A 144,179-nucleotide genomic window follows, 5' to 3' on the forward strand; every position below is an offset into this window, starting at 1 on the left:
GGAATGCTTCAATACACCCCAAGTCCCTGTGGAATGACCCTGTTCTTGCACACAAGCTACAACTGACCCTGTGCACTTGCAGGTATCACTGTAGGCATCCATTTATTGTCTTATTTTCACATCTTTAAATGCCTACCAGCCGTCCGACCAAGCTGGTAAAGTTGGACGGACGAGATGATTTACGACACATATTTGTTGTTGTTGATGGATTTTAGGGTTTTTAGAGGTGCGCAACATCCCCTCTTTGGCTTGACCGAATCTAAGCATGGGCGCTAATTTTGGTGGGACCGACCAGGTATGCATGGAGACGGTCCGCCGGCGTGCATGCCTACACCTCTCGGTCCCACAAAGATTTGATCTAGGCCACTCAATTTGACCGGCAAAGATGAGTGGTCGTGATCGATTTGCGACAGAAATTTATTGCCGCAAAGGTTTAAAAGCCGTGTGGCATGCCACCTTTGGGCGTGCATTTCGAGGCGCCGAGCCCTAATCTGCATAGGCCGGCCAGTCACACGCAAAGGTGGGCCCACGCTGATCACGTTGACATCCTTGGGACCTCTTGAGTCTATATCTATACCATCCGTTTAGGCTGGTGAAGATTGATGGTCACGATCGAACTACGACAGATGTGCATTGCCGCAAACCCTAATTAGGGTTTTGAAACAGTCATGTACACGTGACTTTGGCCAAGCGGTTTGGCACGCCGTGATCCTCCTTTGGAGAGATCGATTACGTGGGGCCCATGTTGGGCTGACGGAACTTATGTGCACCTTCCTGATGGTTCTAAATGCGATCTAATCCATCCAAATAGGCTGGCTAAGTTGGATGGTTGTGATCGATTTAAGACACTAGTGCAATTCCGTGACCCTTAGAAGCATCACGCCTGCCATGGTTTGAGCAATCGTTTCATTGCTCCATGGCCTCGCCGTGAGAAAACCGATCGGGTGAAGGAGAATTGGTCCCGCCAACGTGTGCGTTAGCGTTTTCCTGATCATTCACGGGATGATCTAATCCGTCCAACCAGGCCGGCGAAGTTGGACGGTTGTGATGGCTTCAAGACTGCCCTGAACAGTCTTGCTCGTTCGAGTCTCTCCCAAAACAGCGCGGCCACCCTTCTTTGGGTTGGAGTTTGACGGCGCTAGGGAATATGGTGTGGTGTTCGACCGGCTAGGGCATAAGTGGGCCCGTCGGTGGTCATCACAACAATTTCCTATTTTTGCCAGAGTTTGGCTAGGCTTGTTAAATTGCGCGGCCAACTTGCGTGGCCACGATCGTTTCTGAGACTGATATGGACATTCCAGATTTTCCTTAAGGAAATTAAATACGTTCGATCGAGCTGTCTTTAATCAAAAGCGCGTCGATTCGAAATTCTCTTTGTCAGAGAGTTATGCAGCCTGTGTGGGTACTTCATGCATGTCTTAATATTGGCACGGAGATTCATGCTACTCTGCTGAGAGTGAACACTCAGTCATCATGTCATGTAAATAAAGAGATTTCGGCTGAGAACATAACACGGGAAATACTAGGCAAATCATGCATTAATTAATAATGCTAATAAAATTCACAAAATATTTGGGATTGTTGTTGCACGCACCATTCTGGGTGAATTTCATGTATATATTGAATTGCTTCAAATAAAGTGGAGAGGTTTTCTGCACTCATCACTTCTTAAACGGATTTTCCCTTTGCAGGGTGACAACGCATAAAATACTAGTTTTACAATTTTAGCCTTGAACTAAAATCCACCATCAACACCTGGGAAGATCAATATTGCTGAAAATGAGAGGGTACAGAGTACACCATAATTTTTTTTTTCGTTCGACAACCTGTACGGACAAAACCTAATACAATTGAAAGTCCTTGATATGTATATAGAGTTTATATGTCTATTTCTTCTTAATCAAAAAGTATAGATTTTGGAGTCCGTGAACCTAATTGTTCAGAAGCGTACTTGGACGATCTCAAAAATCAATATCCAAAATCAATTTGTTTGTATCCAAATAATTTAATCGGAATTTTGACAAGTAATAAACTTGTTATCCATCTTTCAAGATATGAATTCTACAAGAAACAAGTCTCGTAAACCGCAATAGCAGAAAAACCATGGGACTAGTCCAGATTTGAATACCAAACTGTATTAATTAAGCCACTACATACACTAGCCTACTATCAGATTTCTACTAGAATGTAGTTGAGACCGAATCCACCCTCCAAGCGATTTAGTTATAGTTGCGCTCCTTACGTCTATTGGACCTCGCAAGGCTCCACGCAATTGATTCCATTAGCTGACGTCATTTGCATCCTAAGAGTTGGTTCAACCTAAATGAAGACTTTGAATACTTTTGAGAGGTGATTTTAGGTTTGAGGTTCTACCCGTCTTAGCTAGCCAAGTGACCTCACTTTACCAAGAATAGTAAGAGGGAGAGTTGTCCTTCCATTGTACGTTGTCCTTATTTATATAGACTTCCCAAAAGACCCTTCCTTTTATGACATCATGCCATGTGTCCTAAACTTCTTTAATTACTACTAATATCATTCCTTCTCTAATAAAATCTCATTCTTTCCTATTAATTCCTCCCTTGTCCATTCCATCTAATAGACACTTTCTTGGTGGACTTGGTCTTTAGTCCCCAAGTTCCCATGTCTCATGTTGGGCTTGCCTCCCTTTTGGGGGGATACTAGCCCGGATAAGGGTTAGTATTTTTCATGTATCAACATTAGTCCCCTGACTATTGGGTCAATTTTTAAATGACCTGATAGTCAAATCATCTTGTATTCTCGATCACCACGCGTCGCAAGCAGCGGGATGGTTATTATGTCATTTATGATGACACTTCCTCTATATAAGGGTATCGTTCCTTCTATCCGATCATCCGCTTCAAGCACCTCGTTTTCCATTTTTGCCTCTTCCTGTCGGATATTTTATTTATATGGCTCATTCCCTTCATGGGTATGTTTTGACCTTAGCGCCCATTCCTGCACTGATCTCAATGTTTAAGGAGGCGGAACTGGAGCGCCTGTTGTTAGTGAAGGCCGAAGTTGAGGCGCTTCGCGAACACAGATTAGCAAATAGGGACTCCATGCGTACCCAGTTCGCGGAACGTCACGAAGTGCATCAAGCGGCTCAGAGGGCCGGAAACATGACATCTACCATTCAACACGCTTTAGATGACGTTGTCACATCTCGGTATGCTGCTAATTCACTTCTCATGGAGTACTCACTAATGACAACAACTATAGATCATGCCATCGCTAATTGTCGTTTGTGTCCCCCTAATCAAGTGACTCCGCGGCTTCCAGGGTACACTATGTCCCTAGCGGTTGTCTCAGCGCTTGTAAACTTGATCTATCCCAGAGATGAACCCGCGCGTTTACTAGCGTTAAGAGCAGAGGTGGAGCCCTTGTGGGCTCTCAGGAGGACTCGCTTAGACAAAGCACGTAGGGAGTGTGATGAACATGAAGGCACTCTTGCGCTCGCTCGTAATGCAAGAGGTAATGGTAAAGTCATGCGAGATATCCGTAAGTTGATAAGCGAGGCTAACTGGAAATTGTCTTAGGCCACCATTCAGTATGATGAGGGGCGTCTGATGGCGGAAGCCGTGGATATGGACATTGCCCGTTGTCGCGAGATGATAGTCGGTTAATGTTGCGTGTCATTTTGGGGCGGCTTATCTTGTTGGCTTTTCTCTTTTGTGCACTTGTTTTGGGACTTTGTCTCTTGTGGATCTCATTTTGATGTTAGTATTATTTATTTCTTGTTGCTATGCTTCTCTTCCCTGTTGCTACTTTTCCTACCCCTTTTTGTCTCATGGATATTGCCTTGCTGGTCTTTGATCTATGAGTCCCCAGGACTCGTTTCAAGTTTTCCTTCCTTCTAGGAGGTACCACAAAGCTGTCTGAGGAGCATCGTCTCCCGTACTTCATTGTTAATGTGAATCGACACGTATCTCCACGTATAACGAAAGAAGGGGGTGTGAACGGTAACTGCATCATGAATTACGCCCTTTACCTTTATATACAGTTCTTCTCCATAGTATGCTTACTAGTTTCTTTTTAATTTTGTTCTCCTTCTCTTGGTCAATCATATTGCCTGCATGTCCAACTCTCTTCACGGATATGTGTTATTCTTGGCGCCTGTTCCCATGTTGGTTTCGGCGAGATTCATATGATGTGAACTGAAGCGACTTCTGCTTGTGAAGTCCGAAATAGAGGAACTTCGAAAGAAGAGGAAGGTAAATATAGATGACAAGCGCGAGAACTTTAGGTTACAGCACGAGGCGTACCAGACTGCTCGGCAAGCTGAATCGTCAGGTCGTGTGTCATTAGAGGTCCAGCGAGTGCTGGACGAGGCTGCTACCGCTCGTGATGCGGCCAATCAATTATTCGCATATTTTGTGATGTTGACGGCTACTATAGATCGCGCCATTTCCGATTGCCATCTATGGATTTCCGATCAGATAGCCTCACCGCTTTTTGGGCATACTCTGACCTTGGCGGCCGCGTCTACGCTCGTATCTCACCCCTATCTTGAGGACGAATTGGCGCGTTTATTGGTTCTAAAAGAAGAAGCGGTTTTGTTGTGGACACTTTGGTTGATTAGTCAGGATAAAACTCGTAAAGAGTACGATGAACATGAGGATACTCTTTCGCTTGCTCGTGGAGCCGGAGCTGAGGGTGAAGTTATTCAAGACATCCACCATTTACCGCATGAAGCTGATCAGGATCTTCGTTTGGCCACTGCCCAGTGTGATGACAGACGCTTGATGGTGGAAGCTTTAGATGCAGATATTACTCGTTGCCGGGCGTTAATGGATGATTAGATTGCGTATCCCTCTGCTGGGTTGTCTTTTTGTTTTGACGCTTGGTTCCTCTGTTTCCTTTTGTGTTTGTTCTTAATCAGTATGAATAGTTTTTGCTTTTAAGTTGGAGTATTGTTTTCTTCCCCTTCTCTTTTTTTTTGAATGTGCTTACTCCCTCTCTCTCTCGTTTCTCTTTTTTTTTTGTGAGAAGGGTATGCGTACTCCCTCCCTCTTTTATGAGGGGTTACCACTGATAAAAGGGGGTTAACGCCCTAGTAAAACGCGCCTACTCTTCCCTCTTTTTATTTATTGAGAGGGTGTTGGGTGGGGCGGTCGTTAGTGAGAAGCGCCTGCTCCCCCTTATTTTTATTGAAAGGGTGTTGGGTTGGGTGGGCGTTAGTGAAACGCGCCTACTCCCCCCTCTTTTTATTGAGAGGATATCGGGTGGGGTGGGCGTTAGTGAAACACACCTACTTCTCCTTCTTTTTATTGAGAAGGTGTCGGGTGGGGTGGTGATAGACACATTTTTGTGTCTAATTTGTCCTCAATGTCCGTATTGTTGGAACTCTATTTTTGTACTAATATTGTGTTTTTATGTATTTTTAGGAAATAAACATTTTTGGAAAATTCGGCTCGAAAAGTTGATTTTGGCACCCGGAAGACAAGTGTTATTCGGACTCTCGCTTTTGGATAAGGGGTAACCTAATTACTAAGGGGCACCCCCAGGTCACCCCCAAGGCAGCTGCTATTCGCACCCCTACTCTGGATAGGGGGCTACCATTTTCTTCCCCATCTGAAACGATTTTGGCGGGAAATTTCTAAACAGTTCTGGCAGAATTTCGATCGTCAAAATGAAAGGGTTATGGGTCCATTCAATGGCTGAAATTTGGTATAGAGATGTGATATAGGTTAAGGAACATAGTATGGGTGACATGATCGATCAAATTTGGCTAGAATTTTCGGTATGATTCACGCACCCAAAACAGAGCACGTGGACTGTAACACGAGCAAAATTGAAGTTCTTGTGTGCATGGGGGAGTTCTGCTGGCGTTGGAAGAGTGTTGAGGCGTGAATAAGTCGAATTATTATTTGAACCTTAAGAAATGAATTTGGAAGAATCCTAGTCCCAGTACCTCTCTACCAATTTGTCAATATTTTTGTATATAATTTTTATAAATCTAAAAATCCTTCACCTTCACAAGTCTTAGAGTTCGAACCATCATTACCTTCATTACTACAACCCACAAAAAAATCTTTAATCATTTTGGCGCCGCCGACGCGGATTTGTGCTTAGGTAGAATTTTTAGGTTTATTTTTTTTTTTACTATTATTTGTTCCTTTTTACGTTTCTTTTTGTGTCTTTGATTTACAGGTTCGAAGTGGAATACTAAGGACTTGGGAACAAAAAGCTTAAAGCTAAAAGCTAAAGGAGAAGAAAAAAAAGACATAATTTTTTTTTTAGGATTTAATTTTTTTTTTTTTTTTTTTTTGTATATAGCTTTTATTTATTTTAGAATTTGTAAATAGGCTTTATTTTTCATAATTTTTGTAATTTTTGGACTTTTTATTTGGACTTTATTATGGACAATTGGACTTTTTTTTTAAACCCTACGGAAGGGTTATATATATAAAAAAAAATTATATATAAACTGTGTGCAGGGAAGGACACCGATTACTATATCGTCTCGGTCCCTCGGGTTCGTACATGACATATGAGTCGTGGCCCGAGTCGACTTCAACGGTTCATCCCCCGTCTGGTACGGGAGGTAAGTCCATCGTAACACTCGCGAATCTCCTGTAAGCGAGTTACTGTATTCCTTAAGGTGATTCATTGATTGAGGACGAATTTGGACTGTTTTTAAATTCCTAGTAAAGGGCAAGGCCTGGCCAATACAATATAAGGGTTCGGATTTCATCACCGCTCCCTTCTTGCCCGCCTTAGGAAAACGAAACCTAACGCGAACCCCATCTTAAAACTTGACTAGAACGAGACCGATAGGGTAACGCGCTTATTAGGAAAAAATTTCGAAGATTTCTTAAGCACACCTCGAAGTTCATGATGGTTTCTGTGAGTTGAATGCGTGACTCTGCCGCCTTGTGATAGCGGTGAGGCCTTGGGTATCAAAGCTCCACTGAGCTTCCCTCGCCTCAATTCAACTTACTTTGACTCGGATTGATTCCAGAGGGGTTTGCTCAAATTGCAACGAATTCCCTTTCGAAAGATAGAAGCTGGTCTAGAAACAATCTAAGTGGAGCCATCATGCTTTTTGTTTGCTAGATTTTATAGCTTTGATTTGGTCGAGTCAGCCTTGTTTGTGATTGTGTAGAATTCCCTTGCAATTAAGAATGTCGAACTGGTATGATAGAAGCCAATACAATGATTATCGACCTGATTTTGAATATGGACATCATCCTTTTTTATGACCATGTTGGGAATAGTGGTTGGGAACGCCATCCTTTGGAAGGATATGGGTCATACCCTGGTGAGCCCAATTACTATCCACACATGCATCAGTCTTACGAGCAAGAAGATTATAGTACTAGTTTTTCGTCTCTAGAGGATACAATCAAACTATTGAAAACTAGTCCTTTTTATGATCCCTCTGTTCCTATTCCTCCTTTAAAAGAGTCCCTCAGGAAGTTAGCTGAGTCGACGCGTAAGTTAACTGAGATGAATAGTATAATTATAGATGAAAGAACTACAATAATTAGTTAACCTTCTTTAGAAGACCACCTCAAGCGGATAGCTGAGACGAACAAAAGAATTGCTCGAAATTACTTGAATTGCCAATATAGTGTATCCAATAATACCCTTGAGAATAAAGATAGTTATTTACATAATCAAGATAACAAGGTTAGAATTGGTAGCACTACTTGTTTTGATGAGGTTCGATCTTTTTCATGTTATGATGATGAGGATAGTAGTAATGAAGAAACTTATAGGCATAGTAATGAGGAATCTGTTACTCCCAATGAGATTTATAATGATAATATTATTTCTAGTTCAAATCCAAATAATTTTAATAATTATTCACCTATTCAAAAATACGAGGATTTTACTAGAGATACAACCTTTTTAGACGAGGATTACGAAGCCGATAATGGTTTAGAGGAACGAGTTAGAGATTTTAAATATGAGTGAGGATGCATCACCTGAGTATATTTTACAAGAAGCAATTGACCATTTTCAGGATTCTGATGATCTAGAAATTAGGGAAATTGTAGCTAGTCTATCTAGAGACACCCAAAATTCTAAGTTTGGGGGTGGTTATCATCCATGTGCTTTCACTCTTAGAAAGGTCCCTCACTTGGGACTTGACATATGTGCCTCAACAATTTTACAAGATTACCTTCATACTCGTTTTCCCGAACCTAATGATGTCCAGGAAGAAGTTCAGTCGTTAGAAACCCATCCTCTGGTTGATGTGGTTTGCCTAGGCTATGATCCCCAGATTGACTTTGTTTTCCCACCAAATAGTTTTCTTCCAACTGTGGGAACGTTTATATTCCAAATGTGTCGAATATTAAGTTGTGAGACTAAACCTAAATGCTTCATGAAATTAGAATCGACACATTTTCTTAAGAATGACCACTACTCTCATTTTGGTCAATTATGTAAGTCAAATCTTATTGACTTAGAGGATCCTCAATTATTTAGGTTATTATTGTGCGTTTCTAAGATCATATTTGAGTTTTTTCAGACTCTAGGACCTAATGATTAGGATCCAACCTATGAAGAAACGCAACCAATGAAAATATTCTATTTAGACCTTTTCATAGAACCTGAACCTGAACCACAATTAGAAATAGTTATCAGGAAACTAGGTAAGGGCATGCTAGTGTTGTTCATTTCGTTGGTTCACTGCAGTTTCCTTTTGTCAGCTCTTTTTGGTTTTAAAGACCCACAGTTATTCCGGCTACTATTATACGGTTCGAGTTGACTAAACCTTTCCTACGTCTGGATGAAGACTTTAAACTTAGCACTTCTTGGGAGGTAACCCAATCTCATGCAACACGGTAATATCCTTCCTTAACTCTTTTTGCTTCAAATGGTAACAGTTTCTCCTTGTTCATGCTTTTAGTTTCATCTTTAGAACATTGAGGACAATGTTAGATTTAAGTTTGGGGGTATGGTAGAAACTTTTTAGTTGCAATAAATAAACTCCAGAGCCTAGAAATTTATGCGTATTTAGGATGGCACTAACCAATCTAAGTGGATGGAAGCATTTTGGTTGTAGGAGTTGAGGAACCAATCTGAATAGATGGAAACATCTAAAGAGTCTATTCATAAAAGCACAGAGCTCAGGTGTTAGAAATAACATGATAGTTGCACCATATCTCGTTGAGTCCTTTTCACTTCTATTTTTATTTTGTTTTTAAACTATGTACTCTAAGTGATTAGGTGGGGCCCACGATTCAAGTTGTTACCAATGCTAGGGTGAATTAGAGTGATTGAGATACCATGAAAAAAAAATGGTAGTTACCAAAAAGTTGAAAAAAAAAGAAGAAAATATTGAGACCAGACCATTTGACCAAAAGGAATAAATTCAATAAAGTCGACCACTGGTACCCTTGTATATGCCAGTTGTGTTGACCTAGAGTTAGGTTATCGACCACTGGTTCCCTTGTATATGCCAGTGTGTTGATATTAGTCAGACTAGTATCTCAATCCATTAGGATAGGTTCATTTTGGCAGAGGCCTTCAGACAGATATGGGAAACGCCGTTCACTTAGTAAACATCAAAACCATCTATGTTTTTCTATATCCATCTCTTAATCTTTCCATGTGATTAGTTTGACTCCGAATATGATGTCCATAGTGCAACTATCTGAGTAGAGCTCTGTCACTTTTATATGAATTTTAGTATGCTTGAGTGCAAACTCGTGTACATCAATTGGAATTTCGCACCAGGGTACTTCCTCTTGTAGTCAATAAGTATGCCAACCAATGAGATTCCTTAGTGCCTTCCAAGGTTCTGCGTAGATAGCTAGGGTCTGGAGTAAAGGTTTTGTGGGTACACCTCTGGTAAACCCTCCGGAGACAACACTCCGCCACTAGGGCCACCTAAGGGTTCAAAGGATTTTCTTTCTAGAATAAATTTGCTCGAGGACTAGCAAATAATAAGTTTGGGGGTATTTGATAGACACATTTTTGTGTCTAATTTGTCCTCAATGTCCGTATTGTTGGAACTCTATTTTTGTACTAATATTGTGTTTTTATGCATTTTTAGGAAATAAACATTTTTGGAAAATTCGGCTCGAAAAGTTGATTTTGGCACCCGGAGGACAAGTGTTATTCGGACTCTCGCTTTTGGATAAGGGGTAACCTAATTGCCAAGGGGCACCCCCAGGTCACCCACAAGGCAGCTGATATTCGCACCCATACTCTGGATAGGGGGCTACCAGTTTCTTCCCCATTTGAAACGATTTTGGCGGGAAATTTCTAAACAGTTCTGGCAGAATTTCGATCGTCAAAATGAAGGGGTTATGGGTCCATTCAATGGCTGAAATTTGGTATAGAGATGTGATATAGGTTAAGGAACATAGTATGGGTGACATGATCGATCAAATTTGGCTGGAATTTTCGGTATGATTCACACACCCAAAACAGAGCACGTGGACTGTAACACGAGCAAAATTGAAGTTCTTGTGTGCATGGGGGAGTTCTGCTGGCGTTGGAAGAGTGTTGAGGCGTGAATAAGTCGAATTGGAGCGTGCTGGACCAGAGAAAACGCGTGAAAAGCTAAAACATGAAAGAAAATATCCGAAAATATTTTCTTTCACTGCCGAGGATTTGTGGAGTTATGGAGGAGATTCGATGCATGCTTCGGGTTTAATAGAGTCTTTGGAGGTCAAAGAAAGGTTGTCGAGAGTTTGGGGGTCTAGAGGAGGTCCAGAGAAGCAGAAATCAAGAGTTGATGAAACTCTGTTGTTGCTGCTGCTGCTGATGAAGAACACCAAGAACACGAAGAACGGACCTGCAACAGCAATCGTTTTTCTACAGTAATAACGACTCACACTTGTGGGTCGTACATCAGGCAGTCTTATTTTCCACAACGTTTGCGACACATCGGAAGCAGTCTTATTTTGTCACTGAGGGTCGTAGGTCTCTGGTTTTATTGTATTTATCATATTCTCATCATTTGTAAACCATTTTTGAGCCATAATAAATTATTTTGAGAGCATTTTTACTATGATGAGTTAAACCCCAACACTGGGACGACGGAGGAGGCCGAGCTTCATACATAGGTAATTTGATTAATTCTTTTCATGACTTTTGCATTAATTTTAATTGAAATTATGATTTAAATTAATTAGTTGTGATTTGATTTGATGGGTCATGCTTAGCTTAGATGATTTGATGTCCCATGCTTAACATTTACACCTAATATTTTGAGAATCTATCTTGGCAATAAATTAGAGTCGATATAATTAATATATTTTTCGAGCTAATATTGATAAAAGAATTATTATTTGAACCTTTAGAAATGAATTTGGAAGAATCCTAGTCCCAGTACCTCTCTACCAATTTGTCAATATTTTTGTATATAATTTTTATAAAAAATCTAAAAATCCTTCACCTTCACAAGTCGTAGAGTTCAAACCATCATTACCTTCATTACTACAACCCACAAAAAAATCTTTAATCAGGTGGGCGTTAGTGAAACGCGCCTACTTCCCACTCTTTTTATTGAAAGGGTGTTGGGTGGGGTGGGAGTTAGTGAAACGCGCCTACTCCCCCTCTTTTTATTGAGGATATCGGGTGGGGTGGGAGTTAGTGAAACGCGCCTATTCCCCATTCTTTTTATTGAGAAGGTGTTGGGTGGGGTGGGCATTAGTGAAACGCGCCTACTCCCCCCTCTTCTAGATTACCCTTAGCATCCTCTTCTTGGAGTTGTCAGTCGATAGAGCGCCTCTCGCAGACCTGAGACATTTTATAGATTTTTCAGTCAATCAGGCGTCTTTGGAAGACCTGAGACTTTATGTGGATTTGTCGATCGATCAGGCGCCTTTGGATAACCTGAGAACTTTTGTAGATTTGTCAGTCAATCAGGCGCCTTTGGCTGACCTGAGACCTTTTGTAGATTTTTCAGTCGATCAGGCGCCTTTGGTTGTCCTGAGACTTTTTGTAAATTTGCCAGTCGATCAGGCGGCTTTAGCTGACCTGAGACCTTTTGTAGATTTTTCAGTCGATCAGGCGCCTTCAGCTGACCTGAGACCTTTTGTAGATTTGTCAGTCAATCAAGCGCCTTTGACTGACCTGAGACTTTTTGTAGATTTGTCAGTCAATCAGGCGCCTTTGGCTAACCTGAGACCTTTTGTAGATTTGTCAGTCGATCAGGCGCCTTTGGCTAACCTGAGACCTTTTGTAGATTTGTCAGTCGATCAGGCGCCTTTGGCTAACCTGAGACCTTTTGTAGATTCACACCTGAAAAGGCGAGGGTACCCAAATATACCTCTTGCTAAAACTTTTCCTGCCTATAAGTCCTTTCTCCGAAAGTGATTGTCTATGGACTGAGTCGAGACAATACAACTAATCGGTTCACACTTCGTGTGATTGTTTATGGATACGAGATCGAGACAATACAATAACGAAGTATGTTTACTTGGTATAAAGGTTCGTACTTAACCAAACACAATAGGATTGCTTATCAAGTAAATAAAACAATTATAATGCGGAAAACAAAAGTAAATGACACAGCAATATTTTGTTAACGAGGAAACCGCAAATGCAGAAAAACCCCGGGACCTAGTCCAGAATTGAATACTCTCAGGATTAAGCCGCTACACAAAATTACACCTAACTTTGTATAGTTGAGACCAAGTAACCAACCCTATAGTTCACTTAGTTCCGTCTGTATTCCCACGCCTCCGACCTATGAATAAGTCACGTACTTGGAACAATCCCTTTGGTTCGTATTCCAAACAGTAAAGGAACAAGAAATCTGTTTGGTATCAACTCTATTCAACCAAGTGATATGAGTCGGACAAATGCTCTTCCGTTTATCTTAACATAAACTCCTTCGTCGGGTCTAGATCTATCTTATGTTCAATCACCCTAAGGTAATCGTTTAAGATTAAGCCAACAACGCCTTTAATCCGAAGAACCGTGTTGATGCCGATCTACTCAATTAATCAATCCAATCTACCACAAGGATAAACCGATTATTAATTGGATCCTCTTTTACCGAAACAAGTTTTGTGCACACCAAAGATTATAAAACCCAAGTCAGATCTTCAATATCTTCTTTGTCTTCAAATCTTCTTAAATCTTCAACCTGCACACAATCACTTGAATCTCTTGTGATCAATCACGCACAAAACGGAGTCTGTTAACAATGGATTATCACAAGATCGTCTTTAGAACTAACAACAGTCTAAAGATCCATGTCGAAACTCTGAACTAGTTTGAGTGAATCTTATATCAGAAGAGAAGATTCTCAAGAATAAACAAACTAGGTGCAATCAGATTTCAACCACCGTTAGTCAATCAAATCAATCGAAAACAAAGATAAACCCGCAATTATCTAGTTTCCCACCAACGGGTCGCGATAGAGCTTCTCAATCCCAAAGAAGACTTTAAAACGAGCGGCCGTAAGAAATTTCACCTAATTAGATTACTCTCCTCTCTGATAGGTGGCTACACCAGTAACAAAGACAAAAGAGGAAGTCTGTTGTTACGAAGGATTAGTTTGCTAGAAAGGAAAACTTCGTGTATTTATAGACAAGGAAGTTTGGACACCAAGGAATTTCCAAAACCGAAAATATTCTCAACATATTCATAAATGCACAGATTCGGTTTTCATAATTCCTGGAAATGCTCTGTCCAAAAATAACAATCGAAATCTCTTGGAAAATATAATTAGTAAATGCACATTACTAATTCTGTAATTTCCGTACAAATGAAATTAATAACCTTAATTAAAAGATTCTTAACTTATTTGTGTTTCGATCCTGGGATTCCCTTCCCTTAGCCGTTAAGGAATAACTTTGAACAATTATAGAAATAAACATTATCAGCACGTGTTCAAAGTTTGTCGACATCTTAACTTTGTAAGTTCTCTTTCACACTTACAACCTTGAAATCGATTTGCCACACTTCCAAACAAGTTTAGAATTGGTTCATCTGAATTTCAAGAACTATGTGATTGATCAAACCAACATTCAATCACAATCATGGGTTTACGGTTCTACCAAAACAAGTTTCGGTTCTACCTCCATGTGAGTACTACGCATAGTCACACTAGCTTCCCAAAAGATTCGGTTGACCAGGTACTAGGATCGGTTCCCCCACATATATATGGTATCTAACTTATATGTGTTGCACATGTTCACAGGATCGGTTCCCCTTTCTGCTGTAAACCTTGTTGCACCCCATACAAGGATCGTTTCCCCTTGATGTACTGCACCCCTTACAAGGATCAGTTCCCTTTCCCTTACAAGGATCGGTTCCCGTTCCCCAAGACAAACATAATCCGATCATACCAAGGTGATTACTTAAGATTGGTTTTACTAATAAAAGTTATACCAATACAAAAGTCAGACCTTTGTGAATAGTTCTACCAAAAACACAACAAGTTGTGAACGTTTCTACTTTATCACACATATTGGTTGTTCATAAGATATGCAATGAATAACAAAACCAATAACACCTGGTTAGGGACGGAGCTATGTCCAATACAGGGGTGGATCCCGCCTCCCCTGAAATTTTGAAAACCTTAATTAGTGGTAGTTAGTTTCCTTATTTTGAGGGGAAAATGTAATATCAGCCCCCCGAATAAATTCTACGTGTAAAAAAAAGATGAGTAGAGATATTTTTGTTAATCTGTTACCAATTTAGTGACGTGGGAGCAGGGCTACTCGAGTCTTTTCATCACTTCTCTAAATATAAACACGTCTTGCGAGTTATAGTTAATAAAACATTCTTAATCTACACACGTTTTGGTGTTACGGTTATTAACAAGGGGTTAGTCAAATAAGATTTTGAATGACTTTTTGGGAGTTCGCAAATTTATTGTTAGTCCATAGGAATATTTGGAGAGTCTTTTAATATCTCTTGTTATTGGTTAGAGACTTTTTTTAAGTCATTTAAATTTTCTGAAACTCCATGTTATTAGATTAGTATTTCATAAGAGGTATTCCAACGCTCCTGTTATTCGAAGGAGAATTGAAAGTCATTGATTTGTTGTTTTCAGAATAATGTGATTTTTTTAAATTGGAGAATATATATTTTAAAATCATCTATGTGAGTCTTTGTGATATATATCGATATTAAAATATATATTTTAGAAGTTATGATTTTTTTCTCCACATACAAAATAAAATGTGGGACGACTGGAATAAAGTGAATGCAAATTTAGGCATAGGACAACAATGAGATTTATATTTTTGACAATGGACACATATTTCATTAGGCGGTCATGGTACTTTTATTATTATTGTAACGTGAATAATAAAAAGATCGGTAATGTAGGGAATTAATCAGGGGATATTATACAATTTTGTCTCTACAAATTACATAAACTTTCTACAAGTCTCATTTTTTTGTCCCTACAAATCTCATTTTTTGTCTCTACAAGTCACAAAGACTCTCTAAAATTCTCTTAGAGAATCACTAGAAATCTCTAGATTTTCAGAGAATCTTTAGAAGTCACTCAAATTAAAAATCTATGAAAGTCCATAGAAATCTTGTTTGACTACCCCCTTGTAAACCATTTTTCTTTTTAGTGTATCATCTATTTTAGGAATTTGGTAGTTTAATGTTCTAATTCTTTCAAGGGGAAATCCACCGATGACTATGAAGTTGCAGAATATATCTAGTTTGTGCAGATAGCCGGTAAAGAGTGGAAAATCAACTATGTATTTTCTTATACAACGAGTGATTGAATTTTTGCTTACTTTCTATCACAACAAGAGATGAGTATTCAATTTTTGATAATTTTCTTAACATGAAAAATACCACGATTAAAGTTTAATGGCTTTAGTTCGATTTTTTTGTAATGTTAAAAAAAAAAAAATTAGCTCGCCCCCCTTACAAAAAAATCCTGGCTCCGTCCCTGCACCTGGCAATTTCCTCTTCGGTTCACAAAACAAGTTTATGAACTTACTTCCTTAGAACACATGTAAACATTGTTCCCTAGGATGAAATCCTCACCTCATACCCATACATAATCACAATATCATTCAAATGATTATGGCGATGTCTTGTTTACAAAGTTTAATGGTTAAGCAATAAACCTCGTATTGTATTCCTTAATACTATGTCTATTTATAGTTCAAATATGCTTCGCAGTTATGTTTTCAATATGCACGAATTGAAAGATACGTTAGGGAATGAAACAATTCAAGTCAAATATCACTAACCTCAAGTGGAAGGATGATTTTTGTCGTTGTAGCTCCTTGCTTCTTCACGTCTTCAAGTCTTCGCAATACTTGTAATATCTCATATCTTAATACTTTCAAGCTAACCTATACGAAGTTTAACTCTAATACATAATCAAGCGACTCTTAACATGAGTTTTGATTCACTAAAATATGACAACCAAACTTGACATACCAACGCTTGGTGGGTTCAACTGAGCCATGCTCTAACAATCTCCCCCTTTGTCAATTTTAGTGACAAAACTCTTACATCATATGGATAAACAAATTACAATAATTCATTACAATCCGCTCGATTCCCAATTCAACAACACAGTGAAACTGCTTACATTCAATCCTCGAAAATGTCGTTGTTGACATTATAATAACAAAGAAAATACTCCCCCTAGGGAAGATAGGTAGATATTCAATCCGCACATATTTGTTATACCAATCTATATGACATGTTACTCCCCCTTAGTCTGTGCTTTCACTCTTTCGTTAGATAAAACATTCAAGTACCAATGTTCTTTTCCTTAGTGATACCAATTAATATAAAATCAATGCCAGTATCACTTGTTTACTCCATATATTTCTCCCCCTTTTTGTCACAAAAATGACAAAGAAACGAAAAAATAAAGGACAACACGAAAAGAATCTTACAAATCTCAGAATAGACTTGCAAACCTGTTGAGTTAGCCACGAGGGTTCCACACATCATGTTCTGATAACCAATATCAAAACGAAACTACAAGTAGTCTTATTTTGATATGTTACCAAGAAAACAATTGCCCGAAACAATTTTTCCCATTTAGTTTAGCAAACCAAAAACGACTAATCACATTAGTTCCTTTGCTAAACCGATTGTTCAAAAACAATCGCTTAATTCGATAAGACCAAAATAAAGAATAAACTCCATTTTTCTCATCAGGTTCTAATTATCCATAAACTCAGACCTATCAATTTTAAACAAACCAAATACTAGGTTAGTTAACTAGTATTTCTTTGTTTAGGCATTCGATTAGACTTGAATAACCGAAACCTCACTTTGATAAGACAAACTAAGATCAGAATTAACTTAGTTTCTTATCCGGAATCGAATTGGACTAAACAACTCATCCCGTACACATATTATTTAGTTAAGCCATAAATAATTCATACAAACCAAAATAAATCAACTTGCATAATTATTCACCTCAACCGGAAGTAATTGAAACAATAATAGACATTATAAGCACCGCAATTGCACCGTAATTTTGTAAGCCTAAACGATTGATACCATACAAAAGCAAGATAACAATAGTTTTTCTTAACCGGAACCAATTGAATCACACACACATCAATTGTACCGAAATTTTGTAAGCCTAAACGATTGATATCACACAATAAAGCAAGATAACAATAATTTTTCTTAACATGAACCAATTGAAACACACATCCACACACACATCATGGAATAAATATCAATTGAACCTAAATTTCGTTAAGCAAAAGCAACAATATATATAGTATAAACTCAGGCTTTTCTTAAACAGGAAAACAATTAACTAACAAGATTGTTACCTCAAATTTCGCATCCACTTCTCCAATATGATTGCATCTTCGTCTAGGGAGAATTGATATCGAAATATCACCATGTTGTCATCCTTATGCATGAACAAAAGAATAACAACATAACTCAACCTTTACCAGAGAAAGATTGAAAACCGTTTTTAACAATTGCAAGCAAAAGTTGAAAACCGTCGAAACACATATGCTTTTATGCTAAACCAAAACCGATTCAACATATTGTGACTTTTTCACATATTGTTTCTATTAGAAACCCTCATAATCCTTTGATAAATCCTACCTACTAGGGCTAGAACTTAATCCCGCTAAATCAAACCATGAGGGTTCACAATATATGAGATCGAATATTAAGGCATAAAACCGATACCAAACATCCCATAAACATACATAGCAATAAGGTAAAAGCAATTAAGCACTGGCTATGTAAACTGAAAACTATCACAAGAAAAATTACTAATCAAATAATTTTATTCATAATAGACCTACAATCAATGAAAAAAATCAAAAATTGATGTCTATTAAATTAGATTAAGTATTAAAGCAAATAACTTAATCTCTAGTGGTGCTCTTGTTGTTCACTGAGGTCTCTTCAGTGTTCAAACTCTTAAAGCATGTCTCAATAGACTTGTCCGCAACCACTTTATATTTTATAAGATCTTCCAACCGAAGCTTCAAGTTAGCAAGATCAGTTTTTGCCTCCTCTAAACTTTCTTTTAGTCCATCTCGTTCTTGCATTAGTGAGAAAAGACTTCTTATGAGTTCATCAAACCCATGAATAGCTTCATGCATACCATCAGTGGAGAACCACTTGGTAGATTTTGAATCATCGATCGCAAAGAGACTAATTTCTTCTTGAGATCTATCAGAGTTATTATCAGACACGCTTCTTGAGACAATCTTCCTGATTCTTCGATATGGGACAAACCCTTCACAGTTTCTTACTTTTCGTGCTTCCCTTCTATCACTCCTTGTAACACTGCGAGTTATAGGAGACATCTTTATCAAGAAAAGACAATAATCTTAAGAGGTGATTTATATGAATCAGTTTTGTTTTTTTCGAAAATATATACAAATATGTTTTCGAACTTCTATTCTTCTTAAAGAATAGAATCGAAAGATATTCCAAAAATATCTCCTTTTTACCAAAAAATAAAAACTTTCTTTATCATGTGCTCCTTGTTATATGTGCTTTTCTCATCCAATATCACGAGCACAGTATGGGATGACAGTGCACAATTCCGATACAACTAAGTTGCATCAGAGTAAGCCTTTTCCAGCTTACAGTGATTATCGGAAACATAGTTCATGTTTCCTCTAGGGAGTTTCTGCCCAAAATATTTTCTTCCAAGACGATGATCTTTTCTAGCTCTAAAGATATGATCATGTGGAGAAAATGTAATAATGTGAGAATTCTCGGAGATAGCTAGATCTCTCTTAAGTATTTCAATGAGATTTTCTCATTCTAAGGACTTCCTTATTATTCACATTAGTGTGATCATCTGAAACAACTATCGGAAAATCCTGATTGTTTCTTTTGGCAGAGATTCGCTCTTTCCCTTCCTTCTGAAGTCGTTCCTTATCAAAACCAGAACTGTTTCGATATGGGTGCGGAGGAACCTTTTTCCAGAAGCGATTATCAACTCTTTCCTCTGACTCTTTTGAGTTGATCTTATCGGGATATAGTATAATCTGTCTTTCTACTGAGGAATAATCTTTCAGTTTTTTAAGTTAAAAATCCTCCTCTCTCCTCCTTGCCTTAAGAATTGTGCAAACTACAACTAGATCATCTATTTTTGGATGGAGGGAGTTAAAAATAGACAACTTTAGAATCCTATTCTAACAAGGCGCCATAATGTAGTGCTATTTATAATGATTGTTAATGTAGTTGTAGAAAGTAAGACATCCCACGTCTAACATTCAAGATGAGGTAATTGCAAGATAAGTAAGTAAAGAGAAATACAAGAACATAAAGTTTACGTGGTTCTGCATGATTACTTATGTCCACAGATTAAAATGATGAATATTATTACTTCTCAAATATTATAAGGGTGGTGATCCTTAGTAGAACACTCAAGGATGAATGCACTTCGTCTCTCTCCTTGCTCATTCACTTACAAAAACTTGTCTCTCTTTTAATACATAGATGAGTATTTGTAGGCAAATGTGCACATACATCAAAGCTGCAGTGCTAGTCTATCCTATCAACATCGAATATCTTATCGGATGGCTAATGAAGGTCCCTCCCGATACCTGTCTCCCGATCTTACTACCATATGGGGGATATGTCTTCTGATACACCATTGTTCGACACAGATTAATAGCTCATCCGACCCGAACTTGTCAACCACCTATCTTCGGGCCACCATGACTTGACCTCTCTGCTCCTGCGCGTGCTCTGTCAGTGGCATTTAATGCATTTTTCTTCTGATTTGAACTGCACCGTCAGATATCGCCCATGCTTTACACGTGTCGGATTTCCACTTACATAGGGTAGATATCTCTTTTACTTCACCAGGACTTTAGATATGATTCCATGCTTATCCTTTACTTTCTTCGAGCACATCCTAGCTTAAGATGTGGCCACATGTATCTGTCAAATATTTATTATTAATTAATTTATATGTTAGTTGGGCCTTATTAAAAGGTTAAAATTTAGCATGGTTATTAATATGGCACACCGGCCCAAATTGGGACTGGCAAAAAAAATTTATTTTAATGAAATTATTAATTTGTTGCGGATTAGTTTGTGGAAGTTCTACTTACACCAAGATACATTTGATCTAGCCGGCATTTGTCGATCTCAGCTACAAGCTACTTGAGAAACAAACCACGATCAATTCATTTCTACCATCATTTCTGCAATTGGTATGTTGGCACTGACATGAGCAAGATGCTAATATGGGCAAAAGAAACATACAATTTTAGTATATTTTCCATAGTCATATTTCAGAATCACTAGAAGTCAATAACTATATACCAAAATGTGGCAGTGCTTTATTAATATAAACTAAAACTTTACTTTTGTTTTGATTAAGTGAATAAAACTCCGACTTTATTAGGGGATGGATAGGTTTAAAACTCAAAAGAATGCTCCTCCAAATAAAAGAGTCAAAGCTGCATTTTTCTGATCTCACTTGACTGGAACGGAATCTGTGTTTTTTTGTCTATAAAGAGAATCAGAAATGTATGGCAATGAATGAGTGATTTAACTCTATATTGCAGGAGTATCTTTTTTTTTTCCTTTCTATTTTTGGTTGTTGTTTTGTTTCTTTATAAAGAAAAGCACAAAGTATGACACTGCTCCATTATGACTAAATTAGGTCTCGATATCTTGAGTTTAGAAATTTGATATTGGTAATGGTATCCCTAGTTTCAAGCATTCTTCAAGTTTCAATGACTCAAAGTTTGTAAATAACTTTCAGTCTCTTCCTAGAAACTCATCACCATGGTACTTAATAAATTATGAGTATCGAGGGATCATAGATCAAACAGAAATGAAGTGAGACAGAGATTTTAACGTGGTTCGGTCAACTCGACCTACATACACAAGCAACCCCGTAGGGTGAATATTATTGATCTCCAGACTGATTATACTGGGATGACTTTACATTTACATTCACGCTCTTATTTATAGTGTGATATGACTAAACCTAAGAAGATAATACCTTAACTAAAATATCTTGACTAGGTAAATAGTTAGGAAAATATAAAGATTACATTTAATAATTTTGATCTTGTAATCTGTAATTATCTTCTAATATCTTCTCTTCATGGACATTGCACGGACACCTCGGTATCTTCTCTTCATGTACGGTTACCTTGATATCTTGTATATGAGAATATATTTCAACACCACCACCCCCTCAAGTTAAACACGGAAATGTTTTGAAGTGTTTAACTTGAACCATCTCAATAAAATGTGTTGTAGCTTGAACTTTGATTGTTGACCATGGTATTTGATCTTCGATGACAGACCACGATAGTTGAATAAAGGAAAGCCGCGATAGCAGAAGCACCAAAATGATAACTGCAGAGTATATATGTAGGTCTTTTACGGAGAATTAGCTTGATTGGCCAATGGACTTGATTGTTAATTACTAACCATACGAGAAATTCATGTTGAGTCCATGTTGAGAAACATTAATGGACTTCGAAGAGAATCCTATAAAGTGAACACAAAATGGTAAAACAACCCATTTGGAAAGATTCGGAAGCTAAGATGAACCGATCTTGATTGGAGACGCATAAAAAATCTTGTGACAGATTTTCTTAAACCAAAGATGCAGCAAGGTGAAGGACCACTAAGGAGTATGTTGAAGAAAGCGATATGAGTTTTGCTTTCACCTTAACAGACTTTAGGTAGTCGTACATTTGAGAAACTCAAGATGTTCTCAAATGATAGACTTTAGATAGGCGATTAATAATAAATCATCTTTGATGATCGGATGATTTATAGAGATGTAATGAATGGAAAGTCCATTTACGTGAGCAAACTCGACCTTTCAGATGGCATAGACGACCAATGTCAATGCAAACACATATATTTGATCACTTGGTAGGAGAATACCAATTATAGCAGTATTAATAGTGATAACTGCAGATGTCAAATAATAGCAGAGAGTTTAGTTTTGAGTTTTGACTTTTGAGAGATAAAAAGAAAATCTTGCGGTGAACAATGGCAAGAAATATTGATAGATATTTTGTTGAGGGAGATGGAGATGGATCTACACCACACCAACAAAATGGCATAAGATATCAAAACGAGTTTGATGATATGAATATTTTATATGAAAATTATTTTTGGAAATAAAAAGATCTTCATAGTTTGGTTTAAACTAGATTCAGAACCAGTACAATTACCAAAACGAAAATTGGCAACCATTTTCAAATTCCAGAAGGAAATAATATCATTAAAATTAGCAAATAAAATCTTGCTAAAGTTAAGGAACATTGATAGCAGAAAACGATCATGCAGTGAAGAACAAACATAACCTTTATCTTCGTGATTTTCGCAGAGTCCGTCAAGAATAAGCAAGATAACTCTGTTGATAAAAGAAATATTAGTTCAATAGAAGTCATTGAAGAAAAATGATTATATTGTGTTGACAGTAAAATGATCAACTAATTATTTAGCTCATAAAATTCGAGCAATATGTGAATAATAAGATCCTGGATAAAGACCTGAAAGAAGATATAGTTGATCATTAAAAAGAATTGTTCTTAGTGAAAACTGATAGCAAAAGATATCCATGAAACCATGATGAATGGGTTGTGATTTAATGAATAAACCCTTAAGATATTGGGTAAGAGCATAAAAGAAAACAACTTCTGACCCGTAACAAATACAGCTGTTGATAAAGATGGGAAACATAATCTTTTGCTGAGAAAGATAATATTTTGATATAAGCGGACTGTTGGCCGAGCAAGTGAATAAATATCACAAAGAAAGTAATCGAGAAGAGCTTTTTTGATGATAACTCTAAATGAAAACTTAAAATTAATAGTCATCCATTGAGAAAAAAAAAGAAAAGAAAAACAGACTATTTAAAAAATCTAGTCCAAAGAAATGGATGAAAACCCAATAAATAGAAAGCGGAAGCAATTGAGCGGATCTCATAATGAAATTGCTGATGCAGGGAAATCATAATGAACCAATAGCAATGAATATTAGATTGAGATAACAACAAAAGGGAGTTGTTGTTTAATTCAATATAAGAGGTATTTTCGAAATTAAAATGATACACCTTTGATAAACACAATAAAGATATAGGGAAATATTTGAGAGAAAAAGATTTTCGTTGGATTGATTTATGATTAAGGAACAAAAGATTGTTCAGATAGAGAAGAAAGAAAGCTCGATTTGACTTGAGCTGATAAGATGAAATTCTCAAAAAAAATAAAAAATAAAATATCTTTGATAGACTTAGCAAAAGGTTCACTGCAATGAGCGGAAAGTGTATCAATGCGATTACAAATGCATGACCTATTGTGATGACAACACAAAGCGAAAAAAAGTGAAGACCATTTGATTTGATCATGAATGTGCCGGATGAACATGGCATAAATATATTGATATTTCCAAAAATAATTGGAAAATATTTTGTGAAGTATTTGATCACCACAAAAAAAACTGACAGAAGATTCTCAGGGAAAATATGGAGATTTGATAACACGTACATCTTTCATTCAGATGCAAGGTTGATTTAGTTGGTAGTATAATGATCAACAACTATTTAAAGAATATTGGCTCATAAGATCAGAGCAAGATGCAGCAACAAGATCTTGGAGATCCTGGATAATGATCTAAATGTAGATATATTAGATCATTATAATGATTTTTCTCAAAATCAAAAAGATATTAATAAATTGAAATAATCTTTCCTTGAACGATGGCAACAAAATATTCATGGAATATCTTTACAACTATATCGACAAACCATGTATAAGAAGAATTTATTCAATTGGCCTAAATGAATAAAATCTGGTTATGATTTAGATTGGTGTAATTGAAGAGATCCACACAAGTTTAGCATCCAAAACTATGAAAGGAGAGAATATATTCTCATAAAAGTAGAAAATATGGAAAATATTTTCAAATAAATGGATTACCAGAATTTGACAAGATTTCCGAAAATGGAAATATTTTCGGAACAAAATGACTTGTATACGTATTTCAAGGAACTAAATAAACTTCCGTGATATCCGAAATGAATATATATACCAGTTTGAATCAAAATCAGTTTGACAACTGGACTACTGATATTGAGGAATCACTGGCTTTGACTAAGGAAATTCGATACACAATCGATTTCTGAAAATATGGAAAATATCCATTTTTGAAATTGACTGGAATCTGCTTGGGAAAAACGAACCAAGAAGCTATATCTATGTGTAGAGCACAGACTCGAAAGCCGCGAATAACACAACATCAAAAGGAACTAGACCCACGAATCCTATATGCGAAGTCGTGAATACTATCGATGCTTTAATGTTGATGGCTTAAGAAAAGAATAAGTATTAACTAATGAAATATACCCATAGTCATAATGAAAAAACGAAACTCATGATGATGAGAGAATCGCTGATTCAGAAGAGTTATTCAATGATAACTCTGTTGTACGCAATAAATATAATCATCCATAAAAATATAGACTAATATTGAAGATTAGTCCGAGTAAAACATATGAAAAAGATTGAAAAAAATATTAGAAAGCAGAAGCAATCTGAGCGGATCTCCCCGCTCTGATACCATAATAAATTATGAGTATCGAGGGATCATAGATCAAACAGAAATGAAGCGAGACAGAGATTTTAACGTGGTTCGGTCAACTCGACCTACATCCACAAGCAACCCCGTAGGGTGAATATTATTGATCTTCAGACTGATTATACTGGGATGACTTTACATTTACATTCACCCTCTTATTTATAGTGTGATATGACTAAACCTAAGAAAATAATACCTTAACTAAAATATCTTGACTAGGTAAATATTTAGAAAAATATAAAGATTACATTTAATAATTTTGATCTTGTAATCTGTAATTATCTTCTAATATCTTCTCTTCATGGACATTGCACGGACACCTCGGTATCTTCTCTTCACGTACGGTTACCTTGATATCTTGTATATGGGAATATATTTCAACAGTACTATACTCTACTATCATTACATGTTTCTTTTCTCGGCAAAATTCTTGATTTGGACTCATCCGGATTCCATTTTGAATCCACATTGTTGGTCATTTTTGCATTTCAGATAGTTTATTCATCTTAACCTGCATCTCGACCATTTAACCCCCAGACCATTGAGTCAATAATTCTCATGAGCAGGAGACTATCATCAAACATCTATTTGGCTCGACGGAAAATGGTATACATGTTCTTGTGTAGATAAAACAGAAAACAGTCGGCTGTGAAGGCCTTTGCAGGTGCTCAGACGCCGACTTCCCTTTATTGATACACACGATACTGACGACATATCCATCGATTTCACACGTTGGTGGGTATATATTTTATATACGGCTCTTCATTTTTATAAGTGAAAGTGAAGCCCAGTCTGAACTGAAGATCTTGATTCAATTTCACAATATTGGATTCTCTGCGGAAAACCTTAAAAATTACTAGTGATTAATCGAGTGCATGAAACATGCAAATACGGAGACACAAAAACTTCTTTTTCTTTTCCATAGTGATTTAGTATAGCTAAGTACCAACCGGCAACCACTTATATGGCTATAATTTATAATTAAGCATGGATTAAAGTTGACCTCGAAACAAGGAGGGAGTGCTGAGAGTGGGGGTTCACACAGCGATATTGTATGAGCCATGAGGTAGATTACATGCACCAAGTGGCAGTGTCTGTATGTGGGGAAATTTGTCTTAATCTCACCAATGAGCAGCAAGCAATCGATATTTTCAATGGCAGTATGGAACGAAGACTCCTGAAAATGCCATACTACCTGATAACCATGGTCAACGTGCAGTTTGTGTTCCCATGCATTTCGGACCCAATCGGATATGCAGAGCCATTTATTCGGGGTGCACGGCAAACAAGAGCTAAACCCGTAAAACCGATAGTATACAACAAAAAAACTACGCGAAGATATATAGAGCTGTATTCCTCGGTGGAAACCAGAAGCATGTTCTTGAACACTAGTAATTACAAGCATTGAAGACAGAGTTGTACTAACAATGGCAGGAATTGATCAATTCCTTCTTCAAGTTAAGTGGTCCTTAACAAATTTACCTCGGGAACATGGACTATTGAAGAGCTGCTGCTGGAATAATCATCAAAATACTTGCGCAAATTCATTTCATTTCTTGAACTAAGCAGAAACCTTCCCTCACTAGGAAAACTTGCAAAATCCAGCTCTAGTTAACTGTCCAAAAATTCAGGTATAGTACCCAAAATTAATGGCTTACATTCCCATAATAATTTCACATCAATTGCTAGTCATTTCCCTGTCTACATTATGCATTCCTGCGAATCCGTGATATGAATTTATGACGGGGTTCGGTTCTTTAGAATATTCCATCCAGCATCGGGTCATAGTTATACCTATCTATACCCGTTTTTTTGATACTACCAGATGACTGAAGTAGCCACATTGACAACCTAGATCGAGTATTTTGTCTCCTGAAACCGAGTCAACTTTGGTGTGGAAGGAATACTAAGAATCTACTCTTGTATATGAATAAACACAAATCACATGGGGGAGGCTTGAAATCCAAGAACAAACTACTACAACTAAAACTAAAATTGGTCATGGGAAGTAGGAAAAGAAAAAGACATCATTAGTATAGGGGGTTGAGAGTGGTTGAGCAAGGGTGTAGGAGGAATTGTTTTCGTCGATCAGGGGTATGTGTGGGTCCCGTAGTTGCTGTTTCTTTGTCTGTTAAGCGTGATATGACTTTAACCAAAAATCGGGACCACGTCAATAATAAATAATACTCCTCCCTGCTGCTATACTACGTCTACGGATTTTCGAGAGAGATATACACTGGGGTGGAAGATGACAGTAAAAAACTTCTAAAGATGAAAAGTTAAAGCAAAAGATAAAGCTAAAGTTGAAATTCTAGCAAAATGAATTACAGAAAAATGGAGTCCAACCCTGAAAATCTTTAACCAACACGTGTTGCTCTACAAACTAGGTGGAATTGGATATGGCTACCTAGTAGAACCACACGCAATCAAACGACAGAAGAAACAGAGCCAACAAGGTCAAAAAAATTTAGGTTATAAGCAAATTTAAGATCTTCATTTAATAAAAAAATTTCGCGGTCCATTTAGTCAGTAGTACTGAGAAATGAAATTAAACTCAAAGACAAGAAGAACGAGGGACCAGCCGATTTACAATTTTGCTGGGTGTGTTTGTTGATTATAGGAGGGGTTGAATGTTAGGTACAACTTAATTAGTCTTTTGATAATCCAACTAATAGATTAGACGCTACTGGTATCATGACCCTATTATTAATTTATTAATAGAACTTGTGTCACTTTTAGTATCTTATTAAGTATATATGGATGATCTCAGAGGACCTTTAATCTTTGCATCATTAATATATAAGCAAACACTCACGATATCTGTATCTATCTTGATCCTTTGTACTGTAAATTTGTTTCTTTGTCATTAGTTTTGAGAAATCTTATTCTTGACGATTTCTCTCTCAGGGAGATTATTATAATACATCGAATTACCTTTGATAATCTACTGGAAATGAGCATGTAATTAGAAAAAGTTTTGCACTTAACAAGTACAATAAAAGGGTGAAGGATGGGGTACTAGTACCATCATAATTCTAAAACAATGGTATCTACAGTTACTCTGTACAAGTAACAAATGTTGGAAGTAACCCAATCACTTGTTCATACAAAAAATTAAGGTCAGTGATAAGTGATAACCCATACCCTAATCATTGTTAACCTTGGCTGATTATGGGCTTATTATAGGAGAGGACTAAAAAGTACTGAAATGAAATGGGATGTAGATCGAATTAGATTTTTCCGAATAAACCCCATACTGTAACCCAATTTACTCGATCAATCACGTGATAATTAATCAGAGTTACTAAAAAGAACCAAGATTGAATTAAAAACCATCCACCATGCCATGGTAATAGCAGTAGATTACGTGAAAAAAACGGACCCGAATTAAATTATCCCCTTCGCCGAGAGAGAAATTGACAAAGTCTAGGAATACGTTTTTAAAAAAAAAAAAAAAAGGAAAGATTGTTGGTCTAAATCATTACGTGGCAAACACCCAAAGCGGGAGACTTTAATTAAAACAAAACCAAAGAATAACTAGCTTTTGATATGTATGGACTACTTTGGTGATAAGGGGGACGAACCCACCAGGAGGATTTGACAATTTTGATTTGGCCCACCAAAAGTACCCCTTATCGTTTAGGTGTATGTGGTTATCACAATAAAGAGTAAAAAAGGGGGTAAATTTTTTAAACGTTTCTCTTTATTATTGTATTACTGGGAAATATTTAGTTCTGAACAGCTGGTGGTGGTGGACCGATGGTGAAGGTTTTAAGATAGAAAGAAGGAGAGAAATACTGTTTTCTGTGAGAGACAGAAGAATAGCATAGAAAGATAAAGAAATGTGGCCATTGTTGGTGTTATTGGAGTGTTGTTAGGAGTGGTGGTGGGTCATAAATATCACACGAAAAAAATCTTCTATTCACTCCCACTTCCCGCTCTTTGGCTCTTCTTGAATAATCTTCTTCTCTCTCTCTTCACTGCCTGTTGTTAGTAGTGAAATGTAGGAAAAGACTTGCTACAAGTGAGAGATATGCTGGATAGCTCTCCAAGCAGCAGCTCTGCGCTGAGCTTATCGTTATCATCATCATTCTAATGGATACGCCTGAGAGAAACCGGATCTGCACTCCTAAGTCTAAATTTGAGGTCATCTTTTACCTCCCTCTCCCTCTCTCTTCCGAATTTCTTTTTGTCTAGTCCTAGGGTTAAGAGATGAAAGTATGGGTCTCAATCTGGGTTTTGGTTTTTATTGGAGATTTTTTTGGTTAGGGTTTTAGGTTGATTTGGTGTAAAGTTTGTTCATTTTTATTTTGGGATTAACAAGGGTTTTTAATCTGATTTGATTTTTTTTATTTGGGTTTTCCGATTAACATGTCTCTCAGATGTTGCATGTTGAAGAAGATTAAGTTGGGCTTTTTTTTTGTGAGATTTTGTTTAGATCTTTTGTGGGGAAAAAAATGCTTGTTTTGAGGTAAGTTAGTCTTTGAATCGTTTCTGGAAGGTTAAATTTTTGTTTTTGCTTCTGATGCTTTCTAGGGTTATGAGCTTGGAGAAATTGGTCCATCTCTCATAGAACTCTGTGCATGTTTGAGTCGGCTGTTGTATTCCCACTTCAATCTGGGGTTAATTTCTTCATCTATTTTGTTTTGAAATTTGAGAATTCTAGGAATTCAGTCTACTTGAGGTTCTATGGCTAGAATGCGTTTAGGATTTGGGCCCTCAAATTCTTCTTCTACATGTATGCTTGTTTTGGAAGGTGCATTTGACAGATTCGTGTAATTTCGTGATGAATCTGGGGCTTTTAGGTTCCAGTACCTTTCCTAGCAGTCCTTAAGTTAGTCTTTCGTGTTCTGGTTACTAATTTACTCAATTGGACTTCACATTGTTTAGATCTGTGATGTTTCATGAGATTTCATGTATTTTTGGTGATAACTTACGTAACTTGGAATTTTTGTATGAGCTCAGTTTCCGTTTGAATAGTATTCTTGATTCTAGAAGTTCCGTAGGTTTTGTAGTATAGGTTTTGAAAGGAGATTTGTTGTGTTGTGATTGATTTGGTGGTCCTTGTGATTGATTTGGTGACTTTTGCTGATTTCACATAATCCTTTTGTATGATTATGCTCATGTATCTTGGTGGTGATATGTGTTCCCTACGTCTGATATCTCCTCAGAAAATTGAGTATCATTTTTTGTGATGTCCTAGTTCCATATCACTGTGCTGACGGTATCTAGTATCTACATTCTGCATTCCGAAAAGTAAAAATTAGTAATTAAAAGAATTCTCATTTAGTGGTAATTAGGCTGTAATTGGTACTTCTTTTAGCATTGAGATTGTCACTAGCGTTGTCAGGAAATGTTGTTTGAATTTTGAAATTCTATCTTAAACGCCCTCATGACGTTCCCAAGATGGCTTTGCTATTGTATTTTTCTCTGCTCGATATAATTAGGGGATTATTTGTGACTTGGAAGCTTTTACTAAGATATTTTTAATTCATTTGCAGGACTCTCCGGTCTTCAACTATCTCAACAGTCTTTCTCCTATTAAATCAGTTAGATCTGCAAACATTTCTCAAACGTTTAACTCGCTTAGTTTTTCATCCCCTCCATCTGTATTTACTTCTCCACACGTCAGTTCCCAGAAAGAATCTAGATTTTTAAGAAGGTAAGCGCTGCTTCTTTCGTTATATACACAGTGAAACATGTGCTGTGAATTAAGGTTTTGTTGTTGCTTTTTGTACACAGGAATTTCTTCTCCGACTCAGCAAAATCAGGATTGGCTTCTGAAAATGGAAATGATGGCAATACACGTGTCACAGATGCAGAGACTGCTGAAATCTTCAATTGCTCTGCTGATCCACCACAAAATCCTGATTCAAGGTCTGGTACTAAAGAAGTTCACCTGCCTAATGAGAGTTTAGAGCTCGCGATTGAGCTTCCACGCAAATTGAAGTATGGTTGTGAAAGCCCTGAAAGTAATCCAGTTCCTCGGCATAGATATGGAACAGATTCAGTTAGGGAAATAACTGGCACGTCATCCTCTCTACGTCAATTTGTTCAACCATCCCTTGAAAGATGTTCTTGTCCAAAAAATGGAGTAGAAGTGCAGGAGATATCTCAGCTGGAGCAAAAGAATGATGAAGAAGAAGGATCTGATTGGGAGAATATGATTTCTGATGCCGCTGGACTGTTAGTACTGGATCCTTCCAATGATGCAGAGGCTACAAAGGAGCAACTAAATCCAAACATCAGTTTTCTTAATTCTCAAGCCCCGGACCTCCCACAAGAGGGTTTACCAAAACCTCAATCTGGTTGTCTTGAAAATGATAACTTGGGCACTGCAGAAGGTACGGTGCAAAAAAATACAAATTGTACACCCCAGAAACTACAAAGTACCTCTCGGAGTAAAAAACAGGTTAAGTTTCACAATGAAAAAGTAGACGATAAAGCCGAAAAGGACTGCAAGGTGATTAGCATCTGTATTTTGAACTCAATTTGTGTGATTTATTATGCCCTTTCCATGACTCCATATGTACTCGATTTGGGTGGTCAATATGTTGCATTTATGCAATTTCCACATAAGCATTAGGATAGTCCTTCAAATTCCGGTTGTAGTGCATTGCGTTGTTTGACATTTCTTATATGCACTGATCCCAGCAGCAGCGTGGTACACGAAGGCGCTGCTTACTGTTTGAGATGGGGGGAGGTCAGAAAAGGAGGTTGGTGGATGATTCTAAGAGTGGTTCTTCAAGCTCGCCTTCTGATGGAAAAGTTACTTCAGAAGATAGGCAATTGGTTCCTTTTAAGGCTGGAAATAATTCATCTCCATGCATGGTTCCAGGAATTGGTTTGCACTTGAATGCTCTTGCAGTTAGCGGGAAGGATAATAGGGTGGTTAAACAGGAGAATTTGCCCTCTGGGAAGTCACTGATAAGCATGTCAAGTCATATTACTTCTTTACACACTGTCGAATCTGAGCTACAACCTTTGAATAAAACCTTCTCTCTGAGCTCTTTGGAAAGAGATATCGTTCCAGCTGTTAGTGAAGATCAAGTTATGCAAGATGCTTATCAGGCATCAGTTTTTGGAGTCAGTGAAGAATTTGAGAGTGGCAGCCCTAGGAAGAGGAGGCAAGCTTTCTTTCTATTCAATATTTCACTTTCTTGTGTTGTTTGTGTCTTGGTGCATGTGTTTTAAAAAATCAGATTTTATAAAATGCAGACGCAGGTACGAAAATGGTGGAGATGAGTCTTGCAAGCGCTGTAACTGTAAAAAGTCCAAGTGCTTGAAGCTGTAAGCTGTTTGTTACTTTTGCTTAATTTACTTTGCTTGAGGGTTACATCCTGCTAATGATTAAGAGTCTATACCTACCTGGTTAACATTTTGGAGTAACTTCTGAGTTATAATATGTTCATGGAATTTGAAGGTTTCATTTTCTTCCTGGTATTTTAACGCAGTTACTGTGAATGCTTTGCTGCTGGCGTGTATTGTGTTGAGCCTTGTTCATGTTTGGACTGCTTTAACAAGCCCATTCATGAAGATACTGTTCTAGCAACTCGCAAGCAGATTGAGTCTCGGAACCCTCTTGCATTTGCTCCAAAAGTTATTTCTCATGTGGCAGAAATTGGGGTAAGCAATCAGTTCCACAAGTATTCTTAAGTTTTATTCATTTGGTTTCTGTTTAACTTTATGTGGTATGTTTTCTGTCCATGTAGGAAGAAACTTATAAAACTCCCGCTTCAGCTCGCCATAAAAAAGGATGCAACTGCAAGAAATCAAGTTGCCTAAAGAAATATTGTGAATGCTTTCAGGTTTTTTCCAACTCATTTGACAATACTCAAATATTAGTTTGATTTTTTCACTACTAATTTCTAAATTTTGTTTTATAACATATTCTAATTCATATGCTTTGTTGAAAAGGGTGGTGTTGGATGCTCCATTAACTGCAGATGTGAGGGTTGTAAGAATGCATTTGGCACAAAAGATGGTGAGTATGTTTTATCTCGTCTTTGTTGTGCCCTTTCAGGGAAAACGGAATTTTGTCAGAATTCCAATGTTTCTTACATACTCCTTATTTTTAGGATATGTTCCAAGTGGAGAAGAAATTGAGCCAGAAGGTGAAGAATCTGAAAGCTCTGAAAAGAATAACACGCGGAAAAGTTTGCAGATCAGTGAAGTACACAATGATATAGAAGAACAATATCCAGACCATGTTACACCCATCACACCCTTCCAGATTTGCAGGTAAATAGTTGTCCATTAGATTGGACATTCTTCTCTATCCCTCTCTTTATCAGTCAGACACGCAGACAAAATCTTTCTTCTTTTATTTGCCCATTATGGTACTAATAACCACCCTTAATTTGTAATCCAGGATGTCAGTTCAGCTGGAGTTTTCGTCGTCTTCTGGGAAACCTCCACGACCGTCTATATTCCCTGTTGGATCATCTCCTAGGCTGCTAAGCAACCACATACAACAAATATCGGGGGTTCTTCCCACCCCACTCAAGTTGGAAAAGCAATTCCAGATTGCTGCTCCAGAAGACGAAACTCCTGAATTCTTAAAAGGCAGAAATTCCTCACCTATCAGTGGTGTGAAAACTGCTTCACCAAACGGTAAGAGAGTCTCGCCTCCTCATGGTAAGAGTACTCGGAAATTGGTGCTACAATCTATCCCTTCCTTCCCTTCTCTCACGTTCCATGATCAAACTGATGATCACCAATGAAAGTTTTCCTCATCATGTTCATTGTGACTGTAGTTAGGGTCCCAAGGAATGTTGCTAGTTATAAGAGTAATTTGAGTTTGTATCCCCAGTACTTGTATAATAATAATGAATTTAGCACATTGTAATGTCATGTTATCCTTTTAGAATTCCAGAAACAAAAAATCATGTTTCCCTGGTAGTAGTTCGACTTGTTTTGTTTTTTTCCACGATGGATGGTGTCTCTGAATATCATCTCTAGAACTGATAAAACCTTGTTCCCGAGAAAGTCAGATTGCAGTAGATGCCATATGTTGGCAGATTCAAGTTAAGGTGAATGAAACGACTAGGGTGGGCTGCTATTATTAAATGGGAGTGTGAGGTTTGCTACTAATGAAGCACAAGACTCACTTTGTATAAATATACTTGAACAAACAGCAGCTTGGAAGGTGATGGTCGGATGATTTCACAACACACAAAGTTACAAATGGTGAAGATGGCAGCATCCCAGGGTTTCTTCTAGATGACCCTCTTGAGAAAGGAAGTAGTTCAGGAAACAAACCACTGTGACAACTGACAACATTGTTCAAGAATGACCGATTTATGAGTTCACAATTATATGATTTTGTATGAAAAATGGTCTATGAGGATCCTAATCCCTCATCTCTGTGGATCCATGGACAATGATAAGAGAATTTGCCAGAGGATCAGGATGGTTTGTCATAATCAGAGCAATTTGTGAACTAAATTAATCTTCATCACTACAACCTTATTAGAAAACACTTTCCACCTCCATTTATATTATTATACGAAATCTTCTTCCATTGAGAAAGATAATATAGTTATAAAGAACTCACAACAACCATCTTGCTTTTCCATGGTGGGTTGCTTTTACATGAAATGTACAGAAGACTTCTGAAGCTAAGCTGATAATATCAAGATGCCAAGCATAAAAACTGCTAAAGTACAATATGACGAGAGCAAAACCGCCACAATGTTAGACCAAACTTGCAGAAAACCTTAAGAAAGACTAATGGGTTTACCACACAGTCCTTCCACTTCACTCTCCAAAAGCTGCAACAATTTTGCTTTAGTCCTCCGATAAACCCAAGCTTCACTACTCTTGTCCCAATCAAACCTCGATGGGCCACTGAAAGGAAAGAAAATAACAAAAACACAATGAATTACACAGCGTAGGGCACAACTTCTAGTCCTATAATTTCCCGCCTCAGGCTAGTCCTGAGAACAGTAGATTTTCAAAATGGAATCTGGAAAGTTATAAGGAATGTGAAGGCTGTCATGAATGAGTTTCACGGTAAGATTAAAATGTGCTAAACAAGACCATGCAAAATCAAGACAACATAAGAAACCAAACACTGAACGAGATCATCACATTTGCTGCAACTTCTAGATAGAAACAATTCAACTAATGAATCAGCATGACTATCTTTCCAGATTATTCCAAAAGAGCATTTCAAGTCTAAAGATTGGACAAAAGAAGTACCTCACAGGAGAAGACATCCAAATCTGTCTATTTGGTGTTTGTTTGTTCATTACGTACGTGCCCAATCCGCCAAGCTTTAAGGTTAAAACTTGGTTCTGTCATGTAGATACCCAACGTCACATCAAAACAAGATATACTACAGTTCAAAGGTATCAATTAAATCTTTAAACTACTCAATTGTTCTTACCCCATAATCTACGTCAAAACCATCAAGTTCGACAGAATCGCCATATTCCTGTCATCAAGAAAACAGGCGACATTGCTGCATTAATTTTGTTAACAATAGAAGGTGGCATTTTTATTCCAGACTCTAAAATGAGTGACATTATTTGCCAACTTTGTGGCGTTTACAAGCTAGCCTATGTGGAAAAAAACCATTTCAATACTAAAAAAAGAAAAAGTTCCCGAAAAAGGGTTCTTATGCAGCAAATCAAGAGATGGCAATTGAGTTTTAATTTATGGTGCAATTACCTCAAATTTCTCCTGAAGGTCATGAATAGTAGAATCAGCTAAAGTATGGAATTCATCCTCTCCAAGAAGAGACCTGTTAAATTCAATCATAAATGAAATTAAAATCAAGGGTGTCCAAAATCTATGACCCATTGAATTAACAAGCACAAGAATCACTAAACTAGTACACCAAACTGAAAGATTTTGCAGACCCATAATCTATAGGAGCCGGTCCTTGAGCTTCGTCAAGATTCAATCGACGAGAACAGAAAACCCTAGAAGAGATTATTGAAGTCCAGCAAATGTTTTGTAGAGTTGCAGAAGGTTCATGGACATTTGCAGAGTAAGACGGATATAAGAGAGATGCGAGAGGATGAGCAAGGGCAGGTCTCACTGCTAGGATTTTCCTGGCTAAACACCTGGAAGAAGAAAAGTAAGCCATCTTTTTGCTTTACTCTGATATGCTGCGGGGGACTTATTGGATGACCGTTGCCACAGTATAGGGCCGACGAAGAAACAAACCTAACAATGAGCACCTTGACATCAATGAACATGTTCCACGAATAAATAGTCGATTGTATAACAAGCTAAGATACTATGAATGCAAGTTTCACATAAATAATATATATAACAATTCATATGCATTATAGTAGATTGATAAGAAGAACTTCGAAATAAATAGGAAGAACACATTTACCATGGAATTTAGTCTATTCGAAACTACAGGATGAACCCAATTTGAAGACATTCACAGCAATTTGGCAAAGTTGATCCTCAAATGCGAATATCATTTGACTCAATTATAGTCACACAGGAATGACAAATAGACAACTGACAAGCAGTGAGAAGAGGACTAGCAATAAATTAAAACTTCCGTAAACTTCTAAGGATTCGCACATAACAAGAAGTTCTTCAAGGCCTTTTATCAAACAGTGTTTGAGCATTGTGCATAAATGTCCAACTATTTTACATTCCTTCATATAAACTATCATCTATGAGTTCATTCATCAAAATAAAAATCTCATAATATCTATAAATAACTAAATATATACACATGATAATCTCCATATACGATAGTCATTCGTGGTTTTATTTTTGCAAGGATACATAACAAAGGGGAAACAGAGCAGATTTGGAAGAAAGTAAGAGTTTGAAATAAAGAATTTAGACCACCATACCTTCTTCCAGTTGATTCAATTTGAAATTCGTAAAGAAGGAGAATAAATATATCTAGGTTTCTATTACAGGAAATTCATATGTACACAGAGTTAAATCCTTGAGTCGGTTCCTGTAGGGTCGGGTTCAGAAACTGTACCCGATATCCGTCTCTCCCAAACCGCAACATATCCGGATGTGCTGAGGGCAAATTTGTGTTGCCTGGGGCGGCTATTGAGAAAATCAGAACAAGACTACAAGTCTACAAGTACTTTTTTTAGGTGGCATAAAATAGTTTGGAAAAAACGTATCCATTTATACACTAGCAAAAATTTAATTACAACACCTGTAATATGCAACATCAGGCATTTAACTCTAATTAAAATATCAGGTATTCTACCATGTTGTACTCTCTCCCAGCAATCAACAGAGAAGTTTAATTCTCTAAAATTGTAGATGTGGAAAATCCTACAACTACATCCGAAGATAAACATACACACTCCTAGTGAAGTAAACAAATAAGAGAAACACAACAACACAAGATATACGTGGTTGATTACCTACGTCCACGGGGTAAAGGGATGATCTTATTACTTGATTCAAGGTTACAAAGGATGTATCTTCTCACAAATTCACAAATCTCACTCTTAAGCTCTTGGTGTTCTCTCTTCCCTCACTGATTACTTGCCCTTTAACTCTTTACGTAGCCCTTTATTTATAGTCGTAACTGATGATACATCCATGTTACAGTGTAAGTTGTGGTACATCTTTCTTGATGTCCTTCTCGGGTTAGGAATAAAGTTTAGTCCGAGATTCCGGGCCGAGCCTAGCAATACCTTCTCATGATGTCCCCTTGTCCGATGTCGTCTGCTTAATGAATGCTGCTGATGTCACCCTAGATATATTTAGCCGAGTCTTACTTTGACCAGATTCTTCTTATCTTTTCAACTACTTCGTCAGTGCATTTATTGCTCTTGTACTCGATGGCCATCTCTTCAGTCACCTCCAACCTTTACACGTATTGTCTTCACGGGTTCCCTTGATATCTCTTTTCTCGCGCCAAGGCCAAATAAGGTGATTTGGTGCTTCGCAGTTCATCTATTATCGATGCTTCACTACCTAGGATTGTTCCACCTGGACTTGTGGATTATTTGCACCTACATTTATGCCCCTTCTTTCACTCGTGTGACCGACACGAGGGGAAGAAACTGCTTCGTCTTCCACGTCCTCTCCCATGTCGTATTTCACGTCATGTTGTTCCCCACTACAGTCGTCTTTATGACTTGTTTGACCTCCTATGTCGGTTACCACTGCTGAGGGTATAAATTCGTCCCTTAAACCCTTGGTCTTTTATTTCGCCTTTTTCAGAGAACAGCCTTCTCTCTCTTCCTTCAACTGCTGCTACATCGTTTCTTTGTCTTCTGATTTCCTTGAGAAACTGAATCACCCTTTGTTCATTTCGTGACTCCCTCCATCGCTGCCGATGTGTCTTCGTTGCTTGTCTTCATACCTTTCAGTTCGAGTTTTGTTGTTTCTGCTCTTCAATGGCTTCTTCAACCCCTTCCATGACAGAAAAAAGGTGTGTGAGTTATACCTTTTCTGATGACGATGGCGCTCCTCTTGATTCCTTGCTTATTATTGATAGTCCTTCTAATCATGATTCCCGTTCCCTTAATTTTATCCTCTCTGATGGTTCTCCTTCATTTTCATGTAGGAATGACAAGAAAGTTTCCACGGACTTGACTGATGAACAGTTCATCAAACAGTTGAAGAATGATTTTGATCTTCATGGTTATGACATCAGGCTCTTATCGGGCCAAATAGGCGTTCTGAAGAAAAATGACGTTATGAATTTCCCTCACTCGGCCGAGGCGACCGTCATCACCAAAGGTAAATTGGAGCTCGGGATACGCTTCCCTCTGTACAACCCTAGGCGTCTGTTTATGTATGAGGCTCTTTCGTAGATTCGTCCTCATCGTGCCTTAGCTCAGTGGAATGGCAATACTTTTCGTCTCATAAACGAGTGGGAGAGACGAGGTCGGGGCGAGTGTACTCCTACCGCCTGGTCAACCTATGATTCGTCTGAAGCAGGCGACTATACTCCCGCCAGTTTTGCTGCCAACTACCGGAGTGGGACTTCCACTAATGGTGATCTCGCCGTTTTTGCTGCTAGTCCTCACCGCAATAAGACTATACCTGAGGGTTTCAAGAAGCTTCTTTTGGACGAGGACCCTGAGGATAAGACGACTAACAAGCATGCCCGACATACCAGTGACGTAGCTTGGGAACGAGTTCCACTTGCTATTCACGGTCCTCTTCTCAAAGACAAGTTTCCTCCTCCAGCCGAGCCCTATCCATTTTGGGTGGTGAACATCGATCGGGTAAGTTGCTTCGTCTGTTTTAACTTTGTCGGCCCGGGTATCCAGATGGTCCATGTCTTGATTTATTGTTGTTTTGCAGTCTCAGTCTCAAAGTAGTCAATTTAAGGCTTCGGTTTCTAAGAAGAGGGATAGGGGTCCTAGCACAGGAGTCGAGGGAGAGGCAAGGAATATAACAAATATACTTCTCTACCTACAATACATGTACTTTCCCCTATTTGTTGCCTTGAACGGATCTAACGAAGACTCATGTGCAGAAATCGAAAGCTGGTAGGGGAGATGTGGAGAATGCTTCGGTGACTGAGGGTGAGGACCCCGACGAGCGGCTTCCCTTGACTCATTTTCTGAGAAAGTTGTCTCATAAATCTTCTGATATTTCTTCTACCGTTGTAGGTGGTAAGCCTAGTGGAAAAGAATCGAAGGGCGATGAATCTGCCCCAGGGGAAGTTAAGCCCCAACAATCTGCTGGTAGAAGTGTCACCCTCGCCGATGGTGTTGTGCTCCTTGTTTCTGATGGTGATGATGATGAAGATATTTTTGACGAGGAGGAAAGTACTGGTGGTGTGGGCGAAAAAGAGGATCCGACGCCGGCAGAAGAGTCTGGTGCTGGTGAAGAAAATGTTGTCCTTGAGGGCGTGTTGTTGGAAAATGTTCCTCCAGTTATTTCTGCCCCGATATCGGGTGGGACTACCTTCTTTACTATCTCGGGTCCGATGTGCAATTCTCTAGGGGCTCTCACTTCTCCCGACTTTGCCTCTCTGTCCAATGATCAGATGATCAATGTTGTGTCTTTGTACCCTGCCGGTCTGAAGGGCACTTTTGATCAGATGGTGAGTTGTTTTTCTTTAACCATACATTTATAACGTGGAGTGGTTGTTAACTATCATAATGTTTTCAGGCTGCCAATAAGGAGTTGTTGGATGCTTCTCTACGGCAAAGGGAGCTAGCAGAGAAGGAGAGTCTTCGTCTCCAATTAAAGCAAAAGCAGGAGGGAGCCCGAGAGTTAGAGAAACGACTGGCCGAGACCCAAGGTATTTGTTCGACACCTACCTCTTTATGATTGATTCGATTAGTGCCAATATCTTAAGCCTAGTACTATTTTCCTAGCCGAGATGTCTAGTATTGATGCCGACGCTGCTTAGGAGTATTGTTTGTTGAAGAGAAATTTAGATATTGAACGAAGCCATGTTGTAAATCTTCACCAAAGGATTTTTAATAAGGATGACAAAATTGATCGTCAAGAAGCCGAACTTGAGGAGATCCGAGACAAACTATACCGCTATGAGACCTTTGAATATGTGCCCGAGGAGCTAGGTAATATGCGGGTGAGTATTTACCGAGCCCAAGGTATTGCCGCCGATAGAGCTCTGTTGGTCGATAATTTGGAAGGCCAGCGTGAATGTTTAAGGCGTCAGAACATGGAATTGCATGCTGATCGTCAGCGCATTCTAGAGGAAAAAGATGTCACAGATAGGTCCAATCAAGAATTACAATGAAGGCTTCAAAACTTTAGCCAAGTATCCGAAGAGTTGGAATGGGTTCGGGCTCAGTTGTTGGGTCTGCAGATGGCACATGATCGACAGAAGGCCGATTGGAGTGATCATAAGAAATATTGCCCCAGAAATGAGTTTAATGAACAGCGTTATCATGAGTTAACTTCCAAGATTTCATCCCTTGAGTGTAGTCTACTTAAGTACGAGGAAACCGTTAAAGTAGTTTTTCCCTTGCTTGAAGGTGTTGTAGCCCGCATTGTGTTGTGTTTTCTCATGTTTTGATGTTATGATGTTGGTGCCCCTGTTACTAATCATCTTTTCTCATTTGCATTTGAACAAGGAAAAGTGAAGTCGCTGGAGGAGGAAGCTGCTCGGCTAAAGGCGAGGGAGACCCAGCTACTCAGGCAGGTAGCCATTGCCGAGGCGGAATCGCTTCAACTGGCTCAGGATATTGCGGCCGAGAAAGAAAAGTTCAACACCGAGCTTATCGTCAAGGTCAAAGATGGTGTGAAGGCGGTCATGTATAAGAAGCGAGCCGATGCTGCTGCTAAGAAGGCTGGTTCGGGATCAGTTCCACCAAAGGCCTGAGTAGATCTTTTGTAGTGTTGCGCCACTATTATGCTCCTTATGTTGGGCTGTAATTCGTTTGAACATCCTCATTTTTTCTAACATCTTCTTTTAAGGGGTGCTGCTTCGCCAACCGGTTTGTTTTAATCAGTTTCTGACATTTTTATGCTTGTTGCTACGATCACATTTCGTTGTTTTGTTATAATATGTCCATGTTTTCCTGCATGAAATTTAACTAGTTAGTGTAAAGTCCATTTCTGTCGAACACATCCAACAGGGAGGGTCATCGGGCCCAATGCCATGTCCCGATTGAGGTATCTCATCACCGTCATTTTGATCTGGTGGTAGGGTATTCGGTCATTCCTAAGTTTTATTGGCTCGATATCCCAAGAAGTTATCAATTAACTAGCTTGGGCAAGTGATTTCGGTCACTTGCGATGGGAGCAATGTTGTATGCTGGACTATCGGGTACTCGTGCCCCGACAATCGGCCACAGGTTTCCGACCACCAGGGCCCTTAGACTACCTCGGCACTTGTACATTGCCATTTCCCCGAGTTCGAATAGACCGCGAGTGTAAGACACCTCGGCACTTGCACACTGCCATCACCTCGAGTAAGAATGTCCATTCGAGTATAAGTCACCTCGGTACTTGCACACTGACGTCGCCCCGAGTACGAATGACCATTAGACGCAATTGTCACATTCCCTACCCCACGTGGAATTTTAAGGAAATAAATCACAGAATATCATACATGTTTATACACCTCTCATGGGTGATATAGCTTCAGATGTTGAGTGTTCCACGGTCTCGTCTCGGGTGTTCCGTCTGGTTTCAATATCTTATACACTCCTTCTCCGACATTTTCCACAATGGTATATGGTCCGCCCCATCATGCCGTTAATTTCCCGCCTTTGTTGTCACGCTCGTAGCTGGGTAGCTCCTTCAATAAAAATTGCCCGTGTTGAAATTCTCTCGGTCGGGCTCGTTTGTTGTATTCACGTTGTAACCTCCTTTGGTAGTTTTCCATTTTTTTAGAGTCATTTCTCTAGTTTCTTCTAAGTCATCGAGCTTAGCTAAAATAAGGTATGTTGAGATGTTTCTTTTCCACGCCTCGGTCCTTGTAGTAGGTATCATTGCCTCAGTTGGAAGGATGGCTTCAGTCCCATATGTTAGCATAAAAGGTAATAAGTCGTTCGCGTCCCTGCGGGTGGTCTTATATGCCCACAGAACATTGTAGAGCTCCTCACACAACTCGCCGTATTCTCCATCCAACTTCTTCTTTAGGTTGTCGGCTATGGTTTTGTTTGTGATCTCGGCTTGCCCATTAATTTGAGAATAAATAGGTGTAGCCTTGCTTTTGAAGATGTTATAGGTTTTAAACAATATGTCAATGTTCTTTCCTTGGAGTTGTTTTCCATTGTCCGAGACAATTGCCGCCGGCACGCCAAAACGACAGATAATGTGTTCCCAGATGAAGCGAAAAACGTCTTTATCCCGAATGTGCCTTAGCGGTGCCGCCTCCACCCATTTGGTGAAGTAGTCAGTAGCCACGATCAAGTATTTTCTCTGCCCCGACCCGACATGTAGGGGCCCTACGATATCGATTCTCCACTTGGCGAAGGGCCAGGGGCTAATCACTGAGTTCAGATTTACTGCGGGCGCATGTATCTTTTTTCCAAACTTTTGGCATTCATCGCAGATTAATGCCATGTGTTTTGCGTCGTCATTCATGTACGGCCAGAAATATCCCATGGTCTTAGCTCGGGCTGGCAGGCTTCGACCCGAGCTGTGATTACCCGCAGCCCCTTAATGCAACTCATTCAGGATTGAGTGTCCTTCCTCTTTGCTTAGGCATCACAATAGTGGTCCTAGGTAGGACTTCCTATACAAAACACCGTCTCGTAGTTCGTAGGCCGCTGCTTTGCTTTTGATTTTGTTGATCTCGGGTCGCCCTTTAGGCAATTCTCCTGTCTCCAGATATTGGTGAATGGGTTTTCGCCAATCGTCGTCTTCGTATTTATCAGCTGTAGTTACCGCTACATATTCTTTTATGTCTACTGGCTCAGGTACAGATGGCATCATGATTCTCATGACTCTAATACCTTCAATGCTCGAGTCTGTTAGCATGGAGACGATGTATGCCAGTGCATCTGAATGTCGATTGTCTTTTTTGCAGATGTGTCAGAACTTGATGTTGGGTATCTGGACGATATAAAATTGGGCGAGCTCCCAATACTTCTGCAATACTTGATCATGTATAGCATATTGTCCATTGATCTGCCTAATGACTAGCTGAGAGTCACTAGTCAGTCTTACATCGTGAATCCCCATTTCTACTATCATCCGTAAAGCATGCATCACGGCCTCGTACTCGGTGACATTGTTTGTTGCCTTAAATTCCAACCTAAAGGAGTGAACCATCTTCTTCCCCTTTGGTGTGTTGAAGACTAGCCCTAGGCCCGACCTGTCTTTATTGGATGACTCATCGACGAAGACTTCCCATCGCGTCGGACTACAAGTTTCAAGGAGGTCAGATGGATCTTCTCGGTCTTCTTCCATGCCCGGAATGTCTTCTATCTCATCCTCATCGTCTAAAGGGAAGTCCGCCAGAAACTCGGCCCTGCATGTGCCTTTATTGTTGTTCTCATTTCATAGAAGATTTTGATTTGCGCACTCCATTTGGAAATCCGTCCTGATCTCACTGCACTGTCGAGCACTGATTTTATGGAAGATTTTGTAAGCACTCGAATTCTGTGCGTTTGGAAGTACGTTCGGAGTTTTTGTGTTATGGATACTAAGGCTAGTATTAGTTGCTCAATTCTGGTGAAGTTCTTCTCTGCTGGGTTCATGGTTTTGCTTATGAAGTACACGGGCTTCTCTTCTGCCCCCACATTTTTGACTAAGACTGCACTTATGGCATAGCTCGTTCCCCCAAGATATAGGGTAAGCACTTCATCGGGGTCGGGTCTTTGCAAAACTGGTAGGCTCGCGAGATGTTGCTTAATATTTTGGAATGCATCCTCACATTCCTCGCTCAACTTGAATTTTTCTCCTTTTCTTAACGTTCCGAAGAAGTCTTTACATTTATTTGAGGACCGTGAAATGAATCGCCCTAATGCCGCCAAATTACCGTTTAACCGTTGTACGTCTTTTATTGTCACCGGGAACGGCATTTCCAACACGACCCTAATCTTTTCTGGGTCGGCTTCTATACCTTTAAAAGTGATTATTGTTCCCAGAAACTTACTCGAGGTAACCCAAAAGGTGCATTTGGCCCGGTTTACTCGCATCTTATATTTTCTCATGGTTCGAAATATTTCCTTAAGATCGTCAATATGGTTGGCTGCCACTTTGCTTTTAACTAACATCTCGTCCCCATAAACCTCGATGGTGTTGTGTATTTTGTCCTCGAACATGTCCTCCACCAACCTTTGATAAGTGGCGCCGGAGTTCCTCGACCCGAACGGAATTTTGGTGTAGCAATATAGCCCTCTGGGTGTGAAGAAAAACGTATGTTGATCCTCGGGAGCTAGGGGAATTTGATTATATCCCGAATATCCATCCATCAGTGTTATCGCCTTGTACCCAACTATGGACTCTACCAGTTGATCGATGTTGGGGAAGGGAAAGTTGTCCTTTGGTCAGGCCTTATTCAAGTCGCTGAAGTCGATGCAGATTCTGACCCCTCCATTCCTTTTAGGGACTATCACCATATTAGATATCCACTGGGGATATTGAGCCTTCCGAATGATCCCCGCTATCTGTAGCTTTTTTAACTCGGCCTCTACCGCTGCTTGCAACTCGGGTGCAATTCTCCGCATTTTTTGTCGGATCGGTTTGAATATATGATCTATCCTTAGCTTGTGTGAGCATACCTCTGGGTCGATTCCCTCCATATCATGCATTTTCCAGGCGAACACATCCATGTGTTCCTTTAACAAGGTTATTAACTGATCTGTTTGTTCGTCTGATAGGAGGGTTCCAATATTTACTAACTTAGGTTCCTCCTCGGTCCCCAAGTTGACTTGTCGGGTATTCTCTAAGGCCGAGAAGTTGGGCTTCAATTCTTCGACCGATGTCGCCTCTTTTAATTGATATAAGATCTCTGGCTCGCCCGTTTCATAGGCTGCAATGGCTTGTGAGAGCACCTTCTCCAACTCTTCCGCTGCCTTAGCCTCCTTAACTTGTTCTTTTCTCGGCGCTGTCCTGACGGCCTTTCCTCATTTTGTTGAATATCCAACTGCATACATTTTCTTGCAGCCTGTGGTTCGCCTAGTACTTCTACAACCCCTCGGTGAGATGGGAACCTTAATTTCTGATGGTATGCCGATGCCACCCCTTTGATACCCGCGATCCAAGGTCTGCCGAGAATAGCCTCATAGGGCGATACGACATCCACTACACAGAAGGTGGTAAGTGTGTCCAAGTAACCATGTCCGTCCGAGACTCTGAGAGTGACCTCCCCCTTTGGCACGGTCACTGTACCATTGAATCCGTAGATCCGATAAGTTGTAGGGATCAAAATGTCATCTGATAACTCCATCCTCTTGAATGTGTCATAAAATAGGACCTCGATTGAGCTTCCACTGTCCATCAGTATCCTTTTCACCACCCACCCTCCCACTCCTCGATAAGTAAGGTAACTACTAAGGGATCTCCATGTGCTTGGCCATTTAATGGGACGTCTTTGGCTGAAAAGGTGATCGGTTGCATCATCCATGGTTCCATAGGCAAGGTTTTAGCTACGCTAAGGATTTCTTTTCCAGCCCGATCTCTCTTGCAGATTCTAGAAGTGATGATTCCCCCTAATTCGGATCCTTGGGTTGCAGAGTGTGAAATGGTGTTGCAGGTGAACTGAGTTCCTCGGTCGATCCTCACTTGATGCACAGGAGCATCGGGCTGCTGGGTCGATGTCGGAGTTGTCTTAACAAAATATCGTAAGTAGCCGTCTCGGATCAAATGCTGGAAAATATCTTTTACCTCTCGGCAGTTGTTAGTTGAGTGGCCTCGGTACTGGTGGTAATGACAAAACTCGGGATGGTTTCTTGTCTCATCAAACTGGATTCCTCTAGTCTTTGGGTATCTGATGTCATTTCTCTTTTCTAATTCCTTGAATATTTCCTCTAATGATGCATTCAGAGGCGTGTACGTTCTTGGTTCATGACAAGATTTCTTTCCTTTCTCAACCCATTCCTTCTTGCCCGAGCCTTGTTGTGGTGCCATCGGCCTTTTTTCTGATCGTTTTGGGTCCTCGCAAGGAACATGTTCCACCGACGCGCTGGCTTCTTGTACTCCTCTATCCTGCGCCCCTTCTTGTATCTCCTCTAATGCGATGTAATGCTCTTGCATCTTCCTCATCTCCCTTAATGTTTGCGGTTTCTCAGTATACATTGCTATCCAAATAGGGTCAGATTTTCCAATGAATTTTCGAACCCGAAAATATGTTGGCCGATAGGTACTTTCCCTATATCGGTGCACATCTTCCTCCATCTGTCCGTTAGAGATCTTAAGGGTTCCCTGAACCTGCGTGCCAGTGTGAAAAGTTTTTTCACCCTTGGGAGAGAAATGTTGTTATGCATGTATGTTTCAAGAAATGTTTCCACTAGGACGCCATAATTTCCAATGGACTCATCAGGCAAATTATAGAACCAATTCTTCGCCTCGCCTTCTAGACTAGCTGGGAAAAACTTGCACATAACCACGTCATAGTTCTTCCATTGTAATAGGGAAATGCTATACATCTTGATGTGCTCTCCTGCATCTCTTGTGTCGTCAAACTTGGATGGGAAGGTTGGAAGTGTACGCTTTGGAGGGAACGGTGCTCGTTCAAGTTCCTTGGTGAAAGGAGTTTTTTGTGCTTCGCTAATCACCTCTGCCAACTTACTGTCCTCGCCGTCTCCAGCCAACTTCTTAACCATCTCCTCAAGTTCCTTGAGTTTAGCCTCAGTCGCCGCCCCAGGTCTCCCATTATGCACTTCTTCATCGGTCGAAGAATTCTCGAGAGGACCATACCCGCTTCTTGTTCGGTTAGGGTCGGGTATACGTCCTCGGACTAGGGGAGGATTTCGAGTTCATCCTGATCGGGTGTGACTGCTGGAATATCCTCGGCTTGATGACCCTCGTGACCCAGACCTCTGATTTCGAAGTTGATAGTTTTCATGCTCTAGTGCCAGGTTCCTTCTCTGTAATTCCCTCATCATGTCTTCATGTCTCCTATGATTGGCCAGAATTGCTAGCAGTGTCGGGTCGGTGCTCTCGTGACTGGAATGACCATTTCCTTGGTTCCCTACCATATTGGGTGGTGGGACTAGTGGTGGGACAGGAGGAGCTACGGGGGCAGCGGTTGCGATTGGAGGGATGTCTCGGGTGGTGTTACCTAATTCTAGGTGCACTCGCCTAAGCCTCTCGCCTTCTTGTTTCAAAGCCATCCAATATTCCGCACGTTGCCTAGCTCGTCTACGATCCTCTCACATCATTCGTGCTTCCTCGTCTTCCTCTGTGTCCGATGCAGCCATTCTGTCTATAATCTCCCCTCGTCTCATTTGTCTCGGGTCGATCCTTAGTTCTCTCGGGGTGAGATCATCGTCTTGGCCTAAGTCGACTTCCTCATTAACAGTTACCATGCCTCCACCCGGTGCCCGTGACTCTTCTTGTTGATGCTGTCGACTGTTCTGTTGTCGAGAGTCTGTTACTCATTCCTGCGCGCTAGTTCCTGTTACAGTTCGATTCCACAGGATCCTACCCGTCCCGGAAGTACTTGACATCGGCTCGGGTATGATTGATACTCTTCGGCTCTCCCTTCCCTACCTACGTTAGAAAAATAGACAGCGCCTCACTTTGGACTGTTTTCGAAAAAGTTAAGGACGAAGTACAGCAGTTCTGAATTTCAGAAAAAGAAAAAGTTCACCCAAGTACGAATCCTTTTTACTTCAACTTGCTGAACTCGGCAAAAAAGGTTGTTTTGACTAATAAGATAATCTTTTGAAATATTGTTTTGTTACGCCTCTTTCGGTACTTTTGGTATGCATTAATCATTATTTGTCCTAAAATTCTTTGTGCCAGAAATCATTAATCATTCGTACGTTTAGTCGGGAAATTTCTTTCTTGGCTAAGGTTTGTGGTGATGACCTCTGTCAATCGATCTGTAGGTGTCTCAACATCACAAGTTATCCAAACAAGTTTTCTCTTCCTTTTGGCTTTGTGATGATGTTGTAGGGCTCTTGTGATAGGATTAAGATGAGACTATCGTCAAAGTGCTCATCGTACCCTTTTCTAGCCATAGCTTTGGAAAACCCTAACGCAATGATTTCGAGTTGATTTTGCCGCTGCTACTGTTGTGATTAAGTAACCCACAACGTAACATGACTAGCGAGACGGAGTTTTTTCTAGCTTCTACCAAGCATCAAAGATGATTCTTTTGGGAGCTTCGAATCTTTCTAGCCACTCGTTTTAGTCATAAAAGAAAACACAGTCGACCATAACTCAAATCTGAAATTTTAATTAAAACTGTTTCAAGGGTTTTGACATAAAGAAAATGTTTTTAAAAACATAAATCACAAGCTTCTTTGACTCGAAATCATAAGATAAGAAAATTTTTGATTAACATGCGACGAGAACCTTGTTTCACAAGAGCAAAACAGCTCTGACTGTTGACAGGATTTTTCGACTCTAAATCAGGACTTTACAAGCTCGACGAAAATTAGATGAAAACAAAGTAGCAGATCCAAGTTTTGAAGAAGGAAAAAAAAAGCTTTTAAAGACTCATCTATCAACTCATATTCCTCAACCATAAGAGTCTTTCACTTAGCGTCAACTAACATCAAAAGATGTTTTAGGAGCTTTTGACTCTCTCTTTAATGGCTTTGATGCAAGGTACCAAAAGATGTTACACGTTCCCCTTAGTCGGCGCCAGAATGTAGATGTGGAAAATCCTACAACTACATCCGAAGATAAATATACACACTCCTAATGAAGTAAACAAATAAGAGGAACACGAGAACACAAGATATACGTGGTTCAGTATGATTACCTACGTCCACAGGGGTAAAGGGATGATCTTATTACTTGATTCAAGGTTACAAAGGATGTATCTTCTTACAAATTCACAAATCTCACTCTTAAGCTCTTGGTGTTCTCTCTTCCTTCACTGATTACTTGCCCTTTAACTCTCTACATAGCCCTCTATTTATAGCCGTAAGTGATGATACATCCAAGTTACAGTGTAAGTTGTGGTACATCTTTCTTGATGTCCTTCTCGGGTTAGGAATAAAGTTTAGTCCGAGATTCTGGGCCGAGCCTAGCAATACCTTCTCATGATGTCCCCTTGTCCGATGTCGTTTTCTTAATGAATGATGCCGATGTCGCCCTAGATATATTTAACCGAGTCTTACTTTGACCAGATTCTTCTTATCTTTTCAACTACTTCGTCAGTGCATTTATTGCTCTTGTACTCGATGGTCATCTCTTCAGTCACCTCCAACCTTTACACGTATTGTCTTCACGGGTTTCCTTGGTATCTCTTTTCTCGCGCCAAGGCCAAATAAGGTGATTTGGTGCTTCGCAGTTCATCTGTTATTGATGCTTCACTAACTAGGATTGTTCCACATGGACTTGTGGATTATTTGCACCTACAAAAACAATGAGTATACTGAATGTCAGATAACAAGCTGCGGGCATATCCTGAATGTCAGATAACAAGCTTACTCCTTTAAAATATACCCACTCCAGACTTTGAGTCTGAACTGATTATGATTTGACTGCAACGTCACAACCCACTTAATTACACAGACCACAGTCATCATTTCAGCAATATAATTCGTAGCAACATCAGTGCCGCCAGAAATTGTGCCTTAACACCCGACAATTTTGACCTCTTGTAATACCAAAGCCTGCACAACCAGGATTTTCAAACGGTGCACGTCACAACAAAAAAGCACATAACCCTGACTAGGAGCACACCAATGAATTTTGAACTCTTGCAATAATATACCAAAGCCTGCACAACCAGGATTTTCAAGTGGTGCACCATTACAACAGAAATGCACATAACCTTGACTAGGAGTAGGAGCAAACCGATGACATTCTTTAAAAGAAGTAAACTTCATGTTTTTGATGCCAAGCTTGAAGAAATTTAAGACTTGTAAATCATAGTTCTGATTCTACCTTGTCCCTTTCATTCTATAACCCCCTTCATACACCAGCTGAAGAACTCTTTTCTTCAAACCAACCTCACGAGGCTTACCATTATTAAAAAGGACTCTATTCCTTTGAGACCAGAGTTCTCTCATTGTAACACAAGCTGCAACCTCCTTCACAGCTGGACTTCTCTGACAGGCAAACTTTAGAACATCATCAAAGGACTGTGGATTAAAAAACCCAAAACTATAACCCAGCCAATTCCAGATTAAATAGATGATTGAAATTGCAAAACCAAAGCGTGGCATATTGCCCTGATCCTGTTTGCAAATGCAGCATCTTCACACTGCGTGATTGGCTCTGCAATATCTTTGAAGTGTCGAGGGTAGGTGAGTTTGGTGATTCCGGGAGAAACTAGAAATAAAAGACTGAGGAGCTTTGGTTTGCTTGCTGGTGCAATAGTTGGGGTTTGGCTGATGTAAGATTCTATCATTTTTTAAGATGCTATTGTCTTTACAGAATTAGAGACCAGATTATGCAAAATGTATGTCCATGAATATAAATGGGGAATGTCTTGCATTTGTACATACCAGATGTTTTTGCATACACCTATATGACAATATGTTTGATTTCATATCGAGTACTAGAAGTCAGTACACTTCAGTAATGTGGTACATTTTGTCTATAGGTTGAATTCCCATTTGCTACCCTAAGAAAGTACAGACACAAAGATCATCAACCAGCCATCATCAATAGTACAGCTACATATGCTTCATATTCTAGGTGTTAAAACTAGAGTCAAGCGCGCTGCAACTGTTCAGTCCAACGTTAAAACTAGTGGAGTGGCAACAACAATCCAAAACAATTTCAAAGTTCATTCTTAGCATACTGAGCAACTCAATAGTAGGTTATCAAACATGTAATGGTTCAAGTTCTGTTTTTCAATTTCAACTCAAAATATTTAGTCTATATAAATATTAAACCAAATAGCTGCCCCAAACTACATTATCCCATTAAGTTTCTCAAAGTGAAGGACAAACACTTACATAAGCACTTAAACTTAAGCAAACAAAAAATCTAAGCAGAAAAAGGTGAAGAAGATAAAACTAAACAGAGCGGAACCCTAAGATCCAGCAGGCCTTGTCAACCTTAACACCCACATTCTGCGTAATCGCCACGCCAGAAACAGAGTTCTAAGCTCCAACAACTTCAGTCTCGACTTCTGCTGGTGTTTCCTCAGCGGGCCTGTCAACCTTCACACCCACATCTTCTGCATAATCGCCATGAACCTTCAAAAGCAAAGACCAAAAAGTTGTTACAAACACAACTATTAGCAAAACACATGTAAACTAAAACTACATTATAAACAAGACCAGTATAATAACATATAAAATGTAGATTGAGAAATACATACCTCCATCAGCTTTCCAAGATCAAACTTGGGAGCCTTCAAGATCTTCACTTTCCGAATGAAAACATTTTGCAGGGGGTAGATGCCCGAAGTTGCCTTCTCAATCTCTTTTCCAATCAACTCAGGGATGAGTTTGGCAACCAACTCTTTCAAATCACAAGACGATGCTTGGTTAACCATGATCTCTACCATCTTACGTCGAATCTGGTGGATACAAAAAAATAGTCAATAAGAGTCCAGAGGGTAATACAAACTGCATGCACAAGGACTGGGACTTGAACATCATGCAAGTCCAAATAAAAGTGCTAAATATTTACTTCTAAAAGACTTGATAGAATAGAACTCTGTTAACATGAAAACAATTTTGTAGTTTGTAGTTCTACCTTAACTTAAAAGGACGCATATCATGTTTTTGTTCAACTTCAAAAACATAAAGCGGTACAGAAGTGATATTACAAAATGAGGAACTGAAGTATGCCCATAAAGACGGTGCAGAGAAAACATTTTATGTTAATTAAATTATGCACACAAATATGTATAGATTAACACTTTCAGTACATGTGATATTTACTCAGAAATATTATGGATGCACCAAAAGAAGAACAAGCAAGGGCTGATCAGTTCAGGGAAGAGAGTGAAATGAAGCCGAAACCCTTACCTGGCGGATTTGGCTTGATTGTGCATATGTGGTCCTCTTGACTTGATTTTTACGCCTCTGAGTGAAGCCAATACAGAACATCCTCAAAGTGAAATTGTCTGTTGTCTTCACATCAACATGAGCCTCAATCAATGTCTGCCACTTACGGACAAGAGACCTTAATTTGTCTGTGGTGAAATCCATTCCCTGAAAACAAGCAAGAATTGAAATTCTTCACATTACTTTCTTTCCTTCTTCTAATTTAACTTTCTTATGTAATATAATTTACTCTACTGTTGTTCTTCTAATTTGAATTTTTCTATGTAATATAAGTTTATCATGGTTACCCAAAAGTTAGTCAAAACATTCTTTCCTTGGACATCCTCCACTCTCAAACGCATCTTTCTGTAGGACTGATCCTCATCGTTCTGTAGATCAGCAAGACACACCTCAAACACTCTGTGCTTAAGCCCTTCGGAAGCAATCTGCAAAAATAAAATGCATAAGCAAAGATATACATAATAAGATGTTATACTTACACAAACATGCTAAAATTAATTAGGGCCTTGATTTTAGTCATCCTAAATATTGCCTTGGATAAGGAGAACCCATGTGACAAATCGCTCAGTTAAACAAAGAAGGATTATCAAGACTTATTAGAGAATTGAGGAAAAAAAAACTCTTAACCAATGAATATCTAAAGAAACCAAATGTTGACTTGTAATGAAGGAAGAAGAAGATACATTCTCCGCAGTAAAATAGGCGCTTCTAAAAATTAACATAACCATAGCGATAATTGAAGTCAGTATAGTGTTAACGAATCAAGTTACAGATTCTCCAACATAAATTACTGAAAAACCAATCATTTACATAATCACATTGCATTTCTACAAAAAGCTCAGATCAAGAAAACAAAGAAAAACTACATTTTTAACCCTCCCTATCATCAAAACTGAGTCCCTAAATAGGGTTGGAAGCAAAACCAATACTTGAAAAAAATAGAAACACCAAGTGGTAGCTGGAGAAACACTCTCCTAAGATATATCAATGTTGATTCCAAAATATAATAGTACTCAGCCAAATACATTAAGTAAACTGTTTACTATTGACAACAATTAAATTTCTCCTACAAAACTAATCCAGGAAAACAATCGCTTCTCAACCCTAAAATCAAAAAAATGAAACCAAATGGTAAAAAACACCACGCAGAATATTGAAACCTCAAATATTAGCTTTATAAACAATCTTAGATTCATGCCTAAAGAAGATCAGTGATCTACCAAATGCATTAAGTAAACTGTCTACAACCCTTGGTATTAATCTAACAGCTGCAATGATAACAAATCAAACCCAAAAAGAAAGAAACAACAAACCTTGGTTCCTTGAGTCTTAGAAACCAGAGTCTTTCCAGCATTTCTCACAGTGAACATAGATGGAGCCTTGATATCATACCAATCCTTCTTGGCAAAAGGATCAACACTGCATTCAGAAAACAACATCAATACAAAGTTAATAGCGAAAACCAAACACAGATTCGCAAAGTTTCTTAGGTTTTCTCATGAAATACTTACGTCTTCTTCTTTCCTCCCTTCTTCCCTTTGGAGATTCTCTTGTTCTTACTGTTAAACACATGGACAAAGAAGAATGGATTAGTAGCAGTAGAGAAACTCTGATGAAGAGATCCAGAGAGAAACTGCACTTACCCGACCGCCATGGTTGTTGCTGCTTGAAGATGAGGTGGTGCTGGTGAGAATAAAGGTTTCAAAGAGTGATATCAGAGTTCACGCCTCTTTCTTAAGAATAAGAAAAACCCTAGCAAACCCTAAAATATAAGGATCGGTGAAGTTACCTTATTGTCTCAAAGTACTTGATTTAGGGCATTCAGTTTATTAGAAATACAAAAATGCCATTGTTTGTTGCAACTCGCACAATTGACGTGTTCACCTTGCTGCCGAAGTGGGTGAGTCTGCACCACCAGACTCATTACTAAGGGCTTTCCGTTTTTTCTCATTAGAGGAAAAAAGATTAGGCCGGAACCTCGATTACATCATGGGTAGTGTCATCTGATACGGGGATGGAAGGATCTTTTTTTTTTTTTTCCAGATATTAGACTTATCTAGGGGTGTAAATTCAGGCAGGCCAGGCCGCCCGGCACAAAAACTAAGACAGGCCGAGCAGATCAGGCTTAATATTTATGAGCCCGTAAACAAATTCAGGTCGGGCAGGCCGGATAAAAGTAGATAATTTGCTACCCAAAGACCGCTCAAAGCCCGTTTTTTATACGGGCAGGCCAGATCGGGCCGGACATGCCACTATTTTGAAAAAAAAAATTTAAGTTTAAATTTTCAAATGAATGGTATTAAATATATTTACTTTTAATACAATATCCTTTCCTTTCTAACATTGCATACCGTAAGTGATAGTATTATTTTATGTTTAAATTATAATGACAAACTTTTAAGTTTAGCCTATAATAAATAATTAATTAGAGTACAATAAACTTTCTATAAGAAAATTTATTATCATTAATGTTTTGAAAAGACTAATTATAAGTAAAAACAACTGTATATTTTATTTTTCTTGATACAAAATTGACAATTATAAAATGGTAACTTTTAAGTCTTTTAAGAGGATATTAAATGATTAATGGCACATAAAAGGCTTTCAAGTCAGGCACCAGGCCGGGTATCAGGCCGAGCATCATAATTAATTGCAAAGCCCGAGACCGCCCAATTAATTAATCCAGGCCAGGCCAGGTGGCCCATGACGGGCCATAACAGGCTTTGGGCTACTTCGGGTACAGGAAGGCCGAGTATTTTCGGATATTATTTACACCCATAGACTTATCTATTAATAGTTTTTGAAGTTATTATGGCAAAATCCCATGACAACGAGTAAAGTCACAATTCTGCCAAATCGGGTGGAGGAATAAGTGAGTTTTTCCACTATGATAAAAATAAACTCAGAGATGCAACGTAGACCCGCAACATCTATCGGAGGAATAAACCAGTTTTTCCACTATGATAAAAATAAACTCAGAGATGCAACGTAGACCTACAACATCTATCGTCAGCGAGATTAATCATGTCGATAGATGTTGGGTCGGGCGACTAAACTTCTGTTGCCAACAACTAAACACCAACATTTGATTTTTTTTAGAATTTTAACTCATTCAACATTTGACCTCACGCCTCTCCACTTTCGACTGAATGAATTTTTCTTCCAAGCTCTTTTTGATTTTCTTTTTAGCTTACAAAATGACAAGATCTTTTTGTTTAAGGAAGTATAAAGAATAATAGAACCCGAACGGGTGAATAATAATTATCGCATGTTCCATCACAAAATTTTGAACAAGATCGTCCATATAAGTTTAATAATCCTATAGTTCTGGTTTACACACATACTTCTGAATCATATTGAGAGGTGGTTAGCAAAAATGTACCTAGTCATTGATACAACAAGTATAGGGAAGACAGGCTTCATTTGTTTATGGGCGTTATAGAGGTAGCTATCTCAATTATCCCAATTGAGTATTTATATTAAAAAAATATCATATACTAATTTAAGAACATTTATTTTCAGTATTTATGGTGTACCAACTTCCGGATTCGTCAACCAAGACTTATTCAGAACCAAATAAGAGTTTTACTTATACAAGTACTTCAGGGATAACCGGAAAAAAGAACAACACGACGATTGGGTTACGTCTGTTTTTACTATTAGAATGTGTAATTATTTTCGTTAGATTTCTTGTATTTTACCTTGCATTATTTTTGTTTCTTTTATTTATTTTGTTAGGCAAGTCATCCTATTATGAGCAAAAAAGGCTAGAAAAAAGCTAAGAAGTGAAAAACAACGAAAACTAAGTGAAAAAAGTCGAGGACCTAAGGCTAAGTGGAGTTCATCACAAGATATATCAATTTTCTTGTGAAACTAGAAAACAAAGAAAGAGACACAAAGTATAGGGAAAGACGAAGACAGAATTCTCATTAGTTGTGTATGGAACACAAAGTTCAAGTCTCTATTTATATAGATAAAGGACATGGTGCCCAAGGTATGTAAACTCTAATCTTAGACACGATGGGCTTCTTAGTAATTAAACTTTAGGTTTATAATACTCCCCTTATGACCATTGTGGCTAAGTCATTACAAACATACCAGGAAAACTCAAAAGAGAAAAAAACTGAAATTGCATAAGCACGTAAAGACTTGAAACAGTGTTGGACACACAAATGTTGCCTCAATAAAACCTTGAAAAGGAATACTCAGCGGGACAAAACGTTGACAGAGAAAAAAGAGTACAACGCGATAAGTCCAGTAAATGCACCTTTGATGCATGATGGCGCTCCCCCTGATGAGTACTTTAGTTAAATCTTGGCTTGCAAAATCTTTGAGTCGCAACTTCCCAATTTGATGGACGTATTTCTTGAATGCAGAAGATTCTTGTATCTTTTGTGAAGAAAATTGTTACTTGATTAAGTATTCTTTTGTGTAAGTCTTGAAAAGACGAGGGTACCCAAATACACCATAATCTTTAAATTATCCACCTATAAGTCCTCTTACCGAAAATGATTTTCTATGGACAAAGTCGAGACAGTACTACAAATCGGTTTTCACACTTTGTGTGATTGTCTATGGATACGATATCGAGACAATACGACTACCAAAGTGTGATTACTTGATAATAGGTTCGGACTTAACCAAACTCCATAGGATCACTATCAAGTAAAGCGGAGTTAACGTTTGTGTATTTGACTTCTAATTATAATAAACAATTATAACTGCGGAAATAGAAAAGTAAAAGACATAATAAGATTTTGTTAACGAAAAAACCGCAAATGCAGAAAATCCCCGGGACCTAGTCCAAAATTGAATACTCTCAGAATTAATCCGCTATAAAAAAAAATCTAAACCAACTTCGTATTGAGACCAAGCAACTAACCCTAGTTCACTTAATTTACTCAGTATCCCTGCGCTTCCGACTTCGATGAGTGCACGCACTAGAACAATTCATTTGGATCGTATTCCAAACAGTAAAGGAACAACAAATCTGTTTAGTAACAACTCTATTGATTCTTTAAGATAAAGACATCTCAAGTCACATGCAAAGTCTCTTCCGTTTAAACTAATAAACTCCTTTGCCTGGTTAGATCAATCTATCCAACAACTACCGAAGTAGCAGAGTTTAGATTCGCTCTCAATCCAAATAAATCTCAAAGCGATATATTGTGAAGGCCGATCTCACACAACAAACCAATCGAATAAATTCGATTCTAGTTGGATCCCAGATTGTCAAGGTTTATGCAACACAAAGATATGAGAAATCAATAAGAAATCTTCTTCGTCCTCGAATCTTCTTTGATCTTCAAATAAACCTGCACAACACCATTTGAATCTCTTGTGATCAATCACGCACAGAACGGAGTCTGTTAACAATGGATTATCACAAGATGTTTTTAGATCTACAAACAGTTCTAAAGATTTCTTCGATACTTCGATCTAATTTTAGTGAATCTTATATAAGAAGAAAAGATTCTCGAGAATAAACAAACTAGGTGCAATCAAAGTTTCAACCACCGTTAGTCAATCAAATCAATCGAAAACTAATAACACTACAAGTATCTAGTTTCCCACCAATGGTACTCGTTGAGCTTCTTGATCCCACAGAAGTCTTTAAACGAGCGGTCGTAAGAGATTTCGCCTAATTAGGGTACTTTCCTCTCTGATTATACGGCTCCACCAGAAACAACAAAAAGATGAAGTTTGCCTGGCTCTTAGGATAGTTTGCCAGAAATGCAAACTTAGGTATTTATAGACCAAGGATGTCTGGACACCAAGGAATTTCCAAAACTGAAAATATTCTCAAGATATGCAATAAATGCCCATTCGGTTTTCATAATTCCAGTAAATGCTTTGTCCAATATTTCCCGAAATCTCTCAATAGAAAATCTCCAATTAGTAAATGCACATTACTAATTTTTATTCTCTAGAGATATGCATTTAATTGCTGGTAATTAAAGCATATAAAACTAACAGCCTTAATTAAAAGATTCTTAATTTATTTCGAAACAGGATCTCCTTGAGTACTAAGGAATATCTTTGAACAATAAAAGATAAGAGTTATTGTACGTGTTCAAACAATGTTGACATATCTTCTTTGTAAATCCTCTTTCATATTTACAATCTTGGAATCGATTATACCACACTTTCAGACAAGTTTAGAATTGGTTCATCTGTATTCCAAGACAACTATGTGATTGATCAAATATCAAATCACATCCATGGGTTCAATCGGCTATACCCTAATATGGAAACACTTGTGATCGGTCACACAAGTTACCGGGACCGGTTACATCAGTTACCAGGATCGGTTACATCAATTACCAGGACCGGTTACCATATACACATGGTATTGCTTGTGATCGGACACACCATTTACTATGATCGGTTACACCAATTACTAAGATCGGTTACACCAATTACTAGGACCGGCTACACCAATTACAAGGATCGATTACACGACTTCTCTGTGATCGGTCACACCATTTACTAGGATCGGTGACACCAATTACAAATATCGATCATACCATCTCAGGTGATTACTTAGGATCAATTACACTAATTAATCAAAACTAGTCATACCAAATCATAAGTCATGCATTGTGATTAGTTGTACCAAGATACATAACAAAGTTATGATCGGTTCTACCACCTCACACATATGGTAATCCAAATATTTAAAATGAATAGTCGTACCAATAAGCCTAGCGATTTCCCTTTCGATTCATAAAACAAGTTCATGAATGTACTTCCTTTAAACAAATGTAAAACATTGTTTCCTATGATGAAATCATCACCTTTACCCATTCACATAATCATAAAATCATTCATAAGATTATGTCGATGTCATGTCTACGAAGTTCAAAAGATAAGCGTTATACTTCGTAATCTAATTCCCTAATACTATGATCATGTGATCATGTCTAACTACTAGATTAATATATCCATACACAGCTTTGCAGTTATGTTTTCAGTATAGCAGGACTTGAAAGATATGTTACAAATGAAACAGTTCAAGTCAATATTACTAACCTCAAGAGGAAGGATGATGTCGTCGTTGTAGCTCGTTTCTTCTTCACGTTCGTCAGGTCTTCGAGTAATACTTGTATGTCTCAACATTCCTAGAATTTCTAGTCTAACCTAAACGAAGTTGTCTCTAGTACATAATCAAGCGACTCTTAGATGAGCTTTTACTCACTAAAATATGACAACCAAACTAGACATACCAATGCTTGGTGGGTTCAACCGAGATATGCTCTAACAAGTCTTTTAACAGTAATTTTCTCGAGTTTCCATGCTTCTTTAAATACATTGACGACTTGTGTCTTGGGTTGCTAGATTCTCAGAGATGATTTGCAGAAATATTTGATGTAATTTCTTCATCGAAACGCCAAGATATAGATGCATTAGTGTAAATGAACAAAATTATATTTATTAACACATTGTATGGGGTTCATAAGGACATCCAAATTTCTAGAAGATGGTTATGTTGATTTGGTCTAACAAAATGTCCTAGTGAATAGTGAGAATCCATCAAATAACAAAAATTGATACAACTCCCCCTTGGATGACCACCATGTTGAAATAAATTGCCTCACTAAAACCTTGCCAGTAAAACCCAATGGGAAAATATATGGACGAAGGAAAAAGAGCACAAATATCAACATTAAAAGAAATTTAAACGTCAGAGATGTTGCCTCGCTAAAACCTTGTCAGGAAAACCATATGGTACAAAACCTGAAACGGGGTGAAAAGAGTACAACTTATGACGTATTTATCGATGCTAACCCAACTATATGAGTTTTTCAAAAAAGAAGCATCAAAATAATAAGTCTAGTCTATCTTAAAGACGAGTTTATGCTAGCGTAATTCTAATTGCAGATTTAAGAAAGGAAATAAAACAGAATTTATGTTGCTAAAACGTGGATTTTTGTGTTTTTAAGGACTTCTCAAGAGACCTAGCTGATATCATCAAACAGTTAATCAGAATTCTTGGTTTTGTACAAAATTTCTAAAAACACATAAAGGATTGCTAAACCTGACATAATCGAGTCAGGGCTGCCTGAATATAGTCTGAATCCTCAAAGGATTACAAATTGAATATGATTTGCGATCACATTTCTTGCGTGAATGCAATATGCGTCTTTCAAAGACTACCACGCCAAGTGCATTATATGAGGAGAGAAATTATTGTACCAATTCAAGGGTCTAAGAAAAATAAAACCCTCAAATTGTTTTTATAATGAATATATTTCTCGTATAACGACGCACTATGACTACACCAACCTATAAGGTCTTAAGTTTGGATCCAAATTGCATCAATAGAGATATTAATCCAACCGAACTTGGATTGTATGCCAACCAATCACATATGTCGGTATTTCTCTGCAGAGGGGTTAATAACCACCATCTTTTATTATTTCAGTAGCTACTATAAATGAATATTTGACAATGTTAACTAACTATGATCTCACACAATTCTCAAGTGTATGCATGTCTTGAAAAATTCACAAAATTACTGGTACCAGTGCGCGTATGCATTATAATCTCCCCATCTTCCAGTGAGAAGATATGATTTATGAGAATGTGGATCTTTTTAATATACTATATTAGAGCACTCTATAGCCACTTATATAAATGCTACGTTTATTATGGATGTGACTGGATTTTCCTTCCAAGAGGCATAAGCTTATTAAAAGCATAATAAAATATTTCCACGCCTTATTTGAGATGTCAACCTTTTTCGATTTGATCATGATGGGAGAGAAATATAACTTTTAAAGTTAATGAACACCAACATCTAGTAATGTGTAGTCTCCCCTTGATTATGGTGGAAATACTTTCATCTCCTTTACGAAAACAAGTTTCGTCGAGTATTATCTGATTAATTCAAGACATATACTCATTATGAAATATGTCTTTCCACATAAAAAAATATAGTCTTAATAGACATACATATATACTATCAATCCTGGATTACTTTTAGAACACAAACAAAAATAAAATAAAATAAAATAAAGATGATATGTCAAAACCAAAAGCATTGAAAATATGCAAACAAATCTCAAATAATTTCGTAACCTCAAGGGACAATGAGATAATGGTTTGGATTGAAGTTACAAACACTTTGTTTTATCAAAAGAAAATTAAACTAAGATCAATATAGTCACTACAAGGAGTCCAAATTTGTGCACCCCCTTAAAACTGGGGTGCACATTCCGGCCATCCTGGTTGGATGATTTTTTGGGCAAAAACCGCCCAGAAACTTAATTATTCATGATAGTTATAAACAAAACTAATTTCCATTTTCTAAACAGATGTGTAACAAATATTAGTGGAAGAAGTCAGAGATGAAGATTTGAACACGAAATTGAAACTTTGCTACCGCATCAATGTTTCATGTGCAAACTGATTCCTGAATCAAGATTTTTGATTTGATAAACAAGTTTCTAAAATTCTAGAGAGCGAGTCTGTAATTCATTCATTGTTCGGTTGGCTGATAAATTGATAGCCATCTAGGAATATTAGACTGGGCATCCAAACCATCAGTAGTTATCAAACATTACTGATTGTCTTCAATTGATTATGATTAGTCATCTTATTTTCTTTAAAGGAAAATATAAACAAACTAACCATATCTAGATTCTAGACATAAGCAAACGATTGTCAGTTGTTATTAAATTAATAGCAGACTTTAAAATTTTGACTAGAAGAGTAAACCAAAATAGAAAAATGAACAATGAGATATTGTTCGCAACATAGTTTTATTCAAGTTGATATGTTTCTGGTTTGCTTGATCCATGAAAATCACTTATACGCTCTTGTGGAGACCAGACACTAATACACATAACCATGTTAGTATATTCCATAGGGTGTAGTACCGAAACCCTATAACAAAAATAACAGAAACTTTATTAAGATCTTTTAATAAAATAATGGAAAAAACAAAATCAAACTAAGAGAGAAAGGTTAGATATAGATGTGGAGAATTCTCTCCGTCAATTAGTAGAGCAACGTGCATGATAACGTCTTGTGAAAGTAGAAAACAAAGAAGGAGACACAAAGTAGAGGGAGAGAAGAAGAGAGAATTCTCATTTGTGTATGGAATACAAAGTTCAAGTCCCTATTTATATAGATAGAGGACTTAGTGCCCAAGGTATGTAAACCCGAATCTTAGACGCAATGGGCATATTAGTAATTAAACTTTAGGTTTATAACAAATTTTGGTTATTCTAGTATTCAGTTGTAGAATTCTAAGGGATTAAACTTTTCATTTTCTTTAAACATGGTTTTATTCGATTTCATTTAAAGGTTGAAAGCTTGTGAATCACTATATTATTCGACTCAAGCAATGTCCTCGTGAAAGGATTGGATTTGGATTTCCACATAGATTGGAACCTGTTAAGTTTTATTAAGCACGGGTATCAAGAAAAAATAAGCCAGCGGGTAAATTTTGATCATATGCAATTCTAGGTTGATAGGTGCATCATTTGTCATATTTTGGTATTAAATCATATGTTTGATTGTTAGTTTTCTTTTAAATTGCATGTATTATGTTGGCTTTTATTTCACACGCCTTACAATCAGTAGGTTACATGCCGCAAAGATGATAGAAATGGCTCTCATAATGTTAAGGAAGTGAATTACTTCAAGTAAATAATGATCAAATTCTAGCTAGTTGTTTTTCCACGCGGGAGAAAGAGATCTTTTTATTAGTTGAATTGTATTACAACAAATAAGTGAGTGAGGACATACATACATACATCCCATAAAGAAAATAGCAATATTAAGAGTATAATTCCGTGGGAGCAATGACCGTTGCCGAAGACTCTAAATTTCGTCAAACAGTTAAAGGACTTAATGTAAGTACCATAAGATGAAGAAGGATAAGAGCACTGGTCCAGGAGAAGGCGAGGCGAGGTGGCTACTCAAAAAGGTCCGGTCCAAGGGAAGGTGGAGCCATAATTTGTAATGTACTAACCAATGACCGGGGGTCATGAAGAGGACATAGGCCTAAATATCAATAACTACCATAGGGTATACGTGTATGGTCGATATTGAAAAAGCGGGGGTATAACAACCACACCCAATAATTCGTTCGGCAATATGTATAGACTAACTCCAATATTATTCCGATAGCACCAAATTATAAAGCAATCTCAACCAAGAAAGATAACAAAGAGTTATATCTATTTTTCTCAAATCAATCATCAAATCAAACATATAGAAATCTATGAGCCTGATTGATGTGAGAAATACTCGGACATCCCAAAGACCAATGTCCAAGTGTCAATCAATTTATATTCATCAAACAAAGGTCGGATTTACCAATTGATTGAACAACATACAACCTGTGATATTTCAGTTATATAAACAAATACAACGCGGAAAAGAAATAACATAAACACCATAAATTTTGTTTACGAGGAAACCGCAAATGTAGAAAAACCCTAGGACCTAGTCCAACTTTGAACACACACTATATTAAGCCGCTACAAACACTAGCCTACTACAAGTTAACTTCAGACTGGAATGTAGTTGAGCCCTAACCAAGTCTCTCACTGATTAAGGTACAGTCGCGTTCCTTACGCCTCTAGAACCACGCCGGATTTTGCACACTTGATTCCCTTAGCTGATCTCACCCACAACTAAGATTTGCTACGACCCAAAGTCGAAGACTTATAAACAAATCTGTCTCCCACATATAAGTCTATTCTGATAGATAAATCTGTCTCCCAAAGAAGTACATATGAAGTTTTGTTCCGTCTTATGATAAATCAAGGTGAACATGAACCAATTGATAATCTGGTCTTATACTCCCGAAGAGCATCCTGGAAATATCAATCACCTCACAATAACTTAACTATATGGCAGTAGAAGAAGTTATTGTGGAACCACAAAATCTGAGACAAAAAACTTTGTGATTACTTTTTATATCTTACCCATCGAAGATAAATCTCGAGCAAATTTCAGAGAATATAGTACTCAATACGATAAAACAAGTAAGATCAGAATACACAACTACAGAGAAAATAGTTGGATCTGGCATCATGAATCCCAATGAAGTCTTCAAGTCGTTAACCTAATATGGTTTTGGAAAAACCTAGGTTAAAGGAGAATCGACTCTAGTCGCAACTAGGACACAAGAAAGTGCTGATAGGTTTTTCAGTTGCTAGAGTTCTCCCGAATATAATCTTTCAAATCAGGGTTTTGTTTCAATCAAATCTAAGATATCTCAGTAAGCATTCAATATTCACTGTTAGATGAAATCCTGATTTAAGATTCAAGCTAAGTCTGCTTAGAAATAAAAAAATTAATCTCCACTGTTAGATGGTCTTATCTTGTTACACACAAATGAAATATAACTTCATTTATATATAGGTAACCGTACTCAAACATGTATTTGAGTTGGTTCAATAACAGCTAACCGAAGTTAGCCATATGAACACTTTTGTCTTAACCACATTCATCTAACACTTCTAGATCAAATATGATGATCAATCAATCATGAAAGATAATCAAATGAATCTAATTGTGTTTCACACAAAGTTGTTCAATTATTCACTATCTCATATATATATATATATATATATATATATATATATATATATATATATATATATATATATATATATATGAAAAAATTGAAACAAAATCGAATTGATTCGTAATCGTACAAAGTACTTATACAAGAATCAATTCATGAACATTAAGCCATGGTTTGCAAATATTGCATTCCTTAAATCATAAATATTTTAGTTCATGAGTATGAGAATCATACTTAACCGATTTTAGAACTTAACCATGTGTTCCTTAACCAGGTACGCAAACAGCAACTCTGGACTTTGGCCTTGTCTAGCCGTTTGCATACTAGGTACACAACCAGCAGTCACGGAACCAACTCAGGTAGAACCGTTCGCGTACTAGTTACGCAAACAAGGTTCCCGGACCTTAACAGTTAAAACCGTTCACATACTGGGTACGCAAACAAAGTTCCCAGAACTGAATCACTACAAAATAGTTCGCATACTAGGTATGCATACCGTGTTGTACCCAGACATGGTTAAATGTTATAAACTCCCATTTCAATCATTGAAACATCCTTAAAAAACGACAATAGCTGTCTCACACAAACTATTAGCTTCAAGTAATTTTCAAGTGATCAAATGATAAATACAAAACTTTCCAAGTCGACATCAAATGACTATCTTACACAAATCATGTAATATGTTTCAAGGTAATTTCCACATGATCATCTTTTGACTTATTATTTAGTTTCCAACAATTAAATTGTCTCCAAATAAATTTGTCAAGAATAACGATGAACATAGTTAAAGCAAAAAGCTTTCAACACATATTTCGAGAAATATATAACCGAGTTAAACTCAGCTCGAAATATCAAATGTGTATAATGTAAAAGTCTATATAGCTATACGACTTAGTCTCATTAGGAGATAGAATAGAATAGACTTCTGAGTGATAGATAAGTTTTAGTCTCCACATACCTTTTGTTGATGAAGTTCCACCAAGCTCTCCTTAGTAGATCTTCATCTTCAATCGATGGACGTCGTGAAGTCTAAAGCTCAATTACACATTCTATCCTAATTTGAGGCATAGTTATAACTAGACTAGAAATCAAGACTATAGTTTTGATCAACTAAACTTGACAAACAAGCTTGAGATAACAACATTTGTGAGTTCGACCGAGCAGTGCTCTAACAGATGTAAACAGCCTTGTAAAAGGGGAAACTAGAAATACACGTATAAGTCATCCCAGCATCAGTTTTCGCTATAAAAGGAAGTTGATTACTCAAAGATAGACATAACATATTTTCTGGTAGTATTGTGTATTGGAATCAGTGTCGGTACCTCTTACCATTCTTGGGTATTACACTCGCAACCAAACATGATTTTATTAATTAAATAAACTCTTCTCTCCTCTCCCACTTTCCTCAACATAAAAAAAGAAAATCATAGCCCGCAACATCCACCTGCTAAGATATGGTCCTTTTGTGCAGGATTTGAGCGAGATTTTCATTTTCCTTCCTTGCTCTTAACTAGATCTTTGTTTAAGCTAGGTTTATCTATGTATATTTCTTACCATTTAATAAGTTTTGTACACCCTTATGGTGGTTTTATCTCCTATACTAGAGAGGTTTATCTCGTCTTTATGGTCGTTCTTGGTTGCTTTGGGTTTTACGATCACTTGAGATGCCTTCCAACGACGTAATTTTCATCATTTTTGTTCCCAGCGACGAAAACTTAACCGAAATCTTCATCTTTGAATTATCCGGTGATGAAATCTTCATTGAAATCTCCATCAATGATAGTCATGACGACAGAATTTTCTTCACAAGTTTTAAGAGATTTGAGCAATCCTATCCACTTTTAGGAGCATTTCTTTATGAAGAAGAATAACAAACAAAATGGTTGGAATTTAATTCTGAGAAAAACCATTATTTCACCTATTTGATCGGTTCTTATTCATGCTTGTATTTATCATGTTCCGTTAATCTTTCTCTTTCTCTTTTTGGATTTTTCGGTATTGTACTTGTATAGCATGTTCATGTTACTTTGTATTCTTTACTTTTCCATTTTAAGCCCAATGTAGCCTTGAATTTTCTTAATAAAAAGGTTCCTTTGTTTCTAAAAATAAAATGAAAGAAAAAAGATTAGATAAACGAATATAAGAGAGAGAAAAATTAGAAAAGAAACACGATAAATCAGAAAGATGTGTTTTGCACGGCTAGCCTCGTATTCCTTGGAGTAAAGAACAATACAACTATTCGGGTGCATCATCGTATTTACCACAAAGATAAAATTATTCTAGAGAGAGGGGGGACTGACTCGAAGCTCTGCAATAAATCGTTGACTGACTCCTTCTCGAAAACTTCTTTTCTCAATTTTGCTTTTACGATCCTGATGCAAATCTGATCCAGTTTTTTATTCTGTTTTATTCCTCCAATACTAAATATTTCTTTGTCTAGGTTTTTAGCTTCTTTTACAATGAATCCCTAGTATAGATCTAAAGATGTTACCCAATATTTAAAAAAAAGATCCAAAGATGTTACCCGATATCAATTTTTTGGGGTTTTTATTCTAAGAAATCTTCTGAATCTTTGTCTCATTCACTATTTTCATACGATTTTAATCTTCTACTGCTATAATAAACATCTGATTAATAATTTTTAATCTGATTTCAATATACTTTTAATTGTATTCTTCAAGATAATTGTTTATTTCTTTTTTTTTTCAATCCCAAAGTGCATGAATTTTTAAGTCGATTTAAGATACCTAATATCCTTATTTTATCCTTTTACATGATTTATCCCTTCTCGCCTCCCAAAGCCTGATTGGTAGGTGCTAGTTTTTTTTTTTTGCACGTCTCAAGTGCGGAAGGTGCATGATCAATTAGGGTTGTTTCTTTGGCAGTGACAGAAGTTCTGACAGAAGTTCTGACAGTCTAGTGCTTTAATTCCACGTTTTGTCTCAGTTGAGGATTAACCGTTTCAACAAGTTAAGTTTGTTCTCTCATATATGAAGATTATTCATAATCTATTTCAAATTCTTTCCATCTAAGAAATAACCATTACTTTGGATCCATATTCGTATTAAGACTAGTCCAAGTTTAGTCTTACACTTAATCTCAGTCCATATCAAAAAAATTCATGATAAACACTTGGAAAAATCTTTTAATGTGGTGTTTAGTTCTCCTTATTTATTATGAATTCCATCATCTGATAGCAGAAAATCCTAAAACTGTACAACAAAACAAAGCCATCTCTGTCATTCTCTCTCTTGCACTTATTTCATCTTATATCCATTCTCAAAAGGTAGAAAACATGTCAAGTATTGCAAAACTTTCAGCTCAACTAGCATAGAGTTGCTCAATAGTAGTAAACATTGCCTTGATGAATGTGCATGTTCTTTCTTTGCAAGGAGTGGACCCTTTTAATGAGCAAGAATGAAATAACCAAGGGAAAGGTGAAGTTGGTATCCAACAAAATACATATGTTGAGAACATGCAATAAGGTAATCAAGTTAAACCTATTGAAGTTGATCAGAATCAAGGAAATGAAATTGATACTGAAGTGATCAATATTCAAGAGAATGAAGATATATAAAGGGACCTTCCAAATTCACAGTGGCTAGACAAACTTATATTTGCATTTTGGATATTTGTTCTGAGGAGAGCAGAGGTGTTAAAAGAAGAAGGGTTGCTGATATTATTGAAGAGCAAATGGATTTGGATAATCTGAACAAGGACAATAATGAAGCTCTTCTAAAACTTGCGGGAGAGGTGGAAAATGATGGTGAGGATGGTTCTAACAAGAAATAGATTTGGCCCGAAGCACTATATGGATATTTTTCTGGAACTCAATCTGAAAAGGGTGAGAGTTCAAATACTTCCGCTACAATGGGAGATGCTAGATAGATGAAAACAACCAAGTACCTGATCCTGCACCAGATGCAAATGATGTTGTTGCAAATACCCTGGACAACTTTACTAATCAGGTTAGTAACACTTTTACCAGAAGGGTTATATTTCATAGCTTAAATTTCCTTGTTTAAATTTTAATCTTACTGTTGTTTTTTTATTTGATCTAGCCTTTTTGGAAGTATTTTTTACAATAATTTTCCATATCTTTTACACTAGTTTCTATTATTTCTTGTATTTTATTTGTTTCTGCTATGATCGAGCGAGCTATATCGCTGCTTTTTTGCTCTAATTGTCTGAGACCTTTAATCATGAAGTTGCTTGTTTGGAATGTTCAAGGAATTGGTCTCCCAATCACCATAAATCATTTAAACTACTTAATAAAACAACATACCCTGATATGATTTTCCTTTTTGAAACTAAAGCTAGTTTGGAAAATATGGAAAAATTAGTTAGAAAATCGAAGTTTTCTGAATGGTTCTTAGTTCCTTGAATTGGTCTGAAAGGTGGAATGCTGATAGCCTGACATAATAATTTAAAGATAAAATGCATTTCTTTTAAACATAATCTTTGTGTTTTTAATGTTCTTATAATTTTGGCAAATTTTGGAATCTTGTTTGCATGTATGGTGTTTTGTCTGCTTATGAAAAATATAAACAATGTGATATCATTAGTAGTTTTAGTTCTACTAATTATTTTCCTTGGATCATTATAGGTGACCCGAGCTTCATTTTGCATCCATATGAGAAATATGGTGGAAATGAGTCTAATTATAGTTCTACAAAATATATTCATGATACTATCCAAAAACTAGGGGTGATTGACCTTAGATTTTAAGGGATTCCTTTCAATTGGTCTAACCAATGGAGAAGGTTAGAAAAATATTATAGAGAGAATAGATATATTTTTAGCTTCAACTGATTGGACTAATATTTTTCCAGATGCTATTGTTAAACATTTGGTTAGAGTGGGATGTGATAACACTCCCATCCTCTTAGAATCTAAATCTCTAAAAAAGGTTAATAATGCTAGGCCCTTTAGAATTATGAGAATTTTGTTTGGACATGATAGTTTTCCTAAAATTATTGAGGACAATTGGAATAAGCCTGTTAAAGGACCTAATGCTTATTGTTTTGATAAGAAACTAAAATACATTTCTCTTAAGCTCACAATCTGGAATAAGAATTTTGGAAACATTTTCAAAAATATTAAGGAACTTAACATGAAAATCAATGAACTGCATAACATAAGTCCTTTACCTATAAATGATATAAAATCTTTAGAATCCCAGCTTGATAGTTGGTATGAAAAAGAAAATGATTATTGGAAACATTTATTTATGGACAAGTTCTATAAAAACTATAACAAAAATACATAGTATTTTCATCAGTCTGCCTCTAACAGAAGAAGGTTAAATCACATCCATACCTCGAGAGATTCTTTTGGTATTTGGATTTATGACTTGACTCAGCATGACAATCTGATTGTTAATCATTTTAAGGATATGGGAACATCTAAAGGAAATTACTATGAAGAGCTTATTTATGATCTTATAAACCCTGTCATTACAGAAGATGATAATAATTTCCGTACTAGAATTACTGAGTTAGAAGAAATCAAAAACACTTTGTTTAGCATGAACCAATGGGACCGAATGATTACCCTCCCGGTTCTCATTGGGAAATTTTCTCAAAAGATATTTTTAATTTAATTCAAGATTTTTTTAAATCCAGATTTATGCTTAAACAGATAAACTATACGCATATTACTTTGATCCCAAAAGTTCAAAATCCTTCTTCTCCTAGTGAATTTAGACCTATTAGCTTAACTAATGCGATTTATAAGATTATTTCTAAACTATTACCTAACAGACTTAAGCATTTTTTAATAGAATTATATCTCCAAACCAATACATCATTCATTCCAGGGCGTCAAATAACTGATAATATCATAATAGCGCATCAAATTCTTCGCACTATGAAGACCTCTAAAAATAAAAATGCGCACTTTGCCTTAAAAACAGATCTTTCCAAAGCTTTCGATATAATCGAATGGCCTTTTCTGGAAAATTTCTTATTGCTTTTGGTTTTAATGATATTTGGTGCCAGCTTATCATGCAGTGTGTGTATATGACCTCTTTTTATGTCCTTCTGAATGGCAGACCTAGTCAGAAGTTTAATGTTGAAAGAGGATTAAGACAGTGGGATCTTTCATCCCCATATCTTTTCATTATTTGCATGGAGCTGCTTTCTAGACTTCTTTATAAAGATGAATCAGTTAAAATATTGGGATTAAAGTGTGGAAATCTGCTCCTCCCGTGCCTCACTTATTTTTTGCTGACGACTGTTTCCTTTTATCTAAGGCAGGTACAGTTGAAGCAAAGGATTTGATTGATATTCTTAATATTTTTGGTGAAATGTTGGGTCAAGTGATAAATCTTCAAAAATCCGGGATTTATTTTCCCCCAAAACTTCATAACAAACATCGCAAAATAATTAGCAGAATTTTAAAAGTTAGATAAATCTCAAAAACTGATAAATATTTGGGAACTCCTTTATTCTTTAATAGGAACAGAACTAGAACTAAGATCCTTGAACCGTTATTTACTAAATGTTATGCTCAGGGACGGAGCTTAGTGGAAGACAGGGTGGCTCCCGCGTCCCCTGAAAACTTTATAATCTATTAAAATTCCTTTATAATTCCTATTATTATTTCTAAGAAAAATCTATTATTATCCCCCCTCAAATTTTTATTTTATTGATTAGTCCCCCTTGGATTGAATTTCTAGCTCAGTCCCTGGTTATGATGCTTTATAGGGCTGGAAGGCTAAGCTTTCATCATAAGCCGACAAAATTATCCTCCTTAAGTCTGTGCCTAGTGCTTACTCTAATTATCAAATGCAGTACTTTGCCTTTCCTAAAACTTTTCTTGGTAGGATTGAAAATCTGCAAAAAAGACTTCTGGTGGGACAATAGAGATGCTTCTAAAGGAATCTATACAAAAGCTTGGGTTAATATTCGTACTAAACTTGATTCCGGTGGTTTATGCATTAGAAATCCCCATAAACAGAACTTATCCATGTTAACTAAGCTTGCATGGAGACTTCTGCATAATCAAGATCAGCTTTGGGCTATTATTCTAAAACACAAGTATTTTCCCAAAACTGATCCTCTGATTCATTCTAGAAAGTATAATAATTCTTGGATATGGAATAGTATATACAATTGTCTTAATATTATTATCATATAAGTTCTATTGTGAATGGCAAGTTAATAATAGCTCCAAAATAAATATTTGGTCTGATTTTTGGTTGCCAAATCAAGATAATCTTCGTACACCTATTGTTTTAGGTGATAATATCCCAATGACTGTCAGCCAGCTAACTGACAGTCAAGGGAAATGGAACGATGATATGTTAGATAAGTATATTCACCCTGATATGCAAAATAGGATTAAGGCTATCACTCTTAATCTAGATAATATAAATAGGATCAGATGGAAATCTATGATTTCTGGAAATGTATGACTAAATTTGCTTATAATTTCTATCTAATAATGATAATAATAATAATAATAATAATAATAATACAAACATGAGTTTTTGGAGATCTCTTTGGAAGATAGATTGCATTCGTAGGATTCGGCTTTTCTGCTGGAAGTTTGTTTCAAATGTTCCTCCATTAGGAAAAAATAATGTCACAATATTCTGATCATGCTTATCCTTGTTGTAGCCTTTGTAATGATAGTCAACTGGAAGATGAAATGCATCTATTTTTAACCTGTATACTCACAAAATGCATCTGGTTTGCTTTTACTTATATGAATTTTGGTCAGTAATTGTAGTAATTCTGATGTTAAAAGCTGGTTTTCAAATGTTTTAAATGATAACAATCTCAAAAATGATGTCCCAAAGATTGCTTTTATTATGGTCTATTTGGAAATACAGAAATGATGTTGTTTTTAAAGGTGTTAAACCTAATCATACTATTTTAACAAATAAAGTTCACCAGGAATTTGTGAGTATTCCCACATTCAAACCAATTCAGAATGTTAGTTTCAATCTAAATATTTCAGAGGAGGAAAGTAGCATGGATTTTGATTGGACTGTGAAGTTTGATGCTTCTTTTAAAGAACATAATCATTCTATAGGTTTTGTCATCTCTCTGCTTGTTAATAAATCAGGTAGTAGGAAGGAGCTCAGGGCAGGTTTTTGGATGGGCAACATGCCCCTTAGATGCAGAAGCCGAGGCATTAATTTCTTGAAGCGCTCAAATGGATTAAGGAACTGAAGATAAACTCTTGTTGTTTTATCAATGATTGCAAAAATCTCGTCTCGGCTGTGCATGGAGATCAATCTTCTCGGTATCTTGGAGAGTGCTGAATACTATCTTGAAATGCAAAAACTTATTTAGCTTTTTCAGTAATGTGTGTCTTAAGTTTAGGTATAGCAATTTCCAGTTTTCTGTCGACAAAATTGCAAAAGAAGCTAGAGTTTTAAGTGTTAAAAATTTCTCTACCGATTTTTTTTTCCAGTGAAACAAAAACACAGTTTTTTTGAAAAACTAAGAAGGAATTTATTCCGAATCCTCGGTAATGTAACTCCTACTTCTGAATAAAATCCGCAGTTATCAAAAGAAAAAAAATCGTACACACAGCTATACCCGAATAACAAAAGTGAATTACATTCATTGGGCATTTTATAAGCCCATATATACCTAAGTTTCAAAACACAAACAAAACCTGACATCAAATCGTAGAAGTGGTACATATTACAAATTTATCGTAATGCTAATCTAATAGTGCCTGGGCGGTGGTGGTGTCCTTAGTGAACATCCGAATGAATTACAGCTTACAGGGTGAGAAAGAAACGAGGAACACTCCATAAGTGACCGCTGTAGTGGCCTATATGGGATACAATTCTTTTTATCATCCTTGTCAGGCAACTTCAAACAGCTTGGAGGCTCGCCGCAGAAGTAATTGTACGAGTATGTGAAATTCTCCAATTTAGGCAAAGAACAGATACTTGGTGGAATGTTTCCTGAAAATTTATTGTGTGCTATATTCAGCTGCTCCAGACTCTTCATATTTCCCATTGTCTCAGGCAATGGCCCAACCAAATTATTGAAACTGACATCAAAAACTGTCAACTGATTCAACTTGCCAATCTCTGGTGGTAAACAACCATTAAGTCCGCTATTCGTGATAATAATCTCGTTCAGTGTTCCTGCCATTTTACCCAGATCAGAAGGGAAACAACCATTCAGTTGGTTATTCGCCAATACAAGCACGGAAACAGTGGAGTTGGCGAAGTTTTTCGGGATAGTGAACCGAAATTTGTTGTCATTTATAAAGAGTGCATCGAGTTTCATATCAAAGAGCTTCGAAGGAACATCCCCATAGAATTCATTGAACCGAATATCTAGAAATTTCAGCGAAGACAGATAAAACACCACTGAAGGGAACTTACCCGAGAACTTATTATTACTGACATCCAACTCGAATAAACGACGCATATACCTAAAAGTTTCAGGTATGCCTCCATAAAAACGATTGGAATTGATGTGAAAAAGGGCGAGATCGGTAAGATAACCAAGTTGATATGGTAATGTACCAGCAATGTTTTGATGGTTGAGATCAATTCCTGCAACAGTTCTGATGCGAGGAGCATCAGGAGCTGGTGCACAATAAACACCATTATAGCTGCACACATCGGGTCCGTACCAATTCGACGTAAACTTGTTTGGATCAGATACAATTGCATGTTTCAATGCTTGGAGAGCGACGAAAGCGCTTTGGAGTCTGGGGTTTGGGATAAAAGCATCGCCTAGTTTAAGGTCTGGGATACTAACATCATCTAAGAGAGATTGATGAGAGGATTTAGATAAGAAAAGAACAGTGAAAATGGCTAATAGATACAAATGAGGAAATGGGTTTCTCATCATTTTCGTTCTTCTAATTTGTCACTGATTTGATGTTGGATGGTTTTTTTTTTTTTTTTTGCTAAGTGATGTTGGATGAGCTAGCTAGAGGTTTTGAGATTATATATAATTTTGGATGGAGTTGAGAAGAAGAGATTAGGTTAAACTCAACAGCAGTATAACTGTTTGTTATGGTTGGTGGAAACTACATTGACTCGGTTTGTCTAAATTAATGTGTTTTTGTCTTTTTCTTCTATAGCAAAAAAAGAACCGGAAGGAAATAAGAAATTGGAGAAAAATACTAATTATTGGGTGTTAGAGGGACTCTTGTCTCTTGAAACGAGGTTATTAGACTAATGAAATCTCCATGTTTAACTATTGAAGACACACCACACGAATAGAAGAAATAATAATTTCTGAAAAGAATGAATACGATTTTTTACTCGCGTCTTTAGGGGCAACCCCGAAAAAATTAGGAACGACTAATAAAATAAAATAGGATCACCCAAAACTAAAATAAAACCGTCCCTTATCTCATTTTCTCTCGAAATGTCTAAAATACCCACCATATATATCAGTAGATAATACTACAATCGGTAGTTTATATTGGTGTATGTTGGTTTGTTTTACGAAAATTATAATCGGTAGTTAAAAAGGTAATCTCGTGATGTTAATTTTCTACCGATTGTAGTAGTAGCCCCAAATTCAAATTTTTAAAAAACCAATGGAATTTTGAATTTCTCTATTTGCACAATCGGTAGTCTAGTGATGTTTATTATCTACCGATTATACAATCGTTAGTCTTGTGATGTTCTTATCTACCGATTGTGGTAGTACCCCCAAGTTCAAAATTTTCAAAAACCAATGAAATTTTGAATTTCTCTATTTGCTCAATTGGTAGTTTCGTGATGTTTTATTGTCTACCGATTGTATAATCGGTAGTCTCGTGATGTTCATTACCTACCGATTGTGGTAGTAACCCCAAATTCAAAATTTTCAAAAACTAATGGAATTTTGAATTTTTCTATTTGCTCAATCGGTAGTTTGGTGATGGTTATTATCTACCGATTATTCAATCGGCAGTCTCGTGGTGTTATTTATCTACCGATTGTGGTAATAGCCCCAAATTCAAATTTTTCAAAAACCAATGGAATTATGAATTTCTCTATTTGCTCAAATTTTTCAAAAACCAATGGAGTTTCGTGATGTTTATTATCTACCGATTGTACAATCGGTAGTCTCATGATGTTCTTTGTCTACTGATTGTGGTAATAGCCCCAAATTCAAATTTTTCAAAGACCAATCAAATTTTGAATTTTTCTATTTTCACAATTGGTAGTTTCCTGACATTTATTATCTACCGATTTTAATCGGTAATCTCGTGATGTTATTTATCTACCGATTGTGTAGCCCCATATTTAATTATTTCAAAACAGAGCAAAGAAGAGAAGAACATACTCACAATCGGTTGATAAAAACCAATACTAAACTACCGATTATGAAGAGACATATAAATATTTTTCAAACTTTTTTATCTTATTAGTCGTCCCTAAATTTTTCGGGATCGCACCTAAAGACGCCATGATTTTTTTTGTGGGTTTAATTTCAGTTGCAGCATAAACATTTTTCTTTCTTAGACTTCAGAGTTCAGACCCCTTTTGGCTAATCATTTTTCTCCTTTTATGTAAAGAAAAAATCAGATTAATTGATTATTTCTTTCTTTTTTGCTTAACTTTTAAAATCTCTTTTAAATTTCTTTTTTCTTTACGTAATCGCATGGCAAATTCCGGCTAAAATAAGGATTGTTTGATATGAATCGTTCATCAACATCATACGCGCATCAAAATCAATCAAAGTCATCCGTATATACATTATTAAAGGAGAAGGCACAATAAAATAAAATAATTTTAAAAAGTTTAGCAGGGTAATGTAGAACACGCATTTGACAAAGTGTGAGTCTATGAGCTGTAAATGAAAGTCCATCTATACAAATCCAATTCAAATTCAACTAACTCAGATGATTAGTAGTTAGTAAATTTGAAAGATGGCCTAATTAAACAAAGTCTTTACATTTTGTAAACAAGTCTAGGACCCAAAAAAAGGTTAGTGCAAACATCTTAGTCTTTGAAGTCTTACAACCAATCATATTAATGTTTCATTAGCTAGAGAGCAACACTCAACAACCTTGGAATCGGTCTATTCAAGCAGCCTTTAAAATGATGATGTAATTATCATCTTTATCTTCTTTCTTTTTTGCTCAACCAACGTTAATTATTGTCCAGTTTTATAAGACTACTTGCATGTGGTGGTTACCAGGGCGAGGTTTTTAAATATCAAAGTGAAGATTGAAAATTAGGGAAGATAAGAAGAAGGTCGTAATGAAGAAAAAGGAATAAGGAACAGAATCGAAGTATGATTCATTTAGAAACATGCAGTTGCCAAAAGTATATGCATATAACTGAGTCAAAGTATGAAGCCAATATTAAGCTCGTCGAAATGGGTATAATTCGATTCGATATTTATTTATTTTTGAGGAGAATTATAATTCGTACTTCACTAATTTGTTTTAATTCTAAATTCATGTTTTAAGAAAATAGATGCATGCTTGTAAACTAGAACTATTAAATAATCACTGGATCTTTATGTATTTATTTATTTTAGATTTGAAGTAAAGAATTTGTCTGTGAATAAAGTTTTTATGGGAAGTAAATAACAAATAAAATAGAAAGAAATGAGAAGCTAAATAATTTTTTTTGACATACTAGAAAGAAAAAGATAAAACCCTTAGTTCGAAATGGGTTGAAAAAGCGCATTACTTGGTGATGCCAAAGTTCAATTTCAAGCTTCACTTTATCAGAATTGCATCAACACCACTCCCACTTACTAGTAGCACGGTAAATACCTTTACTTATGAGCCTCCCGTGAAGTAAATTCTAAAATGAACAACATTTATTAGTGTTCAACCATCTTCATCGAATCGAAGAAGATTTAACGTCTTCAACGTCCCAAAAATAGAAGCAAACACACCTTGCTCGTCGTCAACTCAGAATCACCAAAATCAGAATCATCAACTCAATACCAAAAGAAGCTCTTCAAAATCACGAATGTTGTCAGCATGTCGTCGTCAACAGAACTAAGTTGTTGAAGAACCATTACCATCAACAATATTCATTACTATTCATGCTACCTTGAATAATTGATAGAAGACCCGTTCTCTTCAATGTCCATAAGTCAGAAGCATCCAGACCTTGACCACGGTACCAACTCAATACTCAATGATACCCCTTTTATATTTTTTATATGTCGATAGCATTAACCATTTTCCATCCCAAAAACTCCACCAAGACTGAACTATCCCTGTACCCGTTTCATCGTAACCAACAACCAGATCCACCACCAACAGCTCATGACCATTATTTTTCTCTCTCATAAGTATTGTTCCATTAAGTTTATTAAGGTTTTTGAGGAAAAAAACAGAAAAAAAATCTAACAAAAAAACTAGCAAATAATTAATGTAGAGTTAAAATCAATCGAGATCTTTACTCAGACAGGGGAAATGGTGATTTTTATACCTAGGATTTAAGGGGCTTGGAAAAAGAGGGGAGATTGTGATTTCACCGTACCCGAAAACAAATATATGTTGGACTAAATGTAAAGTGATTAATTAAAAGGTAATATAAAAATACTCCTCATCTTCAAGACACTTCAGCTAAGGTCGGTTTTCAAGTTCTTTTGATCCGGAGCCAACTTTTTCTTTTCCTTTTCTCCCTTGCAATTTTTTTTTACACATAATAAAAGAGAGTAGTTGTAAATAAACATACAGAGTTTATTCTTAGATCCAGACACTCGTTAATGGACTTATAAACTTTTTGTTAAATTATGCCTATTTCATAACTATCATAGACACTGTAATATTGAAGAAAAAAGATAAGATAATTTATTGAAATTTTAAGTTTGTGAAACAATACATACAAATTACAATCTTACAATAATATCAATGATCTGTATTTTCTGATCCAATATTAAGAAGAGAGATTTATTTTTAAATTCCTTAAAATTACAATACTATAATAAATTGGAGGGAGCATAATACCTTTAAGATCCAAACTTTTTCTTGTTCAATGCTAGTATAAATTGCTTTGTGAAAAATAAAAAATTGTTGATTGAGTTAGGTTTCACGCGTCAAGAAAATGCTTGATTGAAAGTTAAGTTTTACGCTTCAGAAAAATACTAGTAAAATTTCATCAAAACTTCAAATGTAACTTTTAGGGGTATTTTACAAAGGAGGAAAATAAGAAGCATTCGAATACTCCCCTCTTAATCAGATTCTTATTCGATGATATTATGTACTTATGCTTCCCAACATGCACGAAGCTCAAAAACATACCCTCGTACGCTTCCTCATAGTTATTATCTATACAATATTGTTTCACTATCTGTTTGTAAATAAAAAAATGACATGGCATTATGAACTTAAAATCAAAATAACAAGATTTTGAATCAACTATAATATCCCAATTCCCAAGGGAAATCCCTATAATACTAAGGTTAAAACATACACATCTGAATGATGATCCTCGTAGATATGGATGATTAGAGACTTATGAAGAGCTTTCTAATATAAAAATAAAAAACACATCAAATTATTCTATAAAATACTGGTTATACATATATGTGACATAAATTCATTCAATATTTTACGAAGCCAAATAAATAAATAAAAGCTTTTTCGGTCTTTCAGTCGCCGAGCAACAAATTAAAATTAAAATAGTTCAAAAATATATATATATACATGTTTGCTAGAAAACTAGAGACTATTTATCTATACTTTTTGTGGGTAATCTTAGTTTCTCTTGTAGTTATTTATCTTGATAATATTTAGGGTTCGTTTTCAAGATGTCCTTGTATCAACCTCTTTCTTTTTGTCTGTGATTTTCTCATCAGTCGTGATGTAGATTATGTTTTACGGAAAGGTTCTTTCAGATGAAAAATAGATCCATCAAAAACTAAATCAACTTCGAGTCCTTCTTAAAAAAACAAGAAGAGCAATAACACTAGCAACTCCAACCACTAAGACTCCGTTACCGATTAAAACAAATTTTACCTATTCAGAACGAGCCATACAATTTATTTTACTTTTATTTTAGTTAGTCTTTATAGTTACTTTGTTATGAAAAACCTTGTGAAATGGATGGATCATTCCTTGATCCTAAATTCCTAAAACATGTCTTGTGCTACATTGTCAAATCATTTGTTGTTGTTTTTAATAATTCAAACATGACCATTTAACTTGGTTACAAAAAACTTTTCGAAATAGATGTATTTTTTTTTGATCTTAATACCTCTTTCTAGTGCAGTGTTGGTTTGTTTATAACAATTCCAAACATGGTCATTTAACCTATTTATATCTACTTGTTCTTGACATATTAAAATTGTTATATTGGTAGGAGAAACTTGAGTGTTGATGGTTATAATTTAAAATTTGATGTTAATCTTATGGTAAGTCATGTGGCAACTCAAAATACAAAAAAGTAAATTTGCAAGCTATAAACTATAATTAAAGCATTTTTTTAATAGGAAAAATGAATTGAATGATAAAAGAATTACATAAGAGTTTTATCTTGCTGGATCAATGTTTGAACCCATGCAGGAATATCATTGTAATACTGAAAACAAATAGTGTGAGACCTTGCAAATTTAGCCAGACTGTCTGCTATATGATTTGCATCTCTGTGCACATATGTGCATGACCAAAAAGAGAAAGAACTAAGGATGCCTAGTGCATCTTTTATTAAGTTATGAGTAGTCCACTTCACGGCTGTGAGAGATCCATTCACAGCGTTTATGAGATTTAAACAATCACCCTCCAGTTGCAACTTTGTCAAGCCTTTTTGTTTTGCCCACAGAACTGCTTCCAAAAGTGCTTGCGCCTCTGCTTGTTCTGGATCTATTGCGTGAGCTGCACCTCCTCGCAGTCCATCGCAGTCACCTGAAAAATTTCTAGATATTAGAGCCCAACCAGAGAAAGTGTTATTGTTCACATATGACGCATCAAAGTTTATTTTAATACAGTCATTTACTGGAGGAGTCCAGTAGTGCTGTGACTGAGTTATAACATAATTAGCATTTGGTTGAACCAACTTAGCATTTCTCCAATCATTCATCTGCATCATAATTGAATTAGCAATATTGTCAACATTTGTTTGAACATTATCAAAAGATTTAGCACATCTTACTTTCCACATTGACCACATACAAAAAGCAGCAATCTCATACTGAGTGAAATCTAAAGCTGGAAAGTTATTACCTGTAGGGAAGAAATGACTTACCCATTGATGCAGATTAATAGTACTAATTGTATTAGATAATCTGACATCAATCTTATTCCAGATTCTCCTGGCAATATTACAAGAGATAAATAGATGTTGAGGGCATTCAACATTCTGATCACATAAATTGCAAGCAGTTTCCTTGTGCTTAGTAATTCTAGCAAGCTTAGATCTAGTTGGCAGGCAATTATGCAAAAACTTCCACATAAAATGGTGGATTCTTGGAGGTAGCTTATGTTTCCAGAAAGATTTCCAATTAATATTCATGTTGTTTTTACTAGGACTGGATAAAAGATTATCATTCAAGATAACTCTATAGGCAGACTTAACTGTGAAGTACCCATTATTACTAGGTTCCCATCTTAATTTATCTTCTCCACTAAAAGGTATTCTAATCTTCAGAATTTCATTCACAGTATTGTTATCAAAAAGATCAGAGATAATATCAATTTTCCAACATTTCAAATCATGATCAATCAGTTGGCTCACATATTTCATGTTAGAAGAGTATAATTGGGATGAAGGGGGTCTGTGCATATTAGGAATCCAATTGTGTTTCCATATATGCACATACTAACCATTACCAATCTCCCACACATGAAACTTTTTAACAATTTCCAAACCTTTGCAAAGACCATTCCAGATCCAATAACCCTGTTTTGAAACACTGTCACACAAAGGGTTAGAATCAGCAAAATATCTACCTCTTAGAATGGCAGTCCATTTATCATCAGGATTTTCTAATAACCTCCAAGCTAATTTAGTAAGGAGAGCAAGGTTTAAAACATCAGTTCTTCTAATATTTAAACCTCCTAGCTCCTTGGGAAGAGCAATGTCCTTCCAGCCTTTAGTATAACATCCTTTTTCCTCCATTTTCCCCCCCACCAAAACCTCATTTGCAGGTCATCCAATTTATCTGTAATTTCCTTAGGCATTGGAAAAACAACTAGGTGATGACTAGCTAAACTACCTAGAACTGATTGGTTCATAACAGTTCTACCAGGGGAGCTAGATAAGTTGGTTTCCAGTGAGCAAGTCTACCTTTTGCATTGTCAACCAGATGACTAAAGGAGTGAGATTTCCTTTTTTGCAAGAGAAGAGGTACACCTAAATATTTCTCATTTAGTGACATTCTTCTAATTCTAAGGATATTGGCTATGTCATTCTTAACATTATTAGGGACTTTCTTACTGAAAGCTAGAGCAAATTTCTCAAAGTTAACAGTCTGACCAAAGAATTTACTAAATTGCTCAATAAGACTGGCTAGGTTTCTAGCATCTTTAGTTCTAGCTTTAATGAAAATCAGACAATCATCTGCAAAGAAGAGATGAGAAATGGAGGGGCAATGTTTGTTTGCTTTGCATCCATGAATGAGGTTATCATTTTCATCTTGAATCAGACCTCTAGACAAAGCTTCCATACAAAGAATGAAGAGGTATGGAGACAAGGGATCACCTTGTCTCAGGCCTCTTTGAGGATAATAGACTTTACCTGGAGCACCATTTAGAAGGATGGAGGTAGACACAGTAGAAATGCACTGATTAATCATACTACACCACTCCTGGGAAAACCCAAGCTTTTTGAGACTATCCAGAAGGAAACACCATTCTATTCTGTCAAAAGCCTTAGACATATCAAGCTTAATTGTTGCACAACCATCTTTAGCCTTATTTTGTTTCATGGAATGAATCAGTTCATGTGCAATAATAATATTATCATGCATTAGCCTACCTGAAATGAAAGCGGTTTGAGCTGGAGATATGATTTTTTGTAAAAATTTCTTTAATCTAGAGGCCAACAACTTAGATATAATTTTATATGACACATTACAAAGACTTATGGGTCTAAAATCTGCAGCATTTTTGGGACAATTACTCTTAGGAATAAGAGTAGTGAAGTTGTGATTCAATTGTTTCAGAATATAATGAGAATGGAAGAAAGATTGAACCATTTTTACAACTTCAGGGCCAACAATGTCCCACATTAGTTGGTAGAAACCTGGTGGGAAGCCATCTGGTCCTGGAGTTGTCCAAGGCTTCATTTCAAAAACAATTTTTTTAATTTCATCACAAGAAGGCATAGCAATTAACATGGAGTTATCCTGATCATTAATACAAGTTTCTATATTGCTAAGAAAAGCATCAGAATTAGGAGGATGAGTTGTTCTACTCATATCGCTAAAGTGTCTTAAAAGTTCATTTTCTATATCCTGTCTTCCATCTAACCAAATTCCCATATTGTTTTGTAGAGACTCTATCTGAGTTTTCTGTCTTCTAAAATTAGCTTTTTGATGAAAATATGCAGTGTTCCTATCATCTAGAAGAATAACATCACCCTTACCTCTTTGTCTCCAGAAATCTTCTTCAGCATCATACTAGTATTTTAATTTGGTAGTTAGATCCATAACCCTGCTATCATTAGGATTTCTAACATTTCTAAAAAAGATTAGATAACTGAAATTCAAGATTATCAATTTGAGTGTTAATATTGCCAAAATACTGATAATTCCAATTTCTGAGAAAATGCTTAGTAGTATGAAGACAATTAGCAAGAATAAAACCAGCAGAACCATGAGTATTGCTATTCCATTCATTTTTAATTAGCTCAGAGCAGGTTGGGTCTCTAAACCAAGATTTATTCATTCTAAAAGGTTTATTGGTGTTGCATTCCATTTTACTAGTGATTAGCATTATGAGACAATGATCACTACCTAAAATAGTTAAGTGATAAAGGGTTGCATTAGGATAAATGTTAGACCAATCATAAGATATGAGAGCTCTATCTAATCTTTCTAGAATGAGATCATCCCCATTTCTTCTATTAGTCCAAGTAAAGGGATTCCCTATAAAAGGCATACAAGTAAGATTATTATTGTCTAGCAGCAAATTGTTTGCATCTAAGTCACTTTGACTGTGAGGGTTGACACCTTCTTTTTCACTATTATTTAAAATGAAATTAATGTCACCTATTAGGATCCAGGGATTGGTATGAGTTAACCTTATTTTCCTCGGATGATCCCATTGGTTGGCCTTCTCTATGTCATATAGAGCACCATATAAAAGAGTCATAAGAGAGCTATTATTCTGACTATCAAGTTTCACAATACAGTTAATTATGTTCAACTGAGCATCAATAATCTGAAGATTAATGCCATCTTTCCATAAAATGCAAAGACCACCTGATAGCCCAATAGGGTCTAATAAAGAGATATTTGGGTATTTAAATCTTTTCAGGAGATAGTTCATTCTTTTGGATTGATTTTTGGTTTCATACAGGAAGATTATGTCAGGGTTTTGGGATTTTATGAGCATATTAAGATGATTTTTGGTATCCTTGTTTCCAAATCCACAAACATTCCATGATATGATTTTCATAGTTGTAGCTAAATGAGAGTAGTTAATAAGAGTGTTATCAAAATAAGGATGAAAGTAAAAACTGATGCAAGGACTATGAAAATTATGCAGGAAATTCAATGATATAAAGAGATATATGTAAATTACCTTTTGTATTCCCTTAGTGTTGCCAGAATGTTTCTCCTTTGTTGTGAGTCTTTCTGCAGCTTGTGTTTCCAATTGTCCCCCATCATGAGAATGTTTGCTTGTACCAGCTGCATCTGATTCTTGAGGAGAAGTAATTCTTAGCCTTTTACCCAATCTTGTTGAATCATCTTCATCATCCAATTGAGCTGTGGGTTCAGTCCTTGGTACTAGCATAATACCATCCTGTGGAGGGATGAAACCTGACTTCTTTGTCTCTTTGTTCTTGGAGCAGCTAGGAATGATGATGGCTTATCTTCCATTATCCAGGTTCTTCTTATTAGCATTATTGTTGATACCAAAGTAGTATGGATTTCTATGAGCTTTTGTTAAGAATTGTTCTGATGCCTTGCAAGCACCTTTAGTATGCTTGATGATGTAGCACTTTGGACAGATGTTATGTGGTTGTTTTTCAAAGAAAAACTTAATCCATCTAGTACACCCTGCATTAGTTTTCGCCATTGATCCTCTTCTTAGTGGAAAGTTTATGTAAACATTGACACATACTTTGACTTCTTCTTTGTCTACTGGGATAGCATCTTTAGGTTCAATTGCAACAACTTCTCCCACCAGTTTTCCAATCTTGGTAACAGAAAAAACATTCAAATGTTCAGGCAACAACTTTTTGAGTTGAAGCCAGAAGCATTGATGGTTCCAATCTAACTCTTTGTAGATAACTTCAGAGTTATAGTGATGCAAGATGACTAAGTTTTTGCTTATGCTCCATGGCCTAGTTATGTAGATATTGTTCTTTGTTTCTTCATCATTGAATTTAAAAACCATTATGTTTTTATCAATTTCCACCACCTTCACTTCTCCTTCTCGGATGTGTGGCCAGCAGAACTTGATATGGTGTTCCACTACTTTAAAACCCATGGATCCTTCTTCCATGATAATCATGCCAATAAGGCAGTTATCCCAGTTCCCAACATCTTTAATGGTAGCTGTTTCCACTTCTTCATCTTCCTTGTCTAGATCTAGTGCTGCTTGTTTGAACCTCTCTGCTAAATCGATCACCTGCTCATTATTTTCCTCAGCCATTATTCTATTGTTTTCTAAACAATTTTCCTGTTCTTTTGTGACTTCAAAGACTTGATTTATAGATTGAGATAAACCAGTACAATTAGGGTTTCCTTCCACAACCAAAGATATTTCCTCTCGATAATTTTAGAATGGAGATATCCAGTGGTTATTTTTGGTATATCTATTTACAGTAACATACCATATAGCAATTATCCCACAGAGAAAAATCAGGAATTTGTTACCAAAACTACTTCGACCATTTTGGATTTCAAAATTTCTTTTCTTCCTCCTTTCTGGTCTTTGAATTTTCAGTTGAAATATTGCGAATCGGTACTGATTGAGTCGAGAATTCTCATGATGGAGCAACAATGATGACAACAGGACTTCAAAAAGCCACTTATCTAACAGAGCAAACGCTGTAAACACAACAAAACTGAAAGCAAACGCCATTAAGGAGATAACAATCTGTAAACACATTAGGGAAAAGAAATTTAGTTGAGATACATTCTTTTAGAAATTAAACTTAATTGATGAAAAGAACAAGAAAACGAATACGAGACTAATCAATTTAAGATCTAAAAAACGTAAGTTGATTGGAAACTATGCATAATAATACAAATAGAAATTGAACTTCATGGACAGTGAGCAAGGATTCTGAATCACGGATGAGAAAATCAAAAAATTTGGTTACTGAGTTGGCATTTCTAAAATCGCCGATTCAAGGTAGCATGGGACTTCAATTAAAGCATAATATATCCTTAGAAAGAACATCCATTTGGTGATCACCATTAAATTTTCCATTAGAAAATTGGTCAATCAACTCCTTAATAGCATCACTTTCGATCATGACATGAGTGATCTTTAGTTCCACAACTTTCTTTAAAACTGTCCACATAGCCCGCATCCTTGCTTCAGAAGGAGGAGACATTGCAACAGAAAACAAGGTTTTACTGGTGTAATCTCTCATCACATACATTATACCATCGAAAGAACAATCAATATTGCATTTAGTCCAAGCAAAACTAGGAGGCGTCGTTTTATCATTCTGAATTCCCAATGACACACAAAGAAGGGTTTATGAGGCATAACAAGATTTATAGTAACCAACATATATCCTTGACTCCAGAGATATAACAACACCATGAGTTTCATTCTAATCACCAAACAAAAAAATATTTCTGCTACTCCAAATAGACCAAAGGATAGCAACAAAGAGATAACTAAAATTCCCGGTTAATTAAAGAAGAAATAAGATTAAGAAGCCAAAAATAAATCCAGTCAAGCAATGACTTACCACTGAAAACATGAATACGTATATATAATGGAGAAACAAGCCAATTGTGACTGGAAAAAAGACAGAGAGCAAGAGCATGCGCAATAGATTCATCATGAAGAGAACATCTAGGACAAACAATTGAGGTAATTGGGATATGGTTGCAACAAAAATCTAATATGGATGTCATTTCGAGCATCCTTTCAAAAAATAGTTGAATGTCATGTGGAACTCTAAGTTTCCAAATACACTTCCAAAGATTTTTACGTGGGGAAGGTCATAGACCTTTGAGACCCAAGTAGGCAGACTTAGTACTAAATTTACCATTTTCGAAGGTCCCAAGCCTTCCTATTCATGAGTGCAAAAGAGAATAGTAACACTCTTCTCAACAAAAGAATCGTCAAAGTGGGTGTTTAATCTAGTAATATTCCAAGATCTAGTTTCTTGATTGATAAAATAAGAAACTTTAAGGTTAAGATTTCAGGGGACCTGGGGATTGAGATGGCAGAACAAAAGGAGGGAGCCTATTTTTCACAACAAAAACCAATAAATTGACCATTTCCCACTATCCAAGAGACAATTTTTTTTGATAAACACTTTTATAATGTGAAGACATCTCCCGGCCTAAGAACAAACTTTAGAAGCATTTAAGAAATTAGAATTGAGAAATATTTAGTTTTAAAACAGTGCCTAAGAGAGAATCAGAGCATTCCACTAGTTTCTAGGTATTTCTATCAAGCATAACAAGGTTATTTAATTCAGCCTTTCGAAAGCCTAATCCGCCTTCATACGTAGGGAAACGAGAATACCCCGGTTAAGAAGGTGAAGTTTCTTATTTATTTATTTATTTATTTTAATACGAAAATTTGAATTTATTTAAGTGAAGAATTACATGGGTTCATCCCTTTGGGTACATTGTATCACCCAGACAGGGAGAGGACTTAACCATTCTACTTCAGATAATATGTCTTTATCATGTTTTTCCAATTTATGGGCAACATGATTCACATCTCTATGCACATGAGTGCATTTCCAACTATCAAAAGAATTCAAAACATTGCCACAATCAATAACTAAGTTTCTTGTGGTCCATTTTATTGACTCTAGACTACCATTTAAAGCATTAATAACATTTAAACAATCTCCTTCCAGATGGACATTCCTGTATCCCTTTCTCTCTGCCCATAATGCTTCCCTTTCTCTTTACCCATAATGCAGCTTCCAACATAGCTTTAGCCTCAGTTTGTTCAGGATCTAATGCTTTATCTTTGCAACATCTAGCTCCATCTGAGTTACCTGAAAAATTTCTGCTTATTAGACCAATGCCTACTAATTTTGTAATTTCATCAAAAGCAGCATCACAATTTATTTTTATGTAAGGGTTGACAGGCTTCTGCCAAACTCTAGTGACCTGCACATCAGTAACATTGGTGTTTCTGATAGTAGCAAGTAACATAGTATTCCATTCAGAGTAATCAATTTTAATCATAAGAACAAGTTGATTGAAATTCTCCTGCTGATTTTCGAAAAAGTTTTGTATCTTTGGGGTCAATGGTTTCACCCCACTAAAATTTACAGAGATGGGAGTTCATATTTCTGCAGAGATACTTAGGGATAAGCAAAACAGTCATCTGATAAAGAGGAATAGTCTGACCTACATGTCTTAACAAGAGAGGTTCTAGCAACCCGAAAAAGAAGTTTATGGTACAAAGAGGAAATTCTATCTAGCATCCACCGACTATAAAATATTGATGCGAATTAAAAAATTTAATTTCTGAAACATAATGGGGGTTCGAAGATACTTCTCATCCATTCACGAGTATGAATATTCAGAATAAAAGTTAACTGACCCATCACATGATCTGGAGTTTCTTTATAAAACATGACACCAAACTTCTCAAAATAGATTTTCTGTCCAGAAGCCAGGCAATATTCATGCGGAATGCAAATAATCATTAATATTTTGAAAATTATGGACATCAACCAATCATCAACAAAAAGCAGATTCGTATTAACAAAAGAACTTTTACATACTAGCTTAATGCCTTGGATAAAACCTATCCTTATCGGTTTATCAATGTATACAGATAAAAGCTCATAACAAAAAATATAAAGATATGAAGAAAGTGGACCCTGTCTAAGACCCTTCTCAGGTTTGAAAGTGGATCTCCATGGGTAAGAGTATAGAACTATGGATCACTTGTTTATGCAGTGTCCATTCCCTATTTAATGCCTAGAATACAGTTGGTTTTGTTAGGTTGAAGCATAAATATGGCTGGTTGATCGCGTACACACCCTAATGCCATTGATCATCTATTCAAGGTCTGGTCGCAACGGAAACTCCAAGAGTTGGGGAAGCTGATTACGAGAATTTGATGAGATTAATTCAATTTTTATTATTGTTATATATAGCCCTGGCTGCGGTATCAAAGCTCTCATCTTTTCATGGCTAAGAAAGTCTTCCACCCAGGTGTCGTATCTTTATTTTGCTGATTGGATCTTTCACAGGGAACTTAGGACACTTTTTGTTTGGGATTTCTTTAGAAACTACCATAGTGGATATTTTCTGTCTGCTTTTTGTATCTTCCTCCCCCTGGCCCGAGTTTGTTATGCATATGCTGACGCAGCTGTCCCGCTCGGCTCCTCCTTTACTCGGTAACTTTCTGATTCCTTCTTTCTTTCTTTTTAAGTCCACATTTCTCCAGGGATGGAAATATCGTTGTCTCAAAGCTAGTTTTACCTAAACAGTACGGGTTTGGCAACGCAAAAATGTAAACAGAGTGGCATTTAAAAGAGGCAAAACAATGAAGAGGTAGGATCCATAGACACTCTTAGATGTACAAGGTCGGATAAGATTTGCGCCATTTTCTTTGCAAAATCCAAACGACAATGAATTTAAATGTAATATTTTGATGATATGTTCTTCTTATAACACTCTACATTCCTACAAAAAATGAACACAATTCGAGATGTATAAAACGACCATCTATCCCTTTGAATATCAGCCGTTCAAATTTAACGGTTGAAATTAAGATTGGTAGATGGTGAGGTTTGCTATCCCGAATTGCGTTCATTTTTTGTAGGAATGTAGAGTCTTATAAAAGGAAAATATCATCAAAACATTACACTTAAATTCATTGTCTTTTGGGTTTTGCGGAGAAAATGACGCAAATTTTATCATTATCCATCTAAGAATGTCCATGAATCCTCCCTCAACAATGAATTGGAATTACGCAAAATTTTCGTAACATCTAGAAGAAAGCAATGTATTTGTATGTATTAAAATTCAAGAACATGTTTTACTATTTTTCTCTTCTCTTACTTACTTATTTGTTGTTTCATATGGTTAATTAGGAAGACAAAAGCATTATCTTCATCTCACCAAAAACACGGTTCCTATGTTGAGACTTTTCCCTCAATTTGTTTTTATATTTCTTTTCTTTTACCATAAGCTTTTGTCCTTCTCTTTTCTTTTCCATTTTTGTGATTTTAGATGGTGGGATTAGTTTAAAAGAGAGATATGTGGTGGCACTCACTGTTTTCACTATTGATACAAATGGGTTCATCTTTTTGATTCTGAATGGAAAGTTCTTTATCCGAATGTGATTGCTAAAGTGAAGATCCTAGGCAAGTTTTTTTTTTTTTTTTTTTTTCTGGAATATGGGGACTTTTCAAGTTATAGTAAGGTTATTTGGTGACAAAACCTTTTACAACCAGTGTAGTGTAATCATCATTGCCACATGGGAGCTAATTTCCAACTTGTTTGTAATTAGCATTTTCTCTTTGGGCTTGTACATTTTCTTGTACTGTTTTTCATTCTTAATAAATTTCTCTTCCTAACATAAAAAAAAAATAACACAAAATTGGTTAAAAAGACCAAAATCAACAATTTTTGGATGAAAAGGACATTTAGATTTTGATACTGTTTAAATGGACAAAAATTTAAAAATAGCCAGGATGTAAACAATTTCATCCTACCCATTTTCAAATACTTTTTCTTATTTTTAATTTACATCAGGATGCATCCAGTTTCATCTTTGCTATTTTTTAAGTTTAAGTCAGGATGAATCCAGTTTCATCCTTGCTATTTTTTTGGTGTCCATTTCACCCATACAAATTTTTACTCGTCCATTTGAACCATGTTTTAAATATATTTGGACAAGTGATCCATTTTCCGAAAAAATAATGGGTCTTCTTAATAAATTTCTCCTTGTCTTAATAAATTTCTCCATTATCACCCTACTTGTTTCTTTTTTGCATGGAAACCTTGTCAAGGATAATTTTACATGTTGAAAATTTGGGCGACATAAAAGGTATAAAAATTGCAACTCATGCTCCTTCTGTAAGCCATTTATTATTTGTTGATGACTGTTTAATTTTTGTGATGCAAATGTTAAAACTAGTCATAATCTGGTTACTCTGTTCAAAGAGTTTGGTGCAGCCTCTGGTCAACTGATTAATCTAAGTAAGTCAGGAGTCTTCTTTAGTACTAAAACCATCCTTAGTATTAGAAAAGATGTTCAAACCATTTTAGGAGTTAATGCCATTCCCCTAAATGATAGGTATTTAGGCTCCCCTTTGTTTACCAATAGATCTAAGATCAAAGCTTTGAGCCACTAGTGGATAAGATGAGCAAAAGACTGTTGACTTATAAAGGAAAAGACCTTAACACAACTGGAAGGACTGTCATGTTGAAGAATGTTACGTCTTCCTTGTGTGTTTATCAAATGACTTGTTTCAAAATCCCTGTGAAAATTTGTAAAATTATCACTAATATGCAACGTGACTTTTGGTGGGGTAAAAATGAGAAAGGAAAAAATAAGAACGGGAAGAAAGGAGTGTATATTAAGGCTTGGGATTCTGTATGTAAACCTATTAGTGAGGGAGGGTTAGGTATTCAAAATATGCAAAATTTCAATCTCGCAATGATTGCTAAAATAGGTTGGAGACTCAAAGAGAACCCAAATTCTCTTTTGGCAACTTGCCTGAAAGCTAAGTAGTATCCTAATTGTGATATCTTGCATGTTAAACCTAAACCCAAACAAAAAGATATCTGGATTTGGAAAGAATCTTGACAGGTGTTCAACGGATCAAGAAAAACATTTTCTGGGAGCTTAGCAATGGGCATAATATTAGTATATGGGATGATCATTGGATTCCATAAATCAAACCACCTCTTGTCAAACATACTGCTGGTGCCGAGAAATTTAAAAAGGTTAGTCAATCAATAACAAAGTTGACTACATGGGATCAATCAAAGTTGTCGATATGCTTTAATCAAAGTACCATTGACAAAATTTTGGGAGTTCAAATCCCAACAAGAAGAGAGTAAGACAAACCACACTGGACATTGAACAATACAAATATGTTTTCAGTTAAATCCTTATACAATTCTATTAATTCCAGTGATACCAATTACTACAATGCTAAGAAATGGAATGTAATATGGAATATGAAGGTAACCCCCTCTGTTAAAACTTTTGTTTTGAAATCTGCCCATTCTATACTTCTGAATAGTATGAGAGTGACAACCATTCTACCTGATACAAATACCACTTGTACCTTATATAAAAACGGCGATGAAGCTCTTACTCACCTTTTCATCCAGTGCAATTTTGCTTCTCAGGTATGGATGCATCTGAACTTTGATATGCAATATGTTATTAATGACACTATTGACTTCCATGAATGGCTTAACACCTGGTTTGAGAAACATAACAGAAATAGGAGAGCTATGGATTGGTCTGTGTTTTGCAGTATTGTTTGTTGGCATGTTTGGAAAGCACGATGTGACCTTGTTTTTAAGAAAGTTAAGCAAAATAGTGTGCATACTGCTAGGACAATAGTCAAGTTTATAAATAGCATCATAAATGCATATGCAGCAGATTATGACATTATGCAAACACTTTATTATAATCCAATGAATGACGAGAACTTGAAAATTGCTTGCGAAGAACCTGAAATTGATGAGGTGTTCTTCGCTGTCAGGATTAGTGTTGCTATAGCTATGCTTGACCCAATTACTAGCTCCGGAATAGGTTTGACTCTTAATGATTATGCAGGGATCACAAGAGAAGCAAGAGGATCCAATGTGAATTGTAGAACCAGAGAAGAGCTGGAATTGAGAGGTGCTGAAGTTGCTTTTCAATGGGCAACACAATGGAGTGGACACAACATCATCTTCCAAAGTGATTCAGAACCTACTCTCCTGCTTTTGATGGGGATGTATGCCAGAGCAAGGGAAAGAAGATATAGTATCAGTGAGGACTTCAATGGTACGTTCACAAACCATATAAACTTCAAAGTCCAAAGATTTATTTTGAAAAGTAGATTTCAAATTATAGACGCAGCTCATATATCTAATTACTGTAATAGATTAGCTATAAACAACATATGGTCTGGCAAAAATCTTAGAGTACTTTTAAATAATCTTCATTCTCAATTCTGGAAAGCAAATGTAACCGAGTCTATTGCTTACTGTCATAGATTAGCTACAAGCTACTTAAGGTCAGGTGAAAACCTTAGAGTCCCTTTAAACAATTTTCAATTTCGAGATTGTGTTGTAAATGTAAATCACTCTACTGCTCTATATAATACGGAGTCAGAGATTCAAATTAATGAATGAGGTTTTTCCTCCTCTTCGAAAAAAGAAACATCAAAAATAAAAAGATAATGTACGAGGAAATCATCCAGAGGAGAATATCACCAAACTGAAAACAGATTACACAAGTAAACATGCATACCTAAGAACGATTATTCACATGACTTTATAACAGATGACAACACGAAACAAGTTCCAAATGGGGAGTTACGAGGCGCTTGAGTGTAAAAATTGTTCTAAAAGCCGGACCAGCCACTGAACCGGAAAAGTCACGGGGACACGATCACACGGCTCGACCAGGTCGATCCAAGCAAAACTATTTAGCTGGGTGCAATTATGTAAAGGACCTAAAGACTAGTTTGGGAATAATAATGTGGTCAGGATCAATGTTTTGAGATCCGGACCGGACCGTCCGGTTGGGCTGGAAAACCAGTTACCTATTAATATTTTCCTTTTGGTCCAACAATAACCTACTGATTTTTATAATATTCGTTTTAAATTTTGAAACCGTCCGATCGGGATGTTTCAACCACTGAACCGTGCGACCCAGTATGATCTAAATCTGGTCTGACCCGTATTGTAAGACTCGAAAGCCAAAACTAAAAAGTAATTTTTTTTCTTTTTTCTGAATCTTCTCAAAACAAACGAAGATCAACTTATATTACTGAAATTCAAATTGTCAATCCAAACAACACGAATCTTCTCCATTCATTCCACTAAAAGATCACTCAAACAGGGACAAATAGGAAAAAAAGCAACATAAAAGCCGAGTGTAAAACAATAGATCTTTGATTTCTTTTAAGGAGACAAATGAAGAGAAAGAGAAATGTGTTGATCTTTCAACAAAACTTCATTTTCAACGTGATACGAAGGATTTTTCGAGTGATTTACAAGTGGGTTTTCATAGGCATGCATCTCAAACAGAGATCTCACAACACCCACTACTCATTTTGTGATATTTGGAGAACAATCTTAGTGATCTAATTTCTCCTTAGTAAAAAGAGATTTAGTCGATCCCCTTGTGTCAACGCAAATATTTAGTTGCTCTATAATCTTGACAGTATACTGAAAAAAAGAGGGTACGAAGTACACCACCAATTTTGGTTCAACAACCTGTATGGACAATACCTAATACAATCACAAGTAGGTTAAGCAAAGACCTTTGAAAAAGATTGTATCTATAATTTTTATCTTTCTCTTCCACGAACAATATGTAAATACCAAAGGTCCGTGTATCTGATTGTACAAAAAAGTTCTTAGACGATCTAAAAAAATTAGTATCCAAGATCAATCTAGTCATATCCGAATTAAGAGGACCCGAATTCTAACAAGTATTAGACTCGCAATCTCTCTTTCAAGATGTAAATTCAGCAATAACAACTCTTGTTTTTGTTCTCAAACAATAAGGATTTAAACTATCTAGATTGATTACGTACTACTACTCTTTTCATAAAGATAAACAATATAATGCGGGAAAGAAAAAACACAAGACACCAAAATTTTTGTTAAAGACGAAAACCACAACTGCAGAAAAATTCTAGGATCTCATCCATCTTGAATACCACACTATATTAAACCGTTACAGACACTAGCCTGCTATCAGACTTCAGAATGGAATGTAGTGATACCGAATTAACCCTCCAAGAAATTCAGATGCAGTCGTGTTCGTTACGTTTCTTCACCCTTGCATGATTATACACATTTGATTCCCTTAGCTGACGTCCTTTACAACTTAAGAGTTACTTCAACATTAGTAAAGACTTTTGATACCTATATGCCTTTAACAAACAAGCCTATTTGATTTACCTTTTGATACGTTTCAATATAGGTAATGTTCAGAAACCTATATCGACTTCGAACCGGTAAAGTTACCGCGTCATGGTCAACTAGTTCAACCAGTGGTTCACTTGGTTAATAAATATATAATAAACAAATTAACCTATTATACAAGACGTGATAATTTAGTCTATGGTTGGTGCAATTAAGTTTCGATATGATTTATGGCCCACGTCTTTATACCTTCCTAACCTATTAACTTTCAGACAAACATTATATTTATTAGAACAATGCTCGGTCGAACTCATAAGTTTTTCTATCTTAAGCTTGTTTTCAATGTTAGATGAACAAAACTATACCATAATTTCTAGTACACTAAGTCAAGTCTCGAACTAGGCATAAAAGTTGCTAGTTGAGTATCAGACATCGTTGAATAACCCTCAAAGTCTGGAGATCGATGAAGAAATTTGGAGAACTTCATCAACAAGGCATGTGAAGACTGAACCATTCTATTTACTTAGATTAAGTCCTATGGTGTGCTAATCTAGCATCTAGATTGGTAGCTAGGGCAACCACCTAAGTCCCGTGCGAGTACTAATCTAGCATTGGAGGAGGTCCTATTATTTGAGTGACAAAAAAATAAAAAAGATTTTCTTATCTATTCAAAAGTTAACTACCGAGACCCGACTAAAGAAGTCAGCAGAAACATGTCTCTGACATGGTGTGTGTTAGACTTTGGTGTAAATTTTTGATGAGTGCCAAATAATGTATATATCTATCCCTTTTTGTTGGCATTTAACTCATCTTTTGTGCAGTAATTCTACATTTTATCCCATATTCTGTATTTTCATTGTTTTCAAGAATAAATATTTTTCTTACTTAATTTTGCATTTTTAGGTAATAAATAAAGTCTGGATGACTTGCGAAGCGGAAAAGAGCAGAAAAGTAGTGAAAAGCCGGAAGAAATTACGCAAGGAAGCCGCAAAGAATGGAGCGCACGTCCAAAAAGCTAGGAATGGGCTCAAGAAGGAAGAATTGTTCTTAAAGAAGATATGGGCTTGGCATACCCAAGGCCCAAAACCCTTACCCAAACCCATTTTCTATATCCATACCCGCCTCCATCTTCAGCCGTAGATTACATCTGCATCCGATGGTCGCTTCACTATAGTGCATCAAAATCTGAAGTTCTTGTCAAACATCATAGTGCCTAAATTCTAAGCCTTCAGATTAGATTGCATTTGAATCCTACGGTCGCTTCTTTGACTATGCATCAAATCTCAATACTTCCGCTTAACACCACAGTACCTAACTCCATCTTTCGCCGTCGGTTTCGTTGTATCTATGCATCCGACGGTATCTACAAGCTCCACTCCATCTTGCCGTCAGATTGTTCTATCAACTCCACATCCCATGGCCTATCTTCGAAGATCATCCAACTTGATATCTCCGATCAACACTCTAACACCAAACCCTATACTACCCAAACAAACAGCCCCTCCCCTTCTTTCCATCGACCTCATCCCTCTCTGCAACTCCACCACCTTCACCTGTCGTACCACCATCATCACCACCACCTTCTTCACCTGCTACAACCACCATGCAACCACCATACCATAATCACAACCACCTATATTACCTAAACCACCTAATACCCCTCTCTCTAGCCCTCTATTTCACTGATTTCTCACCATTCTTTTCTCTGAAACCCTAGGTGAGAAATCAGTCAAATAGGTGAGTCTAGAGTAGCAGTTGGCGCATGGGAATGGAGCAGGAAGAGATTACAAGGCATGGGTCGACGTTAATTGGGATTGATTTCAGCGAATTAGGTGAGAATACCAAACCCTAATTTCAACTGTTTTGGGAATTTTTGAGGAATTTTTCTGTAAACCCTAATTTGGGTGTCTGGGTATAAAAAGGGGACTGTGGTGTGATGTAAAGGCTTATCTCTGGACTAGCCAGTGTATCCCCATTAGGGCTGGACTAGCCAGTTCCTCTTGGGTAGATTTTTCTTCCCTGTTGTGTATTTGTAGATTTAATTTTAATTTGCAATTTTAATTCCAAATTCAGTTTTAGTTTATCTTGTTTTCAATTCATGTTTTGCTATCCATGTTTTGCTATCCATGTTTTTCCATGTTCTGTGTATTGTTCAGTTTCTCCATTTGATGTAATGTTCTGTACTGTTTCTGTTATGTATGTTCTGAATCTCAAATGCTAGGACTAGATGACACCATGAATCAATAAGATAGTCTTCATCATGTGCAGCTCATGTTCAGTGTTGCTAAGCCCTTAGACTAGTTGTGCTTTAATCAGACAATTAGCACTTTGGTAATTCTCTTAGCTGTGAGTAGAATATCCCTTAGGTTAATGGTGGATTCAACATCCTAGTGTTCTTTCATCACTCTTGTTTACTGTTTTGTGTGAATGTTAGGCTAAAGCCTGTGAAGCATTGGATTGATTGAGCAGTGGGGAGAAACTAGTGCTCACTAGTGACTGTGAGCAAGCTGGTTCTCTTCCCACTCTACTAGTATGCCTAGGCTCACCTTCACCATTTCACCTTCACCATCTCCCCTGCCCTTGGCTTAGGCCTTGGTTCCATTGTTCTCTGCTTGTAGTTTCATTGTACTGTCACATTTACTTCACTATTACCTTGTGTTTATTGTTTTATCATCCATTGCCTCATTATTTCACTACTATCTTCATCACTTTCACAATCTTTTGTCACTGCTTTGTTTAGTGCATTGTTGTTTAGTTCTTTGCTGTTTAGTCATTGTCTTGTTTAATTTTCTTCATTGTCTTTGCCTTAGGCTAACTGCCTTTGTATTATTGCCTCACTGCCTTCTTCCTCTATCTTTGCTGTTTTGGCCTAGAGCCATTGTTGCTCACTGTTACCTGTCTCTCCTGGTCACTTCTTTTCTTCTTGACCAAAAACTCTCTAAGCCCACTGTCCATTGTTTGTACAAACTGAAGCCCAGTTCACTGAGGCAAAGACCCAGTTCAATCCAAAGATCAAGCCCAGTTCAATTCACATCAGAAACCAACTGAACCCAAGTTCAGCCCATCAAAACCACTGAAAGCCCAACTCATTCCAAGGGTATTCATAACCCATTAGCACTCAAAAGCCCATTGATTATTCATAGCCCAATAGCAATTTAGAGCCCAAAATAGCTAGAGAACTCCAAACACACCCCGTCTCTGTGGATCGACCCGTACTTGCACGAGCTACAACTGACGACCGTGCACTTGCGGTATTACTGTAGGCCCGTTTTCATTTCGCTTCAATTTTATACGCTTTCCCGGGTCCACCAATTTTGTACATCGAGTTGGATATATAGCGTTAGAAGAAGATACATTAATTCACCAGGGACCAACTAAATTATTAGCCAATCAAAAGCCTTGCCTGTTGAAGGGTGGTTTTAGTTTTGGTTCTACCCGTCCTAGCTACACCAAGTGACCTCACTATGCCAAGAATAATAAGAGAGAGAGAGTTGTCCTTCCATTGTACCTTGTCCTTCCTTATATTGACTTTCCAAAATCCCCTTATTTTTATGACATCATGCCACATGTCCTAAACCTCCTTAATTACTCCTAATACCATTCTTCCCCTAATATATCCTTCTTCTTATTCATTTATCCCTTCCTTGTCCTCTCCACTTCATGGGTATTTTCTCATTTGGGCTTGGGCTTAGTCCCCATGTCTCATGTTAGGTTCGCCATCCCTCTCGGGGGCACCCTATACCCGTTAAGGGATATTATTTTTCATGTATCAACATTAGTCCCCTGACTATTGGGTCAATCGTTAAATGACCCGATAGTCACAGAATTTATCAAACATTCTTTCTTTTCATAAAACATCGGGTGAGGGTCCCCCTTCCTCTTTATTGACTTCGTGATCATGGGCGACTCTTGATTTTCTTTCATCGTGCAAAACCCTCTTCCCTCTTCAGTTACTGTCGGTTACCATCTCCTCTGTGTAACCACCACGTTCAGGATTTGAAGCCCTCTATATATAGACCTGTTAGATTGTTTTTCCCCTCATATTTATTTTTCTCCCTCCCTCTCGAATATACACATATAATCGCCATGTCTAGCAGTTCCACCGACAGTTCATCTGAAGAATCCTACGAGTCCGGAGGAGCCATGAGTAGAGGTTCTGAGGAGACCGAGTACTCGGAGCAAGGCGAAATTCTCATATCTGCTCCAGCGGATGGCAGGTCATATACGATCGCGGAGTTCACTAGCGGACCCTATCTGAAGCGTGCGCTAAGGCTGATGGAGCTCCGTGGAGGTAAACGTGTTTTTCCTCTTGACGACATCTTGGTCCCTCGCCTTTTTAAAACTCCTGTATTGCCTTATCCTTCCGCTCCTGGATGGATTATGCAACCCGAGTCAGAGACCATGAATGCTTTTGCTTTAAGACGGTACCGCGGATGGCCATCCATCGCGGTGACTACGACCTCCCCGTTATCGATATCCGCTCCAGGTAAAAAACCCATCCGGTATGGCCGCACTGGGCATCTTACATACGCTCCAATCCTGATCACACGACCACTCTTCGTAAAGCAGGTATTGAGGAAGCCATAAATTCGTCTCTTAAACGAGAGGTGAAAAGATGTAGGCGCGACATACTGAGGCTTTCCTCTCGCTGGATTGTTCTTGTTCACACTCTTTTTACGGCATGGGGGGAAGCGACTATCGTTCTGGAGGATGTGGTCTCCCTTACAGGATTACCACTCCATGGCAGTCACTTGTATGACGAGGCGGCTGTTTATGGAACATTGAACGATGAAGACAAAGCGTTATGCACTTACCTGTTGAACTGTAAAGACGCTTCCCGGCATGAATTGGTACGAAAGAGTCAAACGCTATCAAAACAGAGCGAGGATAAGAAGGCTACTGGTGAGCGCAAAAATGGGGCGTCATCGTCCGTTTCGAAGGGGAAGACCAAATGGGTTGAAGAAAAGAAGACTCCTCCAATGCGCCTAATCGGCAAGTTGCTGTTGTCTGGTTCTATTCGTGCATACGAAACGATTCATGGCTCACCGGATCCAGCAAAGGTTGGTTCTGAGTGGGTTTCCAAGACCAACCGACGCGCTTCCTTCCCTCCCTGGATCAAGTATTGTGCTATGCGGTTAGTACAAGGGAAAGTTCTTGCCCCCGAGCGAAAAGAGGAGAATCCTCATGCAGAATTGGCCGCTTTCATCTTCTTTTGGCTTTGCCATGTATTTGAGTACAGACCCAAGGACACCATTAAGAGTGAGCTCGTTCCGATGGCGGTGTTACTGTCTCGCGGTGTTTCTTTTCCAATTGCACCGATGTTCTTAGGCGGTTTGTATCGCTATCTGGATTTGTTTTGTCGAAATCTTCAGACGGTAGGTTCATCTCACAAGATCGAGACTTACATCCCAACTTATTTTATGCTGGCGTAGTCTTGGGAGCACATCCCCCATACGCGTCTGATCCTAATGAACTAGCGGTTCACCGCGAGGAAGGTGTCAGACAGGATGATAGCTCGGTTAAGAAGGTTCCAGTTGTTTACGGCTACCCACGGATGGCTCTTTGGAATCTCAAGGGGAAAATTCCCAAGGGCGATATTTCCAAGCATTTGGATGTGGCTAAGGATATCGAAACATTCCCTTATCAAGATGGTCGATCGGGCCCAGCTCATTATTACTTCACTGCGCCTTTCGACACAGAGCTAGACTCGTCAAAGCTTTTGACGGAAGCGGATTTTGATTCAGCGATGGCCGTGCTGCCTGGCTATCTTCCTGGTTTCCATGCTGGCAAGTTTATCGCCATGTCTTACAACCCCGATCGTGCAACTCGACAAGTTGGATTTGATCAGGGGGTCCCTAGTAGGTTCCCTCCGCAAGAAAGCTCTGATATTGGGGATATCATTGCCAGTTTCGACCGTTTTGTCTTCAAGGGGCCAATACGCCTCTCTGATCGAGGGATCAACTTTTCATCGAAGCAGCCTGTCTCCGCGCGTCCTTTGGCAGTTACTGAAAGAGCTCATGAGTGTTAGAGCATTGCTCGGTCGAACTCGCAGGCGTTGCTATCTCAAGCATGTTTGTCAGTGTTAATGATCAAAACTATATGTCTTGATTTCTATTTTACTTATGACTAAGTCTCGGTCTAGGATAGTTAGGTATAGTTGAGCTCCAGACTCCATGGCGATTATCTTACGAAGACGAAGAACTACTCAAAGAACCAGTGGAACTTCATCCGACCAAAAGGTATGTGGAGACTTGAACTCGTCTGTCACTTAAAAGTCTATCTACTCTATTTCCTACTCTTGAGACAAAATTCGTATACATATGATAGTTTTCATACATACACATTTGCCATTTCGAGCCGAGTTTACTCGCCTATCTTTTCTCGAAATATGTGTTAGTAAGCTTTTGCTTTAACCATTTTCATCTTTACCCATGACGAAAGTCATGCTGACGTTTCAATCTTGAAAATAGCTTTGATGACGATAGTCGATTCTTTTTGTCTAACGACTATTATAACATTATAAAAGAATGTTTCAATGATTGAAATGTGGAGTTGAGATTACGTAACCAACTATGGATATAAGCATATATAGTGTATTCGCACATTAGTGTATAAATCCATGTGTCAGAAACCAAGTGCGTGCATATGTGTGCATGCGGTATTGGTGAAGGAGACAGGTTAGGTACGCGTACCCGTATGTGTACTGGCGGAAGTTTTCATACCGAAATTTTTTGCTGTAGTTTGTGAAGTTTGCAAACTGAAAACCAGTTACCTTAGGTATGCGTACCCGTACACGTACGAAGTTTTCAAACCGAAAATTTCTACTGAGTTTCCAAACTCAAGTCCGGTAGCTATGGTACACGTACCCGACGCGTACCTAAGCTGGTTATATTTCTCAAATCGGTAGTTTCATGAACCTAAACAATAAATCAATAAGGAATGCAATCTTTGCAAACAATGACTATATTGTTCATGAATTGATTCAAGTGAATCAAACCGATTTTGTTTCAATTGTGTCTATGTATAAAGATCTAAGCAATTGAACAACTCTTGAACTAGTTCTTATGAGTCATTTGAACTAGTTATGAGAAAGATGAATACAGTTAATATGAAAGTGCTCATATGGCTAACCATTGGTTAACTATTTGTGAACCAACCCAATGTACACGTTTAGGTACGGTTACTCAAACCTAAATGAATACATTTCATTTGTGTGTGAGACAAGCTAAGTTTCGATCTAACGGTTTGTTGATGGTGGATTTTAGTTCAGGGCTAAAATTATAAAGCCAGATTTAGTGTGCCGACATCCTGCAAAGGGTAAGGACATTTGACAAACGGTGAGCGCAGAATCCTCTCGTTCTATTTATTTGAAGCAATTCAATAGGATATACAAAATTCACTCAGAATAGTGCATGCAGCAACACTCCCAAATATTTTGTGTATTTATAGCATTATTAATTAATGCATGAGTTGCCTTGTATTTCCTATGCTTTTCTCAGCATGACTCTCATTATTTGTGCGGCATGACGACTGAGTGTTTACTCTCAGCAGAGTAACACGAATCTCCAAGTGTCAATAGTGAGGTATGATGAGTGCCAAATATTGTATATATTTATCCCTTTTTGTTGGCATTTAACTCATCTTTTGTGCAGTAATTCTACATTTTATCCCATATTCTGTATTTTCATTGTTTTCAAGAATAAATATTTTTCTTACTTAATCTTGCATTTTTAGGTAATAAATAAAGTCTGGATGACTTGCGGAGCGGAAAAGAGCTGAAGAGTTGTGAAAAGCCGGAAGAAATTACGCAAGGAAGCCGCAAAGAATGGAGCGCACGTCCAAAAAGCTAGGAATGGGCTCAAGAAGGAAGAATTGTTCTTAAAGAAGATATGGGCTTGGCATACCCAAGGCCCAAAACCCTTACCCAAACCCATTTTCTATATCCATACCCGCCTCCATTCTCAACCGTTAGATTGGATCAAACTCATCATCCTACGGTCGCTCATTCATAGAGCATCAAAATCTGAAGTCTCTGCCAAACACCACAGCGCTTAAATTCCAAGCCTTCAGATTAGATTGTATTTAGATCCTACGGTCGCTTCTTTGCCTTCGCATAAAATAGAGATACTTCCGATCAACACTACAACACCTAACCTAATCTCGCACCGTAGACTTCGTTGTATTTTACATCCTACGGTCGCTACAAGATGCTTCTTCCTTATCCGTCCGATCCACCTACCATCTCCATATCCAGCGGCTTCAGATCGCGTTACACCCATCTTGATACACCCGCCTAACACACTAATACTCGAACCCTATACCCTAAACCAAACAACACCTAATCTCTTCTCCATCGACTCCATCTTCTTCTCCCCCATTCCTCTGCAGAAACACCCATTCCACCACCATCACCTCCACCTGCTACTTCCATCATCCATCGCTCCTGTCACCACCATTTCTACCACCAACTCCTCTGTCTCAATCACCTATACATCCCCCTACTCTCTAGCCATCTATTACATCAGCCCATCACCCCTCTTTCTCGCTGGAACCCTAGGCGTGAAGAGTTGATGAAATAGATGAGGCTATAGATTGAAATTGAGGGCAGAGAAGGATCGAGAGAGAAGAGAAGAGGCATGGGTCACCACCAATTCAGCGGATTTGGTGAGCAATTTCGGAATTGAAAATACCTAATTTTAATTTTAGGGTTTGTAAATTATTGGGGCTTTTGAAGTATAAATAGCTCATGGTGTAGAGGATGAAAGGTGTTCTTGGGCTAGCCAAGATTCCCCCAAATTTGGGTTAGTGTATGTTTAATTTTAATTTTCAATTTCAACTTCAAATCAATTTAAATCTTTAGGGTTATGTTTAATTTGTTCTCAATTCTGTTATTTTGTGCTGTTTAATTCTTGTTGTTATATTTCTGTTTAATATTTACTGTTTTTATAATTCCATGACCTGTTTAATTTCTGAATACCATGTCCTGTTACTTGATGTTTAATGCTTACTGTTCCTATTCTTCTTATGTTTTGCTCACTGTAATTCCTGTTCTTGTTCTGTTTAAGTGTCCAGTTTAGTGTTCTGTTTAGGGTTCATGTTTAGGTTAATATTGTTCATTGTTCCTGTTTGTCCCCTGTTAATGATAATCCTGTTAGTGTTAATTCTGTTTAATGTTAATGTTAGTTTAAATGCTCAAATGTTAAGTTTGTTCATTGTGAAGTGATGGAATGTTAGGCTAGAAGCCTTGAAGCATTGGATTGATTGAGCAGTGGGGAGAAACTAGTGCTCACTAGTGACTGTGAGCAAACTGGTTCTCTTCCCACTCTAGTTGTATGCCTAGGCTCTCTTGTTTTGTCAACTGTTAGCTTCCCAAATGTTAGGATTAGTCTACTGTTGTGTGTCAATGCTAGGTTAGAGCCTTAGAGCATTGAGTTGATTGAGCAGTGGGGAGAAACTAGTGCTCACTAGTGACTGTGAGCAAGCTGGTTCTCTTCCCACTCTAGATGAATGCCTAAAGCCATTGCCTTGGCTTTGCTTTTTTCTTCCTTCCTTTTTTTTACTTCACTGTCTTCTTCACACCCCTGCCCTTGGCTTAGGCCTTGGTTCCATTGTTCTCGTTTAGTTTCATTGTTCTGTCACTGTTACCTTTGCTTCACTGCTTTTACTACTTGCTACTGCCTTGTTTTCTTCCCCTTGGCTTGCTGCCTTTTCCTTGCTGCTGCTGCTGCTGCTTTCTTTCCCCTGCTGTGCAGTACTGCTGCTGCTGCTGCTTTCTTTTCCTTGCTGCTGCTGCTGCAACCTGGTTTCCACTGCTGCTGCTGCAACTGAGCTTGGCTCACAGCATAAGCCCAGTCCAGGTTAAAAGGCCAACAGCCCATTGATTGTTCAAGGACCATAAGCCCAGTTAACTGCTTGGCCAAAGGCCCAATTCACTCTTGGAGCAGAGGCCCAGCCAATTAAACCACAAGCCTAGATCATTTCAGCACCTAGCCAACTGAGCCCAAGGCTCAGTTCATTTCAGGCTCAGCTCAGTTCATTTCAAGTACCAAGCCCACTTCACTGTTAGGGTGAAGTTGAGCCCAAAGCTTAATCAAAGCCCCAAAGCTAAATCAAGGCTAAGTTACTCTGATTCCAAGTAAGCCCATAATTCATTGGTACCCATATCCCTTTTGGTATTCAAAAGCCATTGACCATTCAAAACCCAACAACAATTTAGGAGCCCAAAATAGCTAGAGAACTCCAAACACACCCAGTCTCTGTGGATCGACCCGTACTTGCACGAGCTACAACCGACGACCGTGCACTTGCGGTATTACTGTAGGCCCGCGTTTTCATTACACTTCAATTTTCACGCCTTCCCGGGTCCACCAAGGTATGCACGAAATACCCGCGGGCCATACCATTCTCTAACCAAAGAGAACCCTGTGTCAGTGCGCTTATATTAGCCCGATCGAGCATGTTTAATTCCCTAAGGGAAATCTGGACTGTCCATGTCAGTCTCAGAAACGATCACGGCCATGCAAGTTGGCCGCATAATTTAACTAGCCTAGACGGACCCTAACAGGAGTAGGCAATCACCGTGATGTTCACCGGCGGGCCCGCCTATGCCCTAGCCGGTCGAACACCACGATATACCCCTAACGCCTGTCAAATGTCGGCCCCAAAGAGGGATGGCCGCATTGCTTTTGGGAAGGCTCAAACGAGCAAGACCGCTCAAAGCAGTCTTAAAATCATCATGACCGTCCAACTTCACTAGCCTGGTTGGACGGATTAGATCATCCCACAATTGATTAATAAAGCGCTAATGTATTAGAGGGCCCACTCCTCATCCACCTGATCGATTTCCTCACGACCTAGCCCTAGAGCAATGAACACTTTCTCGAAGTGTGGCTGACGTGATGCTTAAAGGGTCGCGGAAATCCCACTAGCGACTTAAATCGATCACAACCATCCAACTTTGCCAGCATGTTTGCATGGATTAGATCGTGCCTAGCACCATCAGGGAGGTGCACATACGTTCACCGTTAGCCCAACGTGGGCCCCACATAATTGACCTCTCCAAAGGAGAAACATAGCTTACCAAAATGATTGGCCAAAGTCACGCGTGCGTGACCATTTTAAAACCCTAATTAGGGTTTGCGGCACTGCATAACTGTCGTAGTTCGATCGCGTCCATCCATCCTCGCCAGCCTAAACGGAAGGTGTATATATAGACTTAAGAGGTACCAAGAGTATCAACGTAATCATCGTGGGCCCACCTATACGTGTGACTGATCGGCCTAGGCCAACATGGCCGAGCGCCTCGAAACGCACGCCCAAAGGACGCATATCACGCAGTTCCCAAATCCTTTGCGGCAAAGGATTTCTATCGCAAATCGATCACGACCACTCATCTTTGCCAGTCGACTTGAGTGGCCTAGATCGCACCTCCGCGAGGCAGAGTGGCATGGACTTGTACACCGGCAAGCCGTCTACACGCATGCCCGGTCGGTCCCACCAAAAGCTTTGTCCATGCTTGATTTCGGTCAAGCTAAAAAGTGATGCTTGCACACCTCTTTAAAACCCTAAAATCCATCAACGGTCGCAAACATGTGCCGCAGATCATCTCGTCCGTCCAACTTTGTCAGTTTAGTTGGACAGCCTAGACTAAGAGTTAAACGGCCAATGAGGCATCTTGGTGATCACTATCCGTCACTCTACCACAAGGAGTGATCGGTCAAGGGATGGACCGCCATGCTGCCCTCAAACGATCACTCGAAGATGGTTGGGCATGCAACTATTTTAAGACGCTTAATCCGCGACTTACTCCGTTAAGCTTTAAAACAGCGATGCTTCATACATATTGATTGGATTCGATGCATTACACGCATAAAGTATACCCGATATTTCATGAATATTGATTTCTTAAATAACTCAATTATTTAACCTAGCACCGTATGCTACTTCCTATGGGTCCCACGATCCACTCATTCGAGACATCAAGCATGTTACAAACTGGGGGATACTTACTGGGGTATTGGTCTGGCGGTTTACAGCGTGCGGCGTGCAACGCGCCCATTTACAAGAACGTGTCAAGAGCATGGACGGTTAAGGTGATGAGGGAAGTGGGCCAAGACGTGATCGTGTAACCACCTACACAACCCACTACTCCATCACTCAACTTCCTCCACTTCCTACGAGATGAAGGTTTGCACTCAATGACTTGTATAAATAGGTCCTTCACTTATTTTCAAACAACACAGAAAAATCAAGTGTTGTCACAGTATCCAGAAAACACCCAGAACTGATGGCTTTCATTGTGCAAGCTAGTTCATTATTCTGATACAAGTCAAGACCTTCACAATCTCACAATCTCAACACCTTCTTCGCTTCCCTCCCTAAGATCAACCCCATCTCCTTCACTTTGTGACCGAAACAAATCTGGAACGACCATTTCTTGGTTTAGGTCAGAATTGTATAGATTGATCTCTCGAATCAAAAAGCACTTCCGTTCAGTGCATTTGTTTAGGTTTTAGATTTGTTTCTCATCCACACACACCTAAATTTACCAAAACCAGTAAAAACAGTTTTCACCCACAAATAATTGGCGACCATAGTGGGAGATTAATCTCTCGGTTGCAAGATCAATTTTCAATTTCATTTCAATTTATTCAAATTGCAAGACGGTAGAACTTAGGTAAGGATCAACGATCAATTCCGATGGAACTAGCGCCGACAACACTCTTGGTGTCGATATCCCTGTCAGTGGAGCTGCGGTGCAGAATGTGATAAATACATCTCGTGGATCCGTCTCCTCTACCACCAACATCAGCGGAGCAGGAGATATTCCAGCGGGTGTGACGCCTCCTATCACTAGAGCCAGAGCAGCCGCAAACCCCGACATTTCTTCAAGTGTAACGCCTCCAGTCGTCACTAGAGCGGCTGCCACTCTCCCATCAGGGCGAGGGACTGGAGGAACAAGAGCAGGACAACCCCCTATTACCATTGTGGATTTTATGGAAAGGCAGGAAGTTCTTGATAAAGCTCAGACGGACATGGATACAACTCAGAGAGAGGTACTCACTCTTATCAAGACATTGACTGAGCGATTGCCACATGAGTCACGACAGCCCCCGGAGCCAACAAGGAGCGCAGTCAATACACCTGGAGCAGGCACTTCAGCGCGGGCCTACCTGGACGAAGAAACTCGTGTTGCTTCTGAGCGCTCAGGGGAAAGGGACCAGTCATCCAGCTTCATTACGCGTGAGGACCTGGAGCGACTCCTTCAAAACCGGGGCAAAGGAAATTCGATGGACATGCACCAACATCAGCCTCCATACCCTCAAGATGTGCAATGGATTCCCCTTCCAAGAGGCTACACCTCTCCTCAATTCTCCCTTTATGATGGTACTGGTAACGCTCGTGAACATATCTCTCGATTTTTAGAATCTTTAGGGGAACATGAATATAATCATGTTTTCCGCCTGGAAGAGTTCTCGAAGTCACTTACCGGAAGAGCGTACACCTGGTACAACAACATCGCACCTAACAGCGTATCCAATTAGAGTGAGATGGTCAGTGCCTTCTACAGGAAGTATTTCTTCGTGTCTGAGGAGATCACCTTTTCAGACTTGGGAAGAATCTTTCAACGGAACAACGAACATCCAAATGACTTCGTTAAGAGGTTCAGGATTCAAGCGTTGGATTGTCATGATCCTAATGTCACCGAATACCAGTTGGTGGAGTTATGCATTAACGAAATGATTCCCATATACCGTGCTTTGTTAGAGAATCTGGGCTTTCAAACATTTTCTGAGCTCCATGAAGCCGCTAAGCGATCGGCCACAACAACCCCAGCATTGTTGGAAAGAACCAGAGTTGTTCGAAACGAAGATACACGTGAGAGTCGAGGAAGCAGGCGGCTCATCAACAAGCAATATAACACTGGTCCTTCTGTGAGCGTGGTGGGCGAAGGAGGAAAAAGGAAAGCTTCAGCAACAGATAAGCAACCCAAGCGTGCAGCTCCAGCGCAAACAACTTCATCTCGAAAGGGAGCGGGCAAAACTCCTATGCAAGAAGCTGATGATACCGACCCGGACTTCCCGTTTCCCATGAATGAAGTCATAGAACTCTTAGAGGCATGGATTCAAGATAACGCGATCAAGCTACCTCCTATCAGACGAGCGCTGACCGAGGAAGAGATGGAAAATCCCAAATATTGTCGTTACCATAGGTTCGTCCATCACCCAACTAAGGATTACAACAAGTTAAAACACATTTTTAGAGAAAAGGTGGAGGCAGGACAGCTCCAGTTAGGAAACGAAGGTGTTTATATGGACCCTCTCCCTATTAGGAGATGCATGATCTCCGGGGATTCTGTTCACAAGACAGTACAGTCTATGATGGAACATTTGTGTGAAATCCTGTATTTCTCCAAGGCACATCGTCAATACATATTTGCATCCCTCAACCACATTGTGTCAGGCAGCCGTTTGTACCCAGAAAGGGAAACAACGAAAACTCAGTCTTTCCTGGAAGATACAACCAGTAAGGGGAACTGGGGACTCTTGATAGTCACTCGTTTGAAGGATGTCGAGTTCGACAATACATTGATTGATGCATCCTCCGAATTCAACATCATCACCGTCAAGACTCTGAGAGCCGTAAATATTTCAAAACAGGAAGCTATTCGCAGCCCAACCGTGATCAGGGGGTCAGAAGGAGAATTCAGATACGCCTATGGATGCATTGACCTTGAAGTTAAAATCGGTGATGCTCTAACACAGGATAAATTTTACATAATAAAAGAGTATCTGAATTACAACATGGTCATGGGACACCCGTGGATACACGACAACAAACAACACTGGGAGTGTGTCCTCTGCCGATTTCAATACCTAAAAGAATCTCCAATGAACCGTAAAATCCTGAAGATTATTTGTTGCCGTATCAACACCTTGCAAATGTGACACAACTTCTTGGAGAAAGCCCGAACTCATACCTTAAAAGGTTCCGAGCCTAAGTAAGTCTCATCGAATAACCTTTTTTACAAACAGTAAAACCTCTTCCTGCTGAGACTCGGGGACTTGTTTCGATCAACAACCTAACCGCCACTAAGGGATGTGAATGGGGTGCCGGTCCTTTCAAGCGTTTTGCTAAGAGCTTGGAAGCAGTCAGAGACAACGTGTCCCAGAATCAAGGTGTTGTGCCGAACCCAAATCCGTTTCAAATTGGAGATATGGTAACAAAGATGATCATGTTTCGAGTTGGAAACGTGGTAGTGAAGATGACTACCCAATCTGATTTTCCAGCAACGAAGGAGGATGAACCATATTTGGTAACAGATGTCATCCTAGGCGACTATTGCAAGATCATCAACGCTGACAAGCTTGAGGGCGTGACGATTAACTCACGATAGATTAAGCCTTACAATACCTAGAAGCGTTGTACTACCCCTTTTCTCCAGTATTCTCCGTAGTAGTTCCTCCAACAATTTCCCTTTAATGCAATGTTTGTAATTCCTACAAAATGATTGCACTATTTGCACTCATAATTATTAGGGTTTCAATTTTCAATTAGTCAAAGTATTGTTCCCTTTTAGGAATTTCTTTGCCTCTTAAAACATGACACATAATTCTGAGTCAGCTTAAACCATCATTACCCACTAGATTAAACCAGAAAGAAAACCCTAAAAGAAACATTTCGTATTCCCTAGAAAACGTTGGAGGAATAGAATTATGTACAGAGGAGAAGAAGGAAAAGCGCTTTGAGCAGTCTACTCCGACGGAAATCAGGCAAACCTCATGTCAGGAGCACATGCAGGTTCGTGGTGTTTCATTATAGCATTATTTTTCATCATAAGAATAACGTGCAATCACATGAACCTGAGAAGACTTTGATACACCCATATTGGAAGATTTATATCAAAACAATATGGAACCCTTATTCAAGCAAGCAAACAAAAAGGGGAAGACCTTGAACTCAGCCTCCACTGAGTACAAGGAGAAAGTGTTCACAAATTACGAGAAAGTACTCGGGAATAAGGAGGTTTAATCATCAAGGAGATCAACTGTGCCTCCACCATTGCCGTAGTCTGCTTCAACACCGTTGTTATGGGCCGCAACTCCTTCTTCCGGATCTACCTCCGCTTCTCTCTCTGATATTTCTGCGAAGTCAGCAACGTTCTCCGCTTCAACGTCCTCAGTAGGAACAACTTCCGTATCTTCTTTAAAGACCAACGTAGCATGGGAGATTGTTCTGGCAACCTTTGGACGCGCGGGTTCATCTATATCAGAATCAAGGATTATCACACCGTCGCGAATCACATAATCGCGCTTATCCTCACCTGGCCATTCATATTCAACTCGTCGCCTCTTTAGCCGCGCTGCAAACCTCTCAGCTCTCGTGCTTACCGATGGTTGCGACGCCTCATCATTTCTCCATTTCTTCTCTCTATCGATTGAAGTTAAAAAGTTTTGAGTGTGTTCTCGAGCAATGCGCAGATGCAGAATCGACATGCCCCGTATAGCGCGATCAGCCTCGCGAAGCGGAAAGTCAATTTTATCCATCACCTCCTCGAACGCATCATCAACCTCAGGTTTTTTTACTTTGAAACTTATTTCTGGAGAGGTACCAGAGTATTCCTTACCAGCATCCTCCATGAGATCCTGTGGGAAGAGATTATGATTATGATTATATAAAAAAAAAATCATGATCAATCGGAAGATCAAGTTGTGTAATAGACATGAAACAATACCTGGGATAAGGAAAGAAACAATTCTGCGATGGAAGAAGAACTCAGGGTCTTCTTTATATTTCACAAGTTAACAAGATCCCGGGAAGGAAAGGAGTCTCCACTTGCCATCTGTAAAGGCTACAAATGTGGGATATCGATCAGTGGATGTTTATCGAATATTTGAGGGTTGCTGCCGTGCAATAAGAAGAAACGCATATCGCCCAAAGAACGAGCCAGACTCCATCTTGGTAACACACGCTGAAACCTTTCCTGTGAATTTCTTTTTATTTGTCACCATCTAATGCCTACCCCACAATAGTGTAACTACTACGTGTTAGGCAGTGGACTTAATATTGATGGTGGATTTTAGTTCATGGCTAAAATTGTAAAACCAGATTTAGTGTGTCGACATCCTGCAAAGGGTAAGGCCATTTGACAAACGATGAGCGCAGAAATCCTCTCGTTCTATTTATTTGAAGCAATTCAATAGATATACAAAATTGACTCAGAATAGTGCATGTAGCAACACTCCCAAATATTCTATGTATTTATAACATTATTAATTAATGCATCAGTTACCTTGTATTTCCTGTGTTGTTCTCAGCAGGACTCTCATTATTGGTGCAGCATGACGACTGAGTGTTTACTCTCAGCAGAGTAACACGAATCTCCAAGTGTCAATAGTGAGGTATGCACGAAATACCCGCAGGCCATACCATTCTCTAACCAAAGAGAACCCTGTGTAGGTGCGCTTATATTAGCCCGATCGAGCATGTTTAATTCCCTAAGGGAAATCTGGACTGTCTATGTCAGTCTCAGAAACGATCACAGCCATGCAAGTTGGCCGCATAATTTAACTAGCCTAGACGAACCCTAACATGAGCAGGCAATCACCGTGATGTTCACCGGCGGGCCCGCCTATGCCCAAGCCGGTCGAACACCACGTCATACCCCTAACGCCAGTCAAATGCCGGTCCCAAAGAGGGATGGCCGCGTTGCTTTGGGGAATGCTCAAAAAAGCAAGACCGCTCAAAGCAGTCTTAAAATCATCATGACCGTCCAACTTCACCAGCCTGGTTTGACGGATTATATCATCCCGCAATTGATCAGTGAAGCGCTAATGCACACATTAGCGGGCCCACTCCTCATCCACCTAATCGGTTTTCTCACGACCTACCCCTAGAGCAATGAACGCTTGCTCGAAGTGTGGCTGACGTGATGCTTAAAGGGTCGCGGAAATCCCACTAGCGACTTAAATCGATCACAACCATCCAACTTTGCCAGGATGTTTGGATGTCTTAGATCGCGCCTAGGACCACCAGGGAGGTGCACATACGTTCACCGTCAGCCCAACGTGGGCCCCACACAATCGACCTCTCCAAAGGAGAAACATCGCTTGCCAAAATGATTGGCCAAAGTCACGCGTGCGTGACGGCGCTGCATAACTGTCGCAATTCGATCGCGTCCATCCATCTTCGCCAGCCTAAACGGAGGGTGTAAATGTAGACTTAAGAGGTACCAAGAGTATCAACGTAATCACCGTGGGCCCACCTATGCGTGTGACCGATCGGCCTAGGCCAACCATGGCCGAGCGCCTCGAAACGCACGCCCAAATGAGGCATATCACACAGTTCCCAAATCCTTTGCGGCAAAGGACTTCTATCGCAAATCGATCACGGCCACTCATCTTTGCGAGTCGACTTGAGTAGCCTAGATCGGACCTCCGCGAGGCAGAGTGGCATGGACTTGTACGCCGGCAAGCCATTTACACGCATGCCCGGTCGATCTCACCAGAAGCTTTGTCCATGCTTGATTTCGGTCAAGATAAAGAGTGATGCTTGCGCACCTCTTTAAAACCCTAAAATCCATCAACGGTCGCAAACATGTGCCGCAGATCATCTCGTCCGTCCAACTTTGCCAGCTTAGTTGGACCTCCTAAGCTAAGAGTTAAACGGCCAATGAGGCACCTTGGTGATCACCGTTCGTCACTCTACCACAAGGAGTGATCTGTCAAGGGATAGCCCGCCATGCGGCCTTCAAACGATCACTCGAAGATGGTTGGGCATGCAGCTATTTTAAGACGCTTAATCCGCGACTTACTCCGTTAAGCGAAAACAACGATGCTTCATACATATTGATTGTATTCGATGCATTACATGCATAAAGTGTACCCGATATTTCATGAATATCGATTTCTTAAATAACTCAATTATTTAACCTAGCACCGTATGATACTTCCTGTGGGTCCCGCGATCCACTCATTCGAGACATCAAGCATGTCACAAACTGGGGGATACTTACTAGGGGATTGGTCTGGCGGTTTACAGCGTGCGGCGTGCAACGCGCCCATTTACAAGAACGTGTCAAGAGGCATGGACGGTTAAGGTGATGAGGTAAGTGGTCCAAGACGTGATCGTGTAACCACCTACACGACCCCACTACTCCATCACTCAACTTCCTCCACTTCCTGCGAGATGAAGGTTTGCGCTCAATGACTTGTATAAATAGGTCCTTCACCTATTTTCAAACAACACATAAAAATCAAGTGTTGTCACAGTATCCAGAAAACACCCAGAACTGATAGCTTTAATTGAAATATCACAGGTTCTGCGTTGTATCGATCAACTGTGAAATCCAACCTTTGGTTGTTGATTGGAAATCGTTTGATCCTTGGATATTGGTCTTTGGTACCATCCAAGTTTATTATCCTTGTATTTGATAAAGACTCGCAAATTCTTATTTGCTTGAGTAAAGATCAAATCAAGTGAGAGAGATATTAACTCCTCGATATACTTTTCTCCAGATTGAGTCTGACTGTCTAGTTGATTCTCTAGAAAGTGTATTTGAGTTAGTCCATACAGAATGCTAACCGAAATATTGGGTGTTGTTGTTAGACCCCCGCTTTTTCAATTGGTATCAGAGCAGGCAAACACGTTTAAAGACCTTATCAGTCTGTGTTTGTAGCGATCTGACTAGATGGACGATATAGTCTCTGATAAACGCATCGCCAAAAAATAAAAGTTATGTTTCCTTAAAGTCTATTAAAGAGAAAGATTTATCAATCTCAAATATAGAAGAACCTTGTGTTCAAAAGAAACAGACAAACATTGACAAGTGTTTTCCTGACTACCTTACAGAAGAGTCTTTATCTGAAGATGAAAGGAATACAACCAAAGAGAGTGATGTGATTTTAAAACTTGTTAGAATCCAGGCTGATAATGTCAACCGGTTGAAACACAAATTCAGTGTTCTTGTTGGTATGATAAGTGAGCGCAACTCTTGTTCAAAGATCCTTCAAGAAGTAAATCTCAAAAAGGATGCTTTAAAAATTGAACATCTCTTAAGTAAACTCTCAATTCAAGAGTGTTCAAAAGAGTCCTCCATACCAACTGCTTATGGTTTAACTGTAAGAGAATCAGGTTCAGAAGAAAAACCGAAAATCCCTTCTGTTGAAAAAGATGTGCATGTATCTTCTCTTAATCAAGGAAAGCCCACATCACACAGAAGGAAGAATTCTCCCAACGATGGTGTTAAGACTGTTTTATCTAATCACTCAGGTGATCAGAAAGTTTGTCTCTTTTGTGATTCAAAAGGACCAAGTAAACAAAAGAGGAATTCTAGGATGAATGACAATTTTATTATTCGTCTTCAACATACCTTAAATTTAATTCTCAGAGGTGTAGCTGACATTCGTATGTCTAAACCAATTGGTTTTAGTACTCACCCTGTGTACTCCACCAGGAAAGTCAGTTCAATGTGTTCCTCGAATGTTCAAACACATGACAGTCTTCCTAAGCCATCTAGACGAAGAAGAATTCATGGATATTCTTCGGTCAAGAAGGGAGATTATGTTGTTCATGATGTGAAAAAGGTCCCACAAGAAGAAAGCAAAATTGGAGGAATGGAAGACAAATTCAAAACGATAATTGAAGGATATAAAGAAATTATCAACAGGCTGTCAATTCCCTCTGGCCTAAATTCTTAAGGTAAGAATCAAAACTATGTGTCATATTCTGATGATGGTATGTTTTATGATAATTTTTCACATTATAATGGTTTTCCTCCAAAGCTCAGGAAGAAGAGGTTTAACCAGAAACGATGTTCATTTAATGAGCTCAAGGCTCATACTTGTGCTAATTAACCTCACTCTCAAGAAAAAATCCTGGTAGAGTGAGATGTACTCAGGTATACGTGTTGACAGATGTTGCAAATTATCTATGTTATTTCCTTATCATTATTAGCTAAGATAATCACAAAAACATCTTTCCATTAGTTTGTGTGTTCTCTTTGTTTTTTTTTTGTTTGCGTCAAAGTGGCTACTGATCTTATGCTCAAAATCTCTCTTCCCTATGTTGATAATTTTTTTTTTGTGCAGAGATGTGTGAAACATATCACATAGCCAAACACCTTTATTTTCTGTCTGGCTAATTGTGTCCTTCTTCATTTAAATCTTCTTTGATTAATGGGCCAAGGTTACACTCCTACGGGTTCCCTGTTACCTGTCTCTAACCGTTTAGGAAACCCTATTACTGGGATCATGTGGATCCCTTTATATACCAAACCCTGTTTTTAAAAGTACGCATACTCAGGCTGCGTCTTCATCAAGAATGGCTTCACCATCTGGTTTTGGTAGTTTTCCAAGAGGATTTCTTGATAAGGGTTTGGATCTCAAAGAAGAGAGAAAGGGACTCTGGTAGAAGTTGATGACACATAGCCGTAGATCCGTAAGTTCTCTTATGTCGAGCAAGTTCAATTAAATTGATCACTTTTGTGTTTAATTTGGTTGAGTATTCCGATTAAATTAATCATGGGTTTACTTGTGGTTAGTTTAATTGAGAATTTTGGATATAGAAAATCATTTCATTATGGTTTTTGGTGTCCAATAAAATCCTTCTTTTATTAGTAAGGTCGCTCTTGTTGTTCTTTCGGGAATGACATCAAATGGGGGAGAGTTCTTTTGAACTTGCGCTTAATTTCCATATCTTTGTGGGGAGTACGGCTGTGGAATTATTTAGGGGTTATCTTGTATCTTTATAAACTCCTTGATGAATGCATTTAGCTTCGGATTTGTGATTGCATCTAAATAAGTTGATATGTACTTTTCTTTGGTCTTGAAGCGTCTTCGTGGAAATTTCATTAGGATCCCATTTTCGTACCTTTGCCAATTTTATTGACAAAAAGGGGGAGAATTAATATGTAGTTCACACTACAAATACATATGATTTACGTGTTTTACGGGTCATTATGTAAGAGGGAGTGGTTTTCATGTTGAGACGAAAGTATTGACTAAGGGGGAGTGATACATATCACCATAGTATCGTTGTCGAAGTTGTGATATAAGAACTTTGATATTGTGTAATAATATTATGACACTGTATAACAATGATCGAGATCTTTTGTTTTCTCATTGTTATGGCTACGGAACTTCAACAACTATGATGCTGAATTGAACATCTATGGAATCATGGGAGTACTTGGAAAAGACAAAGTTTTCGAGTAATGTTGAAGCACCAAGGAGATCAAGCATGTGGACGAGAATCTACAAAGTTTTATCTATTTTGTAATCCATATATATTGATAGTTTTGTCACTAAAATTGACAAAGGGGGAGATTGTTAGAGCATTGCTCGGTCGAACTCGCATCCGTTGCTATCTCAAGCATGTTTGTCAATGTTAGTGATCAAAACTATATGTCTTGATTTCTAGTTTACTTATGACTAAGTCTTGGTCTAGGATAATTAGGTATAGTTGAGATCCAGACTCCATGGCGATTATCTTAAGAAGACGAAAAACTACTCAAGGAACCAGTGGAACTTCATCCGACCAAAAGGTATGTGGAGACTTGAACTCATCTGTCACTTAAAAGTCTATCTACTCTATCTCCTACTCTTGAGACAAAAGTCGTATAACTATGATAGTTTTCATACATACACATTTGCTATTTCGAGTCGAGTTTGCTCGCCTATCTTTTCCTTGAAATATGTGTTGGTAAGATTTTGCTTTAACCATTTTCATCTTCACCCGTGACGAAAGTCATGATGACGTTTCAATCTTGAAAATAGCTTTGATGACGATAGTCGATTCTTTTTGTCTAACGACTATTATAACATTATAGAAGAATGTTTCAATGATTGAAATTTGGAGTTGAGATTACGTAACCAACTATGGATATAAGCATATATAGTGTGTTCACACATTAGTATATAAATCCATGTGCCGGAAACCAAGTGCGTGCATATGTGTGCATGCAGTATTGGTGAAGGAGACAGGTTAGGTACGCGTACTGGCGGAAGTTTTCATACCGAAAATTTCTGCTGTAGTTTGTGAAGTTTGCAAACTGAAAACCAGTCACCTTAGGTATGCGTACCCGTACCCGCGGAAGTTTTCAAATCGAAAATTTCTACTGAGTTTCCAAACTCAAGTCCGGTAGTTATGGTACACGTACCCGTACGCGTACCTAAGCTGTTTATATTTCTCAAATCGGTAGTTTCATGAACCTAAACAATAAATCAATAAGGAATGCAATCTTTCAAAAACATGCGATATTGTTCATGAATTGATTCAAGTGAATCAAACCGATTTTGTTTCAATTGTGTCTGTGTATAAAGATCTAAGCAATTGAACAACTCTTAAACTAGTTCTTATGAGTCATTTGAACTAGTTATGAGAAAGTTGAATACGGTTAATATGAAAGTGCTCATATGGCAAACCATCGGTTAACTATTTGTGAACCAACCCAATGTACATGTTTAGGTACGGTTACTCAAACCTAAATGAATACATTTCATTTGTGTGTGAGACAAGCTCGATCTAACGGTTGAAAGATATTAGCTTGGATAAGTCAGGTTTTTCATCTAATGGTGAATATTGAATGCTTTTTTACCAAGGTAACTTAGATTGCAAAACCTGATTTGAAAACTATATAAGGGAGACGTCTAGCAACTGGAAAAACTAATCCCCACACCTCTTGTGTGATACTAGTTGGTTTGCTAGAGTCGATTCTCCTTTAACCGTAGGTTTCTTCTCGAGACCTTGTCGGTTAACGACTTAAAGACTTCATTGGGATTGTGAAGCCAGACGAAACTACTTCTCTTGTACTTGAGCGATCTGATCTTGAAATTTTCTATCGTACGAGTTCAATTGAATAATTGACTTGAGATTATATCTCCGATAGGGCAAGATAAAAAGAAATCACAAACATCTTCGTCTCATCGTTTGTGATTCCGCAATATCTAGTTTCGCTACCATACGATTTAGATTATTGTGAGGTGATTGATAATATTATGCTGTTCTTCGGGAATATAAGTCCGGTTTATCAATTGGTTCTTTTTCACCTTGATTTTTATCAAAAGACGGAACAAACTTGTAGGTTTATCTGTGGGAGACAGATTTATTTATATCGTAGACTTTTCTGTGTGATAAAGATTTGTTTATTAAAGTCTTCGACTTTGGGTCGTAGCAACTCTTGCTTGTGGGTGAGATCAGCTAAGGGAATCAAGTGTGTAGTATCCTGCTGGGATCAGAGACGTAAGGAGCGCAACTTTACCTTGAATTAGTGTGTTATTGATTAGAGTTTAACTGCAGTCCAGATCGAAGTTAGTTTGTAGTAGGATAGTGTCTGTAGCGGCTTAATACAGTGTGGTGTTCAATCTGGACTAGGTCCCGGGGTTTTTCTGCATTTGCGGTTTCCTCATTAACAAAACTTCTGGTGTCTGTGTTATTTCTATTCTGCATTATATTTTGTTATATAATTGTAATATCATAGGTTGTGTGTTGTATCGATCAATTGTGAAATCCAACCTTTGGTTGTTGATTGGAAATTGATTGATCCTTGGATATTGGTCTTTGGTACCATCCAAGTTAATTATCCTTGTATTTGATAAAGACTCGCAAATTCTTATTTGCTTGAGTAAAGATCAAATCAAGTGAGAGAGATATTAACTCCTCGATATACTTTTCTCTAGATTGAGTCTGACTGTCTAGTTGATTCTCTAGAAAGTATATTGGAGTTAGTCCATACAGATTTCTAATCGAAATATTGGGTGTGGTTGTTAGACCCCCGCTTTTTCAATGAGTACCATGATTTCTTGCGTCGTAGGGCTTTGAATTTTCTTTTGCGTGAAGCATCTCCTCTTCGTGACCTATATACTCAAGATCTTAGAGTGCTTCATGCGTCTGGCCGGATTAAACTTGATGATGCCGTAGCCGCTGCGCACCGTCTGGTCCCAGCTAATAAAGGTCGCCCTTTAGAGCCCGTGGTGACTTCTTGGACTCCTCCTGAGGGTCATGAGCCATATAGCCGAAGAAGGGATCGAAGTCGTTTTCCGATCGTAAGCCTCCGCGGGTAGATGTGTCAAAGCCACCTGTTAATCCTATGACTACACAAGTACTTGTTGTTCCCTTTGTTTTTCATTCGTCTACTGTTTATCGTCGCCCCCTTTTCTCTTTGATAAAATGGATAGCGGGGGTTGCTTTCTCAGGCTCCTCATTCCAATCGCGTGGGGTGGAAGCCTTTTTCTTATGTAATGGAAGAGTACTTGAACATGCCTGAAAGTGATTGGACTGAGAGGAGCCTCGCAAAGAAGGCCAGGTGAGAAGCAACTAAGTTACCCGCTCCGCTCCCTTGTTCTTCTGCTAACATTTCACATTTACAACCCCAGCAGGGCCGTCGGAGGAGCGTGTCACAACCCCTTAGGAGCGCGAGTGACAGTCCTACTTCCTCGTTCGTAGACCAGTTGAGGGACCTTGGGGTTATTCTTCCTAAAGGATCTGGTTAGGTATCTTCGCGCCTTCATGTATCGTCAGTTCATCCTCTTCGGTCTGAAACTGTCCGTGCTAGGGGGGGACTTCCGGTGTCCCCTAGTGCCGTGATGCAATCAATGAGCCCGTCTGGGTCCAGTCGGTCAGTTTTCGGTGGGTCTTCTTCCCACGTGGCACCAACCGTTGATGATCCTGCGGGTAATATCCTATTTAATACGTGTCTTTGTTTTCATCATTATTCTTTCCTCTTACTTTCTCTCTCCCCTCTCTCTTCTCTTTTTATTTTTATTTTTTTATTTTATAAATCTAAGTTGTTTATCGCAATGGTGGTCATCTCTCATTTTTCAGGTTCCACTAGTGACTCTGAGTCGTCTTCTAGTTCTTCCGCGTCTCGTCCTAACCTTGATGATATCTCGCCTAGTTGGTCGATTCTTGAGGTTAGCTCCCTGTCCCTCTCTCCTTTTTGTTTTATTTTGTTTCCGTTCGTATGTTTGCTAAAGTTTCGTTATCAGCGCCAGGATATGGGTAAGAAGCGTAAGGAGACTGTTAAGCCTGACATGGATGGCGTGCGACGCGTTGTCCCTGGTGTCGATGTGTCAGGAAAACGTGCCCGGAGATATGGTAGTGGATCCTCTGCTCCTCTGGAGAAGCAGACTGATGTTCCTGTTTCTGAAATACCAGTTGTTCCCATTGTGCCAGAAAATTCCGAGGATGTGTAGTTTCGCTTCCCTTTGGTGGTGAGCGTTGTCGAGGCTGGATTAGACCCCGCCACTCATACCCTCGTTCACGGCTTTTGGGTTCCATTTTGCCGCTACTTATAGAGATATTGTGGAGCGTGGTGGTGGTCATATGGCGAATGCGGGTCTTCTGGACGTTCGCATTCTGTGTTACATGACTAGAAATCTCTTGGAGATTGCCGATCGACTCACACATGTAGGGGATGATCCTGTTGATGCTGCAACGATGCGTAGCTGGGAGACTACCGTGCAGTCCGCGATCAACGTTCAGTTTCCGATAACGTGGTTGGAATAATTGTTGGCAAAGGTGAAGAGTCGTAATGACCCTCGTGGCCGGCTTACGAGTCAGATTTCTAAGCTAGAGGAGGAGCTGGGGAAGCGTTCTGAGGCGACTACTAGCAAGAAGGCGGTGCTGAATTTGTTGCTTGTTGATGTTGGGGTAGCCAACGACGAGGTGCTACGAGCCGAAACCGCGGAGGCAACGGTTTGCGCGGAGCTTGAGGAAAAGGGGCAGGAGTTGGCTAAGCTGTAGCCTTTTTAGAGTGCTTCTTCTTTGTGTTGTCTTTCCCTTTGTCTTCTGGATGATATATTTAGTGTTTATTTTATTTGTTGTGGGATATTGTTATGATGCTGGGTTGATTATTAGTTTGATGTTGGTGTTTTTCATTATTCTTGGCTTCATGAATCGTCGCCTATTCATAATCTTATTCTTTTGCTCTCCATAGAGACGTGGGGTTGGGCGGGCGTTGATTGGATGTGCCTACCCCCCCTTTTTTATCGAAGGGTGTCGGGTGGGGTGGGCGTGAGTGAAACGCGCCTACTCCCTCCTATTTTTATTGAAGGGTGCCGGGTAGGATGGGCGTTAGTGAAACGCGTCTATTCCTTCCTCTTGTATTGAAAGGGTGTTGTTTGGGGTGGGCGTTGATTTAGTGCGCCTACTCCCCCCCCCCCTTTTTTTATCGAAGGGTGCTGGGTGGTGTGGGCGTTAGTGAAGCGCGCCTACTCCCGCGACATCTCTTTCTTGGGTTTGTTTGCCATGCCTTTGGCTTTCTGGTGACTCTTTGTAGATTTGTTAGTCAATCGGGCGCCTTTGGATTTCCTGAGACTTTTTCGTAGATTTGTCAGTCAATCAGGCGCCTTTGGCTTTCTTGAGACCCTTTGTAAATTTGTCAGTCAATCAGGCGCCATTGGATTTCCTGTGACCTTTTGTAAATTTGTCAGTTGATCAGGCGTCATTGGATTCCCTAAGACCTTTTGTAGATTTGTCAGACGATCAGGCGTCATTGGCTTCCCTGAGACCTTTTGTAGATTTGTCAGTCGATTAGGCGCTGTTGGCTTTCTTGAGACCTTTTGTAAAATTTTCAGTCAATCAGGCGCCATTGGCTTTCCTGAGACCTTTTGTAAATTTGTCGGTCAATCAGGTGCCATTGGCCTTCCTGAGACCTTTTGTAGATTTGTCGGTCAATCATGCGCCATCAGCTTTCCTGAGACCTTTTGTAGATTTGTCAGTCAATCAGGCGCCATTGGCTTTCCTGAGACCTTTTGTAAATTTGTCAGTCGATCAGGCACCTTTGGCTTTCCTGAGACCTTTTGTAGATTTTTCAGTCAATCAGGCGCCATTGACTTTCCTGAGACCTTTTGTAAATTTTTCAGTCAATCAGGCGCCATTATCTTTCCTGAGACCTTTTGTAAATTTGTCAGTCGATCAGGCGCCATTGGATTTCCTAACCTTTTGTATATTTGTCAGTCAATCGGGCGCAATTGGCTTTCTTGGGACCTTTTGTAGATTTTTCAATCAATCAGGCGCCATTGGCTATCCTGCGACCTTTTCTCAAATTTCGAAAGGGAAAGTTGTTCTTACCATAAAAAAGGGGGATGTTTACAATGTGGTATTGACATTCATATTCTTCCTCTCTTGCTTTCTTTCGCATTAATGGCGAAGGAAAGGTCATGCTCAATCTCTTGCTTAGTTGCCCCAAGTTCCCCAGCGGCGCGCTTGCGTTCAAATATACTCCTTATAATAAAACATTCTTCTGTTAGGTGCCCCAACCTTCAATGATAGTGGAAGTACCTGGCGGAATTCTTATCCATTTTATTAACGTCTACTACCGTCGGGGGCAGCTGAATTTCTTGTTCGGTGACCCGCTGACCAGTAATTCGACTACGCGCTCTTTGCTGCAAGGAAGAGGGGGTGGTGGGTGTGAGTCATGCCTAGTCCTTCCGTTTCTCCCATGGTTTCTACCGATGGTTTGGAATTGGTCCCTCATTTATCTATTAGTGTTTGTTCTTATGTTGCACGGTGCCTCAGATACGGTGCTGACTGTGTGATGCCAAGCAGGGTCTATGGGTATTTCTTCTATGCAGTCGGCGATCCTTTCAGCCGCTTCTTCTAGCTCGACGAAGGTCTGGAATCTAAAATTGATCAAACTCCCCTTGAAAGCTGGGATCATTCCTCGTACACAAATCTCAACGAGTGTTTCCTCACTAATGTCTTCGTGATAGTCTAGTGCCAAGCAACAGGAGGTGTGGGGATTTGGTTTCCCAGTTGCTAGAGTTCTCCTTTATATATATTTCAAATCAGGGTTTGCAATCTAAGTTACCTTGGTAACAAAGCATTCAATATTCACCGTTAGATTAAAACCTGATTAGATTCAAGCTAATATCTTTCCACCGTTAGATCGAACTTAGCTTGTTATACACAAATGAAATGTAACTTCATTTAGGTTTGAGTAATCGTACCTAAACGTTACACTTAGTTGGTTCAACAATAGTTAACCAATGGTTAGCCATATGAGCACTTTCATATCACCATATTCATCTTTACCATAACTAGTTCAAATGACTCAAATGAACTAGTTAGAGAGTTGTTCAATTGCTTAGATCTTATAGAAGTATACAAGACACAATCGAAGCAAAATCGGTTTTGATTCACTCGAATCAATTCATGAACATTATAGCCACGGTTTGCAAAGATTGCATTCCTTATTATATAAATGTTTTAGTTCATGAGCAAACCGATTTTAGAAAGTAACCTACCTAAGTATGCAAACGGGTACGCATACTAAAGTAACCAGATTGAGTTTGTTTTTCACTTTCAAACTCCAGCAGAAATTCACGACGTGAACTTTCCGCCAGTATGCGTACGGGTATGCATACTCACCCGGATTTCCAACAACCGCCAGTACGCGTACGGGTATACATACTTTGGGTTCCCGGCTTTGGACTTTTACACAAATGTGATAACACACTATGTTTATATGTGAACATGGTTACATGTTCTAAACTCTCATTTCAATAATTGAAACTTTCTTAGAGGATGTTAAAATAGTTGTTCTTCACAAACTATTTTTATCAAAGCGATTTTCAAGTTATTGAAATAATCAACATGACTTTCATCACGAGTAAAGATGAACTTGGCTAAAGCGAAAGCTTACCAACACATATTTTGAGAAATAGATAAGCGAGATAAACTCGGCTCGAAATAGCAAATGTGTATAATCGAAATCTATATAGCAATACGACTTTTGTCTCAAAATAGGAGATAAAATAGATAGAATTTTGAGTGATAGATAAGTTCAAGTCTCCACATACCTTTTGTTGATGAAGTTCCACAAGCTCTCCTTAGTAGTTCTTCGTCTTCAGGCAATACCTCATTACGTGACGACTTTTTTCTTTTTCTCTTTTAGATCTTCTTCTAGCTTGTAGTGAAGTTGAAAAAGCGGGGGTCTAACAACTACACCCAATATTTAGTTTAGGCAATATGTATGGACTAACTCCAATATAATTCCAAGAGAATCAAGTAGTCAGTCAGACTCAATCAAGAAAAATATATTTAATAGTTATATCTCTATTTCTCAATGTAATCAACAAATCAAACATATAGAAATCCGCGAGCCTGATTATTATGAGAAACAACTTGAACGGTACCAAAGACCAATGTTCAAGCGTCTATCAATTTCAATCAACAACCAAAGGTTGGATTTACCAATTGATTGAACTACGCACAACCTGTGATATTTTAATTATATAGAAAATATAATGCTAAAAGAAATAACACAAACACCAGAAGTTTTGTTAACGAGGAAACCAAAAATGCAGAAAAACCCTGGGACCTAGTCCATATTTGAACACCACACTGTATTAAGCCGCTACAGACACTATCCTACTACAAGTTAACTTCGAACTGGAATGTAGTTGAGCCCTAACCAATCTATGATTAAGTTATAGTCGCGTTCCTTACGCCTCTGAATCCCAACAGGACTCTAGCACTTGATTCCCTTAGCTGAGCTCACCCACAACTAAGAGTTGCTACGACCCAAAGTCAAAGACTTGATAAACAAATCTGTCTCACACAGAAAAGTCTATTGAATAGATTAATCTGTCTCCCACAGAAATACCTACGATTTTTTGTTTCGTCTTTTGGTAAATCAAGGTGAACAGGAACCAATTGATACAACGGTCTTATATTCCCGAAGAACAGCCTAGTAATATAAATCACATCACAATAACTTAACTATATGGTTAGTAGAAAAAGTTATTATGGAATCACAAAGAATGAGACAAAGATCTTTGTGATTACTTTTAATATCTTACCTATCAGAGATAAATTTCGAGCAAATCTTAGAGAAGATAGTACTCAATACGATAAAACAAAGTAAGATCAGAACACACAACTACAAAAAGAATCGCTGGGTCTGGCTTCAGAATCCCAATGAAGTCTTTAAGTCGTTAACCTATAATGGTTTTAGGAAAAATCTAGGTTAAAGGAGAATCGAATCTAGTCGCAACTAGTATCACAGTTGCTAGAGTTCTCCCTTATATAGTCTTCAAATCAGGGTTTGATAGATTTGGAACAAAGCAATCAATATTCACCATCAAATGAAACCTGATTCAAGATTCAAACTAATATATTTCCACCGTTAGATGGTCTTAGCTTGTTACACACAAATGAAATATACTTTCATTTAGATATGGGTAACCGTACCTAAACGTATATATTGAGTTGGCTCAATAACAGTTAACCGAAGTTAGCCATATGAACACTTTTCTCTTAAACATGTTCATTTTAACACTTCTAGATAAATTGATAATCAAATGAATCTAATTGTGTTACTCATAGAGTTGTTCAATCGTTTATATTTTCATAGAAGTATACAAGACACAATTGAAGCAAAATTGGATTGATTCAAAAGAATCAGTTCATAAACAATTTATCCACGGTTTGAAAAGATTGCATTCCTTAATTTATAAATGTGTTTGTTCATGAGTATGAAATCATACTTGGGCGATTTAAGAAATTGAACCACTTAAGTTTGCGAACAGGAACGCGAACTTAAGTTCCGGACATTGATCACAAGCCGACAGTTTGCAAACGGGTACGCAAACTTTAGCTCCGGACCAAACTCAGTTGAAACCGTTTACGAATGGGTACGCAACTTGGTTCCCGGAATTCAACAGTTAAATCGGTTAGCGAACGGGTATGCAAACTTAAGTACCCTGGCTTAGACAATTGAATCAGTTTGCGAACGAGTATGCAAACTTCCGGTCCTAAATTCCGACAAAATAGTTCGTACACTAAGTACACAAACCGTAATGTATCCAGACATGGGTTTTAGCTCTTAACTCCCATTTCAATCATTGAAACATTCTTAGAAGACGACAATAGCTGTCTCACACAAACAATTAGCTTATAAGCAATTTTCAAGTGATCGAATGACCAATATGAAACATTCTGAGCCTACATCAAATGACTGTCTCACGCAAATCATGTAAGATGTTACCATGTGATTTTTAGATGATCATCTTTTGACTTTCGTCAAGAATAATGATGAACGTAGTTAAAGCAAAAAGTTTTCCAGCACATATTTCGAGAAAATATAAGTGAGTTAAACTCAGCTCGAAATATCAAATGTGTATAATGTAAAGTATATATAGCTATTCGACTTTTGTCTCAATGGGAGATAGAATAGAATAGACTTCTGAATGATAGTCTCCACATACCTTTTGTTGATGAAGTTCCACAAGCTCCCCTTAGTAGTTCTTCGTCTTCAATCGATGAACGCCATGAAGTCTAAAGCTCAACTGCACATTCTATCCTAATCCGAGACACTGCTATAAGTATACTAGAAATCAGGACTTATAGTTTTGACAACTAAACTGGACAAACAAGCTTGAGATAAAAACGCTTGCGAGTTCGACCGAGCAGTGCTCTAACAATATCCCCCTTTATCAATTTTAATGACAAAACTATCAATACATATGTATTACAAAATAAATAAACTTTGTAGCTTCTCATCCAAATGCTTGATTTCCTTGGTTCTTCAACATTTCTTGAGTTCTTCGTCACTCCAAGTGCTCCTGTGATTCTGAACGCGTTCAACTCAGCATCAAAGTTACTGAAGATCCGTAGCCATAATAATAAGAAAACGGATGTTCTCAATTATTGTTATACATTGTCATAGTATTATTACACAACATCAAATTTCAATTGTATCACAACTTTGAAAATAATACTACGGTGATATGTATCACCCCCCCTCCAGTCAATACTTCATCTCATAATGAAAACCACTCCCCCTTACATAATGATCCGTAAAATATACGTATATGTGGTGTGAACTACAAAATAATTCTTCCCCTTTTTGTCAATGTAAATTGGCAAAGGTGCGAAAACTAGCGGGATCATAATGAAATTCTCAAAGAGATACATCATGACTAAAAGAGAACATATCAACTTTGTTTCGATGATTTCACATATTCGAAACCTAGTGTATTCATCAAGGAGTTTATAAAGATACAAGATAACCCATATAATATTCCACAGCCGCAGTCCCCACAAAGATTTGGCAATTAAGCACAAGTTCAATTAAGAACTCCCCCCCACCCACCCACCCCCCATAAAATGTCATTCCCGAAAGAACAACAAGAGTGACCTTACTTTTACAAGAAAATAAGGATTTCTTTCGACATTAACAAATCACATGAGACATGAATTTGTATCCAGAAAACTTAATTAAATTAACCACAAGGAACCTTAATGATTAATTTAGTCGGAAATGGTCAACATAATAAACCTTACGGAGCCGTACAATACTTTCACATAGAAGTGGATCAGGGAGAGATCAATACCGCGGAATGTTCAAAGATTCATTCTATTTTTCATTAAAATTTGCATAATGATACCGTAGATTTAATCTTTGACATCAAAAGTTCATTCTATTTTCCATCAATATTTGCATAATGACATAATAGACTTAACTTTTGACAGATATGGGACAATCATAGTTCACGGACATAAACACACATATCCCATAACATTATCTGCAATATATGAAACCAATAAAGATTAATACGCAAAATCATCTTCCAAATAACTTAGAAATTAAATAAATAAATCTAAAAACATTGCAAGATGAAAATCGTTGGCAATATCTATGTGTAATCACAATATATGCTATTCAAAATCCTAGTTATCCTTCTTAAAACACAAGAATAAATTCTCATAAGAAGTTTCCTGGACATTAAAGAAAAAATAACTCCTAAAAGAACAAAACTGAAGGACTTTAAACATAATCAGCAACCAGAGGTCGAACATAAACAAGTTCATTAGTTGCTTTCTTCAGTTCGGTCTTCAGAAATTCAAGATTCTTTGTTGCAATTTTAAGTTGTTCACGTACAACCCCAAATTCTCGAAGAAGATTTCCCACTAATTGAGATGACATCTGAACTGGAAGTTTGTTTTCATGATCAACTGCATGATAGCAGTTTATGATAACAGGGTCCCCATGAAACTCAAAAACTTTGCCAACTTCAACTTTGTCTTCCTTTTTGCATCCATCCATAGTGCACACAATAATATCACAAGAAAAATCTTGATGTTACAGAACGAGTATATATCAGAAAAATAAATCCATGATATATATGTACGAGATTTTCATAGGGAAACCCTAGGGTTACTCGTTTACGTTCGATAAGGGTTGGGTGCACAACCGTTAGTGGTTATGAACCAGGTTCAAAACCAAGAAACCAAAGGAGCCTATTTTTAGAAGTATGTTTTTGATAACATCAAGAACAAATTCTAAAGATATGACAAAACATCTTTGCTCAGAAATAGAACACAAGGTAATTTTTGATAGTCAACAAATCACCTATCATTAAGGAAAACGAAGTTTTTCAAAGTGGACAACAAAGAGAAAAATTCTCAAGAGTTATCGATCATCGAGAAAAAAAGATTAATCGGAGCAGGGCTCAACAGTAAGATGATCATTATATTCTTTTTTCTTTTTGTTTTTTCAATAAACCAAAAGAAAAACAAAAAGATACATCAAAGACCACTTTGTCAAGAAGAAATTAGTTTCTTGAGAAATATGTGCATCCTCACACGGTCTCAAAGAGGATGCACATCCGTAAGAAGTCAAGTTGTAATTTGACGAGCATATAGCTCATCAAGGATATTGAATTTTTCCTTTTTTATTTCTTAAAAATAATCAGGAAAGTCAATAGAATTAGTCTCAAGAGAATTAACAAGAGGAGGACAAGAGATACTTGAAGTTGTTGTCTTTCTTGCCTTCTTAATGTTACGCTTGAGTCTATTTATATTGGTCTTGAGTTCCGAAACACAATTATTGATATGAATATATTCAGGAATAATTGACACTTTTGATCCAACACTTCCTTTAGTCACGAAAGAAGAGTTTGAAGAATTTTCCTTACTCATTGGATCAACAAGACAGTCATTTGTCCGTATAACAAAATTCTTTTTACAATTGTAAAAAGACTTTGTGTTATCTTTACAAGCAAGACTTGGATCATAACAACACTTTTCTTGTCTGAGAGTTGGACATTTAAGACCAGTAATATGAGAAACAGGTTTGATTACTTCCTTAGACATCCAGATAAGAATGTTATAAAGTTTTTCATTCCGCAAGTGAAAATGACATCTCCTATCAAGATGACCTTTGTTTCCGTAATAATAACATATGTACGAAGTGTTATTAACTTTTCTCATATGACCTGTTTTAAGAGGGAGACAACCCTTGTTTATTAAAACTTCTGTCGCCGAAGGTAATTTCTCACTTTTGCCATCAGTGGAATTCTTTTGCTGGAGGTTGCCATTAGCACAGACAAAATTGATCATATTACAGCTTGGAGCGTCTATTCCTTCATAGCCCAAACCTCGTGTGTCACGATGTTTTTTACATACACCCAGCATAGTGGATAATTTCGTCGAGCTAGCATTGAACTTTTTCAAGTTCTCCTCCAGTGATTTGACCTTATCAAGAGCAGCATTTAGGTCAGTCTCTAATTGTTTTTCATTAGCGAGAAAAACGTTTTCTCTGTTACTAAAACAATTTCGTTGAGAGTCATATCTTGCTTCAAATTCAGCAAGTTCTTCTTTCAACTTAAAGAGATTTTGACGAAGATTTTCACATTTAGAATTCTTTGAACGCACATCTTCTTCTCGGCCTTTAAGAATGGATTGTAAGAGAATATATCTACAATCGTAACCTTTAAAAAGCTTTCTCATTTTCTTATTTCCTAGACAGAGAGGAGTCAGAAACTCGGCCAAGCAAGATGTTGATTTTTTTTCTTTGTGAGATGGTCAAAAATCTTGATGTATTGAGAGATTTCCTCATCAAAATTGTATCCGTCTTCTAAATCACTTTCATATGAAAGATCATCCAACTGTTCATCTAGGCGTGTTTCCCAGTTATGCACAGTTTCCGACCATGGAGAGGATGAGAAAGATTTATCAGGAGAAGCAGAGCTTTGAACCAAGTCAAAACATTTTTGAACTAGTGATGCGTTGTTTGAGATAGCATTATTGTCTATAGAGTCAGATTGATACAAACACAGACTTATGAGGTCTTAAATGTGTTTGCCTGCTCTGATACCAATTGAAAAGGCGGGGGTCTAACAACCAAACCCAAAATTTCATTTAGGCAGTCTGTATGGACTAACTCCAATATAATTCCAAGAGAATCAAATAGATATTCAGAATCAATCAAGGAAAATATATCAAAGAGTTACTCCCTCCAACCTAGTTTACTTGCCAAAATTGGGGATTTTTTTTTGTCCTAAATTACTTGCCAAGTTTCATATTTTTCCACTTTTTATCCTAATTTACCCCTATGTTGGAATCAGGTTTTAGTATTGAGAATTGTGTAATTCTATTTCCTATACACAATCTTAAATTCTCCTCTCTATATATATCCTTTGTTTTGAATTCTTCAAGTAAAGACCAAAAAACTAGATATGTAAAAACTATGTATCTTAAATACTAGCTTGGGTAAATTTGGAAAAAAATCTACTCTCTCTACATTTCTTAATATGTGTGCAAAAACCAATTTTGGCAAGTAAACTAGGACGGAGGGAGTATATCTCTGTTTCTCAATGTAATCAGCAAATCAAACATATAGAAATCCGCGAGCCTGATTATTATGAGAAACAACTTGAACGGTACAAAAGACCAATGTTCAAGTGTCAATCAATTTCAAGGAACAACCAAAGGTTGGATTTACCAATTGATCGAACTATGCACAACCTGTGATATTTTAATTATATAGAAAATATAATGCGGAAAAGAAATAACACAGATACCAGAAGTTTTGTTAACGAGGAAACCGCAAATGCATAAAAACCCCGGAACCTAGTCTAGATTTGAACACCACACTGTATTAAGTCGCTACAGACTCTAGCATACTACAAGTTAACTTCAGACTGGAATGTAGTTGAGACCTAACCATTCTCATACTGATTAAGGTGCAGTCGCGTTCTTTACGTCTCTGAATCCCAGCAGGATTATGCGCACTTGATTCCCTTAGATGATCTCACCCAAAACTAAGAGTTTTTACGATCCAAAGTCGAAGACTTGATAAACAAATCTGTCTCACACAGAAAAGTCAATTGAATAGATAAATTTGTCTCCCATAGAAATACCTACGAGTTTTTGTTCTGTGTTTTGATAAATCAAGGTGAACATGAACCAATCGATACACCGATCTTATATTCCCGAAGAACAGCCTAGTAATATCAATCACCTCACAATAACTTAACTATATAGTAGTAGAGCAAGTTATTGTGGAATCACAAAGAATGAGACGAAGAGCTTTGTGATTACTTTTTATATCTTATCTATCGGAGATAAACCTCGAGCAAATCTTAGAGAATAAGTACTCAATACGATAGAACAAATTAAGATCAGAACACACAACCACAGAGAAAATAGTTGGGTATGGCTTCAGAATCCCAATAAAGTCTTTAAGTCGTTAACCTATAATGGTTTTAGGAAAAACCGAGGTTAAAGTAGAATTGACTTTAGTCGCAATTAGTATCACACATGAGGTGTGGAGATTAGGTTTCCCAGTTGCTAGAGTTCTCCCTTATATAGTCTTCAAAATTAGGGTTTGATAGCTTTGGAACAAAGCAATCAATATTCACCGTTAGATGAAACCTGATTCAAGATTCAAGCTAATATCTTTCCACCGTTAGATGGTCTTAGCTTGTTACACACAAATGAAATATACTTTCATTTAGATATGGGTAACCATACCTAAACGTGTATATTGAGTTGGCTCAATAACAATTAACCGAAGTTAGCCATATGAACACTTTTCTCTTAACCATGTTCATCTTAACACTTATATATCAATTGATAATCAAATGAATCTAATTGTGTTACTCATAGAGTTGTTTAATTGTTTATATTTTCTTAGAAGTATACAAGACATAATTGAAGCAAAATCAGATTGATTCAAAAGAATCAGTTCATGAACAATTTAGCCACGGCTTGCAAAGATTTCATTCCTTAATTTATAAATGTATTTGTTCATGAGTATGAAATCATACTTAACCGATTTAAGAACTTGGACCACTTAAGTTTGCGAACGGGTACGCTAACTTAAGTTCCATACATTGGTCACAAGCCGGGAATTTGCAAACAGGTACGCAAACTTGAGCTCGGGACCGAACTCAGTTGAAACCGTTTGCGAACAGGTACACAAACTTGGTTCCCGGACTTCAACAGTTAAATCAGTTTGCGAACGGGTATGCAAACTTAATTACCTTGACTTAAAAAGTTGAATAAGTTTGCGCACGGGTATGCAAACTTCCGGTCCTGAATTCCGACAAAACAGTTCGTACACTAAGTACACAAACCGTAATGTATCCATACATGGGTTTAGCTCTTAACTCCCATTTTAATCATTGAAACATTCTTAAAATATGACAATAGCTGTCTCACACAAACTATTAGCTTATAAGCAATTTTCAAGTGATCGAATGATCAATATGAAACATTCCGAGCCTACATCAAATGATTGTCTCACACAAATCATATAAGATGTTACCAGGTGATTTTCACATGATCATCTTTTGACTTTCGTCAAGAATAATGATGAACGTAGTTAAAGCAAAAAGCTTTCCAACACATATTTCGAGAAAGATATAAGCGAGTTAAACTCAGCTCGAAATATCAAATGTGTATAATGTAAAGTATGTATAGCTATATGACTTTTATCTCAATAGGAGATATAATAGAATAGACTTCTGAGTGATAGATGAGTTCAAGTCTCCACATACCTTTTGTTGATGAAGTTCCACAAGCTCCCCTTAGTAGTTCTTCGTCTTCAATCGATGAACGTCGTGAAGTCTAAAGCTCAACTGCACATTCTATCATAATCCGAGACATAACTATAAGTAGACTAGAAATAAAGACTAATAGTTTTGACAACTAAACTTGACAAACAATCTTGAGATAGCAACGCTTGCGAGTTCGACCGAGCATTGCTCTAACATAAGTAGAACAAAATAACATGTAACTAGATAGATAGGGTAAAGAAATCTAGTGAATGGGTTTTATTTCTCACACAACTGCATTGAGATGATTTTAAATGAGTCATATTTATGCTAATTACATGTGCACAGAGTTTTACAAGGATAAGGATGCATAACCGAGAAAGCAAAATAATATGAGAGAAGACTAAAGACTAATGAGCTATAAGGGAGGAAGAATAAAATGGTTACAACAACTTGATCTTCTGAGAAGTTTATCAGTTCACCGGATAAACTTTATACCCCCTCATCAAGTTTGTGTGGTAGAGCCAGAACAAATACCCAACTTGCTGACCAGGCGGCCAAACTATGGAGCTCCTAATGGCTTAGTAAAAATATCTGCAAGTTCATCAGTAGACTGAAGATGTTTCGATAATATGAATCCACTTAATATTTTTTCAAGAAAAAAATAACAATCAATTTCGATATGTTTAGCCAGCGCGTCAAAGACAGGATTTTGAGCAATGTGAATAGCCGCTTGACTATCACAAGAAACAATGATAGGAAAAGGACATGAAATGTGCATATCATTGAAAAGATAACGTAACCATTGAAGTTAAGCCGTGAGATTTTCCAAGGCATGATATTCTGCTTCAGCGGAAGAACGAGCTACAATAGGTTGTTATTTTGACTTCCAGGAAATAGGACTGTCATATATTATAACAAAGTAGCATGTAATAGAACGTCGAATAAGTGAACAACCTGCACAATCAGAGTCTGTGTAGCCATGCATCGATAGAGAACTGGTTGAAGATAAAAAATATGCCATTCCCAATTGTACCCTTGAGATAATGTAGCAAACGATGAGCAGCATCAAGATGCGATGTGCGAGGATGCTGCATAAACTGACTCAAATAATTGACTAAATAAGTTATATCCGGATGAGTGACAGTAAGATATAACAAACGACCAATAAGACGTCGAAATAACTTGGGTCAGTTAACTCTTTACCAAGGTAGTTAATATCGTGGTATCGGTATCGTATCGGCCGGGTCTTATACACCTATAAAAATGATAATATCTGTTTTTATAGGCGATACATCATTAGGATTTTTTTAATATTTATTATTTATCAAACAAAAAAATATATTGATATAATCATAATAAAAAATAATAGTAGTAAACATACTTCAACCTTATAAAATAAGAGGTGGTTGATTAGAGCTTATACTATCAACAACGAAACCAAGCATTGAATGTCTGTTAGCCCATCAACATCACATTTACAGTAATTGCATCCACCATAATCATATATGAAGTTCCCAAAATTAGTGGAGTTACTTTGTTGAACTAAAATTTCAAGAAATCTAATCAAAAGACAAAATGCATTAGTGATATATCAGTGTACAAGTGAAACTTATATTATCAGTGTACAAGTGAAACCGATATATCGGTCCATACAGGACGATACACGTGTTTTTATCGTTTCTCCTTCGTATCGCCGATATTTTCAATATCGTAAAGATTTTTTCCGATATCCTATAAAAACCTTTAATACCGGCATGTACAACCGATATTGACCACCTTGGTCTTTACTATCAGTAAGAAGTAACTTGAGATGTTTATCTATGGGAAAGGATAAAACATGTGTCCCTATGAGGCCAGAGTCCTTAAGGATATCTAGGACATATTTTGGTTGACAGAGAAAAAACCTTTAGGAGTACGAGAAACTTCAATTCTTAAAAAATATTTTAAGCGACCAAGATCTTTTATTGAAAAGTGAGATGCAAGACGTAGCTTAAGGGAGTTGATGAAGTTATCATCTGTGCCAGTGATAATGATGTTGTTGACATACACTAAAACAAAAATAGAAGTTGTACCTCGATGATATATGAAAAGAGAATTATCACATACATATTTCTGAAAACCCTCAACTAGTAAAACTAAACATAGTTTTTCAAACCATTGACGAGAGGCTTGCTTAAGGCCATAGAGGGATTTCCTAAGTTTGAAGAGTTGAGACTCGCCTATATGTGCCAGACCAGGGGGTATCTTCATGTAGATTTCTTCATCAAGATCCCCTTGGAGAAATGCAGTTAGGGCTGTTCATGGTCGGTTTTGGTTCGACTTCTAGCCAAACCAAAACCGAAACCAATATTATTGGTTTCTAAAAATCTAAACCAAACCAATCCATTAACCATTGGTTCGGTTTCCAAATGGTTCCAGTTGGTTTCGGTTTTTCCCAGTGGTTTTTGGTTAACCAATAATTATGTCAAACCAAAAAAAAGTACACAAATTTACAGATAAAAAAATCGTAGTTGCCGATAGTATTGGTTTACATAAATATACAAACAAAAAAAAATCAAGAATAGTTAAAGCTTACTCTAATTCTAGAGATCAAATGAATATATATAATATATCTTAATTTAGATATTGACAAATAAAAAAGAAGGAAGACGGGAAGAAAAAAGTCGAGTAGCAGCAGCTGTAGTTGGGGGTGGAGAAGGGAGGCGGATGAGAGAAGGAGAAAGAGAAAGAGGGAGAGTATCATAATGAAATATTAGATTTAGGGTTTCTATTTATCCTCTAAATTAATGGGTAGAATCTAATACTTTTAAATCGACGGTAGAAATTAAGTTTAAAAATTAATCGGTTCCCCAATGGTTTTTGGTTCGGTTTTCAGGTCAAACCAAAACCAAACCAGTAATGTCGGTTTTTCAACATTTTTTACCAAACCAATCCAAATCTAAATGGTTTGGTTCGGTTTCTTGCTTATTGGTCTGGTTCGGTCGGTTTCCAACGGTTAACCGACACCATGTTCAGCCCTAAATGCAGTGTTTATATACAGTTGATGTAAAGACCAGCCTTTGATTGACAATAAAACGCGTATAGTGACTAGTTTTGCCACTGGTGCAAAAGTATCATAATAATCAATTCCTTCTTATTGCGTGTAACCTTTGGCAACAAGACGAGCTTTATATCGTTCTGTAGTACCATCAGAGTTAAATTTTATTTCAAAAACCCATTTGCAGCCAATGATTATTTTGCTAGGTGGTAAATCTACCATGATCCAAGTGTTGTTGGCTTCCAAAGTCGTGATCTCTTTGACATAAAGTCTCGTCATTTTGGACATTTTGTTGCCTGTGAGAATGTTTTAGTTTCCTCAGTAAGAAGAACAACAACTAAAAAAGCTTTATGAGATGGTTTGAATTTATCAAAGGATAAATAACTGGTTATTGGATAGACTGACGTGAATTTACAATTAAATGCTCAAGTAATATTAGGTAGGTGGATGTATAAAACGAGATGGTCGAGAGTATGTTGTAGGGATAACAAAATCTGATAAAATAGATTTATTAGCACCTGATGAGACTATTGATTCATTCGTGGTTATCGGAGAATCCATAGGACTTATAAGATTCGATGAACCATACTGAATATGTGGTAGTGACATAGTTGAGGTACCTGAACTTAACTCAGGACTCAAGATTTTACAAGTTGTTTGTGAACGAGGAATAAGAGACCGAGTAATGTTGTCAGTCGAGAATGAAGGTATTGTGGGTAATGGAGATGGATAAAAAATAGAGTCATAGTGAGTAAGCTCGGACTATTATGTTTGTGTAGGGACTGAAACAGTTGGAGTAATAGGCAAATCATGAAAAAGAAAAATACTTTCATGGAATACTACATCCCGGGAAGTATATGTAGATTTTGACTCAAGATCATAAATAATATATCCTTTTTTTCCATAAGGATATCCAACGAATATGCCTATTTTGGCACGTTGGGCGGATTTATGTGAAATTCTGGTGTTTCTCCCAAAACAAAGATAACCAAATACTCGCAGGATAAGTAATCTGATGACTGCTGCAATAACATCTCATGGGGTAATTTATGAGACAAAACTGGAGTTGGCAGTTTATTAATTAATTATGTCGCAACAAGAATGCATTCTCCCCAAAAACGAATAGGTAGATTGGTTTGAAAACGTAATGCTCTCGCTACATTGAACAAGCGTCGATGTTTTCTCTCGACAATACCGTTCTTTATGAAGTATAAGCACAACTGTTTTGATGTAGGATACCATGTTGGTAAAACCATGACTGAAGTTCATTAGATTTAAACTCAGACCCATTATCAGACCTAAATGTATGTAGTTGTGGGATGAGTAATGTATGAAAACCAGAGGATATTTTGGAGAGTTTCTGACCAAACTGATTAAGTACAAAGCTAAAAAAAATATTGAAGAAAGTTGAGAGTTTCAAATTTAGGCTTCATCAAATAAATGCAAATATATCTAGAGTAATCATCCATAATAGTAAGAAAGTATTTTGCATCGGTAAGTGATGGAGTTGAAAAAGGACCCCAAATATCAACATATATCAATTGAAAAGGATGTGAAGATGAAGAAATAATTTTATTAAATTTAAGATGAGATTGTTTTGCCCTTGGGAATACATTACATAAGTGACTGAACTGGGAATGAATGCAAGCAAATTTACTAGCTAAGAATTTAAAATAATCCATATTTAGATGACCGAGACGGCATTTCCATGTATCAACTGGCTTATTTGCATTGAGAGATAAAGAATATGGTTGAAATCTAAAATGATAGAGGCCAACAATGCACCTACTTCATCCAATTTCCTTGCTCATGTGACGGTCTTGAAAGATGCCAGACCCTTGTGAGAATGAGACACAATGATCGGTTATGTTGGTCAGTAGGATGATAGAGATCAATTTAAAACTGAATCTAGGAATACGAAAAACATTGATAAGTTTGATATCAGGTGATAAAACAACACACTCAATATGTGTCACAGATGTATGGGATCCATCTGAGAGTTGAACTGTGATTGGTTTGGTTACCAAGTTATATGGAGTAAAAAAAGAAAGTGACAAGCAAATGTGGTGAGTTTCACCACTATCAACTATCCATATATTTTTGAAACATGATAAAGAAGTGTTAGAGCACTTCTCGGTCGAACTCGCAAGTGTTGCTATCACAAGCTTGTTTGTCAAGTTTAGTTGTCAAAACTATAAGTCTTGATTTCTAGTCTACTTATAGTTATGTCTCGGATTAGGATAGAATGTGTAATTGATCTTTAGACTTTATGGCGTTCATCGATTGAAGACGAAGAACTACTAAGGGGAGCTTGTGTAACTTCATCAACAAAAGGTATGTGGATACTTGAACTCATCTATCACTCAAAAGTCTATTTCTATTCTATCTCCTATTGATACAAAAGTCGTATATCTATATAGACTTTATATTATACACAATTGATATTTCGAGTTGAATTTAACTCGCTTACATATTTCTCGAAATATGTGTTGGCATGCTTTCTCTTTAACCAAGTTCATCTTTATTCTTGACGAAAGCCAAAAGATGATCATGTGAAAATCCTCTGGTAACATCTTACATGATTTGTGTGAGACAGTCATTTGATGTAGACTCGAAATGTTTCGTATTGATCTATTGATCACTTGAAAATTGCTTTGAAGCTAATAGTTTGTGTGAGACAGCTATTCCCGTCTTCTAAGAATGTTTTCAATTATTAAAATGGGGTTTAAAACAATTAACCATTGATTGGATATAACACAGTATGCGTACTTGTATGCTAACTGTTGCAAGTTATTCCAAGTCTGGGAAACATAGTAGGCATACTGGTTTAATAGTTGAAGTCCGGTAACTTAGTATGCATACCCTTATGCGTACCGACTTCATAGTTCAAGTCCGGGAATTCAACTAAGTTTAATCGTGAATGACAGTATGCGTACCCATTCGCATACTGGCGAACCTAGACCAAGTCCGCTACTTAGGTATGCGTACCCGTTTGCATACTTGAGTAGGTTAAGTTCTAAAATCGGTTTGTTCATGAACAAATAAATTTATATAATAATGAATACAATTTTTTGCAAACTGTGGTTATTTGAACTAGTTGTGATTAAGATGAACAAGGTTGATATGAAAGTGTTCATATGGCTAACTTCGGTTAACTATTGTCGAGCCAACTAAGTGTACACGTTTAGGTACGGTTACCCATATCTAAATAAAGTAACATTTCATTTGTGTATAACAAGCTAAGTTCAATCTTACGGTTGAAAGATATTAGCTTGAATTTAATTAGGTTTTCATCTAACATTGAATATAAGATGAATCTAGGCAGAGCAAGCGCATGAGGAACTATGAACTTATTAATGAACCCCTTATGAATCCTCATAACATCCACGTTCAAACACCTAATACCACTGATCCTACCAATACTACTAATGGGGAAAATTGCAATAACTCGATGATGGAAGCTACTGAACCAAGGGCCAACACAGCTGAAACCACAGTTCATAGTCAGGGTCAGACCATGCAGGTAACCTCAAAACTTTTTCAACAAGTTAGTTCAAACGATCTAATTTCCATTAATTTCTGTTATTCGTACGTTTCAATTGCCCGTCACTTTTATTATTACATAATGCACATTATCTCGTGGAATTGCAATGGGTATGCGGCAAAAGACATAAAAAACTACCTTTCTGATATTAATAAGAGTCTTCAGCCTGATATAGTCTTTCTTCAAGAAACAAAAATAGATTCCGATAAGATCCTCAAGCATGTCAGACCCTTAGTTTTCCCAAACCATTCTTATGTACCCTCTATAGGTAGAGCAAAGGGTATATGCCTCTTGTGGAAGGATGGATTCAAATTAGACAGTATTTACAAAGATAGGAATATGTTTCATTGTCTAGTTAGGAGTGACCCTGCTAAACCTCAGTGGCTTCTTTCGTGTGTTTATGGCTCACCTTACCCATAAGAGAAGAAAGCTCAATGGAGCTTCATAAAAACAGTGTGTGACATTTACAATATTGATGATCATTGGATACTTCTAGGAGATCTGAACATTACCATGCATCCAGATGAGAGAGCTAACGATTTTGGTTCATCATCTAAAACACCAAAAATAGTTCAGATGATTCATGATTCTGGTCTCTCCGACTTAGGATATCATGTAAGTCCATTTACATGGACAAGTGGTAAAAATCGTACTGGTAGATTTAAATCTAGACTTGATAGAGCCGTCATTAACTCTGATTGGTTAGTCACTTTTCCTGACACAATTCTAAAACATTTACCCATTTTGGGTTCGGATCACAGTCCTATCTTTTTAGATTTCTATCCAAATGAAAGAGTTAAGAGTAGGAATTGGATTTTTTTTGAGTGTTGGCTTAGAGACGACACCTTCAAAACCCAAATTAGTGAACCCACTAAGCGTTGGTATGTCAAGTTTGGTTGTCATATTTTAGTGAATCAAAACTCATGTTAATAGTCGCTTGATTATGTACTAGAGTCAACTTCGTATAGGTTAGCTTGAAAGTATTAGGATATGAGACATTACAAGTATTGCGAAGTCTTGAAGATGTGAAGAAGCAAGGATCTACAACGACAACAATCATCCTTCCACTTGAGGTTAGTGATATTTGACTTGAACTGTTTCATTCCCTAACGTATCTTTTGAGTCGTGCATATTGAAAACATAACTAGGAAGCATATTTGAACTCTAGATAGACATAGTATTCAGGAATACAATACGAGGTTTATTGCTTAACCATTAAACTTTGTAGATAAGACATCACCATAATCATTTGAATGCCATTGTGATTATATATGGGTATGAGGTGAGGATTTCATCCTAGGGAACAATGTTTACATGTGTTCTAAGGAAGTAAGTTCATAAACTTGTTTGTGAACCGAAAAGGAAATTTCCAGGTGTTATTGGTTTTGTTATTCATCACATATCTTATGAACAACCAATATGTGTGATTGAGTATAACCGCTCACAACTTGTTTGTGTTCTTGGTAGAAATATTCACAAAGGCCTGACTTATGTATTGGTATGACTTTTATTAGTGAAACCAATCTTAAGTAATCACCTGAGATGGTATGATCGGGTTTGTGTTTTGTATGACCAAATACGAGAAAGGGGAACCAATCCTAGTAAGAGGTGCAGTACATCACAAAGGGAAACCGATCCTTTTATGGGGTGCAACAAGGTTTATTGCAGAAAGGGGAACCGATCCTACGGACATGTGCAACACGTTTTTAGGCAAAGGAGAACCGATCCTATGGACATGTGCAACACATATAAGTTAAATACCATATATATGTGGGGAACCGATCCTAGTACCTAGTCAACCGAATTTTGGAAAGCTAGTGTGACTATGCACAGTACTCACATGAAGGTAGAACCGAAACTTGTTTTGGTAGAACCGTTAAACCCATGATTGTGATTGAATGTTGGTTTGATCAATCACATAGTTCTTGAAAGTCAGACGGACCAATTCTAAACTTGTTTGGAAGTGCGGCAAATCGGTTTCAAGGTTGTAAGTATGAAAGAGAACTTACAAAGTAAGGATGTCGATATACTTTGAACACATGCTATGAATGTTTATTTCTTTAATTGTTCAAAGATATTCCTTAATGGCTAAGGGAAAAGAATCCCAGGATCGAAACATAAGTAAGTTAAGAATATTTTAATTAAGGTTATTAATTTTATTTTGTAGGAAAATTCCAGAATTAGTAATGTGCATTTACTAATTAGATTTTCCGAGAGATTTCGATCATTATTTTTGGACAGAGCATTTCCAGGAATTATGAAAACCGAATTTGTGATTTAATGAATATCTTGAGAATATTTTCGGTTTTGGAAATTCCTTGGTGTCCAAACTTCCTTGTCTATAAATACTTGAAGTTTGCCTTTCTAGCAAACTAATCATTCGTAACAACAAATTTCCTCTTTTGTTGTTGTTACTAGTGTAGCCGCCTATTCGGAGAGGAGAGTAACCTAATTAGGCGAAATCTCTTACGACCGCACAGTTTAAAGTCTTCTTTGGAATTGAGAAGCTCTAGCGTGTACCGTTGGTGGGAAACTATATAATTGCGGTGTATCTTTTGTTTTCGATTGATTTGATTGACTAACGGTGGTTGAAATTTGATTGCACCTAGTTTGTTTATTCTTGAGAATCTTCTCTTCTGATATAAGATTCACTCAAACTAGTTCAGAGTTTCGACAGGGATCTTTAGATAGTTGTTAGTTCTAAAGACGATCTTGTGATAATCCATTATTAACAGACTCCATTCTGTGCGTGATTGATCACAAGAGATTCAAGTGATTGTGTGCGGGTTTTTATTGAAAATTTAAGAATATTTGAAGACAAAGAAGATATTGATGATATGACTTGGGTTTTATAATCTTTCTTGTGCACAATACTTGTTTTGGTAAAAGAGGATCCAATTAATAATCGGTTTATCCTTGTGGTAGATTGGATTGATTAATTGAGTATATCGGCATCAACACAATTCTTTGGATTAAGAGTGTTGTTGGCTTAATCTTAAACGATTACTTCGGTAATTGAACATAAGATAGATCTAAGGACATAACGAAGGAGTTGGATCACAAGATGAGTCATGCCTGTTGGCTTACAACCTACAAGATCCAACCAAAACCAAGTGGATTCGTTCCGACAGTATGATAGATTATATCCAAGGTTTTGAGGAACTAAGAACCAATCTCATTACAACGGTTCGGAATCAAGATTGGCTCAAAGATAAGATTGAGGAGACAAAAGATGATAATGCTAATATGAATATTCAAGTCGAAAAACTTGAGAAACAAGAAGTGGTTGCTGACAAGTCTCTTGAGACATGCTTTAAAAGTTTGAACACTGAAGAGACCTCAGTGAACAACAAGAGTACCACTAGAGATTAAGTTATTTGCTGTTTTGCTTAATCTAGAATAATAGACATCAATTTTTGATTTCTTTCATTGAT

The 144,179-nt window shown here is 37.7% G+C and overlaps 4 protein-coding genes across 5 annotated transcripts; 1 reads left to right on the top strand and 3 right to left on the bottom strand.

The window, feature by feature from the left end:
• The first annotated feature begins 28,791 nt into the window (after positions 1-28,791).
• LOC113357744 (protein tesmin/TSO1-like CXC 3) lies at positions 28,792-33,897 on the top strand. 2 transcript variants are annotated; one of them, XM_026601193.1, is made up of 10 exons: positions 28,792-29,142; positions 30,498-30,658; positions 30,739-31,459; positions 31,651-32,123; positions 32,215-32,286; positions 32,451-32,622; positions 32,709-32,804; positions 32,914-32,980; positions 33,075-33,237; positions 33,368-33,897. In XM_026601193.1, exons 1-10 carry the CDS (start codon positions 29,092-29,094, stop codon positions 33,717-33,719), a joined length of 2,328 nt encoding a protein of 775 aa, XP_026456978.1. In that variant the 5' UTR covers positions 28,792-29,091; the 3' UTR covers positions 33,720-33,897. The 2 variants fall into 2 exon arrangements, with proteins under 2 accessions (XP_026456978.1, XP_026456979.1); XM_026601194.1 differs by having other exon boundaries at positions 31,654-32,123.
• A 570-nt stretch (positions 33,898-34,467) lies between these two features.
• On the bottom strand, positions 34,468-36,901 carry LOC113357745 (frataxin, mitochondrial-like). Its single transcript, XM_026601195.1, has 6 exons — positions 36,828-36,901; positions 35,862-36,171; positions 35,671-35,743; positions 35,387-35,434; positions 35,200-35,294; positions 34,468-34,845 (listed from the first exon to the last, which is right to left on the bottom strand). Exons 2-6 carry the CDS (start codon positions 36,089-36,091, stop codon positions 34,716-34,718), a joined length of 576 nt encoding a protein of 191 aa, XP_026456980.1. The 5' UTR covers positions 36,092-36,171; positions 36,828-36,901; the 3' UTR covers positions 34,468-34,715.
• A 14,382-nt stretch (positions 36,902-51,283) lies between these two features.
• LOC113357746 (40S ribosomal protein S3a-like) lies at positions 51,284-54,254 on the bottom strand. The gene is made up of 7 exons (XM_026601196.1): positions 54,131-54,254; positions 53,999-54,046; positions 53,801-53,906; positions 52,775-52,912; positions 52,449-52,634; positions 51,794-51,994; positions 51,284-51,668 (listed from the first exon to the last, which is right to left on the bottom strand). Exons 1-7 carry the CDS (start codon positions 54,139-54,141, stop codon positions 51,573-51,575), a joined length of 786 nt encoding a protein of 261 aa, XP_026456981.1. The 5' UTR covers positions 54,142-54,254; the 3' UTR covers positions 51,284-51,572.
• Positions 54,255-73,581: 19,327 nt separating this feature from the next.
• Positions 73,582-74,938, bottom strand: LOC113361728 (leucine-rich repeat extensin-like protein 6). The gene has a single exon (XM_026604863.1). The coding sequence runs from the start codon at positions 74,865-74,867 to the stop codon at positions 73,719-73,721; it is 1,149 nt and encodes a 382-aa protein (XP_026460648.1). The 5' UTR covers positions 74,868-74,938; the 3' UTR covers positions 73,582-73,718.
• Positions 74,939-144,179: the final 69,241 nt, after the last annotated feature.

The sequence above is a fragment of the Papaver somniferum genome, chromosome 3 (genome assembly GCF_003573695.1).
Source record: "Papaver somniferum cultivar HN1 chromosome 3, ASM357369v1, whole genome shotgun sequence".
Classification (NCBI taxonomy): domain Eukaryota; kingdom Viridiplantae; phylum Streptophyta; class Magnoliopsida; order Ranunculales; family Papaveraceae; genus Papaver; species Papaver somniferum.

What these genes read in the sequence shown, in the direction of transcription:
- LOC113357746 (XM_026601196.1), bottom strand. An exon ending in ATGTTTTGACTAACTTTTGG is followed by an intron (nt 52,635 to 52,774) that starts GTAACCATGATA and finishes GCTTGTTTTCAG; the next exon opens with GGAATGGATTTCACCACAGA. An exon ending in ATCTTGGAAAGCTGATGGAG is followed by an intron (nt 51,669 to 51,793) that starts GTATGTATTTCT and finishes TTGCTTTTGAAG; the next exon opens with GTTCATGGCGATTATGCAGA.
- LOC113357744 (XM_026601193.1), top strand. Translation starts at nt 29,092, where the DNA reads ATGGATACGCCTGAGAGAAACCGGATCTGCACTCCTAAGTCTAAATTT. An exon ending in AAGCCGAAAAGGACTGCAAG is followed by an intron (nt 31,460 to 31,650) that starts GTGATTAGCATC and finishes CACTGATCCCAG; the next exon opens with CAGCAGCGTGGTACACGAAG. An exon ending in GGCAGCCCTAGGAAGAGGAG is followed by an intron (nt 32,124 to 32,214) that starts GCAAGCTTTCTT and finishes TATAAAATGCAG; the next exon opens with ACGCAGGTACGAAAATGGTG.
- LOC113357745 (XM_026601195.1), bottom strand. Translation starts at nt 36,091, where the DNA reads ATGGCTTACTTTTCTTCTTCCAGGTGTTTAGCCAGGAAAATCCTAGCA. An exon ending in CCGGCTCCTATAGATTATGG is followed by an intron (nt 35,744 to 35,861) that starts GTCTGCAAAATC and finishes TGAATTTAACAG; the next exon opens with GTCTCTTCTTGGAGAGGATG. An exon ending in TGGATGTCTTCTCCTGTGAG is followed by an intron (nt 34,846 to 35,199) that starts GTACTTCTTTTG and finishes CTTTCCTTTCAG; the next exon opens with TGGCCCATCGAGGTTTGATT.
- LOC113361728 (XM_026604863.1), bottom strand. Translation starts at nt 74,867, where the DNA reads ATGATGAGAAACCCATTTCCTCATTTGTATCTATTAGCCATTTTCACT.